Source organism: Helianthus annuus, chromosome 4, assembly GCF_002127325.2.
Source record: "Helianthus annuus cultivar XRQ/B chromosome 4, HanXRQr2.0-SUNRISE, whole genome shotgun sequence".
Lineage (NCBI taxonomy): Eukaryota > Viridiplantae > Streptophyta > Magnoliopsida > Asterales > Asteraceae > Helianthus > Helianthus annuus.
Window position 1 is genome coordinate 168,672,322 of NC_035436.2, and position 144,179 is coordinate 168,816,500.

The 144,179-nt window shown below is 36.6% G+C and overlaps 7 protein-coding genes and 6 long non-coding RNA genes across 20 annotated transcripts; 9 read left to right on the forward strand and 4 right to left on the reverse strand.

Annotated features, from left to right (window-relative positions):
* The first annotated feature begins 27,889 nt into the window (after positions 1-27,889).
* On the forward strand, positions 27,890-29,391 carry LOC110936931. Its single transcript, XM_022179336.2, has 3 exons — positions 27,890-28,056; positions 28,697-28,861; positions 28,970-29,391. Exons 1-3 carry the CDS (start codon positions 28,045-28,047, stop codon positions 29,207-29,209), a joined length of 417 nt encoding a protein of 138 aa, XP_022035028.1. The 5' UTR covers positions 27,890-28,044; the 3' UTR covers positions 29,210-29,391.
* A 6,747-nt stretch (positions 29,392-36,138) lies between these two features.
* On the forward strand, positions 36,139-37,379 carry LOC118491131. The gene is made up of 3 exons (XR_004890522.1): positions 36,139-36,291; positions 36,827-36,880; positions 37,142-37,379. It is a non-coding gene; the product is annotated as an uncharacterized LOC118491131 (long non-coding RNA).
* A 3,051-nt stretch (positions 37,380-40,430) lies between these two features.
* Positions 40,431-41,879, forward strand: LOC110936930. Its single transcript, XR_002590411.2, has 2 exons — positions 40,431-40,642; positions 41,371-41,879. It is a non-coding gene; the product is annotated as an uncharacterized LOC110936930 (long non-coding RNA).
* A 2,128-nt stretch (positions 41,880-44,007) lies between these two features.
* On the forward strand, positions 44,008-45,269 carry LOC110936929. Its single transcript, XR_002590409.2, has 3 exons — positions 44,008-44,151; positions 44,687-44,740; positions 45,002-45,269. It is a non-coding gene; the product is annotated as an uncharacterized LOC110936929 (long non-coding RNA).
* Positions 45,270-52,513: 7,244 nt separating this feature from the next.
* LOC118491579 lies at positions 52,514-53,238 on the forward strand. The gene is made up of 2 exons (XM_035989458.1): positions 52,514-52,999; positions 53,044-53,238. The coding sequence occupies exons 1-2, from the start codon at positions 52,514-52,516 to the stop codon at positions 53,236-53,238; spliced, it is 681 nt and encodes a 226-aa protein (XP_035845351.1).
* Positions 53,239-55,847: 2,609 nt separating this feature from the next.
* LOC110936928 lies at positions 55,848-57,280 on the forward strand. The gene is made up of 2 exons (XR_002590408.2): positions 55,848-56,096; positions 57,005-57,280. It is a non-coding gene; the product is annotated as an uncharacterized LOC110936928 (long non-coding RNA).
* LOC110936927 (MACPF domain-containing protein NSL1) lies at positions 57,201-60,096 on the reverse strand. Its single transcript, XM_022179335.2, has 7 exons — positions 59,661-60,096; positions 59,265-59,503; positions 58,989-59,181; positions 58,773-58,856; positions 58,499-58,682; positions 58,256-58,422; positions 57,201-58,006 (listed from the first exon to the last, which is right to left on the reverse strand). Exons 1-7 carry the CDS (start codon positions 59,931-59,933, stop codon positions 57,320-57,322), a joined length of 1,827 nt encoding a protein of 608 aa, XP_022035027.1. The 5' UTR covers positions 59,934-60,096; the 3' UTR covers positions 57,201-57,319.
* Positions 60,097-62,308: 2,212 nt separating this feature from the next.
* LOC110936925 (tRNA-splicing endonuclease subunit Sen54) lies at positions 62,309-70,205 on the reverse strand. 8 transcript variants are annotated; one of them, XM_035988602.1, is made up of 7 exons: positions 70,051-70,189; positions 68,750-69,864; positions 68,504-68,552; positions 67,889-68,008; positions 67,679-67,805; positions 63,004-63,390; positions 62,309-62,634 (listed from the first exon to the last, which is right to left on the reverse strand). In XM_035988602.1, exons 4-7 carry the CDS (start codon positions 67,920-67,922, stop codon positions 62,496-62,498), a joined length of 687 nt encoding a protein of 228 aa, XP_035844495.1. In that variant the 5' UTR covers positions 67,923-68,008; positions 68,504-68,552; positions 68,750-69,864; positions 70,051-70,189; the 3' UTR covers positions 62,309-62,495. The 8 variants fall into 8 exon arrangements, 7 of the variants coding, with proteins under 7 accessions (XP_035844495.1, XP_035844494.1, XP_022035023.1 ...); XM_035988601.1 differs by having other exon boundaries at positions 67,679-67,810; XR_004890523.1 differs by lacking the exons at positions 68,504-68,552; positions 68,750-69,864 and adding an exon at positions 65,943-66,578 and having other exon boundaries at positions 67,679-67,810; positions 70,051-70,205.
* Positions 70,206-91,706: 21,501 nt separating this feature from the next.
* Positions 91,707-92,960, reverse strand: LOC118491132. Its single transcript, XR_004890524.1, has 3 exons — positions 92,925-92,960; positions 92,356-92,409; positions 91,707-91,838 (listed from the first exon to the last, which is right to left on the reverse strand). It is a non-coding gene; the product is annotated as an uncharacterized LOC118491132 (long non-coding RNA).
* A 4,720-nt stretch (positions 92,961-97,680) lies between these two features.
* On the reverse strand, positions 97,681-99,144 carry LOC118491133. The gene is made up of 3 exons (XR_004890525.1): positions 99,066-99,144; positions 98,497-98,550; positions 97,681-97,979 (listed from the first exon to the last, which is right to left on the reverse strand). It is a non-coding gene; the product is annotated as an uncharacterized LOC118491133 (long non-coding RNA).
* An 8,369-nt stretch (positions 99,145-107,513) lies between these two features.
* LOC118491580 lies at positions 107,514-118,885 on the forward strand. Its single transcript, XM_035989460.1, has 10 exons — positions 107,514-107,801; positions 116,011-116,194; positions 116,363-116,450; positions 117,159-117,252; positions 117,420-117,504; positions 117,602-117,732; positions 117,837-117,892; positions 118,124-118,439; positions 118,543-118,623; positions 118,718-118,885. Exons 1-10 carry the CDS (start codon positions 107,514-107,516, stop codon positions 118,883-118,885), a joined length of 1,491 nt encoding a protein of 496 aa, XP_035845353.1.
* A 5,708-nt stretch (positions 118,886-124,593) lies between these two features.
* Positions 124,594-126,620, forward strand: LOC110933737. The gene is made up of 2 exons (XM_022176943.1): positions 124,594-125,545; positions 125,641-126,620. Exons 1-2 carry the CDS (start codon positions 124,594-124,596, stop codon positions 126,618-126,620), a joined length of 1,932 nt encoding a protein of 643 aa, XP_022032635.1.
* Positions 126,621-126,713: 93 nt separating this feature from the next.
* Positions 126,714-127,298, forward strand: LOC110933736 (ATP-dependent DNA helicase PIF1-like). The gene has a single exon (XM_022176942.1). The coding sequence runs from the start codon at positions 126,714-126,716 to the stop codon at positions 127,296-127,298; it is 585 nt and encodes a 194-aa protein (XP_022032634.1).
* The last annotated feature ends 16,881 nt before the right edge of the window (positions 127,299-144,179 follow it).

Here is a 144,179-nt window from a genome sequence, read left to right on the forward strand (position 1 = left end):
CGTTCGTTACGACTTTCGTCGTAATTAACCGAACAACGCGATCGTACGATCAAACGAACCAACATCCGACATATTTTTGAGCATGTTTCATGTTCCCCATACTTTAACTTCATTATGGAGCTTAAAAATGGGCTTGATGGGTGTTAGAAGTGCCAAAACACGTCGAAACAAGCTCAGGGGCCAAACTGTCAATTTCTGAAAGTTGCTGATCTGCAGCATGGTCCTTACGGACCGTAAGGGACCCTTTGCGGTCCGTAAAGCAGGCCCAGCGACCAGAAAATTGATTTTTGCTGCTGTTTGATTCTTTAGGGGATGTTCTTGTAAAATCTTTGTGTGGTAGCCAAGTTATCTCTTCCCCAAGGCTTTGAATCTGCTCCTAACACTTGTATGGACATGATCATTGCTTGGAGGCTACACAATCCATGTGTCTTGATCTTGTGAAGTTGCCACAACTATAAATAGCCAAGCACCTTCACTTGTTTCTTTGCTCATTCACTCCTTCTCATCTCTACATTGATTTGGAGAGCTCCCCATAGTGTTTGGAGTTTTCTAATCTTCTTGGGAACTTGGTTTTCTTGTAGAAAAGATAGCAAGGACCCATTGTGAGTATTCTTTCATTCTTTTTATTGCTTTCCTAGTTTGAAAGTCAAATATAGTTTGACTTTCAGCTTTGACCACGAGTTGGTCAACGAGAAGTTCGTTTAAACTTCGCAACGTGAGCGTAATCACGTTGGTTATAGTCCTTAGTGACTATACCAATTGATTACCACGTTGACTAGGTGTAGTGACGAGTCAAAGTTTCGGTCAAAATGCGTTTTAGCACGCATTTTGCAACGGAACTACTACTAGGTATCAAAACGCTTTGTTTTGATACCAAATCAGTAGGTTAAACATGCTTTGACATGTTTAACTCGTCACTAATAGTTAGTGCTTGTTTAGAGTCGTAAGTCGAGCGGTCTAAACCACCGCTTAGACTTTCGAACTCGACCCGTTTGGTCGATCTTTAGGATCCGACCAAGCATGGTTAGTGACCATAGTTGCATAGTGAATAACCTTCCGAGGTTATACCTTATGGTCACCGAGTTTAAGTAGTTGTATGATAGGTAGATTATATGCCTTAGGTAAATTACCAAAATGCCGTTTTCATGCATAATTGGACATTAAGCATATGTAACCTAACTTTTGTCACCTAAACTGATTATGCAACCTATTTAAACATGTTTAGGCATATAATACTTGTCATAGGACTAGTTAGACATCTCGAACGCGCGTTTGCGCGCACGACGCGTTAAAGTAGCGTAAGTTACCTTAATGGGTCGCGATGGGTCGAAAGCACTTAGGTTAGGTTCCGATTTAGAATGTAGGCTTTGTTAAACCATATCACATGAGTTCCTACACTCATTTGGTTTACAAGACCTCATTCTTTCTGATCTTCCGATTTAGGCATCTTTTGTTTGACTAGTGATCCGATTACTAGGTGCTGCTTGAGTTTCCTTGGTTTGATTGAGCTTATTGAGTTCTCTAGATTGAGGATACTTTGCACTTCAATGTGAGTACATAGTTCCCCTATTTTACTGTTTTCAATTGTTTTGGGGTGATTCATATGTACAAAACGAATTTCAAGGTTTAAACGATAATTTCAAAAACGATGGTTTATACTAAACTAATAACGATTTCAATAAGGTGAACAAGACTTGTTGGTTGTGATTACATAACGAATGACATTCATTAGCTTTGGCCGAGCCGACCAGTATTAGGTTATGGTACCATAGGATCTGACAAATCCCGTTATCAGACTACACCCATGGTTATGTGTGGGGGTTATGTAGGTAACGACCGAACCTGATGATTGTTAACTTACCCTTTGGTGGTTTGTTAATACGAAACGAGAAACGAGTTGATGAGTCACGAACGTTTGAATGTTGTTAACAAGACGACCAAAAGTAGTTTCACTATTAAAACGAATACGATTTTGGGACGAGTTAAACGATTTGAAACGAGATACACGATTTGAAACGAGTTAAACGAATTAAACGATTGGTTTTGGGTAGTGATTAGATAATGGGACGGGTGTAGTATGATAGAATCATGGTAGATACGCCGCTGGTACATCTTATATATAAGTGCTTCTATCATATTACATTGCGTGTCATTATTTAGTTCACCGGGGAAACGATTTTGAAACGAAATCACACAACGAGGTTTTTGAAACAATATAAACCATACGAGTTTTATTAACGAGTTTTTACGAGATGTTTACAAGTTGTTATACTAAAACAAATATTTTTGAGTTAAGAGTCATGGCTACGAGATTTTATAAACTATAACCAATTTGATTTGAGTTGGTTAATTATGTTGCAATACACTTTTCAAAACGAGGTTTGTATTTTGACTCTTGTAGTCTAACGAAGTACTGCAACATATAAACGAGCTATGAATCCGATACTCCCACAAAACCTATGTACTCGCCAGCATTTCTTTGCTGACTTTATTTTTACATATGTTTCAAGTGGTGTTGCTTGATGTTGATTGCTAGGAAGCGAGTTTACTTAGGATCTGGACAAGGCCTTAGTGACTTAAAAACAATTATAAACAATATGTAGTTTGTTTGTTTGGTTTAATGACAATGAACATTTCATAATATTTCAATAAAACAAAACTTTTAACTACCATGGTTGTGGAACAATAATTCTGTCGCCTCACTCCCTGGCGTTTCCGCCGCGGTTTGTTGTTTTAACGCGGCTGGGGTGTGACAGAAGAGTTGGTATCAGAGCCAATGGTTATAGGGAATTAGGTTATTATCATTGCTTTGACCTAGACTATAACTTTAGAACCCTAACACAAGTTTACTTGTGTTTAGATTTTAAAACAATACCGTCACCTATCCTTAGGTGATAACCACAACGAGAACACAATAACGAATCCGCTTCGAAAATTAATCATCTATCCTTGGATGATTGATTACTAGGTTTTGAACCTTCTGTTATAAGGTTTTGAACCCTTTGTTATATGGTTTTGAACCCTTCCGGTTTGATCCATTTTGGCTTAAGTGCCTTCTGAATTTTCAAAATCTCGTCAAAGTTTGGGTCTAAATAATGTGAACACGTGCAAACTGGAAGAGTGAATGCCTGTACCCTGAGTTTTCTGTCTAAGGCTAGAGTGTTCGTACAAATCCGCATTATCGGACCAGTCACTCTTACCTGGGAACTCTTGGGGTGAGTGTTCACTTATAGGCGAGCATGTCTTCGGTGATACATTATTATGACTTATTTACTTTGATTTGTCACTGCGTTTCATTTGTTTGTTCGAGGTAACGAATGAATGATCGCCTTCCTTGTGCTTTGTCGATGTTTTCAATGCCTCTTTTGTTCCTCCAATTGTCGACCTCACTCGTTTCCCATGTTTCCTTTTTAGACAATGCCTCCTCGACGTGATGCTCAAACTTTTACTGCTGAGGAAGTCGCAGCCCTTGTCTCTCAGCAAATGGCTGCTGTACTTCCAGGCATTGTGACCCAAATCCACGAGTTATACAACAATAACAATAATAACAACAACAATGCACCGTGTAATTTCAAGAATTTCAATTCTGCGAAGCCGCTTAAGTTTTCTGGGTCACAAGGAGCAACCGCACTCCTGCAATGGTTTGAGAGTATCGAGAGCACATTCAGACATGTGCAATGTTCGAATGCGCGCAAAGTTGAGTTTGCTTCAAGCGTGTTTGAGAAGCGAGCTCTTACATGGTGGAACGGAGTGATGCGTGATAGGGGTGCCGAAGTAGCACTAGCACAAACTTGGGAAGAGCTCAGAGCTCTCATGATGAGAGAGTTCTGTCCTCGACACGAGATTCGAGTGTTGGAACGAGAATTTGACGATTGGAAACAAGTCGAGGGAGAACATCGTGCCTATACTGTCACGACCCCCGATCCCATCCTGGCCGGAATCGGAAGCCGCGAGCAGTCCAGTGGTACCGGTGATTATTTTGAAAAACATTGCAGCGGAAATTTCATCAGGACCATGAGTTAGGAAAAATATCAGAGTTTAGGAACACCGGATTTTATTTAAATGGATGGAATAAATTCCAAGTTTTACAAAGGTAGCTTTTAATAAAAACAATATTTCTTAATTTGATTTAATTAATAAAATAAGCCACTTCTTGAAGTCTTTTAGTGCTGGATCCAATCCTTACTCCAATCTACTGTAATTACCTGAAACGCGTTTTAAAAAGGTTTTGTCAGCGGGAAATACTGAGTGAATCATTCAGTTTACTAAAAACGACACATTTGTTATAATTCACAGTATTAAGGGTTTTTACATATGTTTATTATCAACCAACTTTCAAGAATAGGTATTTGTCACAGACCAGCTCTGTGACTGTGGTCATATCACCATTGGCTGTCCCAATGAGTGACGTATGTCACCTTAGGCTCGCCCACCTAATGTGAAGGAAACAATAATAATAATACTGTGCACAATACCCCACATACCGGCTGTAATTTGGTGATTACATAAACTTAATCACTGTAATTATAACTTTTGGAAAATGATTTGGAGTATTGTAAAACAGTTAATAAAAAAGAAGAATGACTCACAAATCAGCATGCAGGATTGAGTTAACAAACTTCTTGATTCTATTTCTTCCGATAATTAAGCATGCACTTTATTATTCTGGATCTTCTGATGACTTAATAGTTTGTTTGATTGTAAGGGTGTAGTTGGGAGTATTCTTGGTAATTAAATATATAGTTTAACAGAATGGAATACGTATGGGTGTAAAACCCAAATCAAACCTTAACGGTAGTCATGAGATTCGAACCTTAACGAATTTCACAAAAACCGGGTTAATGATCAATACAGCTTTTACGATAACTCACGAGATCAAATTCTCACAACGAATGACAAAGTGCGATACTTAAACTCATTCATCGAATTAACGACGAACGACAAAGTATCACCCTAATATGGGCGGCACTTAAACATCCATTGGATATATTGATCGCTCGGAAAATGAATCGTAATAGCGATTGAGTGATTATTGGTTAGAACACCAACGTATAGAGAGAAGAAGAAAAGAAATGAGCAAAGAAAAATGAATCCTAAGCTTCTTATTTATAGCAAGCAGGCAAGCACCTCAAATCATACTTCTGGTCGATGTGGGATAAGTTGACGTGCCTACCTACCTGCTTGACATGCTAGCTAGCTTGCTTATATATATTAATTCAGCTGCTTCACTCGTTTTTCTTGCATAACTTTTAAAATATAACGTTTTATAAAACGACGAATATGTCTTTAGAACGAGCATATTTTTATCTACGTTTTAACCTAAGTTTCATTAAAAACGGAGTAAGGAAAAAAAATAATATATTTTATTATTAATATTAAACGTTCTTATATGACCCCATATATATATCTATTTTTAATAAACCTTACTTAGCTTAATTAATCTTGTTAGCTTAATTAATATTGATTAACTGATTAATTAATCATACTAGACTTAATTAGGGTTTCCTTATTGCGTAATTATCATACTAAATATTAATTTTAGTGAGGGTTGTTACATCCTCCCCACCTTAATAAAAATCTCGTCCTCGAGATTTGGACTATGATATTTTCTTTATGTTTCTTCTTTTAATTTAAGAGAAATAATGTATCGTGGAATGGAATCAAAAGATATTTCGAGGGGTACGAATTTTGAAAATAAAAAATGATTTATAGAAACAATTGGATTCAATATTTGAAATGAACTTACTTTGGTCAACTGAGGGAGATTCCGAATTGATAAATATCTATTTGTGAATGGAAGTATGGAAAATGATTTGTTAATGGTTATCTGAAAATCAACATCGTTTACTTAAATGGTACTGGACAACAGGATTTAGTGTATCGTAATCTGAGTACATAATTGTACCAAGAATATGACAAATTAAACGAATGACTCATGAATAGGGTTTAACACAGGCTACAACTCTATTCGGATGCTACAAAGCGTTTGTAATGATTGAAAGAATTTCAATAATTATGATGACCGAATAAATTCACCGTTTTCGAAATTGAGTGTGACAACTCGAACTTTAGACCTAGTTTTGTGTAACGTTTGTAAACATGACACGACTTTATGAACTTGAATGATTATGTGAAAGATATATTGATATGTGATTATGTGAGCTATATGATTTATGAATTTATGAATTATATGAGTGTGTGAAATACACGATTGGATGAGACCCGGACGCACAACACACAACACCCACAACCGATCGCACAACATGTTTGGGCTTTACACTTATACACGGACCAATAGGGCGGCCCATGAGGGGTTTCGGCCTACTACACTCCCACGAATATCATTAGGGTGTTTTGTAGTTTTCTCACACTTTGATCAATTCTCACAACACATAAACCCTAGCTTCACACACACTCTCTCTCTCTCGAACCGAAGGCAGCCAAGCCTCTCCTTCATCGAAGTGCATAAGATTCGGATCATTCTCTTCTACTCGTGATCGGTTAGTGTTTGTATAATTGATAATATATGATCTTGTATGATAAACTAGGGATTGTTGATATGATAATCATTATGTATGTCGATGTTTTTATGAATCAGAGATGCATGAGATTAACTTAAAAACCGATTGAATATTGCTAGACTATCATGACTAATTGTTGCTATGATGATTTCATAATTATGCTTAAACCGAATGCATGTCAGTTGTGATGTGTTTATGGCTGCTATAACAATGATCATAGTATTGTTTGATGATTTAGATTGACGGTATGCATGAGTTATGAATGTGTTATTGTTCATGTTGGATTTAGGGTTCATAAGAAAAGCATGATAAACTTCTTGTTTGATCGGATAGTCTCTAGGGTAGAAACTGTTAATTGGTTGGGGTAAATAAAGAAAGTGATTAACTGATAATTGATTGAATGAAAATTGGAAGTTGTTAATGCTTGCAACCGAACAAAGCATACAATCCGGAATTTTAAAGCAAATCGCACAAGACCGGGCCATACCTAACCGCACAAGATTATCAATACGGACAAGGAAACCCGGTCGCACAAGGGTCCCTAATCGCACAGGACGTATTGGATCACACAAGCTTCTAAATTGGTGGGCCGGATAGCCCGAAACACCTCGCACAACCCAACTTGATCGTACAAGATCAGTCGGGCCGCACAAGACCTCTATAGGTTATCGTGTTGGGCCAAATGTTTTTATGTTAGACTTCTTTACGGTTGGGCTTAATTAATAAACAATTGGGCCGGGTAACGTAGCTGGGCTAGACAAATCAAACCGCACAAATCTGCTGAATCGCACAAGTCGCTTAAACGTTTCTAAATGAGCCATTATGCTGTTTGGGCCGGACAAGCCCAAAAGCTAGTCGCACAATCCAGCTCACTCGCACAAGGGTATTAGATCGCACAACATATCTTTAAGTTAGTCTATTGGGCCGTATATGTCAAGTTGTTACTTGTTTGTTGGACTAATATCTTTGGTCGCACAAGAATGTTATGTATTTGGTGTTTTGGGCCGTGGATGTTCAAACTGCTTATGTGTACGATGGGCCGGGTATAGATTGGGCTTAGTCATGTAATCGCACAAGATGGTTGGGCTCGCACAAGCTCTTTGGCCCAACCATCCGAATCGCACAAGTGGTGTATTTAATGTGTTGACTGTTTACGTGCATACGTGTTTGCCATGATGTATACGTGCATAACCTGAACCGAACCTGACTTGTATAATAACCATGATAGGACGTGGTTGACCAGTTACTTGCTACCTGTACTCTTTGTGTATCTGCCGAGCAAACCAAGGTGAGTTCACACAGCCAAGGCATGGAATTCCCGGGTTGGGAATTGGGTTGGATATGTTGATATTGAAAGAGTTACTCGTACTTACGCATTCACTAGACTATAGACCATCGTCCTCAGGGTAGTCAGGACACGTTACGTAAAGCCTACGTAACCCAGTATTTGCCATTTGTCTCCCGGGTCGGGAGGACACGTTACGTAAAGCCTACGTAACCCAATACCTTCTATTGTCTTCCGGGTCGGAAGGACACGCTGCGTAAAGCCTGCGTAGCCCCCACGCGTACCATGTCCTCGGGGAAGGGCACGTCACGTAAAGCCTACGTGACCCTGTACGTTTTCCTGTTCTCGGTAAAGAAGAACACATGGTCGGAAGTTAGTCTAGTAAGTACCATAATGGGAAGCCCGTTATAAAGGATAAACGTGAGAATTCCTCACCAATAGAATACACTTGCTTGGGAAGCCTTATTAGATGAACTTACGCATGATTATTACAAACTTATTTCCTGTGAACTTGCTCAACTAGTTTGTTGATTATTTGCTGCATGCCTTGCAGGACCTTAGGTACATTATGGAGCTTGCACAGGGAGGAGCAGGTCGTTGTGGGATTTGGATCGTGAACGATATCTGAACTTAAACTGTTTCGAGATTACATTACTATGCTTCCGCTATTTAAATGATGTTTGGTTTTGAAACATCAATCATGTCATGATGATTTACATTAATTACTTTTATTATTAAATGCTATGTTTGATATGATTGATGGCTTGATCCTGGTCAGTCACGCCTCCAAGCGGTGGTACTCCGCGTGTGGGATTTTGGGGGTGTGACAGATTGGTATCAGAGCCATTGGTGATAGAGAACTTGGTTTTAATATGGGAAAACGTTTTATTAAAACCAGACTATAACCAGAACAGTGCTCACAACGATCCACAACGACGCTTCGCTCCACGTGCAAGACTCGACATCCTAGGTAATAAGGTTTATGTTTATTGCCTGTTTGCTAGAATTGCTTAGAACTTTGCTCGCATTACGTTTAGATACACATGATACTATAGCATGAGAAACCCTACGTACTTACACTTTTCTGTCATCGCCCTACTCGCGAACCACTCTCATTTACGTTACTTTTACAATGAAGATCATGTCTGGACAAATTAGCATGACACAAGCCCAGCTAGAGGCTTTAGTTCAAGCTCAAGTTGCTGCGGCACTTGCAGCCGCACAAGCAGGAGGTATATCCTGTGGCTATAGCACACACTAGGATCTTTAGATCCTACACTCCTAAACTAGCCCCTGTAATTAAACCTTGTCCTATTCATACACAATAGGTCAACTGGCACAGCAACCAGCCTGCAATTTCAAGAATTTCATGGACTGTCATCCAAGTACCTTCAGCGGCACGGAGGGAGCGGTTGGACTCCTCCATTGGTTCGAAAGGCTCGAAACTGACTTCGAGGTGCATGATTGCCCTGAGTCTCGTAGAGTGAAGTTTGCTACTAGCACACTCGAAGGTGTTGCATTAACCTGGTGGGAAGCACAGGTTCAAATGTTAGGGCTGGCAGCTGCTAACGCCACTTCCTGGAACGAGTTTAAGGATTTAATTAAGGAAGAGTTTTGCAGTCAAGAGGACATCCACAAACTAGAGGAAGAGTTCCTCAACCTACAGATGGTAGGGTCTGAAATTGAAGTTTATACGAGGAGATCAAACGAGTTAGCCACATTTTGTCCTACTATGGTAGACTCTCCCACCAAGCGCATCGAACTGTATCTCAAGGGTCTAGTGCCCGAAATTCAGAGTCTTATGACCACAGCTAACCTTGGCACTATCCAGCAAGTCACTCGACTGGCTCATCGACTCACAGACCAGGCTGTAGAACAGAACAAACTACCAAAGCGTGCTGAGACTGATACTGCATGTACTTCTAGAGATAACAAACGTAGGTGGGATGAAAACCGGAGCACGGGATTGATTTTGGCCCAGCCTCTGACGCAGAAGCAAGAGACAGATGACTACCATGGGCAGAAAAGATATCGAGGAATTCACCCATGGTGCAACTATTGTAACAGACACCACAGTGGACGGTGTCGCAAGGAACGATGTCAGGAATGTCTCAAGATTGGTCATGAAGCTAAGGATTGTCGAAACTCACGTCCTGTAGGTCAGGAACAACAGCCTCAAGCCCCACAGGCTCAGTGGCAGCAGCAAAATTTCAGAGAATGTCTACAGTATGGTACGAAGGATCGCTATGAGAGACACTATCCACGATTGAACTGGAACCAGAACCAGAACCACGACCATGGAAGCAGGAACGGCAATGGGGTTAGCAACGGGGGAAACAATGGTAACAACGACGCCCATGACCGTGTGATCGGGATGGGTCAGGGTGAGGCAGGGGACGATCTTAACGTAATAATGGGTAAGTTTCTTCTTGTCGACTTCTATGTTACTATGTTGTTTGACTTGGGTGTGAATATCAATTATATGTCCCTGAAATTAGTCGAATGATAGAACATACACCAACTCCCTTAAACACCCAACGTGTCGCAGTGTTAGTTAATGGTAAGGTCCAGAAGCTGTACTTAGTTCAGGATTGTAAATCTTATCCACGCTGGTCAGACGTTCCCTACAGACCTCATTCCTATAGTTCTGGACAGCACCTATAGCTCACGCACCGTATCGCGTAACTTTAACTGAACTGGAAGAACTGTCAAAGCAGCTATGAGAGCTCTTGGAAAAGGACTACATTCGTCCAAGCTCTTCGCCTTGGGGAGCTCCAGTATTATTCGTGAGAAAGAAGGACGGTACCTTCGGGATGTGCATAGACGACCAGGAACCCAACCAGGTGACGGTGAAGAACCCTTATCCTCTTCCACGCATAGACGACTCATTCGACCAGTTGCAAGGGTCGTGTTACTACTCCAAGATAGACCTACGGTCAGGGTATCATCAGCTGAGAGTCCGGGATGAGGACGTCTCCAAGACAGCACTTAGAACTCGTTACGGCCACTAAGAGTTTCTTGTCGTGCCATTTGAGTTAACGAACGTGCCAGCTGTATTTATGGACCTTATGAGCAGGGTATGCAAACCCTATCTTGGCAAGTTCGTCATAGTATTCATCGACGACATTCTGATTTACTCCAAGAGTCAGGAGGAACACGAGCAACATCTTCATCTTATTTTGGAACTCCTTCGGAAGGAACCGCTGTACGCTAAGTTTTCGAAATGTGACTTCTGGCTTCGTGAAGTCCACTTCTTAGGCCATGTAGTGAACAAGGATGGGATCCATGTTGATCCATCCAAGATAGATTCGGTCAGAAACTGGCCTGCACCACGAACGCCAACGGAAATACGTCAATTCTTGGGTTTGGCAGGTTACTACAGACGGTTTATCAAGGATTTCTCGAAGATTGCGCAGCCGCTTACGCTACTGACACAGAAGGGTGCCACCTATCGCTGGGGAGAGCCCCAGGAGACCGCTTTTCAGCACCTAAAGGATAGACTTTGCAGTGCACCTATTCTCCCATTGTCAGAGGGCACAGATGACTTCGTAGTATATCGTGATGCATCCATTCGGGGACTTGGATGTGTGTTGATGCAGCGGGATAAAGTTATTGCCTACGCCTCTCGCCAACTTAAGGTTCATGAACGCAACTACACGACGCACGATTTAGAGCTGGGAGCTGTTGTTTTCGCGCTTAAGATATGGCGACACTACCTGTACGGTACCAGGTGCACGATTTACACCGATCACAGGAGTCTCGAGCATATCCTTAAGCAGAAGGATTTGGATATGCGTCAACGACGATGGGTCGAGTTACTAAATGATTACGAATGCGCTATCAAGTACCATCCAGGCAAGGCCAATGTTGTGGCGGACGCCCTCAGTCGAAAGGACACTCTACCACGGCGCGTGCGAGCGCTACAGCTTACGATTCAGTCCAGTCTTCCTGCACCGATACGAAATGCTCAGGTAGAAGCATTGAAGCCCGAAAACGTCAAGGCTGAAGCCTTACGCGGCTCACGACAACAGATGGAACAGAAGGCAGACGGCGCCTACTAAGTAACAGGGCGTATTTGGGTCCCACTTTATGGCGGTCTACGCGAACTTGTAATGGATGAAGCTCACAAGTCTCGCTACTCGGTACATCCAGGGTCAGATAAAATGTACCACGACATCAGCACTACTTATTGGTGGCCTAGTATGAAGGCCCATATTGCTACGTACGTTGGAAAATGTTTGACCTGTGCAAGAGTCAAGGTTGAATATCAGAAAACAGCTGGCCTACTTCAGCAGCCTAAGATACCGCAATGGAAATGGGAAGAAATTTCCATGGATTTCGTTACAGGCCTACCTAGATCCCAGCGGGGGAATGATACCATATGGGTGATAGTGGATCGACTCACCCAGTCTGCACACTTCCTACCTATAAAGGAAACGGATAAGTTCTCCACTCTCGCAGACGTTTATCTTAAAGAAGTTGTTTCGAGGCACGGGGTGCCCACGTCCATCATTTCGGATCGCGATGCACGATTCACGTCAGAACTTTGGCAAGCAATGCATAAATCTTTCGGCTCACGATTAGACATGAGCACAGCATATCACCCTCAGACGGATGGGCAGTCTGAGCGAACGATTCAAACTCTCGAAGACATGCTTCGGGCATGCGTTATCGATTTCGGCAACGGCTGGGAAAAGCATCTCCCTTTGGTGGAGTTCTCGTATAATAATAGTTATCACACCAGCATTCAAGCCGCCCCATTCGAGGCATTGTACGGGCGTAAATGTCGGTCGCCTCTCTGTTGGGCAGAGGTGGGGGATAGTCAGATCACGGGTCCAGAGATTGTAGTGGACGCCACAGAAAAGATTGCACAGATACGACAACGCATGGCGGCAGCACGTGACCGTCAGAAAGCCTACGCGGACAAGCGTAGAAAGCCTTTGGAATTTCAGGTCGGGGACCGGGTTTTATTGAAAGTCTCACCCTAGAAGGGTGTGGTACGTTTTGGCAAACGGGGCAAACTAAATCCGCGGTACGTCGGACCATTCGAAATCATAGAAAAGATTGGCAAGGTAGCCTACAAGTTGAACCTACCAGCTGAACTCGGGGCAGTTCACAATGTCTTTCATGTGTCAAACTTAAAGAAGTGCTTATCAGATGAAAACCTCATCATTCCTTTTAAGGAACTCACTATCGACGAGCGGTTGCAGTTCGTCGAGGAACCAGTTGAAATCACGGACCGGGATGTTAAGGTCCTCAAAAACAAGAGAATCCCTCTTGTTCGAGTTCGTTGGAACTCCAAACGTGGCCCAGAGTACACCTGGGAACGCGAAGCCAGGATGACAGAAAAGTACCCCCAGTTATTCGAAACCAATGCAACCACTACTGAGGCTGAAGCTACTACTTCGGAATTTCGGGACGAAATTCCAGATCAACGGGGGGAGGATGTGACACCCCAGGAAAATCAGTGAACAATACAGTTTACCTAGCTTCCTCAGTGAGTGCATACCAAATTTCGGGACGAAATTTCTAATTAGTTGGGGATAATGTGACAACTCGAACTTTAGACCTAGTTTTGTGTAACGTTTGTAAACATGACACGACTTTATGAACTTGAATGATTATGTGAAAGATATATTGATATGTGATTATGTGAGCTATATGATTTATGAATTTATGAATTATATGAGTGTGTGAAATACACGATTGGATGAGACCCGAACGCACAACACACAACACCCACAACCGATCGCACAACATGTTTGGGCTTTACACTTATACACGGACCAATAGGGCGGCCCATGAGGGGTTTCGGCCTACTACACTCCCACGAATATCATTAGGGTGTTTTGTAGTTTTCTCACACTTTGATCAATTCTCACAACACATAAACCCTAGCTTCACACACACTCTCTCTCTCTCGAACCGAAGGCAGCCAAGCCTCTCCTTCATCGAAGTGCATAAGATTCGGATCATTCTCTTCTACTCGTGATCGGTTAGTGTTTGTATAATTGATAATATATGATCTTGTATGATAAACTAGGGATTGTTGATATGATAATCATTATGTATGTCGATGTTTTTATGAATCAGAGATGCATGAGATTAACTTAAAAACCGATTGAATATTGCTAGACTATCATGACTAATTGTTGCTATGATGATTTCATAATTATGCTTAAACCGAATGCATGTCAGTTGTGATGTGTTTATGGCTGCTATAACAATGATCATAGTATTGTTTGATGATTTAGATTGACGGTATGCATGAGTTATGAATGTGTTATTGTTCATGTTGGATTTAGGGTTCATAAGAAAAGCATGATAAACTTCTTGTTTGATCGGATAGTCTCTAGGGTAGAAACTGTTAATTGGTTGGGGTAAATAAAGAAAGTGATTAACTGATAATTGATTGAATGAAAATTGGAAGTTGTTAATGCTTGCAACCGAACAAAGCATACAATCCGGAATTTTAAAGCAAATCGCACAAGACCGGGCCATACCTAACCGCACAAGATTATCAATACGGACAAGGAAACCCGGTCGCACAAGGGTCCCTAATCGCACAGGACGTATTGGATCACACAAGCTTCTAAATTGGTGGGCCGGATAGCCCGAAACACCTCGCACAACCCAACTTGATCGTACAAGATCAGTCGGGCCGCACAAGACCTCTATAGGTTATCGTGTTGGGCCAAATGTTTTTATGTTAGACTTCTTTACGGTTGGGCTTAATTAATAAACAATTGGGCCGGGTAACGTAGCTGGGCTAGACAAATCAAACCGCACAAATCTGCTGAATCGCACAAGTCGCTTAAACGTTTCTAAATGAGCCATTATGCTGTTTGGGCCGGACAAGCCCAAAAGCTAGTCGCACAATCCAGCTCACTCGCACAAGGGTATTAGATCGCACAACATATCTTTAAGTTAGTCTATTGGGCCGTATATGTCAAGTTGTTACTTGTTTGTTGGACTAATATCTTTGGTCGCACAAGAATGTTATGTATTTGGTGTTTTGGGCCGTGGATGTTCAAACTGCTTATGTGTACGATGGGCCGGGTATAGATTGGGCTTAGTCATGTAATCGCACAAGATGGTTGGGCTCGCACAAGCTCTTTGGCCCAACCATCCGAATCGCACAAGTGGTGTATTTAATGTGTTGACTGTTTACGTGCATACGTGTTTGCCATGATGTATACGTGCATAACCTGAACCGAACCTGACTTGTATAATAACCATGATAGGACGTGGTTGACCAGTTACTTGCTACCTGTACTCTTTGTGTATCTGCCGAGCAAACCAAGGTGAGTTCACACAGCCAAGGCATGGGATTCCCGGGTTGGGAATTGGGTTGGATATGTTGATATTGAAAGAGTTACTCGTACTTACGCATTCACTAGACTATAGACCATCGTCCTCAGGGTAGTCAGGACACGTTACGTAAAGCCTACGTAACCCAGTATTTGCCATTTGTCTCCCGGGTCGGGAGGACACGTTACGTAAAGCCTACGTAACCCAATACCTTCTACTGTCTTCCGGGTCGGAAGGACACGCTGCGTAAAGCCTGCGTAGCCCCCACGCGTACCATGTCCTCGGGGAAGGGCACGTCACGTAAAGCCTACGTGACCCTGTACGTTTTCCTGTTCTCGGTAAAGAAGAACACATGGTCGGAAGTTAGTCTAGTAAGTACCATAATGGGAAGCCCGTTATAAAGGATAAACGTGAGAATTCCTCACCAATAGAATACACTTGCTTGGGAAGCCTTATTAGATGAACTTACGCATGATTATTACAAACTTATTTCCTGTGAACTTGCTCAACTAGTTTGTTGATTATTTGCTGCATGCCTTGCAGGACCTTAGGTACATTATGGAGCTTGCACAGGGAGGAGCAGGTCGTTGTGGGATTTGGATCGTGAACGATATCTGAACTTAAACTGTTTCGAGATTACATTACTATGCTTCCGCTATTTAAATGATGTTTGGTTTTGAAACATCAATCATGTCATGATGATTTACATTAATTACTTTTATTATTAAATGCTATGTTTGATATGATTGATGGCTTGATCCTGGTCAGTCACGCCTCCAAGCGGTGGTACTCCGCGTGTGGGATTTTGGGGGTGTGACATTGAGAGTTTCAAGGAAACGGATCTAGATATTTCAAAAGATGAAATGTTTAAACGAATGAGATGAAATGGTATAGTTTTTTTCAAGGTGATTGGGTTCAAGCCAAAAGATATATGATCTATAGAAAAATGAATGTGAAGAACTTTTTGGAATTAGTAAAATTCTTTGTCAGAAGAAAACTTACCTTGATTGGTACCTAAGGAAGACTTAAGAGTGACCGGTTCAAAATGAAATGAAAACATGAAAATGATTCGTCAAATATTGAATTATGATATGAGAAAATCAATGTGCTGCGATGGGTGATTTGTAAAAATACATGAAAAGACAATAAAGTTAGAGTATTTTTGTTTTAATACACAATTGTATTCAGATGATTTTAATCAAAATGTTTGATTAAAGATAGGTGATACTTTGATTTATTAAATTCCTTTTCCTTTTCCTTTTATGTTATCATAAAGTAGAATAATACATAAATATAGATAGGTTTAAAATATCAAAACCTGTAGTAGTTTTGATAAAATCATGATATATGTTTTATAAATAGGTTTACCCAATATTCTAGAATTCATGATTATCATTTTTAAAATCAAGTATGTTTAACTATAAGATTTTATAATAAGGTATTTTAAATCATAAAAGTAAAATAATAAATGTTTATTCTAATATCAAGCATACTTAAATATTGGGTTGCGTAAATGACATTTGATATTTTAATATGTATATATTATAAAAGAATATTTCTATAAGTATTTAATAGTTGTGAAATATTAACCAAGATAAAATTTATTTATAACATGTCTTGTTTATGAATATTTAGACGATTATTTAGATAATTTATTCGTCCCTTTATTTGTTTTATGAAAATATGTTTTCTCTTTACAGTATGAAGTATATATATATATATATATATATATATATATTTCTATATATAGAAAATATTTTTACATATAATTGAAATTTATTAAATAAGTATGATGACTTAATTTATATATATTAAATAATTATTATCATGGTTGGATATTGGTTAGTGCTGCCTTGTTTAAGCATAGGTGGCCAGTCCATGCCTAACTAAGGCTAGGCTATTCAATACATGCCCCTGATAATAACTCTAGTATTTGAAAATAATACTAACACTATTACTATTAATATATTATTACTAATAATAAAACTAATATTAATTACCAATAATAAATGCATAAACTTAAATGAGAATATACTTTAAACAAATTTTTATACGTAAAAATATAATTTCTTTATCTTAATGGTTTTAACAAAAATTTTAATTACAGAAATACTATATTGTAAGTTTCTATATATAATCAATTAAGTTTATACGATGTTTTTCGATTAATGAAAGGTAAGAAATATCACAAAAGGCTCGATTGGTTGTAAGGACTGCGGAATTTAGGACATGAAATGGTGGATCATTATCTTAGCACATAATTGTGTTAAGATTGCTTTTATAAAATAAATCAATAAAGCGGATTCAATATAAATAAATAATTAAATCTTAGATTAGCGCAATCTTTAATTTTGTGAAAATGTCATTTACAAAGTGATCGTGATTAAAGAAATAATTCAGTGAAGTCGAAGGCCAAGAAAGCATGTTATGGTTCAAGAGAATCGAAGTGCTTGTTGGGATTATTTCGAATTTGAATATGATGGCTTAAAATATCATATGGGACTTTGAATTGAATACGAAATGTGAGCAAGTTAACTGGGTTTGGATAAAAACGAGTTTTAATAAGGAAGTTCGGACATGATCACAACAGAAATCATGTGTACTTTTCAAAAGAAAATCGAGTTTTTCAAGAAATTCATTGATTCGATATCAAAGAGTAATCATTTTGCAAAACGCGGTTTACAATGCAAAGATCAAGTATAGCGAAATGATATTTGAGGTTGGATAAAATAATAATTTGGAATGAAGCCTTCTTATGGTCTTCATAACTCTAAGGAACCACATGTACAACAAACAGTGCATGTGTACCGTGTAGATTTACCAAGAAATAATATAGAGCAATATTCGCCATTATGAAAGAAATTCTCATTGTATGATGATCATTAGGGGAAGTAGCAAAAGTTTATTCATAGAGGTCAGAATTGCAACGAAGGAACTTCTTATTTGGAATTTCGTGTGATAACTATTTGTTAAATGACATTATCAGAGAATGTCAAATGAAGTGAAATGAAATAGGGGATTTGCAAAAATATATGACTTCTTTTGTAGTGCTAATAATTATGACTCAGGTTAGTCTATGCACCGATGTTTGTGAAATATTGTTCCAATGTACCTTAACGAGATTTTGATCGTTTGTAAGATCATGTGGCAAAATACCGCTTTTTGATTAGTAGTACTTTTACCGACGGAATTAATATTGGTGTCATCGTGCCTAATTTATATTTTTCAAAGGTCTTGCCTTGGAAGTTGTGTGTGATAAACTTTGACGTCTGTGGACGTATAATTTTAAGTTTCATGTGTTTTCTTGTGCATTAGCACAACTTTACATGCTTCTTACTTGCGTTCATAATTTATGGCGTTAATAATTTATGGTAACGTATTGGTAATTCTTATATTTTTGATGGTGTCCCAACTTAATGGGTTTCCATTTATTATTGTTGCTCGAGTTACGAGGTAGATGATCAAACAAAATAATGTTTGATATCGATATAGGTAAGAGATTCTTGATAAAGGAATCTAGATTTATTATTAACACATATACTTGTGCTTTATCCTTAATTATCAATTGTTATAGCTTTTGAAATTTCTTATAGATATACATATCTATATAATCATATATTTCACATGCTGTAATATACATACCCTTTATAAGGTTAATGTATTTAACAGATTCTTATTTTCAAAAACAAGTCTGATATCAGGCCATGATACTTATTTTAGGGAAATCTTGTCACTTATTTGACATTTTATATACCCCATCTTACCCGGTTCGCGCCGGAGAGGTAACCTCAGTATATCCGGACAAGCTGGAGAGTCTGCTACTCTATACCCAGTTTTGCCGGAGAAAATTTTCTATTTCCCATAAATAGTATCTTTTCAAGATTTTAAAAGTGTCTCTTTTATTAGGACTTTTATCCAGAATCAAGGAAATTTGTATTCCCATAACATATCTTATTCTAGACCAAATAATATCAATAAGCAAGAATAAATAGCAATTAAGTGCTATTGCCTGCTAACCGTCATTCTTATGACATACCAGTATCCATTACATTATACTTATATAAGTAATTTACCTTAAAGTTTATTTTAAGGCAAAATTCTTAAGTTCATGTCTAAATATCATTTGAAGTGCTATCAGATAACATTAAATTTCTAATTCTCCGTTTCACTTAGGTATTATTATAACACCTAATTGCGTAAACCAGTGGATTAGCTTATACTAAGGCATCTTTTCTTATGTTCAAGTCTAACTGTTATCAGTTGTGCTACCATTTAATAGTAATCTCCTAACTCTTTTATTTAAGCGTAAGTATTATTATCACAACACTTATAAGCTTAAAGCAGTGGCTTAGCTCTGATACCACCTTCTGTCACGACCCCCGATCCCATCCTGGCCGGAATCGGAAGCCGCGAGCAGTCCAGTGGTACCGGTGATTATTTTGAAAAACATTGCAGTGGAAATTTCATCAGGACCGTGAGTTAGGAAAAATATCAGAGTTTAGAAACACCGGATTTTATTTAAATGGATGGAATAAATTCCAAGTTTTATAAAGGTAGCTTTTAATAAAAACAATATTTCTTAATTTGATTTAATTAATAAAATAAGCCACTTCTTGAAGTCTTTTAGTGCTGGATCCAATCCTTACTCCAATCTACTGTAATTACCTGAAACGCGTTTTAAAAAGGTTTTGTCAGCGGGAAATACTGAGTGAATCATTCAATTTACTAAAAACGACACATTTGTTATAATTCACAGTATTAAGGGTTTTTACATATGTTTATTATCAACCAACTTTCAAGAATAGGTATTTGTCACAGACCAGCTCTGTGACTGTGGTCATATCACCATTGGCTGTCCCAATGAGTGACGTATGTCACCTTAGGCTCGCCCACCTAATGTGAAGGAAACAATAATAATAATACTGTGCACAATACCCCACATACCGGCTGTAATTTGGTGATTACATAAACTTAATCACTGTAATTATAACTTTTGGAAAATGATTTGGAGTATTGTAAAACAGTTAATAAAAAAGAAGAATGACTCACAAATCAGCATGCAGGATTGAGTTAACAAACTTCTTGATTCTATTTCTTCCGATAATTAAGCATGCACTTTATTATTCTAGATCTTCTGATGATTTAATAGTTTGTTTGATTGTAAGGGTGTAGTTGGGAGTATTCTTGGTAATTAAATATATAGTTTAACAGAATGGAATACGTATTGGTGTAAAACCCAAATCAAACCTTAACGGTAGTCATGAGATTCGAACCTTAACGAATTTCACAAAAACCGGGTTAATGATCAATACAGCTTTTACGATAACTCACGAGATCAAATTCTCACAACGAATGACAAAGTGCGATACTTAAACTCATTCATCGAATTAACGACGAACGACAAAGTATCACCCTAATATGGGCGGCACTTAAACATCCATTGGATATATTGATCGCTCGGAAAATGAATCGTAATAGCGATTGAGTGATTATTGGTTAGAACACCAACGTGTAGAGAGAAGAAGAAAAGAAATGAGCAAAGAAAAATGAATCCTAAGCTTCTTATTTATAGCAAGCATGCAAGCACCTCAAATCATACTTCTGGTCGATGTGGGATAAGTTGACGTGCCTACCTACCTGCTTGACATGCTAGCTAGCTTGCTTATATATATTAATTCAGCTGCTTCACTCGTTTTTCTTGCATAACTTTTAAAATATAACGTTTTATAAAACGGCGAATATGTCTTTAGAACGAGCATATTTTTATCTACGTTTTAACCTAAGTTTCATTAAAAACGGAGTAAGGAAAAAAAATAATATATTTTATTATTAATATTAAACGTTCTTATATGACCCCATATATATCTATTTTTAATAAACCTTACTTAGCTTAATTAATCTTGTTAGCTTAATTAATATTGATTAACTGATTAATTAATCATACTAAACTTAATTAGGGTTTCCTTATTGCGTAATTATCATACTAAATATTAATTTTAGTGAGGGTTGTTACATATACGGATCGATTTGAGGAGCTTAGTTTGTTGTGTCCCACGATGGTTACCCCGTTGGATAAGGCAATCGAGAGGTATATCGATGGTTTACCCGATTCCATTCAGGACATCCTGACTGGCGTTAATCCTACTACAGTTCGACAAGCAATCGAGTTGTCTGCTACCCTGACTGAGTCCCAAGTCAGGAAGGGTAAACTCACCCGCAAGGGTGACAAAAAGGAGTCAACTGATTCTGATAAGGAAAAGGGTAAGGGTAAGCAGCAGGGTGAGTCTTCGAAAAAGTCAAGGAAGCGCAAGGCTTCCCAAAACTTCGCTGTCACCAATCAAACTGCTCAGAACCCACCGACTCAACCTCCTACGAAGAAAGCATATGCTGGTACCGCACCTCACTGCACTCGATGTAATGGTCACCGTGTTGCCGAACAGGCCTGTAAACAGTGCGCTACGTGTGGTAGGCTTGGGCATTTGGCCAATACTTGTCGTTTTGGTCAAAATCAGGCTGCCCAGGTTCCAGCACAAGCTCAAGGGAATGCTACGAGATTCCCACCTGGTTCGTGTTTCAATTGCGGAGAAATGGGTCATTTCCGCAACAATTGCCCGAGATTGGTAAACGCGAATGCGAATGTTAACCCAAATCCGAACGCGAACGTGAATGTGAATCCCGCTCGTGGACGAGTGTTTAACATCAACGAGGCGATCGATGATGCAGCTATAAACAATTAGTATTTTGTATTTCTTTTGGTTGTTATCTTTTAACATTTAAAGACAATGCGGTTGTTATATAAATAAAATTTGTGATTTTATTTTAAACTACTACAATTGTATGAATGTTTGATGCAACTTTGTAATGTCAACACAAAGACAAACTGCTCGTGTGGTTTTGTCATTTCCATGATCACTTGTGATCTTCCCTAAAAACCTTAAACGATCTTTTCGAATGTGTATCGATTATCGTGAGCTTGATAAGCTTACCATCAAGAATCGATATCCCCTACCCCGAATCGATGATCTCTTTGATCAGCTGCAAGGTGCTACCTGTTTTTCCAAGATCGATCTGCGTTCTGGGTATCATCAACTTCGTGTATACGAAGAAGATATTCCCAAAACTGCATTCCACACGAGATATGGACACTATGAGTTTACTGTCATGCCTTTGGTTTGACAAATGCTCCAGCTATCTTTATGGACTTAATGAATAGGGTCTGTAAACCTTATTTAGACAAGTTCATCATTGTGTTCATCGATGATATTCTTATTTATTCGAAGTCTCGAACCAACCACGAGCAACACCTTCGTTTGACTCTCGAACTCCTAAAGAAGGAACAACTTTTTGCTAAATTCTCCAAGTGTGAATTCTGGCTTAAAGAAGTTCAGTTCTTGGGACATATAGTCAACAAGCAGGGTATTCATCCAAAATTGCAACAATTAAGGATTGGAATACACCTACGACACCCACAGAAGTTCGTTCTTTTCTTTGTCTCGTTGGTTATTATCGTCGTTTCATTACGAACTTCTCTAAGTTTGCGATTCGCGAGGATCTATCTGCTGATAAATTTGCAAAGATTTATGTTGATGAGATTGTATCATGACATGGTATTCCTTTGGATATAATTTCCGATCGTGATGCTTGATTTTCATCTCATTTTTGGAGAACCATGCAATCTGCTATGGGAACCCAACTAAATCTAAGCACTGATTATCATCCCCAAACAGATGGACAATCCGAGAAGACGATTCAAACTCTGGAGGATATGCTTAGAGCATGCGTGATCGACTTTGGTGGTAATTGGGATTCTCATTGATCGAGTTCTCTTACAACAATAGTTATCATGCTAGCATTAATATGGCACCATTCGAAGCTCTTTACGGTCGAAAATGTCGTTCACCTGTTTGTTGGAATGAGATCGGTGAGGTTCAGCTTACTGGACCTGAACTCATTCTAGAAACGACAGACAAAATCAAGAAAATTCGCGATAATCTTGTGACAGCTAGAAGCCGTCAAAAGAGTTATGCGGATTTACGACGTAAGCCCTTAGAATTTCAAGTCGGAGACCATGTCCTACTGAAGGTGTCACCTTGGAAAGGAGTTGTGAGATTTGGAAGGAAAGGAAAACTTGCACCGCGATACGATTGGACCATTTAAGATTATTGAAAGAGTTAGAAAGGTTGCCTGGCGACTAGAGCGACTTCCAGAGCTTGGAAATATTCATCCGACTTTTCACGTGTCCAATTTGCGAAAGTATTTAGCTGACACTGATCTTCACATTCCTCTCGACGAGATCCAAATCGATGAAACGATACACTTTGTCGAGAAACCTGTGGAGATAATGGACTATACATTCAAACAGTTGATGAACAAACGGATTAAATTAGTCAATGTTCATTGGGAGTCCAAACGTGGCCCAGAGTTTACTTGGGAACGTGAGGACCAAATGAAGACGAAATATCCGCAATTGTTCTCACAAGTTTCCTTTAGTAAAAATTTCGGGACGAAATTTCCTAAAGTAGGGGAGACTGAGACAACTGTGCTCTTTAATCGATGAACAATGCGAAACAATGTTAATTATTTATAATACAATGTGCTTTGGTGTTATTATATGTGTTTTATGTGTTTGATGATTTTACAATTCGATCCGATTCGATTTCAAGCTTTAAATCGCTTTCTGGAAAGTTATACGCAAACTGGTGTGTGAACGCAATCAGTTAAACGCGACAGACACTCCGGGATAGTGAAACAGGCTTAACATACCTTAAATAACCTTCACATAACTTAGAAATAAGTTTTGGATGGTTTGGTGTGTCGAAATCAAGTTTATTCGCTTACAGGGACTATTTGTGTCAAACTGCGAAACTATACCGATTCGTATGATGTCGAACAGTCCGGAACTTGATCATAAGCTAAACATACCATAAATAACCTAAACATAGCTTATAAATAAGCTTTGAAGGGTTCGGTGTGCGAAAACATGCTTATTTGATCTTTCAGGGACTAAAAGCGTCAAAAAGTGCACAAGTTTGCATTTTCGCGCATATCTTACGTTCTGATTATATCCGGACATCCATAAATTTATGTAATCATTAAAATATTTTATTTTAGTGATTGGAACGCAAAAACACCATTCATAGCGCATTTTGGATCATACACGCGTTCGTTACGACTTCCGTCGTAATTAACCGAACAACGCGATCGTACGATCAAACGAACCAACATCCGACATATTTTTGAGCATGTTTCATGTTCCCCATACTTTAACTTCATTATGGAGTTAAAAATGGGCTTGATGGGTGTTAGAAGTGCCAAAACACGTCGAAACAAGCTCAGGGGCCAAACTGTCAATTTCTGAAAGTTGCTGATCTGCAGCATGGTCCTTACGGACCGTAAGGGACCCTTTGCGGTCCGTAAAGCAGGCCCAGCGACCAGAAAATTGATTTTTGCTGCTGTTTGATTCTTTAGGGGATGTTCTTGTAAAATCTTTGTGTGGTAGCCAAGTTATCTCTTCCCCAAGGCTTTGAATCTGCTCCTAACACTTGTATGGACATGATCATTGCTTGGAGGCTACACAATCCATGTGTCTTGATCTTGTGAAGTTACCACAACTATAAATAGCCAAGCACCTTCACTTGTTTCTTTGCTCATTCACTCCTTCTCATCTCTACATCTGATTTGGAGAGCTCCCCATAGTGTTTGGAGTTTTCTAATCTTCTTGGGAACTTGGTTTTCTTGTAGAAAAGATAGCAAGGACCCATTGTGAGTATTCTTTCATTCTTTTTATTGCTTTCCTAGTTTGAAAGTCAAATATAGTTTGACTTTCAGCTTTGACCACGAGTTGGTCAACGAGAAGTTCGTTTGAACTTCGCAACGTGAGCGTAATCACGTTGGTTATAGTCCTTAGTGACTATACCAATTGATTACCATGTTGACTAGGTGTAGTGACGAGTCAAAGTTTCGGTCAAAATGCGTTTTAGCACGTATTTTGCAACGGAACTACTACTAGGTATCAAAACGCTTCGTTTTGATACCAAATCAGTAGGTTAAACATGCTTTGACATGTTTAACTCGTCACTAATAGTTAGTGCTTGTTTAGAGTCGTAAGTCGAGCGGTCTAAACCACCGCTTAGACTTTCGAACTCGACCCGTTTGGTCGATCTTTAGGATCCGACCAAGCATGGTTAGTGACCATAGTTGCATAGGGAATAACCTTCCGAGGTTATACCTTATGGTCACAGAGTTTAAGTAGTTGTATGATAGGTAGATTATATGCCTTAGGTAAATTACCAAAATGCCCTTTTCATGCATAATTGGACTTTAAGCATATGTAACCTAACTTTTGTCACCTAAACTGATTATGCAACCTATTTAAACATGTTTAGGCATATAATACTTGTCATAGGACTAGTTAGACGTCTCGAACGCGCGTTTGCGCGCACGACGCGTTAAAGTAGCGTAAGTTACCTTAATGGGTCGCAATGGGTCGAAAGCACTTAGGTTAGGTTCCGATTTAGAATGTAGGCTTTGTTAGACCATATCACATGAGTTACTACACTCATTTGGTTTACAAGACCTCATTCTTTCCGATCTTCCGAATTAGGCGTCTTTTGTTTGACTAGTGATCCGATTACTAGGTGCTGCTTGAGTTTCCTTGGTTTGATTGAGCTTATTGAGTTCTCTAGATTGAGGATACTTTGCACTTCAATGTGAGTACATAGTTCCCCTATTTTACTGTTTTCAATTGTTTTGGGGTGATTCATATGTACAAAACGAATTTCAAGGTTTAAACGATAATTTCAAAAACGATGGTTTATACTAAACTAATAACGATTTCAATAAGGTGAACAAGACTTGTTGGTTGTGATTACATAACGAATGACATTCATTAGCTTTGGCCGAGCCGACCAGTATTAGGTTATGGTACCATAGGATCTGACAAATCCCGTTATCAGACTACACCCATGGTTATGTGTGGGGGTTATGTAGGTAACGACCGAACCTGATGATTGTTAACTTACCCTTTGGTGGTTTGTTAATGCAAAACGAGAAACGAGTTGATGAGTCACGAACGTTTGAATGTTGTTAAGGAGACGACCAAAAGTAGTTTCACTATTAAAACGAATACGATTTTGGGACGAGTTAAACGATTTGAAACGAGATACACGATTTGAAACGAGTTAAACGAATTAAACGATTGGTTTTGGGTAGTGATTAGATAATGGGACGGGTGTAGTATGATAGAATCATGGTAGATACGCCACTGGTACATCTTATATATAAGTGCTTCTATCATATTACATTGCGTGTCATTATTTAGTTCACCGGGGAAACGATTTTGAAACGAAATCACACAACGAGGTTTTTGAAACAATATAAACCATACGAGTTTTATTAACGAGTTTTTACGAGATGTTTACAAGTTGTTATACTAAAACAAATATTTTTGAGTTAAGAGTCATGGCTACGAGATTTTATAAACTATAACCAATTTGATTTGAGTTGGTTAATTATGTGGCAATACACTTTTCAAAATGAGGTTTGTATTTTGACTCTTGTAGTCTAACGAAGTACTGCAACATATAAACGAGCTATGAATCCGATACTCCCACAAAACCTATGTACTCGCCAGCATTTCTTTGCTGACTTTATTTTTACATATGTTTCAGGTGGTGTTGCTTGATGTTGATTGCTAGGAAGCGAGTTTACTTAGGATCTGGACAAGGCCTTAGTGACTTAAAAACAATTATAAACAATATGTAATTTGTTTGTTTGGTTTAATGACAATGAACATTTCATAATATTTCAATAAAACAAAACTTTTAACTACCATGGTTGTGGAACAATAATTCTGTCGCCTCACTCCCCGACGTTTCCGCCGCGGTTTGTTGTTTTAACGCGGCCAGAGTGTGACACATAAATTTATAAACTTTGAAATATCTTATATTTTACGAAATCACTATTTATTTATAAGTGTTTATAAATTTAAAACTTGTTTTATAAAAGTTTAAAAATTTATAAATGCATAAGACTTTTTTTAATTATAAATAAATAAGTGTATTAGTGAATATGCTAATACAAAAAAATATAAAAATACAACTCGACCCATTATATAAAAACTTCTATATACTATATTCTATAATATAACCGTATAATACAAGTATGCTAAATTTGAGATATTGAGGGTTTAGGATAAAAATCTAAGATCATAAGTGAAAGATACATCAATTAAAAATAATAATAGCACTGATATGAATATTGTTATAATCCTCCCATAGTAATAAACTTGTTTATCCTTAATAACCAAATCAAGCTCGATATATTAAGTTGGTCTCGACTTCACAAATCAAACAGTCTGCAATTTAGCTTTGATCTCGACTCTATTTAAACTTTTAACGAGTCAATATTGAGTAAGTAGCTCACTAATGATTCATCTGATTTATAGATTTTACCTCGATTCTATTTGAACTTTTAGCAAACCAATATTAAGTAGCACACAAACGCTTCATCTGATTTACACCAATGACGTATTATGAATATATTAATGTATGACTAAATTTTTTTAATAATTTTCATACTTTAATTGATTGATACATCTTTGTATGCTAGTGTTAGACTTAGATCAACATAATAACATCAAAATTCCAAGTAAAAAACATGTATTATATTACCATGTTTTTCATGATATTCTTAAATATTCTTCATATTTTTATTTATACATACATATCTATGTGTATCTTGGCATGTGGGACAATATGATATGAAGGCATGGACCCACGTAAACCGCCACCACTTTTATTTTTAATACAAAACCCCAAAATTTCACATAAATACTCAAATCTTTTCGATTATTAACTCACAAATTCTTACGTGATTCTTGTAATCATCTTCATCTTCTTCCCCTTTAATCATTTCAACCTTTTCTTCATGATTATCCAGGTAACCCGTAATTCAGTTCATCACTTAACTTTCATTCTTGATTAATGTTAACATTTTGTCGGTTAATTTCGTTAGATTTTGGGTTTCTTTTGTTAGAATTTGGGGTTTATTATTGGGTTATTTTGTTTATCATAGATCCAGTTCTGTTAGTCATATGAAATTTTATTAGTGAGCTGTTATTTTAATTAAACTAGTAGATTGAAATCTTTCTGGAGACAAATTTGATTAACAAACTTGCTCATTGCTTATGAATAAAACAGTTTATAAGTTGTTGAACACCTACTGTTTGATGAAATGCCTAACAGAGATTAAGCTATTATTTTTCATATGATCAGTTTCACAAGTTTAGAAGATGTATCAAGTACAGTTTAACATGTTACTAGTTACTACATAAAACAGTATAATTGTACAATAATTCTTTGTTAAATTCGTTCGCGGGCCTGTACGATAGTGAGATCGTTATTGGTCAGAGTTAAGTTAATCATATAGAAGTTGTAAATTTCATAGGAAAGTTATATTTGTTTGTTGCCCAATTGTTGAGATCTTGAAGAAAATATAACTTTATATTTAATAAAATGAGTTTGATTGATGATTTTTCTTATATGTTCAAGTTTTGAAGTATGAAAAGTATTATTGACAGGGTCATGAGGTGCCAAGTGGATGGCCTTTCGGGCTCGGTAGTATGAACACAAGACTTAGTATACGAGAGTGTGTGGAGGCTGATACGGGTGCAAGAGAATCTAACACGTATCATGGTCCCTCGTCGAGCTTTTCTTCGTTTTCATCATCCAACTTTGACACTGAGGTAATCTAGTCTTAACAAAATCCATATACTTTATTAGTTTATTTTAATTAAAGGGTGTCAAGATTTGTGTTTTGTTACTGAATATCTAAGAATCGCTTTACCAAACAGTCGACGGCGTCATTTTTTCAAGACAACAGTGTCTCACTAGGCCGACTGATTGGAATCAGACCACGAGAAAATGGAGCGTTGTACTTTCCAAGACCAGTATGCATACCGCAACAGAGATCCCAACGTTACGAGGAATCCCCTTACACTGATCAAACCAACACGTCTCGAGTGATTTGCGTTCCAAACCTGTTGAACATGTTAGCCAAGATGAGCAGAAGTAAAAGTCACTCAAATCATTGAAGAATTATCAACTACTGGAATCAGATGTGTGCAATTTTCAATATCTTGTTATCTACTTATCTGATCAACAGAAAGAGTAGTTGAAGATTTGGTTGTGTTTGTATAGCTGATCCTGACAAAAATAAAGATGAAATCCATAATATGAATAATGAAAATGATATGATGGAACCAAGTTAGTTTCATGACCGAATTGTGTCTAAAATAACGCTTTTACCTCCAACGGTGTCATTGTATCTTGTTGACATCGTGTTGGCGGAGCTGGAAATTTAACATGAAAACCGAAAACGAAAACAGACCTCACTGGTTAAAAATCAATTTGGTCCGAAAACCAGACCATGAGCCAGGCTCCAACTTTGGTCAAACCAATGCCTCACCATTTGGACCAGAAAAAATAAACATGAACACATATATTTTGGTAATTTCTGGAGATCAATCAAGAGAATCCAGTGAGTCAGATTTGGTAATTTCCTCTTATCCATATGGAAAAGATCAATTCAGAAATGTAATAAATTCACAATTCATTATACTGAGTAAAATAGAAAATAATAAGTATACAGACAGAGAAAGTAATTCAATCGGGTCAAAACTGGCTACCCTGTATTAAATAACTAGTTAAGAAATTGAATTATTATTACTATACTGTGAAATATTCCCTACTATATATATTAATTCATGATATTTTTTATATTGATTTAGTCATCAAACTTTTCAAATTTCTTTATTTTAGCCCCTTTTTGGTTTGTGTTCTCATATTTCTTCAGCAGTGATACATATTTAAAGTTTCTTTCTTTTAACTTATATTGTATATGATATACCCATTTAACACGTTTAATAATTTTCATACGTTAACTTTAAAAGAATAGAATACTCGGTTGTGTTTAAAAAATAGAACGTATTGTCAGTACCTTAACAATTAACCGGCAAACTTCGACCGAACAATATCTGAATGATTACGGACAAATTCTCGCAACGTAGCGCGAGGTAATTCCTTTAGTTATTATAACAATCATATTTAGCAATCTTTGGAATACATTTTTATTTTAATAATATAGTTATTGATGGTGCAATTGTTAGTTGTGCATTGAAATGACCCGTTCAATATTAGTGATGATTTGACAAGCTAACTACTTAGATTGATACATTAGGGTAGTTCTAACTTGTAATACATGTCAACACAATATCAACAAGGAAGGGTAAAGTGGCCCCTTTGCATTAAAAAGCCCACGAGTCACAAGTATAATATGGCCATTAAATCAAATTATTCTTCAACAACTCATACTCAAATAGAGACAAATTGTTGTCCTCTTTAACAATAATATAAAAGTAATCATGAGAATACACATAAAAGCAGTGGCGAAGCTTGACCCGAATGACGCGGGTTGAAAACGTATATATCCAAAAATTTCTATAGAACCGGGGTCAAAAACGTATATACCCAAAAATTTCTATACGAAAACTAAATATATAACACTACTGAGCGAAAAATTCACGAGGTCAAATACCCCCGGCCCCTTCTATACTTCGCCCCCGCATAAAAGCCAGTAATATAAAGTTAAAAACTTCCTTCAATTAATCCATATTTTAAAGGTGTACAATCTTGTTAAAAATAGTCAACAGTTAAAAATAGTCAACTAATCCATGCTTAAAGACTCAGCACTTGACTCACTTTTTTCTTTGAACAGCAACCATCTATATGTGTGTATAGAAGTTAGCAAGTGGCTGGAAAACTCAAACTGATACGTGCACAAGTACCCCACGTAACCATGCACCACTACTTGTTTATTTTCCATTGTTTCCAACTATTTATTTTATGCATGTAGCAATTAGATTAAGTGTAACACCCCGTGTTTTCGAATGTCAAAGTCAAAGTCAAAGTCCAAGTCAACTTTGACTTTCTTTGACCATAGATAGTCGATTTTGTGTTTTAGTTGTATTATGTGGAGTAAGTGTTGTAATCAGCAAGAACCGAAGTAATCGAATGTGTTTTAAACGCGAACCGATCTACGACTGTGAATGATAGGAAGTAACAATGCGATAAAGATAACCAATCAGTAATCAAACCGATCTAACAATCAATCGAACTCGAGACTCGAATTATGCGAATTATGGTATCATTATACGTGTGTGTGTGCCTTATGTGTTACTTGTGCGTGCTTACTTTATGTTTGGTGTGGTATTCAAGCAAGTCAATCGAAATGCGCGCCAGTCCTTTTCCTAAAACTGCTTTTCGGACCCGTTATGGCCACTACGAATTTGTTGTTATGCCCTTTGGTCTAACCAATGCACCCGCGGTTTTTATGGACCTCATGAATCGTGTGTGTAAGCCTTATCTTGACCGTTTCGTCATCGTGTTCATCGACGATGTCTTGATCTACTCCAAATCGAAAGTCGAACACACGCAACATCTACGTTTGGTTCTTGAGTTACTTCAGGGAAACCAACTCTACGCCAAGTTTTCCAAGTGCGAATTCTGGTTGGAGGAGGTTCAATTTCTGGGTCACATAGTGAATAGTCGAGGTATCCATGTCGATCCTGCGAAGATTGAAGCTGTCAAAAGCTGGATTACGCCTAAGAACCCGTCAGAAGTTCGTTCTTTTCTCGGACTAGCGGGCTATTATCGACGATTCATTGAATGATTCTCCAAGATCGCTGTGCCGCTCACCGCTCTCACCCATAAGGACAAGCCTTTTGTGTGGGGAAACGCACAAGAGACTGCCTTTCAAACCCTCAAGCATATGCTATGCAACGCACCGATTCTTACACTGCCCGACGGAAGCGACAACTTCATTATCTACTGTGATGCTTCTAACCTTGGTCTCGGCTGTGTTCTCATGCAGCGAGACAAGGTTATAGCTTACGCATCTCGTCAGCTCAAGATCCACGAGAAGAACTATACAACCCATGACCTCGAGCTAGGCGCGGTTGTCTTTGCATTGAAGATTTGGCGACACTACCTGTATGGCACCAAGTGTACGATCTACACTGATCACAGGAGTTTACAACACATCTTTAATCAGAGAGAGCTTAATATGCATCAACGCCGATGGGTAGAACTTCTCAACGATTACGACTGTGAGATTCGATATCACCCAGGCAAGGCGAATGTGGTTGCTGACGCGCTCAGCAGAAAGAGTTACGTGCTCAGTACTCGAAACATCCAAGCCCAGCACAACCTCGAAACCCTTATTCGTGAAGCCCAACATGCTTGCTTTAACGAGCGTACATTGAAGAAAGAGAGGATCTATCACGATGGAGCTCAGTTAGTAAGCAAATCAGATGGGATATTCTATTATCTGTACCGAATTTGGATCCCTAAGCGGACCGATTTGCGAAAGATTATCATGAACGAAGCCCACAAATCCCGGTATTCTATTCATCCCGGCGCAGACAAGATGTACCAGGATCTGCGTTATAAGTACTGGTGGCCGGGCATGAAAAGGGATATCGCTCTGTACGTTGGAAGCTGTTTAACTTGTGCAAGAGTCAAGGCTGAACATCAAAGACCTTCTGGCTTACTCGAACAACCGCCGATACCAATATGGAAGTGGGAGAGTATAGCTATGGATTTCATAACAAAGCTCCCGCCCACGCCATCAGGTCACGACAGTATTTGGGTCATAGTTGATCGTCTAACGAAGTCAGCCCACTTTTTTGCCTATACGAGAAGACTACAAGGTGGAGCGACTAGCCCAAATCTACACCGACGAGATCATTCGTAATCATGGTACGCCTCATGACATCATTTCAGACCGCGACGCTCGGTTCACTTCGCGATTGTGGGAAACGTTTCAAGCGGCCCTGGTACGTCGCTTAATCTGAGTACTGCATTCCACCCTCAAACCGACGGACAGACTGAAAGAACGATCCGTACTCTTGAAGACATGCTCCAAGCGTGTGTTATAGATTTTGGTGGTAGTTGGAACAAACACCTGCCATTGGTGGAATTCTCGTACAATAACAACTATCATGCTAGCATCCAAATGGCACCCTTCGAGGCTTTGTATGGTAGAAGATGTCGATCGCCTATTGTGTGGCGCGAGATCGGTCACTCGCAACTAACCGGTCCCGAGATTCTACAAGAAACGACTGACAAAATCCACCAGATAAGAGACAACTTGGTAAAAGCTCAGAACAGGCAGAAAAGTTACGCCGATAAAAGACGCAAGCCCCTTGAATTTGAAGTTGGTGAATACGTACTCCTAAAGGTATCACTTTGGAAGGGTGTAGTCCGATTCGGCAAGAAAGGGAAACTCGCGCCTCGATATGTTGGACCTTTTAGGATTCTGGAAAGAATCGGAAAAGTCGCCTACAGACTCGAATTACCGCAGGAACTTAGTAACGTCCACCCGACTTTCCACGTCTCTAACCTCCGAAAATGCCTTGCTGATCATGATCTAATCGTACCACTCGACGAACTTCAGGTCAACGAAACGTAACACTTCGTGGAAAAGCCTGTCGAAATCATGGATCGCCAAACCAAGCAGCTCAGGCACTCTCGCATCCCGATCGTGAAGGTCCGATGGGAAGGCAAACGAGGCGCGGAGTTCACTTGGGAACTCGAAAGCGACATGAAGGCCAAGTACCCGCAGTTGTTTAAATAAATAGATCTGAAGCATCAAATTGGTAAATCACGGTGTCGTGTAGCCTTCGAGCCTAATTTCGGGACGAAATTCCCTAAACAAGGGGAGGCTGTAACACCCCGTGTTTTCGAATGTCAAAGTCAAAGTCAAAGTCCAAGTCAACTTTGATTTTCTTTGACTGTAGATAGTCGATTTTGTGTTTTAGTTGTATTATGTGGAGTAAGTGTTGTAATCAGCAAGAACCGAAGTAATCGAATGTGTTTTAAACGCGAACCGATCTACGACTGTGAATGATAGGAAGCAACAATGCGATAAAGATAACCAATCAGTAATCAAACCGATCTAACAATCAATCGAACTCGAGACTCGAATTATGCGAATTATGGTATCATTATACGTGTGTGTGTGCCTTATGTGTTACTTGTGCGTGCTTACTTTATGTTTGGTGTGGTATTCAAGCAAGTCAATCGAAAATCTAATCGAAACTCGAAAAGCAATCGAACTCAATCGAAACCGACATCGAAACGTGACTTATAGAAGATTGTATGTTAGATATAGTGGTTGGGATTAAAAGTAATTTGACTAGGAACTCTATCGTATCCGTATCATCGTCCATCGAAATCGAAACATCGAAGATCGTCGCAAAATACTCGAAGTGCGTGGCGGATCGAACAGGAAGCATCCTGATCGAACAGGCCAGCCGATCGGCTAGCACCTTGCCAGCTGATCGAGCGGCCCACTCGATCGGAGCTCCCAGCCGATCGGCTGCCACTTTCCTCTTTTGGAAGCCTATAAATAGGGCTGTCATTGTCATACTTTCCATTTTTGGAAAGCTCTGACCGAACCAGCTATCTTCTTCACCTTTTCTCAGATTTCTCTCAATCCCGGTAAGTTTTCACTCTAATTCTTGTACGTTTTTGATCATTACTTGATTCTACACCCTTCTATCTTTCAAAACTTGAATTCTAACCGTGAAATCACCAAGATCTAAGTGTTCTTGGGTGATGTCATCATGGTCTTCTTAAAGAACTTCAAAATTTGGCATCATTCAACCATGAATAGCTTAGATCTAACCGATTTCCACATAAACAAGTTAAGATCCATCATAGATCTAAACATTTTCATAATGTGAAGGATTGAAAGAAGGATTTCCAACTTTCTTTCAACTCTTTTACACTCAATGCTTTCAAACCGATAGAAACGGAGCTTGCACCGGCTAACTAATCATTCAAATAGTTAAAAGGTTCAAGACTCAGATTCTATGAACAAGGTTCACCGATTTCGGGTTAAACTCTAAAACCGACATTCCGAACCGTTCACCGGCCGGACTTGGGTGATTCCTGTTCGAGCCAAGGAAGCAAGTAGGAACGGAGGTTATCATAGTTCAACACCTTGTCAAGTTACCTTGAAAGAATGACAAATAAACAAACAGCCAAGTGTTAGACGAAAGGCCGACCAGGTCAGAAATGCTGGCCGAACGGCTAGGCTGTTCGAACAGCCCAGCCGATCGGACACACCAGCCGATCGACCGGGCCAGCCGATCGGCTAGCACATGGCGTCCCACCTTTCCAAACTTTTGAAGTATAGTATTGACGAAGTAATGTTCGATCGAATGGGTCACTCGATTGGTAAACATTACTGTTCGGATCATGATATACTATGCTTCAACACTTAATCGTTTTCACAACTCGTTCGTAGTAGGGAATGTCAGCCGATCGAACAGACTGTTCGATCGAGTGACATTCAGTGGAGGACCACTCCTGAAGTTCTTAGCCGATCGAGTAAGCTAGCCGATCGAGCGAACCGCTCGATCGACCGACTTGAAAGGTAGGAACACTTCAGTGTTCTCAAATGCTGCAACGAAAACTTCAAAAGTTCAAATCCTCAAACACAAACACACCAGAGGAAGAAACAAGAATGGTCCAGCCGATCGAGCCAATCGGCCGATCGAACAGGACTGTCCAAACAGATATACCAGCCGATCAAACGGGCCGTCCGATCGGACCTGCCGTTCGATCGACCAGCCCATTCGATCCATCCATACTTGTTTACTTTTCCGCGTTACATATCGTTATGCTATTGTAACGCCCCAAAATTATGGTTAAATGCTTTCATGTTTTATATAATACGCACAAAAAAATAAAATAAAAATAAGTTATAGTTTGTATAACCCTAGTACGAGAATAATTGGAACAAGATTAATAACTACAAGAGTATGTACTAAATTATTATGTGAGAAATAACCAAATAGAAAAGAAATAAGAGCTAATTGTAAACATTACAAGTGGAAGGGGCTAAAAATGACAAGGATGAAAGGTGGGTTATGGAGATAAAAATTAAAATAGGCACACACCCACACATTAGATGTGTGTGTCGCCAGGAGATCAAGAGAAGAAGGGGAAACCCTTTTTACTTCTAAAATTCAGCAATTGAAGGAAGAAATTGAAGCTAATCACCTGCATGTTCACCCCAACCTAACCATCTTAGCATTCTTAACATAAGGTATGTTGAAATTTGCAATTTGATGATCATGAATGAAATGGGTTTTGAATAAATCCATGGGATTGTATGGAATTAGGATGAATAAGGGTTAGGAACATCTCATAGATCATGAATTAAACTTGAATTAGACTAATTTGATGGGTAAAAGTGAAAACCCATTTTTAGTAAAAGTGTTATGATATGAAACATGAAATTTGGTGTAAACTAGTATGGTGATGTTCATATGGTAAACTTATAATGAATCATTGTTAAGAGAATTCAAGCTAGGATGATGGTTGTATGATGTTTTGACTAAATCTGATATTGTTAATGTTATTGACATGAATGGGTTATAATATGCATAAGATACTTGTACTCTATGTTAAATTATTACTACGCACGCCAAGTGTTTGCTAAAATGCTTGAATGAAACGGTTGTAGGATTTTACAATGTTAAATGGTTAGAATTGAGAAATTGTTGTGTGTTGATGAAAATAAGTTGATAATGGAATGAAAAGAATGACATGAGCTTAAAGTATGTAATTTTGGATTGTAGGGATTAAAGAAGAAAGCTCAAGTCATTCCGGAACGCAAACAAACCACAACAAAGGTAAGTTTTCTCGCTTACGAAATGTTATTAGTATGCACTATTATAAATAATATCTTTGTACATGTTGAGATCGTATACTTGTAATGAGTTAGTTAAGGACGAAATGTGATAAGAATGTGAATTGAGTTAGTAGAAGTGATTATGTATCAAGTTAAGAAATTCATGTTTGGAAGAAGGTTTATACGCTCTTCGAAGTTGACTAGTAAATGGATGTCGAATAAACTTGTATTTTAAATTGTCTAATGGAACGGTTGTATGTAGGTAAAGGAACTTGTTAGCGGCGCTACTTGGATCGAACACACTCATGATGCACGCTTTCGCGAAGATCCTAGTTTGGTTTAAATTTTTGGGTTAAACATTTTTGTTAAAACGGGTCTTTTGTATGTAAGTTAACCCGGTAGCGGTTAGATGTTAACTTGTAGTTAAAGACGGGGTTAATAACTTGTAAAACATGTGTGGTATGAACTCTTTTATAACTATTTTACTTAGTTAAAATGAAGTTGAACGCAGAATTTTGCTTATAAAATTATTCGACCCGTTTGGTATTTTTGTCTAATGAAGCTCGTTTGTCCCTTTTCAAAGTTTAGACGTTACAAGTTGGTATCAGAGCTGAGGTTTGAGGGATTCAAGTATTGGAATTATAATGCTTGGACTCAAACCGAAAGCTCGAATGAAGGTGTGTTCGTTCCGAAGCGCTACACAAGTAAGTAATATAGGAATTTCGATTTATGTTTTTTTTAGTTGGAAACGGGAATGGGTTATGGTTAATTTACTAGTATAACCTGGGTTGGAACGTTACGGGATGTTATGGAAGGTTTCGGGACTGCACAAGACCTTTTCGGGTTGACTAAAGGCCTGAAAATGGAATTCTTAAGCAAATCAGCGCCTGCAAAACGTAGAGACCGTCGGCGACACACATATGTGCCGTCGGCGACGGCACCCTTCCACCCGACGCCCAAACTCCCTGTCTACGGACAATGTCAGCGACGCAACTATTCAGAAGCCGTCGGCGACGCACATATGTGCCGTCGGCGACGGCACTTCCTGAACCACTTTTCTGTTTTGCTTGTGTTGTTATGCTAAACCCTTTTAATTTAGTTCTAGCCTTCGTTAAACGCTAGGAACACCTTAAATTAATTACGAAACAAAGAAATTCTAGATGATTATCATGTTTTAATGACGAAAGTGTGAAAGAATAGGAAATTATGTACACAAGCAAATGAAGTAAGTAACGCATTTAGAATGTTCGTAAAGAAAGATTGGATGAGTCTATGACTTGTGAGAAAGAATTATTAAGAGTGATTGATGCATGAAAGATAGGAAGAATGAATGTAACAATGATTAATATGAACGTTTAATTGTAGATGAATGTAACCTCACCAAGACCCCGAAAAGTGATAAGGACGGATAAAGAGTCATGTGACTCGAATTGTGCTATGATAATATGTCTCGGGAACATAAAATTTCGGAAAGAAGGATACGAATGTATGTAATAATAAGTCCTTTGACTTATTTATGGCACGTAGATGATTCGTGATCGTTTTGACCATTTTATAGAATGAACGGAAGGAAAGTTATGAAATTTAGAATGATAGAATGAATTAAGTATGCTGAAAGAGGGATGATAAAGTATGCGTAAGAATGAAATTTTAAATTGAATAAGTAAGAAATGGTATTGATCTAGAATGTTTTCAAATGCAGACAAGAATGTGTGATTAATATAAGAAGTATATAACATTCGTGAGACCATGATAATTACCACTAGTATGTCGGGTAGAATCGGGAAGTAGGTTGACGAATGGATAAAAGAAGTTGCAAGACTTTTAAGAAAATGTGAGTATTCTATAAGAATGAAAGATTTGAATCCGTAGGTAAGTGCGGACCAAACATATAAGAACAAAAGGTATGAATGAAAAGTTTGAATCTGTGGGTGAGTACGGATCAAACTTATAAGAATGAAAAAGTTTGAATCCGTATTTGATATACGGATTAAACTTATAAGAATGGAGTATAATAGTAAAAGGTAAAATCCGTAAGCAAATACAGATCGAACATATAAAAGTCATAAGTAAGAATGAAGAGACTTGAATCCATAAGTATCTGCGAACCAGCCACGTAAGAAGAACAAAAGTTCAAATCCATAAACAAAGTGGGAATGAGTAAGAATGAGGGAAGGAATGTGTTTCTTCCTCCTACTAAGGTAGGTGTAAATATTGTAAGTAAGTGGTGTCGGTAGCCTTGTCGAGTCAGGTAGGTCACTTGACTAACATGATGCATAGATACATATGATGCACTTATGAGCAAGTGAGGGATAAGTTGCGTTTAAAAAGGAATAAACTTAACCTATCTAGAAATATATTGACGGTTCGACCTTGTTAAAGTCGAACGGGTTATTGGGTAAGTGTAAGACCAATGACAATATGATGGCAAGGGAGATGAAGTTAATTGTCACATAAAAAAAAATTCATAAGAAACATATTAGAAGTCAACTCATGTGAATCGGGGTGAAGGACGGACTACGACCCGGAGAATGGCATAAGTATGGATAAGGAAGAAAAGTTGTCCGCAAATTTCTAAAACGATGAAATGATGTTTTATTAGTGTGTTTGAATTGAAAGTAAGTGCAACACATGACCCAATATATGTATACAAAAAAAAGGAATTTAGAAAGGGCTAGTATGTAAACAAGATGAATTGATAAATATCATGTTTGAAGGAAAACTGAATGAAATGTGCTAACGCTTAATTTGTAGATGAGAATGGTCGAACTCTTGGCATGATAAACTAGTAGAGTTGGTGAAAAGATACACATGAGCGGAAGCTCATCACATGGATGGACGAGGTCAATCTAGTTTTTGACACGCGCTCCCGAATGGGGTGGGCTGAATCGGGACACGAATCGTTGTTCATGTAAATAATAAGGTTAGTAAAGTATTTGACTTATGAATGTTAAATAGAAAGTTTCGGACGGAATAATGTTTCTATACGAACAAATGTCAACACAAGTATGACGTGTTTGGAAGGTTTGACCTTTAGAGGTCAAGAAAAGAACGAAATTCTTAGTTCAAACTCTATGTCATTAATCAGGGCGTAGGCGTGCATAGCAAGTAATAAAAAAAAAGAGAGAGAGAGAGAAATGAACGGACAAATCCTGGTGACCTGAATGAAATTATACGGAGATTAACCTAGGAATGTACTTTATATCATGTATCAGTAACAAACCTAAAACAACGTTAAACTCTCGAGACAAGTACGAATGACTAAGAAGGAAATAATGGTTGGGTTGTGATAACTATATCAATGATGAAATGTTTAAGAGAAGTTAGGATGTGAGATTGTATGAAAGACTTGACATATATGAATAAAATATAGGGGGGGCAACTCTGACCCAAATGCATAAACATGGGTCATTTTGGACCCTAATTTAATTATTATGGGTTAAATTGGGTCTCCTTGCAATAATTCGCGGGTCCAATTGGGTCAGAACTAAACTGAAGAAATAAGTTGAAGGGTCAATTTGGGTTTAGAAGGAAAAAGGGACGGGTTGAACGGGTTATGAGAAGAAAAAGGGAACGGGTTCTCTAGGGTTTCTTCTCAGTTCTACTCACAAGTCAAAAGCAGCGGGCGACGACCTCCGCCATCTCCTCCGCCACAGACCTCCGCCGTCTCCTCCGCCACAAACCCACATCGTCTTCGACGTCTCCTCCGGCACAAACCCCCACCGTCTCCGCCATCATCTCCTCCGAGCGTCGCCTCCATCAGGTATGTATTTGTCTCGTCATTCTTTCTCTCTACCGATGTCCCGAGACACCAATCGATCCCCCGGTGACAACACACCCGAACCAACCCACATCCTCAGCTAACCAGCTAACCCAGACACCGATTTAAGTCGAACCCCTGTTGATTCAACGTGCCTTTTTTTCTGAGCACCAAGTGCTTGATGAAATTCCCCAATGAGAGTAAAGTTTCAAAAATTGACACCTTCATGTATGGTTTTCAGTATATTCTTTTTGCATAATTTGTTAATTGATTTGATGTCTTGCTATTTTAGTTTACAAATTTCACTGTTTTATTGAATCAAGAGTTGTGCTTGTTGACAGAATATGCTATACTAGTACGTTGCGTTGCTTTGTAATTATAAATGATTGTAGGCTTGATGCCATACATTTAGGTTGCATCCTGGTTCTTACAACTAAACTGGACATACATCTGGTGGTCATGTATCACAGTTTTTCTTCAATTTTATTATTTTCATGCCCATTAGACCATGTGTAGTCATAAAGCCCCTTAGGGGGCGTTATGCGACAAGTGGCGAAACACGTAAGAGAGGTTATATATGTATGGGGATTTATATATATGTATGTATATATATGTGTGTGAGTTAGTATATGAAATAACCCCCCCCCCTCACGCCGCTATGATTTTCTCATGATATGTTCAGTTTTACCTTTTTTTTATTCCTGATTTAAGATATCTTCTTGTTGTGTTAGTCCCAAGATTTTTATCTATTGGTGGCTTGAAGAAACTGATTATATTCATCAGTTCATATCGTCTGCAGTGATGTCGTCTATAAGGGTATATGATCCATTTACATAAAGCATTGTTTATTGGGAGATCCTAAAAGATGTGTCTCACTTGAACCTGATGAAATAACTAACAATCTGCTAATCTTATCTTGGTCTCAAGGTAAGTTCAGATACCCTTAAGAGGATATGATTTCTAGGTGATCAACAATCTTTAGCATATTGTTTTTTGTTATATTTGATCAAAGTTTCTTGAATGTAGACTTGTATTTTTGAATCTTGAGAATAGAATTTGTTATATCAGTGACAAAAACTCTCTCAAGCATATCTATCACATCATTCTTTCATGCAATTATAACCCAAGCTTAAAGGAGTATAATTAGTCATTCTGCTAAACATGAGTAACATTGAATCTAAGTACCAGACTACCAGCTATATAAATTTATTCTAGCAACAATAAGCTTCAGGAAAAAAAACTGACCCGACCCGACCCGAAACCCGTTCTGACCCGGACCCGACCTGACCCGAAACCCGTTCTGACCGGACCCGTTCTGACCCGGACCCGTTTCGACCCGAACCAAATCAACCCTTTTTTATAATCGACCCGTTTTGACCCGAACCCGTTTTGACCCTAACCCGTTTTGACCCATGACCCAACCCGACCCGACCCGTTTGCCAGGTCTAGTTTATATGATAATGATGTAATTGGTAGTAAACGAACTTGAAGAATGTGCTATAAATGGAACTCGTACAAGAATTCGGGTTAAATATATGTTTGGAAAGGATTAAGCGTTAGGGGGTTGTACATTGTACTTTGTACTTGAATGAGTGATACTCGTCATGTATTATATTCATTACTTAATTTGAAATTAAGAAGTGAATATGTGCTAAAAGTAGAACAGATAAATTTGCTAGTAAATGATGATGTTATGATTATGTTAATGAAAGTATTAGCATGTGTAAAATGGATTATGTGTATTGTGTATGTAACTAGAAGATTACATGGTAGTATGTATTTCACTAAATGGGTTCGAAATGTTTATAGTGTCATTAGCATTACCGACTACATCGATATGGACATATGTTCCTAAGTCGGAAGTTTACATACTTGATCGTTGACTTTTCAGAAAAGTCAACGAATATGAGAATAGTATGATTAGAAATCCTAATATGATTGTAATAACAGAAGGACTGAATGATGCATGATGGATCCTTGTATGTTACACTTGATGATATGTTAAATTTGCGTGAATTTAGAATGATGCATTGTTGAATCTATGCCTTGCGCTTGTTACAAATGATAAGTGAAAATGCGAGATATGAACTTGATATGATTGGTGATTTAAAAAATCTTGTATGAGAATGTGAATGTGGTGACATGTAAGGATAAGCATCATGACAAGATGACACAAGCATAGAAAGCAAATGGGTCAAAAGGAGGCGAGGAAGCGATCACAAATACGGACGCCTAATGTAAGTGACTATCGATCTCGCTTCTTATTTTGTTTAGATAAAGTTATCTATATTCGATTAATTGAAATCAAGTAAGGATGTACAAAGGTATGGAATGAATTGAGAACTTGAATAATGATTTATTTCACGTATTAGAACCCCCGGGACACACGATTAGTGAATAGAAGGAATAAAACGCAAAATCAGCGTTTAAGCTGTAGAGGAGGCGTCTTTAACCCCTGCCCTGTTACAGCCGACGCCTTATATTACGGACTATGCGGGTCTGATACCGGAAACCCATTTTTCACGTTTTCTCACTTTTCCTTGCTTCCAAGGCCCCGATAAGCTTCCCAAAGGTATCCCAAGCCTACTATAAAGTTTTATGAGGTACATGTAAGAACGGAACTTTAGGAGGGCAGGTACGAAAATGTGTCATGTATGTTAATATGTTTTCTTTATGGACATGGCTAAGTTTTAATAAGTAAAACTTATTAGGACACTATAGATATGTGAAGTGTCGGAACTAGTTTATGGTAACATGCTAATAAAATAGTAGGGTGTCCTAAGGAAAATTAAGTGAATGTGTATGCACGGGATGTAATTTAATGTGTAAACCGAAATGGAATGCAGTAAGACATGAGTGTACGCGTAGACTAGTATGTACAAGAATCATACGCATAGATGTTCGATTAGCAATTCTTTAAGCTCATTGAAAGCATGTAAATTATACGTAAGAGTTTGAGTAGTAAGGTATGTATGTTCGTAGTAGGACTATTTAAGCCCAAAAGACTTGGACTACGTAATGTGTACGTATGTTAATAAACAGTATGTATTTAGGTTTCGGGGACGAAACCTCCTTTAAGGGGGGTGGACTTGTAACGCCCCAAAATTATGGTTAAGTGCTTTCATGTTTTATATAATACGCACAAAAAAATAAAATAAAAATAAGTTATAGTTTGTATAACCCTAGTATGAGAATAATTGGAACAAGATTAATAACTACAAGAGTATGTACTAAATTATTATGTGAGAAATAACCAAATAGAAAAGAAATAAGAGCTAATTGTAAACATTACAAGTGGAAGGGGCTAAAAATGACAAGGATGAAAGGTGGGTTATGGAGATAAAAATTAAAATAGGCACTCACCCACACATTAGATGTGTGTGTCGCCAGGAGATCAAGAGAAGAAGGGGAAACCCTTTTTACTTCTAAAATTCAGCAATTGAAGGAAGAAATTGAAGCTAATCACCTGCATGTTCACCCCAACCTAACCATCTTAGCATTCTTAACATAAGGTATGTTGAAATTTGCAATTTGATGATCATGAATGAAATGGGTTTTGAATAAATCCATGGGATTGTATGGAATTAGGATGAATAAGGATTAGGAACATCTCATAGATCATGAATTAAACTTGAATTAGACTAATTTGATGGGTAAAAGTGAAAACCCATTTTTAGTAAAAGTGTTATGATATGAAACATGAAATTTGGTGTAAACTAGTATGGTGATGTTCATATGGTAAACTTATAATGAATCATTGTTAAGAGAATTCAAGCTAGGATGATGGTTGTATGATGTTTTGACTAAATTTGATATTGTTAATGTTATTGACATGAATGGGTTATAATATGCATAAGATACTTGTACTCAATGTTAAATTATTACTACGCACGCCAAGTGTTTGCTAAAATGCTTGAATGAAACGGTTGTAGGATTTTACAATGTTAAATGGTTAGAATTGAGAAATTGTTGTGTGTTGATGAAAATAAGTTGATAATGGAATGAAAAGAATGACATGAGCTTAAAGTATGTAATTTTGGATTGTAGGGATTAAAGAAGAAAGCTCAAGTCATTCCGGAACGCAAACAAACCACAACAAAGGTAAGTTTTCTCGCTTACGAAATGTTATTAGTATGCACTATTATAAATAATATCTTTGTACATGTTGAGATCGTATACTTGTAATGAGTTAGTTAAGGACGAAATGTGATAAGAATGTGAATTGAGTTAGTAGAAGTGATTATGTATCAAGTTAAGAAATTCATGTTTGGAAGAAGGTTTATACGCTCTTCGAAGTTGACTAGTAAATGGATGTTGAATAAACTTGTATTTTAAATTGTCTAACGGAACGGTTGTATGTAGGTAAAGGAACTTGTTAGCGGCGCTACTTGGATCGAACACACTCATGATGCACGCTTCCGCGAAGATCCTAGTTTGGTTTAAATTTTTGGGTTAAACATTTTTGTTAAAACGGGTCTTTTGTATGTAAGTTAACCCGGTAGCGGTTAGATGTTAACTTGTAGTTAAAGACGGGGTTAATAACTTGTAAAACATGTGTGGTATGAACTCTTTTATAACTATTTTACTTAGTTAAAATGAAGTTGAATGCAGAATTTTGCTTATAAAATTATTCGACCCGTTTGGTATTTTTGTCTAATGAAGCTCGTTTGTCCCTTTTCAAAGTTTAGACGTTATAGCTATCGAACTATTCAGGCTAATCTTACTCTCAGCGCTCCCTTCAATCCACAATCAATCACTGTGAGTATACTCGATCCCTTTTTGCTTTTAGCACTTTTGGGTGTTACATACGTTACCTATCAAATCACAATCAAACACAAACTATTTGAACGCTGACCATTTGCATGTGCTACTTGACTAAATGAATGCTGTTTATTATGTTTACACGTGGAATGCTATCTACCCGCCTTAGCAACATAGTACTATAGTTTGGACTCAGCACCCGTTCACACGGGGGTTGTTAAGGACAAATACTTGCATGGATTACGGTGGTAACCATGTATTGCGAACCGTCTCGGACGGTCAACCTGCAGTCGTTGGTATCGATGGTCCCATGTCGATAATTACCATGCATCGTTTTCCTCTGCGTACGTGCCTGGTTATGTGTAAACTGTTCGAACTCTATATGCTATTACTAAACTTGTGTGCTCACCTTTACATTTTATGTATTGACAATATTCTAACGTATGTGACAGGTAATTAGGATGCTTATCTGCTAGGGAAGCGAGGCTAGAATAAAGCTCTAGAGGCCAACGAATAGATGTAGGTCGTGGTCTACCTAGGGGTCTCTAGAAGCAAATAAACAATTGCCATGGAGCCGTTGGAGTTGTCCGATCCGGGGTCTATGGCATTAGCTGTCTGTAGATCTTGTCCGGATAAGTCTTAATGACTTCAAGCAATACTTTTATTCAACTGGTTTGTAATAATTAAATCTGAGTTGTCGGAACGGAATTTATTTGCCTAGTTGCTTCTATGATAACTTATTTATTTATTTGGGATACGGTATGGGACGTATCATTAAACTGAATTTGTAATAATAGTTGTTGTGGAAACTTCTGGACAATCTGTTTCGCTCAGTGTCGCGCCCCGATGATTCCGCCATCGGTTGGGGTGACATTAAGTCATGCACTAGTTAGTTGGTTTTTATACCCATTTGTTAGAGTTAGTGGGTTAGTGGTACTTGTTACTTTGCGGTTATTATTTTCTTTCATTGTGTAGCCTATAAAAGGCCATTTATGTTATGAATGAATCAAGAGAAAATTGTTACAAAACTAGTCTTGTTCTCTATCTTTGTTCTTGGAGCTTGACCCCCTCTAAGGGTTATATATCTTGGAAGTTTGTAGGTTTTCTTCGTAAACCTATCAATTGGTGCTTTCATTGAGCCTTAGCCTCCATGGCTTTGGAAGAACTCGAGGACTCCACGTATCTATCTCGCTTCACTGGTTACAAATCCTGCCCGGTGGATTTGTGATGCTGAAGAGTTCTTTTCCTTTTATGCAATTTATGAGGAAGAACGGTTTCCTTATGTTGTTGAGTCGTTCGATGATGAACCTTTTTTTGGTTCAATTCGTGGTATCAAGGACCGGAATGCCTTACATGGAAGTCTTTCACTATTGCAATGCTTCATCGTTTCCGACCACCACCACTTAGCCCCATACCACCACCGTCACTTCCATGCCAAGAACCGCCAAAAAGGTCACCCCCAAGTGTTCCGTTCCAGATACCAATTGCCTCACGAACCACACAAACTTACCCTTGCTGGCTAGCTGGTGACTTGATCTCCCCCTACAATGACCACCACCATGGTTTTTCCCATGTTGAACCACCACCAAAACCAACACCATCATCAAACTTATCAGCAACATTGGTTGAAAAACTTTTATGGCTTGGATATTCTGAATACAAAATACTAATTGGTTCCTTCCATGCGTATGTTAGATCACTGGAATGGCGACCGCCATGGCAACCACCTTGGCGGCCGGTTGTGACTACACCAAACTCTTTTGGGAGAGTCGAATGGTGACCCCCGTGGGAGTTCATACCGTCCTTGAGGACAAGGACGTTTTCGTGCGGTGGGCATTGATACGTGCACAACTACCCCACGTAACCATGCACCACTACTTGTTTATTTTCCATTGTTTCCAACTATTTATTTTATGCACATAGCAATTAGATTAAGTCATGCACTAGTTAATTGGTTTTTATACCCATTTGTTAGAGTTAGTGGGTTAGTGATACTTTTTACTTTGCAGTTATTTTCTTTCATTGTGTAGCCTATAAAAGGCTATTTATGTTATGAATGAATCAAGAGAAAATTGTTACAAAACTAGTCTTGTTCTCTATCTTTGTTCTTGAAGCTTGACCCCCTCTAAGGTTTATCTATCTTGGGAGTTTGTAGGTTTTCTCCGTAAACCTATCAATTGGTGCTTTCATTGAGCCTTAGCCTCCATGGCCTTGGAAGAACTCGAGGACTCCACGTATCTATCTCGCTTCACCGGTTACAATCCTGCCGGGTGGATTTGTGATGCTGAACGGTTCTTTTCCTTTTATGCAATTTATGAGGAAGAATGGTTTCCTTATGTTGTTGAGTCGTTCGATGATGAACCTTTTTTTTTTGTTCAATTCATGGTATCAAGGACCAGAATGCCATACATGGAAGTCTTTCACTATTGCAATGCTTCATCGTTTCTGACCACCACCACTTAGCCCCATACCACCATCGTCACGTCCATGCCAAGAACCGCCAAAAAGGTCACCCCGAGTGTTCCGTTCCAGATACCAGTTGCCTCACGAACCACACAAACTTACCCTTGCTGGCTAGCTGGTAACTTGATCTCCCCCTACAATGACCACCCCCATGGTTTTTCCCATGTTGAACCACCACCAAAACCAACACCATCATCAAACTTATCAGCAACATTGGTGAAAAACTTTTATGGCTTGGATATTCTGAATACAAAATACTAATTGGTTCCTTCCATGCGTATGTTAGACACCGGAATGGCGACCGCCATGGCAACCACCTTGGCGGCCGGTTGTAACTACACCAAACTCTTTTGGGAGAGTCGAATGGCGACCCCCGTGGGAGTTCATACCGTCCTTGAGGACAAGGACGTTTTCGAGCGGTGGGCATTGATATGTGCACAACTACCCCACGTAACCATGCACCACTACTTGTTTATTTTCCATTGTTTCCAACTATTTATTTTATGCACGTAGCAATTAGATTAAGTCATGCACTAGTTAGTTGTTTTTTATACCCACTTGTTAGAGTTAGTGGGTTAGTGGTACTTTTTACTTTGCAGTTATTTTCTTTCATTGTGTGGCCTATACAAGGCCATTTATGTTATGAATGAATCAAGAGAAAATTGTTACAAAACTAGTCTTGTTCTCTATCTTTGTTCTTGGTGCTTGACCCCCTCTAAGGGTTATCTATCTTGGGAGTTTGTAGGTTTTCTCCGTAAACCTATCACAAACAAAGTCCAGAAAACACAAACAAATTATAAGATCATGGTTATATCGAAATCGACCCAGTTATTCCACCCTAAAGACCCTTCTTTAGGTCTATGTTCCACTCAAAAAAACGAGTCTTCCTTGATTAACTCAATGATTTTCTGGACCGTAATCATGTTGTCGTTAAACTCCTTGTCATTTCTTGCGAGCCAAATGCTCCAAACAGCAGCAACTGCGATCATGTGAATCATTTTCTTGACACGACCTGCGAAAGTATATGATTCAGCATCTGATGCAGCGAGTTCCAATCACAATCAACCGGTATCTTGAGCCATCTCAACACATTCCACCAAACAGCCTTCGCCCACAAGCAAGAGACGAAAATGTGATCAGACGACTCATCACCGATTCCACTTCGACAACACGTCCGTTTCTGAAGATGGATGCCTCGATTAGCCAGGTTCACCTTAGCCGCCACTCTTCCTAGCTCAGCCTGCCACACCAAAAAAATTGACCTTTATATTTTCGGTTGTGCTGTTTGATTATGGTCCATGTTTTGGTCAAAAACTAGTGAAGATAATTTTATTACCAAATCGAGAAATTGAGGTGAGGTGCTTGTGAAAATTGTAAGTTTGGTGTTCAGGATCTTGGATTAACTGTCAGGATCCTTAGTTTAAAGAACAAGTTTAAGTCAACTGAAAGTAAAATGTGATGAGATAAATATGAATGCAACTAATAAATAAGAACACATGCAATATGTTACGGGAAAAACCTTTGATCTTCTTCGTGAAGATGATCTTCGGCACAAAAAAAAAAATTCTGGGAGCTGGAAATTACACAACTCCGGTCTACTATTCACTTGAAAAGTTACAAATGGGAGCTTGATCGATCGAAACTAAGTGTTACAGAGCAGTATGCAAGTGTTGACCGAAATGTCACATCAATCAACTTTAAGTATGTCAACTCAAACCGAATACAAAATTGTGTCAAAAACCTTTTATAAAACTTGCTACATGAAGTTATGTTTCAACTTAATATATGTTTAAAAATTGATAGGCCATTGCTACAGAACCGAAAACAGTTAAAAACGATAATCGAACAAAAGACGGTTAAACTCGAATCAAATCAAATAAAATGAATTTGGTTTATATGTAGTCCAATAAACCGAGTAACCAAAGTAAACCATACTTTATCTTTAGTCAAATAAACCCAATTATATGAACTTTACCCGATTATCAACTTTAAGGTTTTTTTTTATAATTCTAAAAACGTAGGCCAACAAGTCAATGCAAATCGGAAGCCAAACCCAACATTTTGGCTTCGAGTATGTCAACTCAAATGATCTGATATAAACTAAATAAAAAGAAGTTTAGTTTAGAAAAAAATCCATCTATTAACATCACGTGTTTAAATGACTAAATAAGTCATAGTATATATACGCATGTGGATCTTAATAAGACGTATGGTAATTAATAACTAAACAAATATGCATACCCAAAAATCAAAGTCATATAAGGGTGTGCTTACATTTGAACTAGGATTAGGGTTTGCTCTGAAAATATAGGAGGCGGCGAAAAAGGTTTTTTTTTTCATCTTCTTCGTGGCAGGAAGGGATCGATACAAGGTAAATCAATGGTATGACGTGCCGGATAGGAAAGGGAGGGGATCATAACATCATCAATCCTCGAACGATGGTGATTCGGTGACCAAGTTCTTCGTTTCCAATCTGCCAGCTCGATGTTCATCGGCAGACTTGGCTAACGTTTTGAAGGAGTTCGGTGACATACAAGGTACGTATATTGCTTGAAAACTCGATCGTTTTGGTAAGAGGTTTGGTTTTGCATCGTTTAAGAACGATAGGAATATGTCGGATCTAGAAGAAAGTCTTAAAGATGTGTGGATTGGAAGTTATAAGCTTTTTATAGTTCGGGCTAGATTTGTCGACGGGGTAGATGTGAGAATGAAGGAAGGTCCAGTATGGAAACCGGTTAAGGAGAAGGAGAACCAGGGGGTTGCAAGGGTCGATGTGAATGAGATTACGGTTGCTGAGGTGAATGATAATTCGGGGGTACTGGTTTCTTTCAATGTTAATGGTGGTAAATCCTTCCGGGATACACTTATTAATAATGAGCCGGTTGTAGAGTTGATGGAGATTGATTTAGACCCTAATATCCAAGCTTTCGGGAACTGGTTTGAATGTGGGCTCGTCGGTCGTGTCAAAGATTTTGGTAATTTAACAAACTTGAGGAGGGTGTTGAGTTTGATCAGTGATGTGCATGTGGAGATAAAGTACGTAGGCGGTCTGTAGGTCCTTTTGGTGTTCGATAACAGTGATGATAAGAGACTTTTCATCGACAATAAATATGCGTGGATGAATGTTTTTGGGGAATTGGAAGAGTGGAAGGGGCAAATATTCGAATCCCAGAAGATAGCTTGGTTGAAAGTGCATGGGGTTCCTTTATGTTTATCATGTGCTCAGGTGTTCGATAAGATAGCTTCGAAATTTGGTTCGGTTATTCAATCTGCCCAGTTTAAGGAGGAGGGTGGGGATTTATCATTTGCTGTTGTTGGGATTTTACGATCATCTGTGGGTCGAGTATCTCAACATATCTATTTGAATTGGAAAGGGAACAAGCTTGACGTATTGGTGTAGGAGGAATGTGGCGAGTGGATTCCGGATTGCTTGGTGAACTTGGAAGAGGCCGATGATGATGCGTGTTTGGAGAATTCGGTAGAAGTTAATAATAACCAAGGGGTGGATGTTTGCATGGAGGATGTTTTATGTGCTAATAATATTCATCAAGAGGGCATAGATCATCAACAATCTATGAATGGGTTTCAAGAAAGGGTGAATGAGACTTTGGAAGTTTTTAGTTAGCATTTGAATGCGGAGAAAACAGTGGTGGAGCCGAGTAAATGAAAAGGGAAATTTGCTAGGAAAAAGTGTGCGAGGAACAAGTCCAACTCTCCGATGGGTCAGGAGCGACCAAAAAAGAGACAAAGAGATAGCACGGACCCGTTTGACATAGACCGGTTTATTCTTAATGTAAACGGGAATGTTTCTTCCAATAGGGATAACGATGCTGCAGTGGATAATAATCAGGAGTTCCTTACCCCGGATTTAAATAGAGTCGTAGTGCACGAGGAGGTTGCTGATCTTACTACCTCAGACGTGAATGGCAGTGTTGTGAACAGTTCCTTGGAGCAAAGATTGGAAGATGAAATTCATGATGAAGTCTCTAATACGATGATTATGGCTAAGAATTTGGGAGTTTCAAATATCGACAAATTTGAAGGTGATCTTTCGGAGGCAATTCATAATGAAGGTTTTCAAGTAGTTAATCAATGAATGTTTTGTCGATAAATATCTGGGGTTGGGAAGTGATGGGAAAAGTGCTTGGATACGTAGGTTGAGGATTGCTAATGAAATCGGCTTTATTTTGATTCAAGAAACTCAATTTTCGTCTTTAGATGGCTTTGATCTAAGGAAGTATTGGTGAAATAGGGAATTCTCTTTCGAACGGGTTGGGTCTACAGGTCGATTGGGTGGTCTTTTGTCGTTATGGGATCCCAAGAAATTTTGTCTTTCTAGTGTGGAAAAACATAGATTCTTTTTATGCATTCATGGTTGTTTGAAAGAAAATAGGAATGCGTTTTCGATTATTAACGTCTATGCGCCTCAAAGATTAGGTGATAAGATGATTCTGTGGGCTGATATTGAACGTATAACCAATAATAATCATAACTATTGGATCGTTGGGGGGGGGGGATTTTAATTGCGTGAGAGACCGGTTGGAAAGGCGAAACTCCAAGGTTAATGCGGCTGTTTCGAATGAATTTAACGAGTTCATTGACAATGTTGGTTTGCATGAGTTTGTTCTAAGATGAAGAAAGTTTACGTTTATGACCCGGAATAAATGTAGTCGAATTGATCGTATTTTTGTGTCTTGGAATTTCTTGTGTGAATGGACAAATGCGGAATATCGGGCGCTTACTAGAGAGGAATCGGATCATAGCCCGTTGATTCTAAAATTGGAAGCGCGGAATTTCGGGCCTAAACCTTTTCGGTTTTTTAACTCTTGGTTATCCAGGAACGTTTTGGAGGAGGTTGTTCATAGAGCTTTGTCGGGTTTTATCGGGAATGGGCCTCCGGATGTTGTTCTTATGAATAAGTTTAGGATAAGGCTTGAAATTGTAAAATGGAAACAGGAGTGGTTGAAAGAAGATGTTGAGGAGGAAATGAATTTGAAGCAAGACCTCTTTCATTTAGATGAGTTAGTCGAGGAGAGGGATCTGACAGAAGCCGAGGAATGGGTTATTATGGAGGCTAAGAAAAAACTAAAGGAATTGGATGATCTTAAAGCTAAAGACATTCGACAAAAAGCGCGGGTTCGTTGGTGCGTGATGGGGATGAGAATACTAGTTTTTTTCAGGGAGTTATTAATAAACGGAGGGTGGCGAATACAATTCCGGGTTTGAGCATTGATGGGAGGTGGGTTTTCAAACCGGCCGAAGTGAAAAAAGAGGTTCATCGGTTTTTTAAACAGAGGTTCGCGGAAGATCTTCAAACTCGACCATCTTTGGATTGCTATGGTATCAAACAGTTAAATGATATTGAAGCCGAATAATTAGTGGTCCCTTTCTCTGAAAACGAAATTAAAGACGCAGTTTTTGAATGTGGCGGTGACAAAGCTCCGGGGCCAGACGGTTTTAGTTTTAGGTTTGTGAAGCGATTTTGGTCGTTATTTGCCGAGGATTTTGTCAAGATAATGCTGAATTTTTTTGATACTGGGACGATCAACCGGGGAGTCAGGTTGTCATTCATTACTTTGATCCCAAAGGTAACTGATCCGGTTGATCTTGGTGAATATCGTTCAATAACTCTTATTGGCATTATTAGCAAAGTAATCTCTAAGGTTCTTGCTAACCGGATTAAAAAGGTGATGGGTAAGGTTATTTATGAGACTCAATCGGCTTTCCTTTCGGCGAGATATATTCTTGACGGCCCTCTAATTATTAGTGAAATATTCTCGTGGGCAAAAAAGATGAGGAAAGAGTTTTTCATGTTCAAAATCGATTTCGAAAAAGCTTATGATAATGTTCACTGGGAGTTCTTGTTATCGATTTTACGGCAAATGAAGTTTCCGGAAGTTTGGTGCAGGTGGATTAAGGGAGTTTTAATGTCGGCATGTTCTTCTGTTTTGGTTAATGGATCCCCTACGTTTGAGTTTGGTTGCAGTAAAGGTGTACGTCAAGGTGACCCTCTTTCGCCATTTTTGTTTCTTATTGTTATGGAGGGTTTATCTTGTTTTGATTAGGAAAGCATGTGACCGTGGTATGTTTGATGGCGTGACTTTTCCGAATGGCGGCCCAAATATTTCTCATCTCCTTTACGCCGATGACGCGATGGTTATGGGAGAATGGTCGGAGTTTAACTTCTGAGCTTTGAAGAGGATCCTTCGTATCTTTCACTTATGTTCTGGCCTTCGTATCAACTTGAATAAATCGTGTTTATTTGGTATTGGCAAGAGTATGGAGGAGGTAACTTTATATGCTAGCGGTTTGGGTTGTAAACCGGGAACGACTCCGTTTAAATATTTGGGTTTTCTTGTGGGGGCCAATATGAACCGAATCTCTAATTGGGACCCGGTAGTCGAAGTTTTCAACAAAAGGTTATCGAGATGGAAAGCTAGTGTTCTATCCATGGCCGGTAGGGTTATTCTTATAAAGTCGGTTCTTGAAAGTCTCCCTACGTACTATTTTTCTTTATATAAAGCTCCAATCGCGGTGATTAATAAGCTTGAGTCTATTGTTAAGCGATTTCTTTGGGGAGGTGGTGACGGAAAGAATAAAATTCATTGGGCTGCTTGGAGCAAGGTTACGAAAGATAAACAAGAGGGTGGGTTGGGTCTTTCTAAGTTGGAGGAGTGTAACAATGCTTTGGTTTTGAAATGGTTGTGGAGATATCGAATAGAGCACAAGGCGTTATGGAGGAAGGTTATTGACGCGGTTCATGGTTCAAGACGAAGATGGGAGATGATCCATTGTAGTAGCCGGTTCCCGGGTACATGGTCAAGATTAGTGAAGAATGGTTATCAATTGAAAATTCAAGGTAATAGCTTTTTTGGTACGATTCGTGGAGTTGTGGGTAATGGCGAAAATGTAAAGTTTTGGGTTGATCCTTGGTTAACAAATGAACCGCTGAAGAACTTGTTTCCCATGTTGTTTCATTTAGAGCCAAATAAATGGTGTACGGTAGCGGATAGATTTCTTAGAATAATCAAAATTGTGTTGTTCAATGGAGGTGGAATAAATATCCGGCCACTGTTGTTGAAGTCGAAGAATTAATAGAATGTCATCGTTTGGTTTCGAGTGTGCGACTAAATGGAAATGAAGACATGCGGGTTTGGAACCAAGGGTCAGATGGTGGATACTCGGTTAAGGAAGCCAGAAAATGGTTGAAACGTAATGAACCTAGAGAAGATAGTTATGTTTATAGTGGGTGTAAATGGATCCCAAATAAACGTAATATCTTTATGTGGAGGGCGAGTTTGGATAGGCTTCCTACCCAAAGTGCTCTTTGAAGACGGAATGTTCAAATGGGGGACGGTTTATGCGTTTTTTGTGGGGAAACAGAAGAATCAGTAGATCACTTGTTCTCCGGTTGTCAGGTGGCTTGTGGGGTTTGGATTGCGTTAGCAAAATGGTGCAAAATTCCTCAATTTTTTGTTTTTTCGCTTTTGGATGTGATTAACTTGGTCTCATATTTGGCCGAGTCGAATGCTAAGAAGGAGAGGATATATGGAGTAATTATTGTGGCGTGTTGGACTATGTGGAAGGCTAGGAATGATAAAGTCTTTAATGGGAAAGATACGAACGTGGCCCAAATTGTTGCGGACGTCAAATCCTTGGGATTTCTTTGGTATAGGAGTAGACATAAAGAGGGATCGGTCGATTGGCGAAATTGGTGTAATTTTAATTTTTCCGTGATGTAATTTATTCTCTTTTTTTGGGCGGTTCTTCTCTATCTTGGAGAAGTTCGCCTTGGTTGGTTTTTAATGAAGTTCACCTTTCAAAAAAAAATTTAAGGATTCTAAATAGCGTACTTTAAAAAAAACATTTTATATAATGTTCAAGGTTTATATGTTTATAAAACATTACTTTTTTTAATAATTAGGTGGCCGTCCGAAAGGACACAACCACAAATAGTTGGTGGTGGGCGGTGGCGGGAAGGATATACAAAACTTCATCAATTATTGGACGTTACACCAAAAATCCATCTTCTTTAACCTATATTAATTTTATTTTTTTTCTTTATAAAAACCACCCATCATTGGCATCACAAACCTTTTGATTAACAACAGAAAGTGATGGCAGTGGTTGAGTTATTCGTTCTAGGTTGCACAGGAGGATTCGTCATGTTCCTTCATGGCGCCAATTTCATGTTTCACGCTTTCGGTCATCAAATCGCCATTCGATCTCTCAGGTATACATATACATACACTCACTTCTTTTTCAATCGAATAGAATGTTCCATTGATCATTCTGAACTCATGTGATTACTACCATGATTTCGTTGTTTTCAAGTACACATGTTAGAGTAACTGTTTATTCCAATTGAGCTTTCTATGTCGCTTAATAGTTAATAATATGTTAACTAGAGGCTATTTTTAACAATTTACTAGTGTCAAGTTGATCGACTCCATGAAGATCATATGATAATATCATTTTAATGATTTGCAGTATTTCGGGATGTGTTTGGTGAGAAATCTTACATAGAAATCTGATTGTAATAGACTGTATATCTATCTATGTAGCTTACAATGAACTTATGATCAGATGTAGGATTAATTTTGAATCTTATGTTGGACTTAATCTTGTCATAATCTAATAGTTATAGGGTGTTAATTACTAAGTTGTATTTAGTATTTATTTAAAAACCTATTTGAGTGGTATAGGCTTCCTAGATTTTCAAGATGTTGTAGATTGTTTTGTGAACATCAATTCCGAGATATATACACAACCTTCACTTTACAGGATTTGAACTCTTAGTCTTTTGATTGTGGAGAACACCAGTTTACCGCCATGATGTCCCACTCGAGACTAGTATAAATAGATGAGTTATTGTTTTTGATTTCCGGATCATATTAATAACCAATGTTTTAAAGGAACGGTTCAAACCAGCAGGTTGTACCGGTTAAACTCCGGTACACACGGTTGAACCGCCCGATATACCCGGTTAAACCGTTTCTGAGCCAAATCCGGTACGATATAAAAACCGGATTTTAAAAACATTGTTGATAACTAGAGTCCGCCGTGTGTGTTTTTTCATGTGTTCGTGTTTTACGCCTGGTTTTCCAACACCTTAATTTTGTTTTTTTACACTTTTTGCAGTTTCTTGGGATGTGTTTGGTAACATACAACAACGGGCAGACGGCATGGAAATTGTGAAAATTTTAGTGTATAATGAGAGAGAATTTGGCATAATGTATTATTGATGGTCAAAAGTGTTACTGGGTAGGCAGATAATTGGGTAAACAATAAAAATATCCAAGTTGAAAGGAGGCATGTTTAATGATCAAAGCTAAGATATAAAATGTACCTTTGGTAGTAATGCAGCATTTACAAATTAAGGATGATTAATTTAGTGATGATACAAAATTACAACAATTATCTAATCCTTCAACTATTATTGTACATCTTTTTTTCTCACATAAACATCGAATCCTCGGACATTATTGTCAACAAGGAATACTTAACTTTCACTCTAATTCTACCACCCTCCACACACAGCTTTGCTCCGGTCACCACCCAATACCCCGGCGGATCTTCCGGTCCCCTCATCATTTCCTTAGTATCAACAAAAGACGACATTTTCGGCGTTCTTATAGGCGGTCCATCAGGATAAATGGCGGAATTCAATTCCACCTTTACGGGCTTTTGTTCAGGTGTACCAAGCCCGATACTAAAAGGTGCGCTCATTAGCGTTGACATTAACCCCGACTTCCGAGAGTTCATGGATGGCCCGTCCCATTCGGACCGTCGAATCTTTCCCGATCCGACCATTGAATATCCCAACCGAAGAAACAGAACCTTTTTTATACCCACGCCTTTGACTTCAAACCAAGCTTTGGTGACAATGGAAGCCGAGTCATCAATAAGAGCCTCGTTGTACTCGACCGGGAAGGTGCACACGTGAGAGAATATGCTCCATTTGACCGGCTCCAGATAGCCTTTTTCAATCGGTTCGTCACTAGGTTTGTAGCTGAAATCATCAGTGAGTTCAAGCATTTTAGGAACCGAAGATAGGTGTTGCAGATGGATGGCTAACCGATCACTCTTCCGTCCTTCTAAGTACAAGCGGACCCCAGTCACTGGCCTATTCTCAGAATTGACCTGTAAATAGTCAAAGTTATATTATAAAAATTATTATCGTTTTCTAATCAAGTGACTTGGAGAAGTTTAATTCAAATCGAATTCAATTAGGATAAGTCTATACGCATTTGACTTGTTTTCTTTTTAGTTAGGCACTTTTGCTTAACCGGTTTGACCAGTCGGAAATGAATTAGAATCCAAACTGACCCCTGTTTGTAGGTAAACGGGTCAAAATTCTACTTTTATTCATAAAAAGAGGCAAGATTTTACCTTGACCGTATTAACATAGAGCCGAGGACCCAAGAAGGTGAACTGAAGTGACGGGGATGGGTTTTTCTTGCGTCTAGAAGCAAGTGGGAGATCGCCGTATGCTGGAGCCCACTGTCGCGGCAACTGGAACTCTAGAAATTGTTCGAGCTCCTCAATCGGTGGTTTATCTGCAAAAGAAACAAGTTTTTTGACACTCAAGCCCGAGGCTCGCCCAATAACTTCTACAAAATGGATACTACTCACATCTAAGATACAGATTGATGGCGTGACTTAGAAAACCGCTACCACGAACCCCGCTTAAAAGTGCCACGATTGGAACAAACGACATGGAAATGACGTTTGGTGCTTGGGGTACAGTTGAAAGCCAACTTTTGTGGCTTTGACCTTTATCAATACCTCCTCGGCGAACATGAATGCTCATTAGATCCTAAAGGAAAAACAACATACGGTGAAATGCCTATAGACTAGCATTCCTATTATACGAAAAGAAATGGTGTTCACAAACATATGAGCTTACATCATTCTTGGACCGGGAAACAATAGATGGTCTTAAAGAACTCATGAGTTCTGGAGGGAGATCCCACGCTACAGCCCGTTTATCCTGTGTTACATCATGACAGCAATAACAAAAAATGATATGAATAAGCAGAACAGATTAAATGGTTCAACGTTGTTAAAATGGAACCCGACCCCCCCCCCCCCCCCTCTAATTCTCACTTCGTCTTGAACATACCTTTGATTTATCCGATCCTGAAACAGAAGGCTCGGATACATGTTCAGAAATACAATCATCTGCTAATTGCTTTAACAAATTCTGCACTTGTGTTGGCTCAAGATCTGAACTTTGCAGTTGCTTTAGGTAAATTACGTCTTTACCCCCCATCTTGACCCCAACCACAACATGGGTACCGTATTTGTCGATAAAACTGAAAATTTAACTTTACTTAGTTTCAGATTTTGTACTACTATACAACAAATCGTTCACGAAATAATTAAAATGTCATCATACTCAGCAAGAGCAGCGGGATCCCATGAAGCCGGCACTTCTTGCTTCACTTTCTCAGACAACGCAATCTGCGTTTTCGCTAACTCGATACTGTATAACGAAATAATCCAACCATCAAATGCAAGGTTTTTCGTTGCGGGTGCGTCTTTCTGCCAGCATCCTTTATAACCAAACATTGAATTGAAAAACCCTGATGGTATCTTACCAGATAAAGATAGTTCCTGATTAAACTGCTCTGACATCTGACAAACACATATCAGAAAATTCACAATCACCTTAACAAGTTAGCATTGACTTCAAAAGTCAAACCTATTAATAACCAACTCATACTTCACAATTGTTAAAAAGATTCCAACTTTATATTAAAAGATTTGAGTTCAAATAATGGGATTAACTTACTTGATTGAATGAAAGAACATCGGAATGAAATCGAGTGCGTTCACCTTTATCGCACTTAATCGCCGGAGAAACATTGGGAACAACGACGCCGCCGGGAACCACCAAGTCCTGGGTTAGGGTTCCACCGAGTTCGATGAGGGTTGACCCGGATGGACCGGGTTTGCATCCGGTTAACCGGAGGTCGCAAGTGAGATCGTATCCGTACCCAATTACCGATACCGCTTTCTCCGCCGCTGATTGAGGGTCGAAGAAATTGGTCTTGTAAAGCGACATCGTTTGGAATTGGGGATTAGGGTTTGAGATGAAAGATTTAACTAAGGGTTTGAATTGGCGGGTAGCAGAGAGTTGATTGTTTATGAAATTGGAGAGTGTGAATGTGAATGGAGGGCGGCCGAATGCGTGCTGTGAGTAGGTGCCACGTGGACATTGTTAGTAAAGGTTGTGAGAGTTGACTTGGAATTTTGTCATTTAAGTTTGAACTGATCAATGAAAGTTATTTCCCCTTGAAAAACGTTTTGTGTTTGTTTGTTTTTTTTTTTTTAATTATTTAGTACTTGCACTTTGTCTTCCAAAGAATATAAGAAGTTAAGAACTACACGTTTGTTTACTTTCAAACTTTTTAATGTATTGAGTTTTGAATATGTTATTATGTATTTAACAAGGGTTGTTAAACAATTTAGAGGTGTTTAGACTATCATAGATGGAGGTTTGTAAGTTCGGATTGAAGTCGGACTGTGTATCAAATCCTATTGCCTATTGGTTGAACGCGAGGAATCCGACCCATGCTGATGTCTTTTCATGACTTAACTATTAATTGGAGAAGCGGTAACGTCGACAATTAGTTACAACCTTTAGAGACCACCTCTTTTGGTGAAAGCGACACATAATAGTATCTAGTATAAATTGAGGTGAAGTCATTCTTCATAGGCAACATGTTCCCTAGCCTCTCTCTAAATTTGATTTTTAAAATCAAGCCAATGTTGATTCTCACGCCATCGAGTGGTCACATAGAAGATTCCTTTCATATGGCGAAGCCAACAACGTTTTCTGTTTTGTAGATCTTAATTTGAGATTCTAGTTCTCTTTCAAAGATTAATCATATGAAGCTTTTTTGTAACAGGGTTGTTTTTCACTTGGAGTTTATTGGAAATTTGAATGTAGATGTTTCCTTCAACTTAGCAAAACAAGAGATGCTCTTAGTATTTAAAATTTCAAATAGACAACTAAACATCTGAATTTCAAATCCATATTGATATATAAGTGTCCGACTTTGGAGTAAAGTTATTCTACAAAAAAACTTCTAAAAATAAGAAGTGTACACAAACATAAAAGATCGCAAAATATAACACAATGTTAAAAAATATAACACAACGTCAAATAAAAAAGACAAATAAGTCAAAAAAGAAACAATGATAAATAAAACGACATAATGATGTAAACAAAAAGTCTAAAATCTACAAACTAAACATCTAAAAACAAAACCTTAAAACCTTAAAATCTCATATCCTATAATTCGATTAGACGGTTTCAATGTCGCTTGAATGAGTTCAATTAGAGTACGTTTGATACCTTCTTACGACTTCTTATTTTTGGGAGACTTTGTATTTGATACGAACCTTATAAGTGCATAAGTGTTTATTACGTTTTCCCAAAATTGCAAATAGACAACTAAACATCTGCAATTCAACTTCCTATTTTTTCTATATATATGTGTTTATTACGTTTACCCATTTAGACTTTTATATTTTTTAGGTTACATTGAGTTTTCTTACAAACACGGACATATAAAAATATACCTATAATCATATTACCATTTTAATATTTTAAATTTTATTCCTTAGCAACTTGCCCTATTGTAAATTTAATAGGAAGGAACTTAGATTGACTTCACGGGTTCCATTACACACCAATTTGCACAGAAAACTCTTATCGGCACCTTGGAGTATCAAATAATAATAGAAAACTTATAATTCACTCCCTTTTCAACTTTTATTCATATAAAAATATTTCTTTTTTTTATTGTATATAATTACATAAAACACAATCAAAATCAACCGAACATGGAAATGTGACTGAGATGCCAACATAAAATAAATTGTATTTAAGCGTCATAAACAGCCCATTTCACTATCAAATAATAAAAAAATTAATACCATCTTGACTTTTATATATAGCCCCTTGATTTCGTTTATTACAAAGAAAGGTTTCATTCATGGCATGTGCCATGCAAAGAAAAGTTTACGCTCTTTTGACTTCATTGATTTAAAGTGAGTTTAGGGGAAGTTGTGGTTTGACTAGCTGCAACGTGTTTCTCCCTTTATATCAAACTAAGTTTCCACACCAAAGTGTCGACAAAAAAAAAATAGAATCCACTTAAAAGAACCAAAAAAGATCAAAACGGGTCACATACCTAACATGAACATTGTTTGTCTTCACCGCCTACTCATCTTGGCCACCGACCACCTTGTACAACTATTTTGATATTTTTTCCCTAAAACAACTCATTTCAACCCTGATGATTTGTTCTAACCCGAACTTATTTTACTCAGCATGTTAACTAACGCAACGTGGCTGTTTTGTCTGGGTCGGGGAGGCTTGGTTTGTATATATTATTACTGAAACTGTGGGGATCAACAAAAAACAAGAAAGATCGAGGCAAAGTGACCGTCAACATCTACCATTGTATCTATAATCAATAAGATAAAACACGCTCACGCATAACCATTCATTGTTTTACACGTGTCTTTGACATTTTCTTTACTTACTCTGGGCTTTGATTCTGCCATGCGTCCTTATATCCGTATCGGCAATTATCATTTAAAACATCATAGTGAGTCAAGGAAGAACAGGAAGCTCAACGTCATTAAAAGAAAAAATGCTTACACGTCCATGCTCAACGTAACAAAACTTTAGAGGAATACCTTCACATTGTCCTTCGATATCCTCAATTTGCTTCTTAGTTGGTGGACCGCCACTAAAAACATCAAAACGAGAAACTTAATGTGTGCATATTAAGAGTTAATTACTGTTTTCGTCCCTGTGGTTTGTCAAAAATCACTATTTCAGTCCATTAGTTTAAAAATTGCGATTTCAGTCCTTGTGGTTTCACTTTCGTAACCATTTCAGTCCCTGTACTTAACAGAATTATGGATTGAAATGGTTACGAAAGTGAAACCACAGGGACTGAAATGGTTACGAAAGTAAAACCACAGGGACTGAAATCGCAATTTTTAAACTAATGGACTGAAATAGTGATTTTTGACAAACCACAGAGACGAAAACAGTAATTAACTCGCATATTAATGTGTTACATAAAACTATTATAGGGTTATCTTACTCTTACCTACTTATGCAGAGAATAAACATTGGTTCACCGGGGCTAGATTTTCTGAACTTGCTGTTTGGAGGGTAAACATCAAAAACCGGTCCCGCTTCAGTTATCTGCATACTGCTGAACAATTTAGTGATTTCAGTTATAGAAGCCGTTTCTTCACAGCCATTCTCTGATTCACCTTCAACAGAAGCAGATGCGCTTTTAACTTGTTTCATACTCCAACAAACACCGTGTCTTTTGATTATGTAGCCTAAAGATTTGAGATGCCTGTATACCTCAAATGACTCCCAAGAAGATCCACCTACACCTCCTGCAACCTTCTTGTATATGTCTTCAAGTGGAATACATTTTTCGTCGACATCGAACAGTTGCAGTGCCCCGATCTCTGCCAAAAACCTACAAATTATGAAACATGTTCTAAGAGTTGGAATACGATAATAAGGTTTCATAAGCATTATGCCTTCTTTGATTAAGGATGGTAATCGTATCACAACATTTACTAAAAAACAAAATATGACTTTTAACTACAGGTGGCAAGATGGGCAGGTTAGATTGGGTTGGTTGTCGGCAGGGGCGGACTTACCCCTAGCCCAAGGTGGGCGGGCGCACCCCCGGGAAAAAAAAATTTTAGTGCTATTTTCCGTTGAAAAGCCCGTCCACACCCCTTGGATTTTTTCGTCCGCACCCCTTGAATTTTTTCATCCGCACCCCCTTTGAATTTTTCGTCCACACACCTTAGGTAAAAAATGTTATCAATTTATATTTTAAATTTTTTTAGTAAACTCTAATTAAAAAAAAACTACCTAAATTATATAAACTTATACTACCCAACTTAACCCAAATACCCAATACCTTAACCCACTATTTCATTAAACATAATTATTAATTAGCCCACTAGTTACTAGCCCATTAACCAAACTCAACCTAAGTTCAAACTATAATAATTAAAATAAGCCCAATAGTCCCTTAGAATTCCTCCCGCCCTCCCTCTCTTGGGTCGTCTCCTGCCAGCGATCATCGAACACAACAACAACCACAACAGCACGTCATCAGCAGCCGCGAACCACCGCCGTCCGACACCAAAGGGTAACAAAATTCTTAAATAGGTTTGAAATTTCATGTGTTTTGACGTTGTTTATGGTTGTTTAGATGATTTTTAGGGTGATTATGTTGTTTAGATGATTTTTAGGGTGATTACACACGATTTCTAGGGTTGAAATCGTGTGTAATCACCCTAAAAATTAAAATTGAAACATTATGTTATGGAGCGATGAACTTATGGATCAATTTGTAGGGGTGAGCAAGAAAACCGAAATAACCGAACCGTAACCGAATAACCGAAATAACCGAACCGAAAAAACCGAACCGAAACAAAAACCGATGGTTCGGTTTTCGGATTTTTAATAACCGAAAATTTCGGTTCGGTTTTCGGATAACCTTTTTTAATAACCGAAAAAAACCGAACCGATAAGTTACAATCCATTTATTTTTATGTTTAAGTTTAAATTGTTTAAGTGTTTAACCCAATGCTAGTAGAAAATATTAATGTTATTCTTGAATGTTAAGTGTTTATCATAAAAACATTATAACTAAAATGATTTATTATTACGTATAAGATATAACAAAATTTAATATAAAAATTAAATTTAATAAAAACTTTGAAGAAACATAAAAATAGATTAGAAGGTTAGGTTTATATAAACAATATTAATTAAAGACTTTAACTATAATAACTTAAATATAAACATGAGAAAAGATTGTTATAATATAAATTATACTTTTTATTTTTTGAATCTTACATAATTTTGTTTCAAAAACCGAAATAACCGAAAAACCGAACCGACGTAAAAACCGAAAAACTGAAACCGAAAAAAATCGAAACCGAACGGTTTTTAAAACTCGAAAACCGACATTTCGGTTTCGGTTTTGATTTTACCCAAAAACCGAACCGAACCGTGCACACCCCTATCAATTTGTTTGTGATAGGAACCATGAGTAGGGACGTTATGGCGCGATTACTTTTGTTTTACATGACCCGACCCGACACGACCTGAACCGAACCTATACGAACCGATTTTTTTACTTATATACCTAGGGGCCTAAAATTTTTAAAAATGTTCCGCACCGCCATGGAAAAATTCCTGGGTCCGCCACTGGTTGTCGGGTCAGGATGTGTCGATTAAGAAAGGGTCTGGATGGATTTGGATCAAGATGAGCTAAAAAATTAATTACTGTGTTGGGCACTTAAGCCTAATTTTTATTTAAAGTCAACAGCTTTCATCCAGTTGGATAACCTCAATTTTACTCTACAGAACTAGACTTGGCAAACAGATCGGGTCGAGTTGGGTGGGTTTGAGTTGCGAGTTAAAACGGGTTGATTCAATAAAGGGTTAATTTGGTTCAGGTAGGAGTGAGTTTCAGGTCAGAACGGTTTTGATTTAAAGAGTGGTTATTTTGAAATTATGGTAAAGCTTCTAGGTTCTGACTTTCTGGTTTCTGGAACCGGTTACGCGCTATCATCCCTCGGTTTACGCATGTTTAATAGCCAGTTACGTGTGCGGAGCAGATTACACGTACCAGAGCCAGGAAACACGTGTTTGGCGCCCGTAGTTGTCAATACCGGCTATAGCGACCACTATAGCACAATATGTAGCAAGGCGACCAAGTGTCGCTATTTGGGTCATAGTGACCGATAGCGTGAATAGCGACGGTTAGTTTTTTTTTTATGTAAATAGCAATTAGATATGGCTATAAAATAGCTGGATTTATAAAAAAACCAAGAAAAAAGACCCCTCATCTTGTTTGTAAGCACAGCCATCTAGGGTTCGTAGTATTGAGCGTGAAGAATACAAGTCATTGACTTCCAAAAGTCAACCCATCGACCCTCCCCAGCCTGTAGTCAACCAGCATAAAGAAAAGGAAGATGACATTTTCTTGAAGAAAAGCACCCGTTTTCAGCAATCTGAAGATGATGCAGCCGGAGAATTAGAAGGTTTAAAACATCAACCTAGAAATTTATCACAAAATGACGATCTACATGTATCCCAAAAAGATGATCAAATCACAACGAATTCTTCTGTATCCGATCAAAACACTGTTCCGGTGACCGAATCTGCTACGAAACAACACAAAGCAGATGAACATGACCAGAACCAGATACGGACCCACATCAAATTCCTTCACGAAATACGGAAACTTGCGAAACTAACAACATGCTTGCTGCTTCTGAACATGTGCCAAATGTGCAGCAGCCACAGAACCCTGCAACTGCAGCCCAATCACATGTGTTCACCCACAACGGTCAACCAGTGGTTCAGTATCCCGTGCAAAGTAATGAACAACCCGGGGTGGTTCAGAACCCACAAGCTTATAACCAAACGTGGCAATATCAATACAAGAATCAGCAACAATGGCTGCAAATGCAACAGTACATCCACCAACAACAACAGCAACAACAGTTTCAACCGCAACAGCAGTATCATCAGTTTTATCAACAGGAACAGTACCAGCAGTATTGGCTACAGGTGTACCAGCAGCAGCAACAGTTGCAAGAATACAATATGCAGATGCAACAATACCAACAGCTAAAACAACAAATGCCGAAAGATTTACATAAGAATCACGTGCAAAAGATTGCTGTGATGTCGAATCTGATGCAAAATATTAGCCATGATCAACAGGTACGTTTCAATTTTAGAAGTGAATGTATAAAAAGGTGTCTTCAATATGTGAAAGTTTTCCAAAAGACCTTCCAGCTGTTAAAGGAAAATGCCAAAAGCGCCACCCACACCAACTTTGGTTTACTCACACCAACTTTGGCGGACGACTAATCATGCATCATGTGGTGGCGTTGATAGCCGAAAGACAAGGGGCTACATGCACAAATCGGCCTTTGTCCCGATTGTTGAGTGTTATGTGACTCATGTCCAAGGCTTGATACAAAACTACTATTTAGCCAGGGGTCTCACCGGAAGCAACCTCTCTATTCCTACGGGGTAGAGGTAAGGTTGTCTACATCTTACCCTCCTCAGACCCTACCTTTGCTTTGCTATTGGTGGGATTTACTGAGTATGATGATGTTAAATATACATGTAAAATAGCACATATACCAGGGCATTTTGATATAATATACATATAAAAATTTTCAAAATTATTTTTCTAGTGCATCCCTATTTATAAAATAGCGGTCGCTATTCGCTATGTAGCATATAGGTCCCTTGTAGCTATTCACTAATAACAACTATGCTGTAGCCACGCTACTCGGCCCCGGCACGCACTTAACTAGCCGCTCGACACGTAACTGCGTCTGTCCTTCGGGCATAAACTACGCATGCGACGTCTCTTACGCGTTTTTACTCGTGTACATATACCAGAGATGGAAAACGCGTGTCCGGCACCATGTAACGAGAGTAACCTGGCACCGGTAAGCGCTTGACACGAAACCAGCTTTGCACGAGTAACCAACGCTAGCTATGAGCGTTCAATTGACAGTTACGGCGAGCCGTTGGTTACGCGTGTTTAATGCAGGTTACTGGCATTCTAGTGTCGTTCCGCGCGTTCAGGCGTCGGTTATGCGGGCGGCGTTAGTTACGCGTGTTTAAATGCCAGTTATGCATACCGGGGCCAGAAAACACCTGTCCTACGCCGCGTAACTCCTATGAATCTCAATTGTAATATCACTTACAATGCATCTTCAAGGAAAATATATAACTTCCCGCCACGCACTATCCCTGTTGTTATCCACATTCGGCCTTTATTGCTAACAACTTCGGCCATTCCCAACTCCTCCCTCCAATGAGCCACAGAACCACCTTTCCTAAACAAATAATCATCCATTAAACATTGTGAGATTATGAAAGTTTCACACAAGAAAAAAAAATACACTGAAAAGTACCTAAACTGTAACTTGGGTAAATCACCATATGCATAGCAATGGTCCTCGTTGTCACTATCAGGTGAAGATACCTCTGAATCACTCGATCCACCAGCCCAATCTTCGATTTCCATGATTAAACTATATTTGAAAATGAAAAGAAATCAACTTCAAAGCAAGCAAAGGATCTTTAAAACACTAAACTTCTAGTTTGATTTATACTAGACCTGGCAAACGGGTCGGGTCGGGTCATGGGTCAAAACGGGTCAACTATAAAAAGGGTTGTTTTGGATCGGGTTGAAACGGGTCCGGGTCAGAACGGGTTTCGGGTCGGTTGGGTCAGTTTTTTTTCTTTTGACAATATAACTTTGGTACCTCGAATCATTTCATATGATTTATTTTGTAGGCGTGTCGTACAATTAATGTCAATTGTTATTAAAACCAACCATTTGATTTATGAATATGACAACTAATTTATGTTTGAAATTAGTCAACTGGTCATTATTTGCGTTGAATTTCCTACATGTATAAGGGAATTTAAAACAAGATGTATATACAAAGTATGAAGTAAGTTCAGGGTTAATTAAACAAGGAAATGATCTAAGAAAGACTTGTCAAACTAATTAACCAGAATACCTGTTTGTAAAATATATGAATCATGGTGGTTAAAAAAAAGGGTCAGAACCTGAAAATTAATATAACAAATAAATATAAACCGAATTGTAGAATTATATACAAGAAACTTATGAGCATCCATATCAATTCAGAAGATAAAACATAACCCGATTGTCATCCAAATATAATTTATATCAGTTACCAAAACAACTCCACAAATTCCAAGACATGGAAACATTTACGGCACTCATAAAGTGATGATGATACCTTCACCGGAAAAGCTACCGTCGCTGATGAAGATGCCGGCGGAGGGTGGGGGTTTGTGGCGGAGGATACGACAGAGACGGTGGCGGGTTTGTGGCGGAGGAGACGGCGGAGGCCGGAGAGGATGAAGATGCCCTGAATCGCTGATGATGATGTTCACCCGTGGTTTTTCTATTCAAACCCTAATAACCCGTATTGACCCGTGCTTTTAATTTAATCAACCCAACTTGACCCGTAAATAAAAGTTTTAACTTTTGAACTGATCCACTTCAACCCCTTATTTAATTTTTTAACCTAAAACAACGTTAAAATGACCCATATGTTAGATATTTTAGTCATGGTTGTAAAACAAGGTTTCTAAGGCCGAGTATTCCCCGAGTAGTCGCTACAAGGCAGGCTGCCGAGACGACTTTCTTTGACTCCGCCTAATTACTCGGAGTCGGTCAAACGCGGTCAATCTCGGCCAGAATTGGATCTAGTAGGTCAACTCGGGCCTAGTTTGACTTAAATAATAATATAACATAATTTCTATTCCGATCATATTAAAGAATGAATATCATTTTCACGTATTTTGTTATAAATATTAGTAAATTTGGTTATTTGACATATATTTAATCTCCAAAAAGTAATTTCTTTATAATTTAACATGTCCGAGTACTCCCCGAGTACTCTCCGCGTAGACCGAGTACTCTCAACTCCCCGGTCCACTGACTAGGGAGCGCCTAGCGACTTTTGCAACCATGATTTTAGTGTAATAGGGGATTGACTTGGTAATCAAAGCGAATTATACTACACATCAAGCAAGTTAGGAGGTGCGGGAATGCAAGCTTGTTTGAGTTATTATAATTCGAATTGTATGGGCGGAGCCAGTACTCTACGGGGGTTCCAAGAGGCGGGGATCCGGGGGCAGCGCCCCATGGGAGCTGGGTCCAAGGAGCAGAGCCCGTGGGGTCGACCTTGATTACATTCTTCTTCCTGGTTCGAAAATTCACACACACTAACATACCCTGGTTCAATTTCTCATAAAATCAGAGTTGTATCCGATTGAATTTTTCAGGTGAACCACCGAAATAATTTGATCTGAGAGTGATTACACGCGTCTCTGATCATCCGGCAAACTGAAATTCCCCAACAACATAATCCTCTAATTTATACTATTCAGGACACATGTTAATTAATGCAATTAAAGGGTAGTAAGTAACTAGTAGCAATGTCTCAAATGACCATAGAATTAACAAGTTCATCATTATAAAAAGTGAATTTAAAGCTCTGTGTTTAATATCAGTTCGAGATTAAGGGCATACCTGAAACGTAAGGTTGTGTTGAAAAGTACAGGTACTCCGACGGCGTAGTACGGTGGCGGCGGCGGCCGCGGACTGGAGGAGCAAGGAGGCAGGCGGTGGGGATCGACGATTTAGGTTAGCTTTTTTGTTTTATTTTTTACCATAAAAAATGTCAAATTTAAAAATATCTTTTTATTCACCTGATTACCTACTTGGGCCCAAGTTTATAATTCTTATGCCCAGGCCCTTAGTCCTCCAATTTGGGCTAAAAAGTTTTGAAAAAAACACAATAAGATTGTAAACAAAATTTGGGCCCTATGAGTAGAGGTGCACAAAACCGAATCAGTTTTGAAACCCGTTCCAAGTGGGAAAAGAAAGTCAAAACCGGATCAGCTCAAATCGGTTCGGATTAGAAATCGGGTTATAAAGGAAAAATATGGATCAGTTTGAGCAGGTTTTTATCCGGTTAAATTTTAAACGGTTTCAGGTTCAACTGATACATTCTCAAACCAATTTTTAAATCGGTGGATTGGACTGGGATAGATTTCACCCAAACTGGTTTTGCTATCGGTTTTAGATTCGGGTTCTGAGCAGGTCTTAATGTGCACCTCTACTACGAGGTCCTTTCCGCCCTGTAATTTTGTGTTGGATTCGAGACTGGTGATGCATGTAGCAGCTGGAACTCATCTTGCAAAGATTATGGTTTAGGAGATTCCAAGGTAGAAATGAGGTGAAATTGAACATACTTTTCATGATACAGGTTTGCCATGTATGTTAAAGTAAAAGACAATAACACAAGTATCGCCAAAGTTAATCGTCACACAAAGATGAATTGAATTTACAATGGGATTCTTTACAAATACATGAACATCGATCGTAATGGGCTTTGGCTTGAACGGGCCCTTGCTTTTATTCGACTGGTTTAGACGGTGACCGCTTAAGCATACCATCTAATATTTTTTTTAGATTATATCATCTATACAAACCCATACCTGAATACCTATCTTGAATATTTCGGGTTTTCCCATTTGGTTTCTATTTTCCTAATCATCCCTAACATTTATCCCCAAAAGGCACATGGTTTGCGACATGAAAATTTTGGACATGGACAATGGGTTGTGGGGTAAATTGGTTCGGAGCATGATGACCATGTCAAGTCATCCAGAAAACTCAATTAGCCTAGACAATTAGGGTATTGTATATACGGGTAACATGCAGTTAGTATTACGCGTTTCAATTGATTGTGAAAACTAAAACAAAACGCTTTGATTGGTTTGAATTAAAGTAACATTGATTTACTGTGCAATTAAACTAAGAAACATCAACAAGTGACAAAAAAATACAAAACAAGAAACAGGCAATCACATTTAGGTTTGGATATTATAGCATAATATGTAACCTGATTTACTTAATTGTATAAGTAAGCTATATAGATGTGTGTATAACCGGTCTTTGACGATTTAACCGATAAATGCCTTAAATGATAAGAATACACAAAATGACGATACTTGTTATGCCTCTGAACACACACTTGCAAATGTTAATCATATGAAGTTATTGAAATCATCAAAAGATTCAATAATACAAGTTAAGTCAGATTGCCACTGTTCTTTTCACTGGCGTAGCTTTTAAGGGACGGGAGGGGTCCCACCCACCACGAATGTTTCGGTTAGAAGTGTAATATTTTCGATTTTTCGTCCAAAAATTTTAAAATTATATAGGTCCGCCCCAGCTAATTATTTTGTCTAAAAATGTCAAAAATATTTTTCAATATATTCGTATTGAGTTAAAATAAAATGTGAAGAACGGGCTATTAGTAAGTTTTATAATTGTTTATAAACTTCATGTAAAGTTTGTTACTACTTTATATATAAATCAAAGTTGAGTATTCTTTTTTATCTTAAAGGTCTTAAAGGTACATACCATTTATTTTAAAAATCGTTGGGCTGAGTTGTAATTTTTCGTCCAGATATTTAACATTTATCTTGCATCATTTTAAATATTTGGTCTTTATTTTTGTTAAACAATATTTAGTTTTATTTGGAGTTATTATTGTTTGACTCGACTTGAATCGGGTATCCGACCCGAACATATAACCCGAAACATAATGATAGGAAAAAAAATTGGTCTCATGACTTTCCGTCCTTCGAAACTTTTGATCAAGCTTCGCCACTGGTTATTTTATTCTTCTACTATGCTGTGAAATGTGAATTGTGAAATCCTTTTATGAGCTGCCATAACATTAATAATATTAATGGCCCATTTGAAATAAAGTACCAATCAGTCCATTAAGTATTTTTGTAGTGGCCCATTTTGTAATAAAGTATTAATCAGTCCATTAAGGTTTTTTTTTTTATTTCTTGATGGTGCGTGGTCCAACTCCAACACCCAGATTTATTGGGTTTACTCCTCAATAGGTGTATAGGTTTTATAGCCTAGTGGAGATGGATATGATCGAGTGATTTCGTTAGTGGCATGATGATACTCCTGAGAACCGTCAGTGATCCAAATTTACCGTTAAAAAAAAACTACACTGCTCAGAGAAAGAGCTTGTTTCGAAAAACTACGGGCCGGATTGTTAAGGGGAGTTGGGTCTAGGTAAGGAGGTCCATCAAACCAGGGGCAGACCTATATACTAGCCAGGGGGGCGGACGCACCCCTTAGATAAAAAATATTTAGTGTTATTCACGTATTAAAACCTCGAGCGCACCCCATAAAAATTTGCAATCGCACCCCTTGACCTTCAAATATCATTGTTAAAGTAGAGAAGAGAAGGAAAAAAAGTAAAAAAAGACAATTTCGGAACTTTTTCCGACGGAGGAGGCTTAGGACATGGTATACGGTGACGGACTGCAACTCTGGTTAAAAGAACAAAGAAGAAGAATGGTAAATAGCATCTTTATAAACAAATATACTAATTTATTTATTACTACTTTTTTACTTTTTACTTTTGATGATAAGAAAAGTCAAATTAATTTACCGGGGATAAAGCTTCAATGCTACATTGACCAAGTAACCACTGATAAAGCTCAAATCTTAAAGTAATTAAATTGTTAAAAAGTAATTTAATAAAATAATAAATACAGTAATTTTTAGTTTATATTGTATTGTTATTTGATTTAAGATTCTCATTTTATAAAAATTTTAATTTTAAAACGTATATAAAAGGGTAAAATTTCACACATAAATGTTTTTCAAAAAAAAAAATTATGTATATCAGTCACATGTTTATAATACATCAATAATCAAAACCCCAAACAAAATAAAAAGATCCCAATTCCACCAACCCAAACACATATTTTGAATTAAATTATAAGTGAATATATGATAATGTGACGTCGAGATATGTTATTTAGTTATCGACTTGAATACAAATCACGATAAGAATCCTCTCATCCCTGATCCGATCCAACCTGACCCGAACCGAACCGAACCGAACCAAAAAGTTATTATATAGCGATAGGCAAACGACCCTTAAAAAACTTTCGCACCCCATGAAAAAAGTTTTTGGGTCCGCCACTGCATCAAACACATCTATTCTCAGAGAAACATTGTGTAAGAACCTGAGGTCCAGGGGATCGATACCGTGGCTTTAAGTTCCAATAGGTTGAGGTCCAGTTGTTGGTTAATATCGTTAAACATAAGTAAACCGTATCGATGGATCTTTCTCTAAAAAAATGGGTTATTGGATTTTATCACACCCAACTATTGACTATTAAATAAACCACTTTTAAGATAAATTCAATTATATTATTTTAAAACCGGTATTTCATGTGACTAAAGGAGTAACAAATGCAAGTCTTTTTCTCTTAATACACCCAACAAGTTTGGGCATTTCTGTGGACGTCCTTTTTGTAACAATTAACAAATATATATACATGCAGAGAAAGTTGCCAAATAGAGTTTACATATAGCTTTTATTGTAATTTAAAAGTATTACATATGAATTTGAAGTGTTAGTCGTTTTCGTCTTAAAGTCACGATCAACTTTGTAAAATGAAACTTTGTCTAATTATAGTGGATTTAGATCCTTATAAAATCGATTTATATGTTTTTGAACAAGTAATTCTGAGTAAACATGTTTTATATAATATAATATAATATTCCGCTACAAAGTCAATTTTTCCTACAAAGTGTACAAAGTCTTAAAACACCATAATTTCAGCTATTAAACACACTCAAAACCTACAAATAACATAGTGAAGATCACTAAAACACAATATCCAAATTCTAACATTCCTTAAAAACTTCAAACACACCATCATACAACTATGAATATAAAACACAATATGATAATCAACATAAAACACACAAATGTTAGTCATTCGATAATCAAAGCCTTATCATTCAAAACAAACACAAAACCCACAAATATGGTGTTTTAGTAACCTCCATTATGTTATTTGTGGGTTTTGAGTGTGTTTTATGGTTGACATTATGGTGTTTTATGACTTTGTACACTTTGTAGGAAAAATGGACTTTGTAGCCAACTCCTACCCTAATATAATATAATATAATATAATATAATATAATATAATATAATATAATATAATATAATATAATATAATATAATATAATATAATATAATATAATATAATATAATATAATATAATATAATATAATATAATATAATATAATATAATATAATATAATATAATATAATATAATATAATATAATATAATATAATATAATATAATATAATATAATATAATATAATATAATATAATATAATATAATATAATATAATATAATATAATATAATATAATATAATATATATCTATCCATACTTTCTATAAAAGGAAAAATCCCAATAACATCAGAAAAACTGATGTGTCAGCAGGAGAGGCTGTCCAACAAGGCTTTTCTTATGTCATTATTACATCATAAAGCCTAATATTAAAAGACTTTAAAATTCAAAGTTGGCCCACATTCAAAATCCAAATGTCTGCTGAGGAAAGGTCTGTCCATATAAAGCCTAATATAAAATAACATTTAAACTTTTGTTTAAACATCTGCCCTCAACAATTTATAATCAAACATCAGTTCCCAATAAACATCTGTCGAGATTCAAAATTCTGGCTCCATATTCAAAATTCAAACCATATATTCTAATCCTATAAATAAGTGTTAATAATCTGGCTCCACATTCAAATCTCTCCCGCTCATATCTGTGAGCTTATCTCTCTCTCTCTCTCTCTCTCTCTCTCTCAAATGCATCTTTCTCGTGATTCAGCCGCTAATCTCCGATTACACTTCTTTGTTCGAATGTTTGTTGATTATGTTTACATGTTATCGTTCCAGTATCATTGTTCCAACATCATCGTTTCAATGAAGCTTCCCATCACACATCAACCTTTCAATATCGATGTTGCAGTATCATTGTTGCAACATCGTGAAAGTTGCATGTGCTACCTTCTTTGATGGGAGAGTTGCATTGTTCGATTTTCGTTAAATCGAAAGTCAGATTTTCTTGCGTCAGGAAGATTTTCTCCTTTTATAGAAAGTATAGATTCGTGCAACATCGTGAAAAGTCAGATGTGCTACAACAGTTGAGAAGAGACCTTTGCATTTTAGGTTTGTTTCTTATTTTGATTAACTGTTGATGATGTTGAGAGTTTTTATTTACACTGACATTTTAGAATATGTTAAGATGCATGTTTATATTATTAAAATGAACTACTACATAGAAAAATAGAAATTTAATGAAATATTTATAAAGTATTACACGCTAGAGTTAACACTTGCTAGGATTTCGTAGACTCTGGCCTTTCTCCATGTGATTTCATGCTCTCTTTTGAATTTCAGGTCAGTTAGCATGTTGCAGATTTTTGATCCTGTTTTAGAAGTTGTGTCAGAAACTCTTCTTCATTCTTCTGGAACTCTGATGGAGGAGAGTGGAGGACTTCATCGAGCAATGTTATGCTGTTCCAGGTTTTGTTGTAATTAGTGTCATTTATTATGTCGACTTTCCCGTTTAGTTCTTCGTCTGTTCTTTGTTCTTTGAGTGACCACATGGAGAACTGTGTTTTAACATCGCTGGTGTTTGACCAGTGGTAGAAGCTGAAGTTTGCCATGTAGATTTTTTGTTAGTTTTCTGATTTGGAACAATTTTTGACAGAAAGTGATTTGTAGGACAATTTGTTGATGTTTTGAATCAAAAGTAATCATCAGTCTTTTATAGAGTTTAAAAACGCGTCTACATGGTAAATCAAGAGGTTAATTGTAATTGTGATAATCTGCTTTTGTTCTTTGAACTTCGAAATTTTGTCCCTTGGGTTTCTTGGTATTTAATTTTACAGTTTTCCTATAAAAGTTGGGGTTTGAAAAGGTTTTTGCATTAAAAGACTGTTGTTTTGAAATATACATTAATATGTTTATATTAAAGCAGCGTTTTGTCAGGCAAATATACATTAAGATGCCTTCAACCTCCGTTCGTGAGCTTTGTGTTGTCAGTAATATAGAGTGCGGTGATAGAGACGTGGAGTTCATGGCGATGTTGAAGGACAACATCGAGAGGTTCAGCAATCGATGCAGTTGAAACTAAAGTTTCTTAATTCTTGTTGTTATTGTTAGATTTGAACTTTAATGTGGTTCAGTATGTGATGTAATTATTGGAGTTTTAGTTTTAATGTCATGAATAAATGAATAAATTTTAATCTTATGAATCTATGTTGTGTTTTGTTTTTACTTATTTAGTGTTTGAGTAAGATTTAGATTATGTTGATGTTGAATTGTGTCTGAACATCTGTTTGGTAAGTCAACAGAGGTTTAATAGTGTCAAGGGTTGGTTTGATGGTGAAAGATTATGTTGATGTTGAATTATGTTTGAACATCTGTTTGGTAAGTCAACAGAGGTTTAATAGTATCAAGGGTTGGTTTGATGGTGAACAGATGAGTGCAAAGATAAAACAAATGTTTAGAATTTGATCATTGACAGGAGTTTTTTGAAGAATTTGTGCTCCAGCAAATTACTGAGAGTCAATATTTGGAGTTGTAAAAGGTCTGTTGTAGTTAAAGTTTGGTAAAAGAGAACATCTGCTGATGATGAAACAACTATGTATTCTAACGACTGTTGATTTACCACTGTTGACTAAAGTTTGACAAAATAGAGCATCTGCTGTTGAATAAATGTCTGAAGATGCAAAGGTCTGCTATGGGTCAACAGATGTTAACGAACAACAGATGATATTCAATCTTACAATGCTTAACAGAGGATTTGATACTAACAGTGGCTGGGCTAATGATGAATAAGTATTATTATATAACGTCTGCTATAAGTATTATTATATAATTTTGTTTATCAACAATAGTTTTTTTGGAAGAATTTACGGTATATTTTTGTGTTATAAAAGGTGTGTTGTAGCTAAAGTCTAACAAAAGAGAGCATCTGCTGATGAATAAATGTCCGAAGATGCAAAGGTCTGCTATGGGTCAACAGATGTTAACGAACAACAGATGATATTCAATCTTTGTTGGGATTGAACCCTAACAAAGGAACAGATAATGAAAAGCCAAAACCGGATCTCATCAGTGGACCATCAATAAGCAGCAGTTTATCCTATGCTCTCCCCTTGACAGTGGTTATCTAACAACTGATGGATCTTAAAGTGCTGCTCAACTACAACAACTGACAAACCAAACTCTGATGATTACTTAACAACTGCTGAAGACAAACTCTGCTGCTCTATCTACTGCGGTTTCTTAAGTACTGCTGAAGACTCAAGCACTGCCCTCCCGAAGACTGATCACCTTTGAGGAAAGCACTGAAGACTCAACATCTGTGCTAAGGCTACAACAGTGGAACGTGAAGCAGTAGTTTTCCTTAGCTTTACATTTTATTACTTATCAGATGTTACATGTCAGTAGTTTGTATAGAACAGTATTTATAGTTTGTTAGGTCGTTAGATGTCACTATCATGGTGACGTCAGCTGAGGTAGATCAGTAGTTTGGTTTGCCTATAAATATGACAGTATTCTGTACTGTTATACTTGATCGTTTTGAGTGAGTTCTTCTCCTTAATTCATCCTTTCATCTTGTGCAACCAACTCTGGTGTATCAGGCTGAGGGGGAGTTTAGATTGTAAGCTTGCTGTAATCATTTGCTTTCTATTGTAAATCTTTTGACTCAATGAAATAGCAATTGTTTATCAATCTATATTTTCCTTTGATTATGTTTACAAAGTTTGCTACTCATTTCCGCTGCACTTATTCGTTTTATGCAAACAAACACAATCATGATGGCCCCTAGATCCCAACAATTGGTATCAGAGCTTGGACAGTCAAATTCGATCTAACAATCAATTTGACATAACAGTTCAGCTCAAAAGTTATTGATACTAAAGGTTGGTTGCATTCAGTTGAAAAAAAAAACAGAGTAACGAGTAAATCACGGTCAAAGTGGTTATTTAGAAACGCTGTAAATCAACCAAGATGTCATATGACACACAAATCTCACACAACAAGTGTTTTCATGCATATGTCACTCATAGTTTTCAGATCTGTAAAATATCTGATAAATTGTGGGATTGTTCGATGTTTTCAAAATGGATTTCAATTGTTGTTTCGATATTTGTGATGTTTTCAATAAACACTAAAGTATGTACCTCTGTTCAGCAAAACTTGTGTTCGTCTGAAACACTAGAATACTGCTGACATAGAAAAGGGGGAAATAAAACTTTAGGCAAAATCTCTCATGTGCTCAAAGGCAAGTTGAGTATCCTTCAAAAGGACTAAATCAAATTTGTCCAAAACACATTGAGAAAATAAGGTGTCAAAACTGTCCTAATCATAGGTAAATGTGAGATCTAAGCATGATCAAATAATGGTCAGATCTCTCAAAACATTGCTTCAAAGTGATTATGGACAAAGTATGTTCAAAATATGATCTCCTAATGAGCATTTCCGAACATATGAATAAAAAGGGTAAAAAGGGAAAAGAAAAATGAACAAATCTCAAAGTGTAGCTATCTCAAAAACATTTGAAATCAAAAGCAAAAGAGTATAAGCATAAAACACTTTTGAGATTTAAAAGTTAGATCATCAGTGGTCATCATCACGCAACTGTGTGCATTCATCAATGCAGAAATTGTTCTGATAACAATGGCATCTCCAGTGATTATGCTTAAAAGAAATTTTCAATCAACTGACAAGTAAATGACCCCAAAACAATGGTCAAAATAACTTGAGAATAATATGATCATGAATTTACTGGAAAATCGTCAGATCCTTCTGATTATTTTCAAAACTTCCTTTAATTTTTCTTAAGGTGTTTTTTTTTTCCTAAATAAAGCCAGATATATTTCATTTTTATATGATATATTGTGTACTTTTACTCATTTTTTTAATTGTAAAAGTTCATCTCTGGTCAGGATGTAATTTCCTTATTTTTATGTGAAATTACTATTCTTAAATCTGGTCAAAAGGAAATGACACACATATCAAGGTCATGTTAAGATCAAGTTTGATTTTTACAGATCATAAATTGATTGCAAATTGAATTAGACTACTGAGATACTCATGATCTAGTTCATGTAATTAGACACAAAATGAGCAGCTCATGTAGAAATGTCTTCATCATCTGGAATGCTAAACCACTGTCTAGAAAATAGACAGATGGCAAAACCTTGAACAAAGTTTCTGAAGATAACTGCTGACATTTTAATCTTGATATTATACATCTAAAATGTATTTTGTTAAAAATAGCATTTCTGGTACTCAACAGATGATAGACAAGAGATTGTACTTTTACAAGAACAAATCATTTTCTACATCTGAACAAGCAGATGCTAACATTGTTTGTCAAAAGTTGAGATACTGTTGCACTATCAGTTGTTTGAACCAATTTATCTTCTACCACTGTTGTTTCTAAAGTGCTGTTGTGCCTTAACATCTGCTCACTAAAGTCTGTCCACTGCTAAAGTGTCAACCTTTGTTCTCCAAAACACTGATGTTCAAAATCTTTGTTACATCCACTGTTTCATTTTATTACCGTTGTAACTACTGATACTTGATCCATCAGTAGTTGTCAAAACAACTGTCCTCCATTATTTACCATTCCATCAGATGTTTGACACGTGGTCAGTTTTTAGCCTTCAGATCAAAAATAACCGCTGCCACATCAGCAATCACTTTTTCCCTAAATAAAACCCTGATTAAATCCAAACAGGGTTTTACTGTCGAATTGAATTCCAAAAGTTCTCTTCTCATAGCAGTTTCCCTCTCATAACTCCAAAAACCTCTTCGATCTTCTTCATCCAAAATGACGAAACCAAAATTGAAATCAAAATCAAAACCATCATCTTCCTCCACAACAGTAGATGCCACTCAAATGGCCGCTGAAACACCGGAGATTCGCTACAAAGCTCCACACAACTATGTAGGTAACTCACAAAACCTACCGATAACCACACTTTCGACTCCATCCTTGACATCCTTTCTGCATCAAAGTACAAAACTTTGATAACAGCAGACGCTCCTATTTACCTTGATACCCAGAGAGAGTTCTGGAAAAATGCCACACTTGAAAAACAAGGAGACATCATCGCCGCCATCAACTCCTCGATACAGGGTAAGAAGGTAAACATCTCACCAAAATCCATCTCTGAAACCTTTAAACTCGATGATTTAAATGGAAAAACCTCATTTATAAAAGACGAGTTGGTAAAGGATTTCATGAACAGGGGTTATGCAGAACAACCAAATAGGGATACCCTACAAAAGGGTTACTTCCCTTCTGCACCCAGATTTTTATTCCACACACTGCTCATGTATGTTTCTAATAAAACAACGTCTTTTAATGAGATACCAACGAAAATCCAATGCCTGGGGTATGCAATTTTAAATGATAAAAACTATAACTACTCCCAGGTAATATTTGATGACTTGGTAAAGAACGTTGATAATAAAGCATTTCTGCTCTTTCCAAGATTTCTAAGCTACTATTTTGAACAAAAATTTGTTGAGAAAGATGCAGAATTGCCCAAACAAGGTGTCTCATTCAAAATAAACTGTTTAACAATAGAAACCTTTTCGAGAATGATGGCACCAATAAAATTAAAAACAAAGGAGGCTGAGCAGGTTTTAGAAACTGCTACTGATCCTCAAGCAACCACTGCTGAGCCCACTGCTCCAGGTGATCAAAGTAGCACACCCACTGCTTTGAAACCAACACCTGCCACCAAAAAGACCAAAAGAAAAACATCCAGAAAACCCACCAAACCCACACCAAAGGCAACTCTGGAAGATGAGATCCCAAAGTCAATGCCAGTGACAACACAAAAGTCACAAGAAACCACTGCTGTTGCTTCCTCACAACAGATGGAAGAAAGATCTCAACCCCAGCCTAAAACTCCTCCTGCATCCTCACAAAAGGATCAGGTTGTAAGCACCGGGACACCAAATTATGAAGCTCTGTATCCACTCGGATCCATCTTCCACAATCCTGATCCCAAGGACATGTCTCTTTCAACACCCATACCCTCACCAATCATATTACCACAATCAATAATACCCCTGTTGCATGCAGTTGATATGGCACAGACACAAACCAGTTCCTCTCTGTCACCTATTACTGAGAGCATACCTCCACAAGTGACTGGGTCTGATGTTCATGCCTCTGCTAACCCAGCAACAGCTGAGGAGGTTACACCCTCTGAGTTACAAGTAACTCTCGGTGGTAGTTCAAGTGGAGCAGCAACTACAACTGATGGATCAACAGATCTTCAGTTGGACAGTTGTTACATAAATAAGACTCCCTTGAAGGCAATTTCTTCCATGGCAACATCGGTAACCACCAGTGAGTTATCTTTAACTGCTGGTAACATCAAAGGATTATCGAGTGCTGAAGAAAGAAGTCCCCAGTACCAAGAAAAAGGGGCATCAATGGATGACTTTTGGGCTACAGCTCCTAAGTCACACATTGATACAACCACTGCTGGTGGGGATTCAGATGATCCTGTTAATTCAGGTGATGATTCAAAATACAATGAATTGACGGCCAGAGTTGAAAATCTAGAATCTTCTGTTGTCGAAATAAAAGATATGGTGCAGCAGCTGTTAGAAGCTCAAAAAGCCCAATCAACTGTTCCTCCCGCTCAAGCACCTGCTCCACAAGCATTTGCTGTAAATGAGCTTTGGAATATCTTCCAGCCCATGATTGAACAACAGCAACAAATGGCTGCTAAAAAGCATGCTAATCAAGTACAAATGCTGACCAACATGGTGGAATCTCGGTTCAAAGACACTCAAGCAGACATCAAGGCTATAAAAGCTAGCATACAAAAGACTGCTCAGAGTGAGAAAGGCCCATCTACCATTTTCTTCATGGATACACCCCTGGCAGATAATGCCAAAAAGGGGGAGAAAACCAAGCTGAAAAAGAAAGGTATAGAAGATGGGATATATCTTGAACCAGAAAAACCCAAAACCTCAAAAACTTCAACAGCTGATACAACAGCAGTTACAAAAACTGCTGTCAGTAGCCAAACAGCCGCCATCCCATCAACACACACACCTTCAACACACACCACACTACCACAAATCACCACAACCAAAACAGTAGTTACAAAAACTGTTGTCTCACCACCACCTGTGTCCAAAACACAAAAACCATTTTCTAAAATCATACCACCACTGCCTCCTGCCATGAAGCAGAAGACAGCAGATGTTACAACATCTGCTGTAATGACAACAGTGGTTGGAACACCAGTTGTTTCAACAGCTGTTAGTCAATCACAATCACAAACCACTGCCATCAAATCTCAAACCATTGATCCACCCAAAACATCACCAGCCTCCCCTCCATTAAAAAGGAGAAGGGTTTTCATTCCTGATGATGAGTCACCACCACCATCACATCCTCCATCCCCTGCTCAAAAGCAGAAGACATCTGCTGACATATCAGCAGTTGTAATGACAACAGTGGATGAAACACCAGTTGTTTCAACCACTGTTGGTCAAAAATCCACCACTGATCTCATCACTCCAACACCACAACCTACAAAGCTTCTCAAAAGAAAAGAGAAACAACACAGGCTACTGATGAAAAGTATGATCCTGTTGCGGCTAAATACCCATTGGAATTAGAAGCTGTGAAAAATGAGATGAAGCAGTTTTACACCATAGATGATCCTACAAAAAGGAAATTTCCTTCTCTCATAGGTTTCATAATTCTAGAAAACATGAATGAATATCTTGAAACAAAAGCAAGACAAGCAAGGGCAAGAGCCAAAGTTGAATGCAAGGATCAAGGCGATGAAGCCATTCTGGAAAGAAGGGAATTCCTGCTCAACAAGGTCAAACAAATAGCAGAATATGCAAGTGAATTGAACAAAGAGGTGTCAAGTTTATTTCCTGAAGCAGAACAACGAAATGAATTAAGAAAGGAATATCTTGCATACATAATGAAAGAAAAGTTCTATTCTGCTGAAGAAACAAAGTTCAGAGACTGGCCAATCATTGCATTAAAGCTTGAAGCTGACAGAATTACAAAGATTAAACTTGATCCACGGAAGAAAAAGACAGCTCCAAATTGGAATAAATACAACAAATTCATAGCTGATCTTATTTCTGAGCATAAAAGAAAGAAGCAGGAATTGGTGGTTGGAAAGGTGGATACTGCAGAGGCCATAGCAAAATGGTCAAAGCAGCAAATTGAAGAAGTTTATGAAAGACTTGAGAAGCAGAGGTTGAAAGCCTCTAACCCTCCCAAAAAGTCTGACTACAAAAAGCTGCAGGAGCAAGTCAAAATTTTTGAAACACAGATCAGCACAGCAGAAGATTTTGTCACAAAATTAAGAAAAGAAAAGAAAGAAGTGCTATCTGCTGGAGTAGAAAAGAACAAAGAAGCTGAACAGATAGAAGAAGCTATGAAGAAAATAGCTTCAGATAAAGAAAGATTGGCAAAACTACAAACCCTTGCCAAAAAGGTCAAAGAAGTAAGCCAAAAGTCATCAGCAGGTGTCACAAACAGTGAGCTGATTGACAAAGAAGTTGAAGCAGACATTGCTGCAGCCAATCAGATTATTGAACAAGCATTCATACGAGTGTCTGAAGCTCATGATACTGCTCTGCACTTCTTTTCCAGGCCATTATCCATCAACTCATCTTCAAATAAATCTCTCCCAAGAAACCCATTTGGCTTAAAAATACTAAAGTGGATGTCTGATCAAAAGACCCACGTATTGACCTTGGTTAGAGCCAATGGTGAGGTGAAGTATATATCAAGGAAAGAAGCACTTGGCCTAAGTGTGGAAGATTTGCAGGATCTCCTTGAACTTTCACTGTGCAGGGATGAGGATGACCAGAGTGCAAAGAATTTTGAAGCTGAATTCAAAGAACAAGCTAAGGCACTCTTGATGAGTAATAAAGGTCTTGAATAAGGAAGGGTTTTGGCATTATCTGTTCCAGGGGGAGATTGTTGGGATTGAACCCTAACAGAGGAACAGATAATGAAAAGCCAAAACCGGATCTCATCAGTGGACCATCAATAAGCAGCAGTTTATCCTATGCTCTCCCCTTGACAGTGGTTATCTAACAACTGATGGATCTTAAAGTGCTGCTCAACTACAACAACTGACAAACCAAACTCTGATGATTACTTAACAACTGCTGAAGACAAACTCTACTGCTCTATCTACTGCTGTTTCTTAAGTACTGCTGAAGACTCAAGCACTGCCTCCCAAAGACTGATCACCTTTGAGGAAAGCACTGAAGACTCAACATCTGTGCTAAGGCGACAACAGTGGAACGTGAAGCAGTAGTTTTCCTTAGCTTTACATTTTATTATTTATCAGATGTTACATGTCAGTAGTTTGTATAGAACAGTATTTATAGTTTGTTAGGTCGTTAGATGTCACTATCATGGTGACGTCAGCTGAGGTAGATCAGTAGTTTGGTTTGCCTATAAATATGACAGTATTCTGTACTGTTATACTTGATCGTTTTGAGTGAGTTCTTCTCCTCAATTCATCCTTTCATCTTGTGCAACCAACTCTGGTGTATCAGGCTGAGGGGGAGTTTAGATTGTAAGCTTGCTGTAATCATTTGCTTTCTATTGTAAATCTTTTGACTCAATGAAATAGCAATTGTTTATCAATCTATATTTTCCTTTGATTATGTTTACAAAGTTTGCTACTCATTTCCGCTGCACTTATTCGTTTTATGCAAACAAACACAATCATGATGGCCCCTAGATCCCAACAATCTTAAAATGCTTAACAGAAGATTTGATACTAACAGTGGTTGGGCTAATGATGAATAAGTATTATTATATAACGTCTACTATAAGTATTATTATATAATTTTGTTTATCAATAACAATTTTTTGGAAGAATTTACGGTATATTTTGGTGTTATAAAATGTGTGTTGTAGCTAAAGTCTGACAAAAGAGAGCATTTGCTGATGAATAAATGTCTGAAGATGCAAAGGTCTGCTATGGGTCAACAAATGTTAACGAACAGCAGATGATATTCAATCTTAAAATGCTTAACAGAAGATTTGATACTAACAGTGGTTGGGCTAATGATGAATAAGTATTATTATATAACGTCTGCTATCAGTATTATTATATAATTTTGTTTATCAATAACAGTTTTTTGGAAGAATTTACGGTATATTTTGGTGTTATAAAATGTGTGTTATAGCTAACGTCTGACAAAAGAGAGCATTTGCTGATGAATAAATGTCTGAAGATGCAAAGGTCTGCTATGGGTCAACAGATGTTAACGAACAACAGATGATATTCAATCTTAAAATTCTTAACAGAGGATTTGATACTAACAGTGGTTGGGCTAATGATGAATAAGTATTATTATATAACGTCTGCTATAATTATTATTATTATATAATTTTGTTTATCAACAACAGTTTTTTGGAAGAATTTACGGTATATTTTTGTGTTATAAAAGGTGTGTTGTAGCTAAAGTCTGACAAAAGAGAACATCTGCTGATAAATAAATGTATGAAGACGCAAAGGTCTGCTATAGGTCAACAGATGTTAACGAACAACAGATGATATTCAATTTTAAAATGCCTAACAAAGGATTTGATACTAACAGTGGTTGGGCTAATGATGAATAAGTATTATTATATAATGTCTGCTATAAGTATTATTATATAATTTTGTTTATCAATAACATTTTTTTTGAAAGAATTTACGGTATATTTTGGTGTTATAAAATGTGTGTTGTAGCTAAAGTCTGACAAAAGAGAGCATTTGCTGATGAATAAATGTCTGAAGATGCAAAGGTCCACTATGGGTCAACAGATGTTAACGAACAACAGATGATATTCAATCTTAAAATTCTTAACAGAGGATTTGATACTAACAGTGGTTGGGCTAATGATGAATAAGTATTATTATATAATGTCTGCTATAAGTATTATTATATAATTTTGTTTATCAACAACAGTTTTTTGGAAAAATTTACGGTATATTTTTGTGTTATAAAAGGTGTGTTGTAGCTAAAGTCTGACAAAAGAGAGCATCTGCCGATGAATAAATGTATGAAGATGCAAAGGTCTGCTATGTGTCAACAGATGTTTACGAACAACAGATGATATTCAATCTTAAAATGCTTAACAGAGGATTTGATACTAACAGTGGTTGGGCTAATAACAGATCTTAGACTTACGACTGTTGAGTTACACCGATTGAAAAAAACTGTTTTTGAAACTTCTGCTTGCCTAAAAATACATCCACTGTTAAAGGCTACCGTCTGTTGTCATAATTTCTGTTTATCCTAATGACTATTGATTTACTATACTGCTGACTGTCATCCATTATGACAACATAGGTTCTGACGTGGACGGATGTTAGCTAAAAATAAAATAACTGCTGAAAGTTATCATCTGTTCTCATAACTTCTATTTATCTAACGACTGTTTGACTCACACTGTTCCAAACGACCAACAGAGGTTTCCAAACAACTGTCATCGGTTGTCGTAAGAGAGGTTCTGACGTGGACAGATCTTAGCCATTAAATATTTGTAACTACTGCCACATCAGCATTCACTTCTTCTCTCTATATAAAAGCCGTTTCATCCCTAAATCGAGGTTCTACCATTGCAGTCCCGAATTCAAAATTCTTAAAAACAGTTTCCAACATATTAAAAACTCTCCAACTTAAACCCTGTTTCATCCCCAAATCACCTTCTTTTCCGATCATGTCTCTGAACATCAAAAACCCTCACAACTACCTCCCCATCTTCGAGAAAACCAGCAAAAATACCAGCTATCGCTCAATAATTGACCTTTTAACGTCATCGAAATACAAATCAATTCTTACTGCTGATGCTCCGGTTCATACAAAAACACTCTGACAATTTTGGTTTAATGCTGAAATAGAGGCTGAAGATAATAATCCAGTTGCCATCACATCTAAGGTCGGGGAAAGTGTGGTACGAATTTCTCCCTTTACAATTTCCACTACATTTGCATTGGACGACTTGGGAGGTAAGAACAACTTTGAAAAATTTGAACTTCATACAGAGTTCATTGAAAGAGGGTATGATGCACAATTAAAGGAAGTTACTATCTACAAACCAAACTTCCCTCCGCCAATGAAATTTTTGTTTCATACTCTTTTAACTTGTCTCTCAGCCAAGACCACCGCATTTAATGAGATACCTTTGAACATTAAGTATTTGGGTTATGCTATTTTAACAAAATCTGATTACAATTTATCACAAGCACTGTTTTCTGATTTGTTGAATAATGTGAAAAATGTGAAAAACTTGAAAAAAGGTGTTCGTAGTAATGCTTTTCTGTTGTATCCAAGACTTCTAATGTCACATCCCAACCAATGGCGGAATCATCGGAGTGGGACTTGTTCAAGATTGCAAGAGACTTCATAACACTAATTGTGACAATATTTAATTCAACCATTTTCATTTCATAGATAAATTGTCAAAGCATTACAAGAAATTCAAATAACAACATTGTTCAACATAACGTAACAAAATTTATACAACACTTTAAACCTAAACGTCTAAATGAGTATCTAGGCATCTTTGCTAATCCATTTTCGTAGCATCATCAATCCTCAACCTGTAACATGTTTAAAATACAATTAAATGCAAAAGCAAAGGCGAGTATACAAGTTTAAGCATAAGTATAAGTATAAAAGTTTAAAACGAATCCACATGGCAACTTAGTTTATACAAGATCAACCTAACATGGCATGCAATATTTCTAGCCAATCCTCTGTTTACGCAAGAAAGTTTAGTTAATTCGACATGACCACAAGTTTAAGGGGGCGGTGCGTTACTCCTATAGCGCTATACATGTCAAATGGAGGCTCGTGAAAGCTAATGACTAAAACATATCACATAAGTATGGTCCACGTAAGCATCAAGTATCATAACATTGTATTCATGTATAAGGATTATTTTCGTGCATTGCATAAAGAATAAGTTTAAGTGTAGTTTAATAGTTAAACATGTTACACCCCAAAAAGTGGTAAACATAAAAAGGGGGTTACGCGTATACTCACAAAATTTGCAAATGCTTTCCGATTATCCAATGTGACGAAGTTGATGAGGTTAGAAGGTGTTGAATATGTTCGTTTAGGGATTTAGGAAGTTAAAACACAAGAATATAGGTATTCGAAAGTAATCATCCTTTAACACCAAGTACTTGTTCTTGACACTATGAAACCTCAAGGGTTAATGTTTTCAAGAGTAATATACTCATTAGAATCGTAACAAGTCTTATGTATTAGATGATATTATTCTAATATCTTGACGAATGAACACAAGTCCACCATCAAGGGTTTGAATAGTATATATATGTATAAGTATTATATGTAATATTTAGTCCATTAGTCAAGCATGAGGTAGAAGATAAATCTTCATTTAGGTACCTCTATTGTGTCATAGAATTCATGTAGGAGGTAGGAAGAACAAGCTTCCATTTAGGTACCTCTTAAGGTTCACCACTACACTTGATGTAAAAACATACAAGGAGGGTCATGAACTAATATCAATATAAGAACAAGAAACAACTAATCTAAGAGAAAACATCAAGCAATGTGTGGATTTTTAAGTAGGATAGCCCAAGCTAATCCTAAATCACACAATCATCAAGCTTTAGGCTTGAACATCACTTGTGGATTAAACCCTAAACAAAACAGAAATTTTATGAGGTTTTAACCTCTGATTTTACTTGTCTCAGCCTTGTTTTTAAGCCCAACTAACCATTCAATTGATTATGAGCATAAGGACATAGGTTTGAGATGAGATAACTCAAGTTTAACTAAGTTTAAGTGAAAACAGAAAGTTGCAGTCCACTTTGGAGCCTTTTTGGTGACATTCCAAACCTTGGTTTTCCATGGAAAACATGTGGAAATGTTCCTAAGGTTGTTCCAAGCAAGTGGGAAAAAGAATCAAGTGAAAAGGTTAAGAAATGAGTGAGATATGCTCACTTTTGTAAGTTGTAGCGAATCTGTCTTTAGTCTAATTTCCAGCTATTTTAGAGTGTTTTGAGAGTAAGATTTGAGTTTTTAAAGTGGTAAGGAGACTGATTATAAGTGGTATTTATAAGGGAAAAGATTAGGGTTTAAATGGGTTGCAATTAATACAAGTAGTTGAGACATTGGCATAAAAAAAAAAAAAAACAAAACCAAACACCCTTAAAGGGGCTGCGGACATAAGCTGACCACAAACATAAATATCTTCTATTTATTTTTTAGACTTTTGCTTACGTATATTAGTGCACACAATATGTATATTAGAATTTTATAACTAATGGATGTTGAAACAATTTAAAAGAATGCCATAATTATTATGGCAGCATGTATGTTGCGATGAGACAACATTGTGCATTCCTTTTATTTATTTATATATTTTTTTGTAAAGTAATATTTGAAAGATCAAAATCAACGAAAGTTGATGTTTAATTTATTATTTTTATATTATACTATTATTATTATTATTTTTTATTATATTCTATTATTATTATTATTATTATTATTATTATTATTATTATTATTATTATTATTAGAATTAACCACGTACTTAATAGTTAACAAGCATGTATAAGTTATGAATACTGGTATGTCGAGTATAGGTCGCGTGTATGCATTCGAGATTGATAACATATAACCCGAGTATTGCAACACGTGTAAGCATATATATAAAATAATAGTATTCCATAAAAAAATTCATTTCATTACGATCAAAGTCTCGGATTTACAATAGCTTGAAACGAAATACGATTACAAAGGAAACAAGTTTCCGAAAATAGAAATACAAACAACGTTTTCTAATTATGGAAAGTACGAAGAAGCGGGGCGTTACAGTCTCCCCTCCTTTAGGAAATTTCGTCCGGAAATTTATTTAAGAGGTAGACTTGAAGAGTTTTGGTAGAAATTTGAGACTTGGAAATTTTGAAACGTTTTGAAAAGTACGAAATCTTGGGAGAATAGTCATACTAGGTTTGTAAAATGATTTGTTTGGCTAAAATGGTTTAGAGGCATAAGCATGAGTGAAACGTGCATAGGTAAAACGATTTTGAATAGCTAAATTTGGAGTTGTTTTACAAATGTATCATATTTACGAAGGAGATCTTTGTATCAAAACGGTTTGTATTTGAAGAAAGTGGGGTAGTTTGTATGGAGAGCTTAAAAATAGTACCAATTTGCACATTTGAAGAAAATGGTTTTATTGAGAGGAACGCGAAGGTATGACGTTTTACATAAAGCGGTTTTGGAGGTAACGATAAAATACCGGTGTTTGTACATGAATAAAGACTAGAAAGGTAGTTTTAAAAGTAAGGAGGTATGCTAGGATTTCGGACATTTAAACCTTTTTGATTGCGAACGGGGTTCGTATAAAAGACTAGGAATAATGGAGAATAATAAGAGTATAAAAGTGAACGATTTACTCTTAATGAATGCAAGTATAAGATTGGCATAAGTATTGGATAGACGAAAATAGCGTGCTAAGAATGAAATCTCGTCGTGGATAATCGGATATAATGCGTTTGTGAGTTGTTTGAAGTTTGTATTAGGTCCAAAAAGGTCTGCAAAACACCGAATTTCTCATGGCACGTCTTTCAAAAGTTTGGCAACGTGGTGAAAACATTTATATATAGGAAGTACCAGCGGCGTATCCACCATGCTTTGACCACATCACGTCCGTTTCGTATTCGGTGTCATGTTACGTTCCGCGTCTTACCATACACAGTAGTACACTCTAGGGTTCTCATACGCCTATCACTATAATCCCGTGTGCACCCGCGATTATATTGATCATCGCATGATCCGCATAGCTTGTACTAGTTGTGTACGAATCAGGGTATACATAATTTGAAAAGTGAGAACGTGTATGTATAAGAATATAGTATGTAAGCAAGTCCATGCTTATGTATGTATGTATGGGACCCACGTAAGCGAATCCCTCGGGTTCCGCTCGCGTACGGTGTTACATCCTCATTTATGTCTAATAAAAATGGTGAGGATAGATACTAAAATTTTGACTTTCAAATTCGCCTAATCTTTTCACAATTTAAGGTAACGATACTAATATCATTAATGCACAATTTTTAACAAAATTTGGGCATGACCCGTCCATAAGACGAGCATATCCCTGTTTTAACCATTATCAAAACAAATAATTCTACAACCTGTTCGACTAGACACGACTTAAAAACCATACATCAAGTGTTAAGAAGTGCAACTACTAACAAGGTTATACAAAACAAGCTTTTTGACCCAAAACATTAATACGAAATAGCGGAAGCGCTTAATGGTCAATAAGTGTGCATGTGCTCGCTCCAAATCGTCCAACCGCCTAGATTGAGGATTTACCTACATTCAACATAAACAAATAAGTTAGTATTCCGTCACTAACACTAATAACTAATAAATCGATTCGTCTCTAGCACAAAATTTTACGTCATTCATTTACATTAGTAACCGTTGGACGGTTCATTACATTCTCGCCTCAATGAAGAGACTAAACGTCCTTCTCTTAACATACCCGTTAGCGACGGGTACTAGCATCTTTAGCATAACTTTCATTCGATTCGTTCATAAGGAACGAGCATATTCTTACACTTACACCTCAATCCGAGAAAGACGGATTGAGTAGATTTTCATTCGTAGTACATCACTTTCCATACCCGGATCGATTAGGAAAAGCCGGGTATAATGCCTTCCCTTTCGTAACTTAATCATTTCTCACCATCCATTTATGACAGAATCTTACTTTCACTTCCAAATCACCATAGATTTCATACATCACAATTTTATCATAACAACAAAATACGATTTAGATTATTATGCATATAACAACATAATAGAAATAGGGTGTACACTAACGTACCTCGATCTTGTGAGTCTCCCGTTTTCTTAGTGTTTGAGCCTTCTTCTTTCACACCTACATTAATCGCATTCATTCATTTAGCCCAACACTTTCACTCCATCGTTTACATAAATTTCTCATTTTCAAGTGACAAACATTATCACTAATTTTTAGAATTACACACATTTATTCTCTTAAGCATTTCATCAAACACTTAGTGTGCATCATATTAGTAAAGCATAATGTACAAGCATTCAAAGCATGACTTCTACTAGTTCATCTTAGATATCATTGATAATCAATCTAGTTCATACAATTCTTTTATTCTACATCAATTTATCTAGCATTAGTATATTACAAGCAAGATCATATATCAAGATTACCTATATTTACTTCTACTTGATCATCCTTTCATACTAATTTTTCATCAAGTGGGTTTATTAAATTTTCTTTCAATTAAACTAAAATCAAGCATGATTTCTACTCTAGGGAGTAACCCTAACATCCAATTTACACAAATCATACCACAAACTCATGATTGGGTTGAAACCCTTTTTCTACAATTCACCAAATCAAGAAATTCGACTTACCACTTCACTAGGTATGCTTAGTAGATCGAAAATTTAAGACATGCAGTCAATTAACATTGAATTCCCTTGTTAATTGATGAGTTTTGCAAGAACAAGGGTAAACCCTTGTTTCTCCTGTTCTTGATCGATCCCAAATCACACACAGAGTGTGTGTTTTTGGGTTAAACATCATTAACCCTTAGTTAATTACAATTTTCCATATTACCCCCCTCAAGCTTGTTAAGTGTCTGATTTTAAACACTTCCCATGATTTAACTTATCATTTTTCATAATTCACCATCTATATTAAATTTTATTCATTTTTCACTTATTCCCGTATTAAAAATGATTTCGGGGTGTTACATAAACATTTTTGGGGTGTTGCAAGTCTACCCCCCTTAAAGGAGGTTTCGTCCCCGAAACCTTTCTTATTCCAACTAGACCACTTCTACTCTTACTCTTTCATCTATTCATTCACGATGCTTAATACAACCTAGATGCATTCGGGATCTTGGCAAGAGTTTCATTCATGCATAAACGTATTTGTACGCATTGTCCCTCTGTTCTTAGATCAAGTAAATTACTTTCATAATCACATATAAGTCAGAATCTGATTCAGAGCTCTTATTAGTGTCTTTTTCACTTTATAATGCTAGTTCCTAGCATACGTCACCACTAGCGGTTCGTTCATTGAAATTTATTCCAAATGTATACTATTGGTCGTACAAGCTTATGCTTACGGCGTGTTTCTATCTTTCTAAATAAGCGTAACATATTCATACATTTATTAATATAAATAAATTGATTTATTTCATTCCGCACACGAAACATGCACGATATAATTCATTATTGTAATCATGAGCAAACCCCATTATCCCATTACTAACGTTCTTCTAATAACTTTCTTGTTCATATGAGGGCTTAGCATAACATTATACGTATACTATAAACATTTAATGACTTAGTGGTACTAATACAAAGCTACCCACTTCCTAATTACTTTTTCATACTTAATACAAGTATAAGGCATCATTCTATGGTTACTACCGTCACTTGAACTAATTACAAATTTGAGTTTAGCCTCAAATTTAATCCTTCGCACACTTATTATTAGCTCCTTGCATGAACTACTTATGTTAACAACTAGGTATGTTGTGTACGAGCACCATACGAGCGTTTAACCAATTCAGCTCAACTTTCATATAAGGCCTTTAGATCTCCCTCTTAATGACATTCATACCTTCTCACGTTGACCGTTACAGGTCGATCATTGTATACCATACCGTAATTATTCTACCATTCATTTTGTTCACACTTACAATTAAATTTACGGATTCTTAATCATTAATCAAGATTTAAAAATTTTACTAACCTCGCCTTCAATGCATAAGTCAGTTATCCGTGTGTCGGATCGATCCGCGTCTTTATATGTACCTTCCGTACCAGAATTGGTCTCATTCATTCATGAAATATGCTCCCACTCGTGAGCATCCTCCCACTAGCTTCATTACTATCATCTCACTAAGAATTCCATCATATTTATCTATAAATAATAGTTAGCACATAACCTTTCATATTTGCGTCCTACAGGGTGTTTGTTCGCCGATTGTCTCTTTCACAATTTTCTTACGTACATGCTAAAACATATCATACATTCCATTTCTTACATACTATCCTTTCATTTTATTGGTTATTTCGTCAACTTTCGCAGTTTGACCTTTCAAGGTCATACTAACACCCCCTTACTTATTGTGGTCGCATCGAGGTACACGTTCGTACCTTATACTTGCATAATTGCAAGGACTTCATTTACTTTGTTTGACTTTTCGGAAGTCTAATTGTAAATACATTCTTACATATGGGTATCGGTTATCCTATTCTGACACATCATTCTCTAGTCGAGCCCTAAGCTCCTATTAAAAATATAATCTTTTTATACGTACCTGGCACGGGTTAAATCCCTTGACTCATTATTCATACTTTGCGATGGTTAATACTTTCCAAACTGTGACAATGCATGCCTATACATTATGCTCACCTATAAGTAATAAACTTGACAAATCGAACATTAAATACCGGGTTCAAATGTCGATCGCCGTTTGACCCATATGACTTATTTGAGTTTGGTACTTAGTTTTTATTCTTACTTGTTTAATCCGTCTTCACTTACAGATTCGAACTTTTAATTTATTACCTCTCACTCTTACTGGTTTGATCTGTGTTTGCTTATAGATCCATCCTTTCATTCCTTACATGGTTGAATCCATTTCTCAGATTCAAACATTTTCCTCCATACCTTTCTTTCTTCTGCCGTATCATTTACCATGTCATTTCTTATGAAATGTTTTCGTATTAACTTCTACATTCAACTTCAAGTGTTGGGTCCTAACAGTTAATTCCGTGTCCTAATTCATGTAGCTCGTATCCTACATTACACGTATTTCTTATGTAATACTTCCAACATTTGTAAGTAATTATTATTTACTGACTTCTACAATATAACCCTTTAAGGTCAACCACCACACAGTACTTTTTGTATATAAGTATTGTAGTATGTGTTGTACATACCTTCAATTCGAACATACTTACAAAACGTCTTTAGCTAACATCTGAACTAATATCCTTTCCATACCTTTCATTAACATTACCAAATTCTCATTTATTTATACATTTCACTTAATTTCAAATATTCAAACACGTATACATCTTCATGTAAATAAATTCGAAGTGATTGCGAATTCACCTTCCTTTAGCGTCCGTGTTCATGCTTACCTTATTTCTTCCTCTCAACCCTTTTTTCCATCCATGCTCAAGTCAATTGACAAGATTTCCATCCTTACATATCATTACGTTCATATTATCATTAGCTTATGTGAGCATACATACGACTGTTCACTTTCTTTCTATTCATACGTTAATCGACTCTCGTTAGTAGAATTTCATATAAATGAGACATTCATTAATAGTTATCTTATTTCAATTCCATACAACTAAACTATCATCAAGCATAACACGTAATTCATCTAGTACATAACACATCAACTCTTTACTTTAACAATTGTGTCTAATGGCCATCCCATGATATCCCTATATTGTTGACTTTCAAAAAGTCAACTGTCTCATTTACACACTTTAAACTTTTAAACATGTATTCATCTAAATATGGTAGGTCATAATAATAATATCCTACGTATTTCATACTCGTATTGTATGACATGTACAATTTACGTGATCCTCTAAACAATGCACATATACATTCACATACACGTACTTTCACATGCTAATGCTCCATGATTCTACAAATAGCAAATTTCATTCGAAGCAACTATATAACATAATTTCAACATATCCTTTACTAATAAGCTCGTATGATTCACGTTTAGCACATATTCGCCTCTTAATCATACTAAAGCAAATCATTATATACGCATAAGTATCACACCATTCCAAACACAGGGTACTAGCCTCTAATGCATAATTCTGATCAAAGCATACATTTATCCGAATTCTCATACGAATTCCATCTAACTCACATTCTTCAAATTATTTTCACCACTAATCTCATCATTTTTTTATATTCATTTATTAACAATTTAGGTTCCTTCACATATTCAAGTACTTTAGTCTACATTTACTTCCTTCATTATATATTATCATACGTTTCCAACTCCATTTTATACATTCGTCACTCATTTCATGCCATTCCATACGTTACATTCGACTTTTATAAATTTTACTTTATCGCCAATGATCTACGTAACTTTACATAACTTATTATATCTTCTAATAAATTGACAAGAACATAAAATAGGCATTTCTGAGAAGTACGGGAACTTAAATTATAATTCACAAGCTTTCAATATAACACATACTTCAACCTTTGATTACAACATTTGTAATCATGCATTTCAAGTTTTTAATTCTCTACATTCCATCATTTATTTCGTGTCGTTCTTTTTAACACCATTACATGCCTTTCATTATATAATAGTTCATTAGTCTGCATTTACTTAATTCACATTCTTACATTTCAATTTTTGATCTTTTAAATTTCATAACTCTTATCTTGTCATTCGATTCATCACTTTCAACTCTTACGAATCCATTCCATCGTAACCACTAATTGTGGTTACATACATCTATTAGGCCTTATATGGACCCTACATAATCATTAAATAGGCTTTCGGACAACCCGGTAACTCTAAATGTGAAAAACAAAAAAAAAATTCAGCGGATTGCCTTTACACAACCCGTCGGCGACGCCCAAGGACCCCGTCGGCGACGGGCCCTGTAAAGTGGCGTCGGCCACACTTCTCGTAAGCAGTTGAATGAGGCGTCGGCTCAAAATAGGGGGGTGTCGGCGACGGCCAGAAGCCCGTCGGCAACGGCCCCCCGTTTGCTGAATTCGATGCAGACTTGTTTTAGGCCTTTTTAATCATTTTTTGGGTCGGTTCCAGCCCTACGGTTCCTGGAACTTCCCGTTTCACCTCCCATTATTACTCCTCCACATACTTAACTTAAACATTTACATCGTAAGCACACTATACATACTTACATTTACCGAAACTTAAATTTTTTACCTCATTGGCGATCTTGGAGCGAGCACACTTTCGAGCGAGCCGTCAGTTTGAGTTCAAGCACTGCTACTTGTGCTCGAATCCCTCAAACCTGGGCTCTGATACCAACTTGTTACATCCTCATTTATGTCTAATAAAAATGGTGAGGATAGATACTAAAATTTTGACTTTCAAATTCGCCTAATCTTTTCACAATTTAAGGTAACGATACTAATATCATTAATGCACAATTTTTAACAAAATTTGGGCATGACCCGTCCATAAGACGAGCATATCCCTGTTTTAACCATTATCAAAACAAATAATTCTACAACCCGTTCGACTAGACACGACTTAAAAACCATAACATCAAGTGTTAAAAAGTGCAACTACTAACAAGGTTATACAAAACAAGCTTTTTGACCCAAAACATTAATACGAAATAGCGGAAGCGCTTAATGGTCAATAAGTGTGCATGTGCTTGCTCCAAATCGTCCAACCGCCTAGATTGAGGATTTACCTACATTCAACATAAACAAATAAGTTAGTATTCCGTCACTAACACTAATAACTAATAAATCGATTCGTCTCTAGCACAAAATTTTACGTCATTCATTTACGTTAGTAACCGTTGGACGGTTCATTACATTCTCGCCTCAATGAAGAGACTAAACGTCCTTCTCTTAACATACCCGCTAGCGACGGGTACTAGCATCTTTAGCATAACTTTCATTCGATTCGTTCATAACGAACGAGCATATTCTTACACTTACACCTCAATCCGAGAAAGACGGATTGAGTAGATTTTCATTCGTAGTACATCACTTTCCATACCCGGTTCAACTAGGAAGAGCCGGGTATAATGCCTTCCCTTTCGTAACTTAATCATTTCTCACCATCCGTTTATGACGGAATCTTACTTTCACTTCCAAATCACCATAGATTTCATACATCAAAATTTTATCATAACAACAAAATACGATTTAGATTATTATGCATATAACAACATAATAGAAATAGGGTGTACACTAACGTACCTCGATCTTGTGAGTCTCCCGTTTTCTTAGTGTTTGAGCCTTCTTCTTTCACACCTACATTAATCGCATTCATTCATTTAGCCCAACACTTTCACTCCATCGTTTACATAAATTTCTCATTTTCAAGTGACAAACGTTATCACTAATTTTTAGAATTGCACACATTTATTCTCTTAAGCATTTCATCAAACACTTAGTGTGCATCATATTAGTAAAGCATAATGTACAAGCATTCAAAGCATGACTTCTACTAGTTCATCTTAGATATCATTGATAATCAATCTAGTTCATACAATTCTTTTATTCTACATCAATTTATCTAGCATTAGTATATTACAAGCAAGATCATATATCAAGTTTACCCATATTTACTTCTACTTGATCATCCTTTCATGCTAATTTTTCATCAAGTGGGTTTATAAAATTTTCTTTCAACTAAACCAAAATCAAGCATGGTTTCTACTCTAAGGAGTAACCCTAACATCCAATTTACACAAATCATACCACAAACTCATGATTGGGTTGAAACCCTTTTTCTACAATTCACCAAATCAAGAAATTCGACTTACCACTTCACTAGGTATGCTTAGTAGATCGAAAATTTAAGACATGCAGTCGATTAACATTGAATTCCCTTGTTAATTGATGAGTTTTGCAAGAACAAGGGTAAACCCTTGTTTCTCCTGTTCTTAATCGATCCAAATCACGCACAGAGTGTGTGTTTTTGGGTTAAACATCATTAACCCTTAGTTAATTACAATTTTCCATATTACCCCCCTCAAGCTTGTTAAGTGTTTGATTTTAAACACTTCCCATGATTTAACTTATCATTTTTCATAATTCACCATCTATATTAAATTTTATTCATTTTTCACTTATTCCCGTATTAAAAATGATTTCGGGGTGTTACATAAACATTTTTGGGGTGTTACATACGGGTACGAATGTATGATTCACGAATGAAAGTATGAGCATAGATATGAAATGTATGAGTGGTATGAATATAAGTATAAGCATGAAATGTATGAGTATAAGTATGAATACGATTATAAGTATAAGCATAAAATGCATAGTTATGAATATGAGTGTGAGTGTGAGTACGAATACTAATGATTGCGTATATCGTATTAATTGAAAACATAACAAATTTAAGCCTGTAAAAGTGCTCAAAAGGTTGCGCATGTAAATACGAACGATATAAATGGAATTGTCGCGATGAAACGACTAAAACGTGTATGATGATATGCATGTATAGTTGTATAAATGAAACGTTGAGTTTATCAAATCAAATTTAGATTGAACATGATTTGAAGGGTAGAATATAGTTTGTATATGTAAAGGAAAATAAAGTACTCATTAGTTATGCATAACGTATTTTGTAACGAATGGAAATGCTACCTTTGTTTTAAAAAGAATTTACGTAATCCGAAGATGATCGGTCCCCATGAAGTCTTCTTGCCCACGTGTTTTGAAAATCGATGTAGGAAAAGGTTTTTGAAAAGAAAAGTAAGTTCGTTTCATCAAAACAAGAAATTTTGAATTTAGGAGGTTCTTGTGAAAACGTTGATTCTTAGAAAAAAAATTGGCAAAGGTCTTAGTGTTCATTGCAAAGGGTTTTGACAAATGATTCGTTGATGTTGAAAATAGTCTTTGGTAAAACGATCCTATAATATCTATAAGGTCTTATAAGTAATTGAGAAAGGTTGGTTTGGTTTCGATTAAGAATGGAATTCTCTAGTATGACGATATAATGTGAGCGTGTTTTAGTGATTAAGTCGAATATGAAGTTCATGGGCAAGAGTTTCATTGGACAGATTAAATTGATAGGTAGCATTTCGTAAGGTTTGGAAATTTGTGTAGTAAAACGTTTAAGATATGTTTAAGAATCTCGTGTATATGAGTAAGTGAAAGTAGGTTGTAGGATAAGAAGTACGTTTGATAAAACAATGTATTTTGAATTTAATATAGGTAGGTATTTCGATAAATGATAAATGACTTAGGTATAAGACATGATCGGATTTGCATAATAGGACATTTTGAGGTAAAGTTTTGGTAACGATCACCTAGGTAAGGGAATCACCCCTAACTCGTCGGTTAGGTCGTTTTAAGAAAAGGAGGAGTGGAGCTAATCGTCAAGGTAAGGAAATCACTCCTATCTCGATGGTATGCCTCCATTTTGGTGTTACAAAGAATGTAAACAAAATTGAGTGACGTTTTGAAATCATGCATATGTATGAATGTATGAAAAAGATTTAATATGCTGTGTGTGTGTGTGAGGAGTAAATATCGAAAGTAAATTCGAATTCGAAAGATTGCATCATATAAAATAAATAGTAGAACACGTGTTTGATTAAAATTTGGGATGGTTCCAAAACGGAACTTTGACTAACCAAAGTGGTCGAAAAGTCTTTCGAGTTTGAGGAGCATGCTTTGGCCTAATAGGTGAAATACTCTTGCCGACAAGTCGGTTAACGGTATTTACCCTTCCTGTTACTACATGTCCCCAAATCAATTGAAATTTCGAGACTTGGCGGGATTAATGAAAATCAAGGAGTGGAACTAGTCGACAAGGTGCGGGTTTCACCCCTAACTTGGCGATTTAGTATCCTAAGTGTGGTTGGTACTCGTCGGGTCAAAATTTAATTTCAACACTTTGACGAGGGTCCACTAGAATTTGAAATTTGAATTCTTCCATCGAGGTAAGGATTTCACTCCTAACTTGATGGTGAATTTCGTGTAAGAAAAGAAAAGTAGAAGGATTGAGAGTCATTCACCAAATTGTGGGTTTCACGCCTATTTTAGTGAAGTCGTCTCGTTTATGTATTACGAGTGGTTTGATTTTAGTATACACGAGTAAAAGACGCATCTTCAAAATAATAATAACAAGTATAAGCATAATAAGTATCTTAAGAAATAATACGTAAAAGACATTTCAAGGGTAGCACATAAAGGATGGAATGATACCACAAGTATTAACAAACAAAGCAAGTATTAACACAAAAGTGACATATATGTTTAAAAGGCCAAAAGCAAATAAATAAGGAGTAAATAATGTATCATGCAAGTGGTTCAAGCAAAACATAAGAATAAGGCTCTAGAACTATAGACTAGGTAAAAGGCATGGCAATTCTACTTAATTCCCTATAGTTATGGCTCTGATACCAATCTGTCACACCCCAACCAATGGCGGAATCATCGGAGTGGGACTTGTTCAAGATTGCAAGAGACTTCATAACACTAATTGTGACAATATTTAATTCAACCATTTTCATTTCATAGATAAATTGTCAAAGCATTACAAGAAATTCAAATAACAACATTGTTCAACATAACGTAACAAAATTTATACAACACTTTAAACCTAAACGTCTAAATGAGTATCTAGGCATATTTGCTAATCCATTTTCGTAGCATCATCAATCCTCAACCTGTAACATGTTTAAAATACAATTCAATGTAAAAGCAAAGGCGAGTATACAAGTTTAAGCATAAGTATAAGTATAAAAGTTTAAAACGAATCCACATGCAACTTAGTTTATACAAGATCAACCTAACATGGCATGCAATATTTCAAGCCAATCCTCTGTTTACGCAAGAAAGTTTAGTTAATTCGACATGACCACAAGTTTAAGGGGGCGGTGCGTTACTCCTATAGCGCTATACATGTCAAATGGAGGCTCGTGAAAGCTAATGACTAAAACATATCACATAAGTATGGTCCACGTAAGCATCAAGTATCATAACATTGTATTTATGTATAAGGATTGTTTTCGTGCATTGTATAAAGAATAAGTTTAAGTGTAGTTTAATAGTTAAACATGTTACAACCCAAAAAGTGGTAAACATAAAAAGGGGGTTGCGAGTATACTCACAAAATTCGCATATGCTTTCCGATTATCCAATGTGACGAAGTTGATGAGGTTAGAAGGTTGAATATGTTCGTTTAGGGATTTAGGAAGTTAAAACACAAGAATATAGGTATTCGAAAGTAATCATCCTTTAACACCAAGTACTTGGTCTTGACACTATGAAACCTCAAGGGTTAATGTTTTCATGAGTAATATACTCATTAGAATTGTAACAAGTCTTATGTCTTAGATGATATTATTCTAATATCTTGACGAATGAACACAAGTCCACTATCAAGGGTTTGAATAGTATATATATGTATAAGTATTATATGTAATATTTGGTCCATTAGTCAAGCATGAGGTAGTAGATAAATCTTCATTTAGCTACCTCTATTGTGTCATAGAATTCATGTAGGAGGTAGGAAGAATAAGCTTCCATTTAGGTACCTCTTAAGGTTCACCACTACACTTGATGTAAAAACATACAAGGAGGGTCATGAACTAATATCAATATAAGAACAAGAAACAACTAATCTAAGAGAAAACATCAAGCAATGTGTGGATTTTTAAGTAGGATAGCCCAAGCTAATCCTAAATCACACAATCATCAAGCTTTAGGCTTGAACATCACTTGTGGGTTAAACCCTAAGCAAAACAGAAATTTTATGAGGTTTTAACCTCTGATTTTACTTGTCTCAGCCTTGTTTTTAAGCCCAACTAACCATTCAATTGATTATGAGCATAAGGACATAGGTTTGAGATGAGATAACTCAAGTTTAACTAAGTTTAGCAAAGTTTAAGTGAAAACAGAAAGTTGCAGTCCACTTTGGAGCCTTTTTTGTGATATTCCAAACCTTGGTTTTCCATGGAAAACTTGTGGAAATGTTCCTAAGGTTATTCCAAGCAAGTGGGAAAAAGAATCAAGTGAAAAGGTTAAGAAATGAGTGAGATATGCTCACTTTTGTAAGTTGTAGCGAATCTGTCTTGAGTCTAATTTCCAGCTAATTTAGAGTGTTTTGAGAGTAAGATCAGAGGCGGACCCAAGTTATGGGGTGGGTGGGCGGCCGCACCCCTTGAAAAAAAATTTAGTGGTATTTTTTGCGAAAAATCCAGACCGCACCCCTTGGAAATTTTCGTCCGCACCCCTTGAAAAATTCCGACCGCACCCCTTAGAAAAAAATGTTAGAAATTTATGTAAAAAAATTGTGAACACGTATTGAAACCCGATCAAATTATGTAAACAAGTTAGCCTACTAACCCCTTTAATAAAACTTAAATTCAATCCATCAAGCCCAATAACTTAATACCCATTCAAGCCCAACCTAACTACTAGTTTTGTTAAACAAACCAGTGCACATAATAAAAAAAACCCCAAATCGCTGCCACTTGCCAGCGACTCCCGCCTTCCCTCTGCCTCACTTCAGCGCCCAGCGACAGCATAATTCCGGCCGACGACTGCAAAATTTCGGCTGCAAACTGGTTAATGCAGGCCGCCCCTGATAGGTACATGTTTTTACTAGGGCTTATAATAATTACTAGGGCTTGAAATTCGAAATTTTGGTTGGCAAACATGTTTGTTGATTATATGATTGTTGGTTGGCAAATAATAATTACTAGGGCTTGAAATTCAAAATTTTAAATTGAAAATTAAGGAACATGGGCTATGGTTGAACACTTGAAGATCCTTTTTTATTTTATATGTGATAGGATTAGGAATGAAGAATGAGTACGGAAGTTATGCCGCGATTTCTCAAGAGGAAAGGGGTTGAATCACTTTTTTTACCGGATTATGCTAATTAAAGACCAAGGTATGTTATAGATAAGTTTTTTTTGTTCTTTTATTGAATGATTAAGAGAAATAAAAGTAGGGATGGTTTGAACTTTGATGTTTTTTTGGTTTGTTAATGTGATAGGTAGTTAGGAACTAGGGTTTGATTGTTTGAGAATTGAAATGGACCCGACCCGATCTGATTCGACCCGCTATGAAACTTTGTTTGTTTTTACTTGTTTTACATGACCCGACCCGATCCGACCCGCTATGAACTGATTTTCTTATATAGCTAGGGGTCTAAAATCTATAAAAAAATTCCGCACCCCCAAGAAAAAAATCCTGGGTCCGCCACTGAGTAAGATTTGAGTTTGTAAAGTGGTAAGGAGGGTGATTATAAGTGGTATTTATAAGGGAAAAGATTAGGGTTTAAGTGGGTTGGAATTAATACAAGTAGTGAGACATTGGCATAAAAAAAACAAAACCAAACACCCTTAAAGGGGCTACGGACATAAGCTGACCACAAACATAAATATCTTCTATTTATTTTTTAGACTTTTGCTTATGTATATTAGTGCACACAATATGTATATTAGAATTTTATAACTAATGGATGTTGAAACAATTTAAAAGAATGCCATCTATACTATCTATAATAAGAGATTATGAGTTGATGTAAATCTACTTACTTGTCAGCTTCTAAGCTATGCCACTTGGCGTTGCTGATGTCATAATTCTGTTTACAATATTTATATCTACATAAATCTATTTCAAACATATAATCTGATTTTATTATTATAAAAAGGATTTTCTTTAGGAGGGAACTTTGAAATTGCATGGGGAGGAGAAATTGCCATTAATGCACTGCTAGAAGTAATCATATCTTTCTCTCTCCTTCTTCTTCACACTTTTTATTCAAACTTTCTTCTCATTATGTAACTTCACCGATTCCATTTCACCATTTTCTTCTCATTTCAAAATGTCCGGCTCTTCTGTGCAAACTCTGTCATCCGGCAAGAAATCCGACGGTGAACCCCCATCTTTGTCACTCAGTTTCATTGATGATTTGAATCTGTCTAAAGATATGTGGAATCTGAAGTGTCGAATCATCTGGAAATGGGTTCAGTCCTTTCGGATGGATCTGGTCTTGCTCGATGAGAAGGTATTAGTGTTTGTCAATCATCTTTGTTGTTTTTTTAACTCTTTTTATCGTTTTCGTTTTGAGTTTTGTGTAATTTAGGGTTAGACAAAAAGAAACAAAGAAGAAAATCTTTTTGTTTGTTTTTTTTATGCGAAATAGATGATTATTGTTAATTGTCTGTTTGTTTGTTTGTTTAAAGAAAGAAAGATGGCTTTTTGTTTGTTTTTTGGATCCTTTATAATTTAGGGTTAGATATAAAGAACCAAAGATGAATATTTGTTTGGTTTGTTTATGGTCCTTCGTAGATGATTATTGTTTACTGATACGTGGTCGGAAACCGGTGATCGTTTGTGCTTAAGTTGATGTTTTTACGTAGCTTTTAATCTTGAATAGCCTACTTTTAATGGGATTTGTGTTTTACAGGTTTAAAAGAGTTTAAGGAGCTAATCGGGAGCTAAACGGAGCACCGGGACGCGAATCGGATCAACCGGGGATGTGAAATGAACAAAACCGAGTTAATCACGAAGATTGGATGTGTTTTGAGGAATGTTAATGGATTTAAAATGAATATATTGGAAGATGGCATGATAAAGGGCTGAATTACGAGTACGTGGGTGAAAACGGTGAGTAAAACGGAGCTATAACGAAGAAGTTATGAAGAAAACAAGAAATCAGGAAAGCTGCATTTACAGGGAGCGTCGGGGACACCCTAAATGGCCGTCGGCGACACCCTCCCGATTACCGTGTCGCGAAATTTGTGTTTTAATGTTTAGGGACGGGTTGCAAGGTTTCGTTTGACCAATTTTCGGGGGTTACGAGAGGGGGAAGCTAAAAACACCATCTTGGAACCATTCTTGATCATCTTTTTCATCCCTAACCCATCTCTAACACCACCACTACTCTCCTTCACCTCTAACCCTAACTGAATCACCTTCACCATCATCATCAAACCCTCTACCATCATCCCCAATCGATTCTCCACCAAACCCTAACACCTACCCTCCATCATTCCTCTAAGACTCATGGTCATCGCGCCATATTCGTGCTCGTCATCCGGTGATCGCGTCCAGTCAACCATGAGCGGCTAGTCTCGTCGGTTTCACCCCGGTGTAGATTGTTGTAAGAATTCTAGGGTTTATGCTTTTGTATTTTGATTTGATTTTGTGACAAGTTGTTTAGTATTTAAACCCTTTGATAATTGTCGTGCATTTGAATTGAATTTGTGAATTGTCGAATGATTATAAAATTTGACTTTGCGAAATGAATTTGTGCACTTATGCCTTATCTTAGGTTAGAATTTACATGTCCGAGGTAACGAAGTGCATTACGGTCCGTTGTCTATGACGTTGATAGCAATTGGCACCTAAGCTTCGTGATAGTAATCCGTTAATCACTATATGCAATTGAATCAAGATAAAACATGTAGGAACCCAAGGTCTTGCAATAATCGAACCGGGTGTGGAACTTGTCTCTAATTTCTTGTTTTAATCATTTAGTAATTTAGTTGCAATCTTAGTTAATCACAAGTGTTTTAGATAATACCAATTGTCGGGTCACTCCGATTTATTTTCCAACCAAATAAACTTATAAAAAAATTAGCAATCTTCATAATCACATTGTACATTTTTGTAAATAGTCTAACTAGTCGAACAGGTCATGCGATACTGACCACATGCTCTTCGTGGATTCGATACCCGACTTACCCTAGCTACCTAGGTTTAATTGGGTTTTTGACTGATCGGGACGGCACGGTCACGTCAAAATGGCGCCGTTGCCGGGGAGCTAGTGCGCTTAGTATTTCATTGCTTGTTCGATTTTAGTTTAGTTTTTCTTTCTTGTATTTTTGTGATTTTACTTTGGGTGGTCGAGCTTGTTTGTGCAGGTACATGTTTTGCAGGTACCATCTTTCAATATGAATTGGGTAGATGATGATCCGTGTGAGTGTTGCGGAAGTGGAGAGCACTATTTAGAGGATTGCTCTGTTTTCTACGAAAAAGTTCAAGCCAACAAGGAACGGGAAGACTACCTCAGCGGATTATTTGAATATAGGAGGGCGGACTATGAAGATTTCAATGGTCCATCCTCATATTATCCATACGATAATCCACCACCACCACATTATCAAGAGTACTACTATGAACCCGAATTGCCACATTTCTCAAGTTACCGGGAGGTGTATGATGATTATTATAATGAATACCCTCAACCGGCATACGAGGAACCTTAAGACTCAATAAGTTCCAAGCTCGATGCCATCATGAATGCTATAAGTGCTCTTACTAATTCACATCAAGAGCTCAAAACCGAAATGAAGAAAGAGTTTGAAGTAAGAGATAAAGCTCATGAAGACTTGGCAAAGAAAGTAGGTCATCTCGCCGAAGAATTGGCTCAACTTAGACGAGACCAAGAGGTGTTGGCTAGTGGTACAGTGGTGGATGGTGATGTGGTGGAAGAGGTTATAGATCTTCCGGAGCAAGAAAATGAATGTTTGAACCGAGTGGAAGACAGGACACCGCAAGACGAATCGAATCCGAAAGAAACTCACGTTCATATTCATCCTTCTCCCGTGTAACAACCCGCACCTTCGTGCGTTGTTACTACTCGATACACTCGTTACGCCTAGCACCAGAGATTCGGATCATAATGTAACAATATCAGGTAAATCGCTATATTGAAGTATAATAGAATAATTACGCATATTTTATCACTATTACAAAGCTATTTTCGCAAATAATAACGCTCACGATGACATTGAGTGTGGACCTATTCTACCCTCCTCGATAACCGTGAGGTGTCAAAACGTAAACAAGCAACGCTAACAAAGACTATCGGGAGAGTACCATGTCTCCAGCCATCGTGACGATGATGGCAATACGGGCAAAGTAGTACCCCGATAATCATTGTGGCACATCACGTCAAAGAACCCACTCGAAGGCACGCGTAACTCGATCATCACACCGAATATTGGATATATAGATGCGTATATGCGACCCTTTCGTGATTAATTATAATAAATAAATAAATAAGTAATATAAATATATGAAAATATGGCCCAAACAGTCGTAAACGCACCAAAAACGAGAATCGAAGGGCTTCCGTACAGACGGGCCAGCCAAACGGCTGGGCCAGTCGATCGAATGGACCAGCAGATCGGCTGGGTCGGCCGATCGAACGGGCCAGCCGATCGGCTGGGCCGGCCGATCGGACAGGCCAGCCAACCGGCTGGGCCGCCCGATCGAAGGGGCCAGCCGATCGGCTGGGCCGGCCGATCGGACAGGCCAGTCGATCGGCTGGGCCGGCCGATCGAACAGGCCAGTCGATCGGCTGGGCCGGCCGATCGGACAGGCCAGTCGATCGGCTGGGCCGGCCGATCGGATAGGCCAGTCGATCGGTTGGGCCGGCTGATCGAGCGGGCCAACCGATCCAGCCCACTTTTCCTCCTTTTCCCTCCTCCCTTGCCTATAAATACCCCTCATTCACCCCAAACACTTGTTGTTACTGCTGCTGCTCGACCAAGACGTTCCAGCCCCTTAATCTCTCGATTTCTCGCGATTCTTGTAAGTTTTCAACCCAAATCTTGTACTTCCTTGATCTATATGCATTCTTTCATCTTTCTACCTTTCAATTTTCGACTTTTAACCGTGAAATCAACGGATTTGGAGTGTTCTAGGGTGATGTCACCATGGAGTTCTTCAAGAGTGATGTCATCCCATGAAGAACAACTCAGATCCGAATGGTTTCCATATGATTCTACATAAATCCCGTCTAAATCTATGTTTCCAATCAAGAAGTTATGGATTTGAGACGTTCTAGAGTGATGACATCATGAAGTTCTTATGAACTTCAAGTGTTGGCCTCATTCCACCAAGAACAACTCAGATCTAAGAAATCCCGCAAGAATAATCAAGGTTTTCACATCAGATCTATACTTAAAAACGGAAGAACCAGAGCTTATACCGACCTTCTACTCATTCTTAGTGTCGTGTTGGTCAAAGATCTGATTCTTAACGATGAGACGACCAATTTCGGGTTAAACACGGAAAAACCACCAAGAACGGCCAGTTCTGATGGAACGGGGTGATTCCCGGCCGTTAGAACAGGTCGGAATTGATGGGATTTCAGTTGTTCAACACGTCACAAAACGTCTCGACCAAACCACCAAAAAACACGCGAAAATCATCGAAAAACAGCTGGACAGGCTGGCCGATCGAGCGGCCCAGCCAACCGAGCGGTCCAGCCGATCGGCCAGGCTAGCCGATCGGACGGGCTGGCCGATCAGGCAGCCCCTCGATCGAGCTGACCATCTGATCGAACAGCCTATCCGATCGGACGGCCCATCCGAATGGGCCAACTTTCGACCTAACTATCGTCCAATTTCGTGTATTCCGATACCATTTAGCGCGTAATCCAATACTCATGTAATCAGTCTGAAATCAGGGCATTCTCAGGCATCATCCTGTCAATCCAACCAAATACGCACTGTGAGTATATCGAACTTATCAAACGAATGATTCAATTGGTCAATTTATCACTTGCGAATAACCGTTTGCATAGATATACGTGATGCTAGTTACATGTATGCTAGGACTTATACTCGTGACGTCCCACCACGACTAGTATAGTACTATTGCGCCCGACGGGGTCTAGTTATGCATCGAGAATCGAGCATCGAGGACTTAGCTGGTAGTATCAGTTTTGTGAGTATATATATCGTGTATTACGTTTATGCATGTGGAAATTCGCAGCACTTTTAATCTACTATACTGTTACATATCAAACCTATATACTCGCCAATACTTTCGTATTGACAATATTTTAACGTATGTTGCAGGTTTAGTTGAAGTCTTCATCAAATCAAGCTAGGAAGTCTAGAAACTCACCTAAAATCTACGTTGTCGGATTTGAATTGTTCGAGAGGACAAGAAATCTGTGATGACTTATGTGATTGTATTATTTGTTAGTATGGGATAACGAATGTAATAAATATTATCGCAATATAGTTGTTATGGATTCTCTTGAGCAATCTGATTCGCCTAGTGCCGCGCCCCGATGATTCCGCCATCGGTTGGGGTGTGACATCCCGTACTTGTCACCCTAACCAACAAAGTTGGGGATGCGGGTTTGGGTACAAGGATTCGAAGAGTAGCCTTGCAAGACATTGGCCATGTTGTCAAGAAACGACCCCAAAGTAGTTTAATACGCATGCCACGTAAAATAAAAAGAGAATGGATCCGGCATGCCAACTACCGAGCGTATGTTGGAAACTCGTTAGGCAAATGCGCACTTCGACCACCATGAGAGGCAAATCAGGTATAATTGTTGTAGAGTTTGTATTATTTTCGTTTTATTTTATTTTCTTAGTTAAATGAACGTTGTGGGTGTGTTCCCTATATAACCCTCACGAGACCTACTCGTCCTCCCGAGCTATCGGGTGGTTTAAAAGGGCCTGTTGCATAAGCTAAATGCAATCGTGATTCCTACGAAAGTGAGTTAGGGTTGTTGTTATTGTAAATTATTTTTCCACATAAATCAAAGTAAATTAATGTATGACTTGGTAATATTTTCATAAAAGTGGTAGAACTAGGTAGCTAATAAATTTTAATGGTTGTGAGAAGCATGCTTCTACACAAGGGTTAAGATTTGTAGGTACATTATTTCGTGAGACGACCGCTTTGTTGAAAAGATGAAGAGCACACGAGGAACTAGCGAAAAACCAGGTGCATACGTTTCTTTTTATCTTTGATTTTTAGTTAGCAAATAAGTGGATTGTAAATTGTATTTTATTTTCCGGGGTGGAATTTTTGGGAAGTTAGCCGTGTCACATCCCTTGTGCGTTTAAAACTCTAGTTCTTACACATTGAGGACAATGTTTACCTCAAGTGTGGGGACGTGGGGTAGTAAAAGTTTTCGATTTTGACCCGTTCATTTAAACACTACACATTGAGGACAATGTTTACCTCAAGTGTGGGGATGTGGGGGAAAATTTTCAAAATTTTTTTCAAAAATGTCTTTGTTTGAAGCGATCTAAAAAGCACAAGTAACTAAGTCAACGAGGGATAACACAACCCATTTGGTCTTTTGTCATGGTCAAGTTCGAATTAATAGCATGACGGGTATTTAGCGGGTGGTTATTTGGGAATAATTCGTCTAAGAAACTAGCACATCATGCATGTCACATATCATACCCTTTATATGTGAGGTTTTGAGCCACTTTTACATTATAGAATTACATATTTATGTTTCTTTGTTTGAGTGGACCATTAGTCATGTATTGTAGAACTTGCATCTTTTGATACGTTTGAAACCATAGACCGAATACAAGCACGAGAATGATTAAGGCATTAGGTAAACCTTTTCCTTTTTACACCATTTATATATCCTCACCCAAATAAATCCCCTAGTCGCCCACTTTGAGCCTAATCCTTTCGTTTTACAACCCATTTAGCCCATAACCTTAAACCCTTTTCTTTTTAAACCCGTGTGATGAAAATCCGATTATAGGATTATATGATTGTATAGTTGTGTTTGCAAAAAAAATAAAAAAAAATAAAAAAAGCAAAAAAATCAGAAAATGTTGCGAAAAAAGAATGAAGAAGTATTGAGAAAAGCACAAAAAGATGTGTTAGTAGCTTATTGAATAAAAGGCGAAAGTTGTTGCCTCATAGTTGATGTTTATATTTGTTTTGTTTGGTATAGTAGTTTGTAATAAAAATTGAATTTTCATCACCTTAGCCACTTTAAATATCTTATTTCCTACCCTTAGCCTAGCCCCGTTACAACCCTTACAAAGACCTTATGACATGTGCTTAGTATTCGTGTTCGGTGGTGGAGAATGATTGAGTTGCAAGCCTATGCGGGTACATGTTCTAATCGGTTTTGAGCGATTACTTTTTGAAAGTGCTAATACATTATGAAAATTAGCCAAATTATAAACCGAGTGGAGAGAACATTGTGAGGGATGTGCATGATTTATTAGTTTCAAGGGCAGGTTAATCTTGGATAACCACTTTTACATGACTAATCATTTATTGCTAAATATGTCGAAAATTGTAAAAAGCTTGAACCGAGCATGACTTTAGACCTTAACCTTAGTCTCCGGAATGGGATGTGTGATTCTCGTTCGACCCACGTGAAAGTGAAAAACAGATTTGCTTGAGGGCAAGCAAACGACAAGTGTGGGGATGTGATACGTGGTCGAAAACCGGTGATCGTTTGTGCTTAAGTTGATGTTTTTACGTAGCTTTTAATCTTGAATAGCCTACTTTTAATGGGATTTGTGTTTTACAGGTCTAAAAGAGTTTAAGGAGCTAATCGGGAGCTAAACGGAGCACCGGGACGCGAATCGGATCAACCGGGGATGTGAAATGAACAAAACCGAGTTAATCACGAAGATTGGATGTGTTTTGAGGAATGTTAATGGATTTAAAATGAATATATTGGAAGATGGCATGATAGAGGGCTGAATTACGAGTACGTGGGTGAAAACGGTGAGTAAAACGGAGCTATAACGAAGAAGTTATGAAGAAAACAAGAAATCAGGAAATCTGCATTTACAGGGGGCGTCGGGGACGCCCTAAATGGCCGTCGGCGATGCCCTCCTGATTACCGTGTTGCGAAATTTGTGTTTTAATGTTTAGGGACGGGTTGCAAGGTTTCGTTTGACCAATTTTTAGGGGTTACGAGAGGGGGAAGCTAAAAACACCATCTTGGAACCATTCTTGATCATCTTTTTCATCCCTAACCCATCTCTAACACCACCACTACTCTCCTTCACCTCTAACCCTAACTGAATCACCTTCACCATCATCATCAAACCCTCTACCATCATCCCCAATCAATTCTCCACCAAACCCTAACACCTACCCTCCATCATTCCTCTAAGACTCATGGTCATCGCGCCATATTCGTGCTCGTCATCCGGTGATCGCGTCCATTCAACCATGAGCGGCTAGTCTCGTCGGTTTCACCCCGGTGTAGATTGTTGTAAGAATTCTAGGGTTTATGGATTTGTATTTTGATTTGATTTTGTGACAGGTTGTTTAGTATTTGAACCCTTTGATAATTGTCGTGCATTTGAATTGAATTTGTGAATTGTCGAATGATTATAAAATTTGACTTTGCGAAATGAATTTGTGCACTTATGCCTTATCTTAGGTTAGGATTTACATGTCCGAGGTAACGAAGTGCATTACGGTTCGTTGTCTATGACGTTGATAGCAATTGGCACCTAAGCTTCGTGATAGTAATCCGTTAATCACTATATGCAATTGAATCAAGTTAAAACATGTAGGAACCCAAGGTCTTGCAATAATCGAACCGGGTGTGGAACTTGTCTCTAATTTCTTGTTTTAATCATTTAGTAATTTAGTTGCAATCTTAGTTAATCACAAGTGTTTTAGATAATACCAATTGTCGGGTCACTCCGATTTATTTTCCAACCAAATAAACTTATAAAAAAATTAGCAATCTTCATAATCACATTGTACATTTTTGTAAATAGTCTAACTAGTCGAACAGGTCATGCGATACTGACCACATGCTCTTCGTGGATTCGATACCCGACTTACCCTAGCTACCTAGGTTTAATTGGGTTTTTGACTGATCGGGACGACACGGTCACGTCAAAATGTGTAGCAAAAAAAAGGATGTGTTGCAGTTATTGAATAAAAGGCGAAAATCGTTGCCTATTAGATTGATGTTTATAGTTAGTTTTGTTTAGTATAGTTGTTTGTAATAAAAGAATCGAATTTTCGTCACCTTAACCACTTTAAAATATCCTATTTCCTACCCTTAGCCTAGCCCCGTTACAACCCTTTAAAGACCTATTGACTTGTGCTTAGTATTCGTGATCAGTGGTGGAGAATGATTGAGTTGCAAGCTTATGCGGGTACATGTTCTATTCGGTTTTTGAATGATTACTTCCAAAAGTGCTAATACATCATAAAATTAGCCGACTGGTAAACCGAGTGGAGTGAACATTGTGAGGGATATGCATTATTTGTGAGTTTCCAGGGCGGGTTAATCTTGGATAACCACTTTTACATGATTAATCATTTATTGCTAAATATGTCGAAAATTGTAAAAAGTTTGAACTGAGCATGACATTAGACCTTAACCTTTGTCTCGGGAATGGGGAGTGAGTTTCTCGTGCGACCCACGTGAAAGTGAAAGATAGATTTGCTTGAGGGCAAGCAAATGACAAGTGTGGGGATGTGATATGTGGTTGAAAACCGGTGTTCGTATTGGTGTAACTTGATGTTTTTACATGGGTTTTAATTCCGAATAGCCTACTTTTAATTAAAATTGTGTTTTGCAGGTTTGATGAAGTTTAAGGAGCTATTCGGGAGCATTACGGACTATCGGGACGAAAAATGGACCACCGGAACGCGAAATGGGTCAATCGGAAGCGAGAAACACAAAAACAGAAAAATGGGTTTTCTGTGAGGCATAGCCTACGCCACCAGGGGCGTAGGCGACGCCTCCTCCTGATGCTAAATGAGATTTTTGGGGTTTTCTTGGTTGGTGACGAGTTTTAATGCTTGTTTTGACCCATTTTGGGAGTTACACTTGGAATTGAGTTTAAAACCACTTCTTGGAGCCATAACCTATCATCTCTATCATTCCCAATCCATCTCTATCACCAACTTTCATCCGAATCAACCCGAATCACCATTCAATTCACCTTTATCACTATTCCCAAACCCTAGATTCATTAATTCATCAATCCTTCCATCACCATCATTCAAACCAAAACCCTAATCATCATCATTCACCATTTCCAAGATTCAAGATGTTCAATATCAAGTTTCCTTTATCCGGTGTTAGCGTTCGTCCTTCCATGAGCGGCTAAATTCTTGGAGGTTTCACCCCGGTGTAGGTTTTTGTAAGTCTAGGGTTTTAACATTGTTCTTGGTTTGATTTTGTGACAAATTGCTATTTGATTTTGAAGCTTATGAAAATTGTCTTGCATTTGTATTGAATTCATAAATTGTCGAGTGAAGATTAAATTTGACTTTATGAAATGTTTATGTGCAATTATGCCTTGTCTAGGTTAGAGTTTACATGTTCTTGGTAATGAAGTGCATTTTTGTTCGTTCTTTGTAACGTTGATAGCTATTGGCACCTAAACCTTGTAACACTAAATTCGTTAGTCACTTTTGCAATTGAATCAAATCTAAAACGTGTAGAAATCCTAGGATTGCAATTACCGAACCGGGTGTGAACCTTGTTTATTTATCTTGTTTACATCATCAATTATAATTTCGTGCAATTGTTTAAGTTCTTGTTAGTCATAATTAAAAAACTAAACTTGTAGGTTCATTTCAACATCTTTTCAAAAAAAAAAAACCCATAAAAATAATCTAGTAAGCTTCATAATAGTGACAAACCGTTAAAATCAATCAAGTCCATTCGCAAACCACATACTCTTCGTGGTTCGGCCCCTTGCTACCACTAGCTATTTGTTAAGGGTAATTAGGGTTATAAATATTATCTTTGACCGGAGCGCGACACTCCGATCATTTACTGTTATTTATTTTCTGTTTTGTGTAATTTAGGGTTGGTTTTTGGTCATTTATAGATACTTACTGTGTGTTTCCCTGTTATAGGATTATGCACAATGAAACAAACATGAATATTAGTTACTTATTGATCCTTCATATGTTGAGACTTTAGCCACATGTACCTTTTATATTTTTTTTGAGATACTGTTTGTTTGTTTGTTTCTAAAGTATGTGCTTTCACTTATTTGTCAGGGCCGTAAGATTCAGGCAGGGATTAAGGCTCCATTAATTCCTGTGTTTATCTCACAGCTTCATGAGGATGAAGTTGTTATTCTCTCCAGATTTGGTGTTGGAGAAAACACTGATGCTTACAAAGTTATTAACCATGGTTACAAGATTAACTTTTACCGATGTACGGTTGTTACACGTGCGAATGGTTAGCAAGGTGTTGATTACGGATTTAATTTCATCACACATTCACACATTATTAGTGGAGATGCAAAGGATCTGCTCACGTGCGGTATGACTGTTTCTGATAATCTGTTATATGTTTTGCCTCCCTTTTCAATGTCACTAATTTCTGTTGCTATTTTTAACATTTTAGATGTTGCTGGAATTGTTGTCTCGTGTGGAGATATGGAAATCTTTCCTAATGAAAGAAAAAAGATGAATTTGGATCTTCAAGATGTCCAGTAATTTCTAATTTGCCATTTATATAAATTTGTTTGTGTGTTATGATTGTATTTAATACAATTCCAATGATTAGTTTATTTTATATAAAAGTTCATTAAATGGTTCTTATTTAATACAATACCAATGATTAGATTATTTTATAAAAAAGTTCATTAAATGGTTGTTCTTATTTAATACAATACCAATGATTAAATGGTTATTCTTTATTGCATTTAATGGTATATTCATAGTAAATCATTTTCATTATTTAATGTAAATGATTAGTAAATCATATACTATATTCACAGTAAATGAGTGTATGAACTTTCAATGTTGTTCTTTTAATGCTATTCTTTGAGTTAAAACACCTACTATATGCTGTTCTTATAAGTTGGCTATTTGGTCGCGTTATAATAACTTTTAACCAGTGTTATAATGATCCATGGCAGTATCTTTGTGTTGCTCCCCCATCTAACAACCTAACAACCTTTAACCACTGTTGCATATAACTACTGCTAGCTAAGGTCTGATACTATTACAACAGACAAAGTAAACAAGCAGTACTTAATGGACAGCAGTTGTAGTATACAAACAGTGGATGAGGGTCATCAGATGTTAAGAGATATACACTGATGTGTACCAGTTTGGCTCTTATTATCTGTTTCTCACAAGAACGCAAATGATTGTATTTAACTTTTAATGTTGTTCTTTTATCTTTTTTCTTTTAGGGGAGAGGTAGTCCGTTGTACTTTGTGGAATATGTATGAACAAGAATTTAATGATTTTTTGTCTCAAAACTCTCCGAATGAGACTGTGATGGCTGTCATTCAGCATGCGAGGATTAGGAAGTGGCAGGGTAATTTATATTTCACTAATTTATTTCGTTTAGTTTTCCCAATCTCCGTTTTGTTACATTTTTATAAAACATTTTTTTTTATTTCTTTAGTGATTTGTAATGAATTGTTGGATATGTATATTGTTTCTTGCAGGTCAATATACTGTTCAGAGTGATAAGTTTGGAAGTCGTCTATTTCTCAACCAAGAAATTGATGAGATTAATGAACTTCGCAAGAGGTACTATCCGTGATTTATATTTCATATTTTTCATGTTTTTCTTAACATAAGTGTGAGTATTAACGCTAATTGTGTTTTTATTTTTATAATCTTTTAGTGAAACAATTTGAAGCTGGTGCTTCTTCTTCTCAAACCATTCTTTCATCTCAGAGTGTGTTTCCAGTCCGTCAAGAATTTCTAATTGAGACTCCTAAGAGACATGTTGATGAAATTATTGAGATTGATAGTGTATGAATAATTCTATATACATTCATAGGCATTTTAATTTTGTTAATGTTTTCTATGTTCTATCAATTGAGCATGTTAATAAAGCTTTATCTATGATATTGTAGGGAATGTCATGTGTGGTAGTTGCAACGATCAAAATTGTTCAACAAAACTATGGATGGTTTTATCCGGCATGTTGAGACTGTAACAAGAAGGTGTTGACCACAATTGAGTACTTACAATATGCTAAAACCATTTCTGATGAGGTCATGAATCTGTCACCTGCTTCATTGGTTTGTCCGAAATGCGATAAAGAATGCACATCGATAACCATAAAGTAAGTTAACGTCCGATCTTTTTATGTCCAGAACTGCTATGGTTTTTGTTGTAATTTACTTGGCATTTATTACAGGTTCAAAGTACATCTGAGAGTGCAAGATGAAACTGGCAGCGTTTCTTTTGTGATGTTTGATAAAGATGTAATGAAGCTTATTGGTTCAACTGCGAATGATATAAGGGAACGCCAAGTGAAGCTCGTTGATACTGAAAGTTTTCCCCATGAAATATCACGGTTGGTTGAAAAGAAGTTGGCGTTTAAAATTGAAGTTTCTTATTACAACCTTAACCATGACTACCACGTCTACACTATCCAAAAAGTATGTGATGATCCGGACATAATTGCTGAATTGGTTGGTGGTAATGGAAATGCTCTTGAGGTTGCTGATGAGGTAAGAGTTTTTGTATATCCTATATTGATTTATTTTTTTCTTCCCAATTTTTGTAGTTTAAATATCTTAATTATATTCCCTTTTGGTAATATTTTGATATTAGGTGTTTAGTCAAGAAGGTTTAGAAATTAAAGCTGTTCAATTATCTGAATCCTCACAGATGGTCGGTGCTAATATTTCAAAGGTGAATAAGAATTCTACAGTTTTGTTTTTTGGTTTAGTATAGATTATATTACATTATTTGATACCTTAGTAGTTGTTTTGTGATTTAATTGAAGGATGTTGTATCTGTTATGGCCGACTCTTCCGTTGTCGAAGCTGAGAAGGATTCGGCCACCAGTCCTAATGGTAAACATTCGTTGCAGGATGTGGAAGGTCAAAATGTTGGGGAACTCTCTTCTAACAACAAAAGGAGCCGGAGGAAGCCATCTAGGCTTAACACTTAGCTTCTTTCACGTCGTTATATTTTGATGGTAAACATGCTATGTTTTTTGGTATGTACTTAAGTACGTGGTTGTTTGAAGTTTGGTTGTCGTTGGTAAGTGGTAAACTACTCAAACAGTTGTTTTCTATGTTTTAGATGTTGGTAACTTATGAACTTGGAACATGTGGTAAACCATTATGTGGTTTACTTTTTTGTATTATGCTGGGAAATATAATCTTTGGTTATAATGTGTGCTTATGATTTGTGAATATAGTATATGGGATGTCTAAATTAGTTTGACATAGTCTAAATTCTACTTTTTTAATATAGAGTTTGAATGTATCTTCAGCAGTTGTTGTACACAAGCAGTACTTAAGGGACAGCAGTTGTAGTATACAAACAGTGGATGAGAGCCATCAGCTGCTTATTATCTGTTCCTCTTTAACCACTGTTACATATAACTACTGCCAGCTAAACACTGATACTATTACAATAGACATAGTAAACAACTGTTTCTTCGGTCCACTGCTTCATTCTAAGCAGGGCTTTGGTCTTTAGCAGTACTTGAGTTAGGGCAGTAGATTAAATAGCAGCACTTTGTCTTCAGCAGTTGTTGTACACAAGCAGTACTTAAGGAACAGAAGTTGTAGTATAGAAACAGTGGATGAGGGCCATCAGCTGTTTATTATCTGTTCCTCTTTAACCACTGTTACATATAACTACTGCTAGCTAAACACTGATACTATTATGATAGACATAGTAAACAACTGTTTCTTCAGTCCACTGCTTCATTCTAAGCAGGGCTTTGGTCTTTAGCAGTACTTGAGTTAGGGCAGTAGATTAAATAGCAGCACTTTGTCTTCAGCAGTTGTTGTATACAAGCAGTACTTAAGGGACAGCAGTTGTGTATACACACAGTGGATGAGGGGCATCAGATGTTATAACCACTTTAAAGGGCAAAGTCTAATGCAAACATCTGCTTATGATGAATCCACTGATGTGAACCAGTTTTTGCTCTTTTTAGCTGTTCCTGTTTAACAATTGTTACATATAACTACTGCTAGCTAAACACTTATACTATTACAATAGACAAAGTAAACAATTGTTTCTTCATTCCACTGCTTCAGTCAAAGCACGGCTTTGGTCTTTAGCAGCACTTGAGTTAGGGCAGTAGATTAAATAGCAGGTCTTTGTCTTGAGCAGTTGTTGTACACAAGCAGTGCTTAATGGACAGTAGTTGTAGTGTACAAATAGTGGATGAGGCCTATCGGATGTTATAAACACTTTAAAGGGGAAAGTCTAATGCAAACAGCTGCTGATGATGAATCCGCTGATGTGAACCATATTGTTTGCCTCTTATGAATCAATAGTGAATAAGCTTTTGACAAATGTTTTGAGCATCTGCGGTTCTGATGAAAGGAATGATTTAAAGTTTAATGCAAACAGCTGCTTATGATCAATCCACTGATATATTATAATCTGTTTTTTAGTATTTGATCGTTCAACCATTCACCAGTTTTGGCTCTTATTATCGTTCCTCTTTAACCAGTGATACATATAACTACGGCTAGCTAAATACTCATACTATTACAATAGACAAAGTAAACCACTGTTTCTTCATTCCACTGCTTCAGTCCAAGCCGGGCTTTGGTCTTTAGCAGCACTTGACTTAGGGCAGTCGATTAAATAGCAGCACTTTGTCTTCAATTTTCGTTATATTTTTTGAGTTAAATCGATTTTCGTTATGACAGGATATAATTCATAAATATAATTATTTGAGTTAAAGTTCAACTTTAAATAAGTTGGCTATTTGGTCGCGTTATAGTAACTTCATTGTAGTAACCAATATATTGTTCAAACCAAGACAAGGATGATTAAAAAATATGTAGTATTTAAATCCATATAAATTATGATGTTTCTAAGGGGTCCAACGAATTCCTAATAAAACCAAGACAAGAATGTTTAGAAACATGTAGTAGTTAAATCCATATAAATTTCTTGGTGCACATAAATTATCGGACAATGTGACTCGGTAAAAATCTATCATTAAACTTCAATCCAAAATATAAATCTTGTGGATCGCGTTGTAATAATTTTATTATAGGAACCATTACATTGGTAAAACCAAGACAAGGATTAAAAAAAATATGTACTATTTAAAGGATAAATCTTGAGGATCGCGTTGTAATGATAAAAAAATATGTACTATTTAAATCCATATAAATTATGGAGTTGAAGTTTCACTTGGTTATATTTTTTATACAAAAACAAAGGGCCCCAAATTTGGCTTAATTTTGCAGTTAAATGGTCTAATTCTTTCAATAATTTCTGGCCCATAAGTTGTGAACCATAAAATCCTGTCAAAGGCCCACAAAATGAATTAGGTATGTTAAATGACTATTTCATATTGTCCGCTATGTTTATAGCTTCTTTTTCGAATGAATCAAAGTGAAGATTTAAAATTAGCGCCAAAAACTCAACCTATAATTCAAGACGCTCTTAGTTTGGAAGCAATCGATGAACACTAAATGGTAGGTTTTTCTATCTCATTTGTTTAAATCTATTCTCAACATTTGATGTGATCATCCACTTATTTAGGTAGGTTTTCAATAGGGATCTTCAATCACCACTAGCTGTTGAGAATAAATGTTTTTTTGGACAGTGATTACAATAATCACGTATAGCTAGCCCTAAATCAGACATATGTGCTCAATTCTTATGTACAGTTATGGAGAGTAAAAAGAATTTGATACCAAGACATAGAGAGTATTTTCCACAGTGCAGTCCCCAACAGTCCAAAGAATCCAGGAAGATAAGAAAGTCTATCTTGAATAAGCGTAGAAACAGGGGTGTGGTTCAATTTGTACAGACACCTCCTATTATTGATACACTTCTGGGCAATGTTACTATCATAAAAAACGATAATGGAGGTATGTTTTTGATGGTCATATGTCAAAAATGTAAGTGTTTGTAGCATAAATTAACCAAATCTCTTTATGTACAGCATGTCACACGCCCGACAATTTAGATCGAACATGTGTTAGTACAATCCCTCTGACTTCATCCAGTCTTGGTAAGGTTATAAATCTTATTTTTTTAAGGTATGCTATCTGACTTGACCTTGTCCCTTTGTTTGAATTTTAGGGCAATCTGGAAAGGCTAATTATGGTGTTTATGACTCTAGAAAGAGGAAACAAAGTTTGAAAACCATGGATATAAGTAAATTTGATTTATCCATTGTAGCTGATTTAAGCAGGACATCTTCAATGGTCACTCCTCTTCAACCATCAAATCATAAAATTGATAGAAGTCCATTAACAGATATTACAAACTGTATGCTATATACACTTTTGTTATTACTGTTAATCATTTATTGAATGTTAATGTAAGTTTGATAACATTTATAAATTTTGTCTTGCAAGTGGATTGTGTTACAGTAAGGTCCCGTCGAAGTGATATTCCAACTCCTCAGAATATTGACAATAGAACTTCTCGACAGCTGCCAAAATGTTCCGTAGTAGCGTTTAGTGGTATATGTTTTACTTTTAATAAAAAACTAAATATAGGTTTCTAAGTCACTATATTTGTCGAATCTATGGCTTATTTTCCTATCTGTTATAACCGATGTTAATTTGCCTTTTCCAAAATGAAACGGCAGGAAAAGAAAATTCCTACCCTGGTGAGAGGTTTAACTTTGATGATCCCGATTCGGAGGATTATTTACCATCTTCTATCGTAAAAAAGATTTACGGAATTGCAAGAGGTAACTACCCTCCTTAAACTTATCAAAGTATCTTTCCAAATAACAGTTTAATCTCCTAATATTTCACTTATATCATCGTTTTTTATCTGCCTATATAATTTTGTAGAATACGTAGATCATGTAGATGCTATTTATGTATGTTCTTACTGTCATGCAATGATTTGGAAAGATGAAATGCTTAGGGGTAATTTGGATTCTAAGAAATCTTCTTTTTCTCTTTGTTGTTCGAACGAAGACGTTGAATTGCCTTCCTCACCTGCTCCTCCTCCACTGCTCGAAAGATTTTACAAAAGAGTTACTCCTGAAAGCCGCAATTTCATGAATAACATTCGAGCATATAACATGATGTTTTCCTTCACATCCCTTGGTGGCAAGGTTTCTAAAACTTTTCAAAAAACCAAAGGTCCTTATGTTTTTGGACTGCAAGGACAAAATTACCATCGCATTGGTAGTCTGCTACCGAAAGATGGTGAAGAGCCCAAATTTTCACAGCTTTATATTTATGATTCCCAAAACGAGGATTTTAATCGTCAAAAGGCTGTAAGGTAAATTAAGCATTCAGTAAATTTTGTTTTATGTCAAGTGTTATATATATATATATATCTGATCTATACAATAATGTCGTTTTTTACACAGTGTCGAGCAAGGTTCAAAGACAGATACTAAACAACAACTTGATCTTGCCATCATATCGAGTCTTAAAAAAATGTTGGATTCATGCAATCCACTTGTGAAGTCATTTAGAATGCTACGAGATTGTTTTAAACAAAATGATTGGCAAAATGTAAGACTCAAGCTCATTGGAATAAGGGATAAGGATGGTAGAATTTTTAACTTGCCTACTACTGAAGAAATTGCTGCCTTAATAATTGGTGATTTTGATGGAGCATTTGATAAAAGGGATATCATAGTTCAAACAAAATCAGGCGATCTTCAGAGAATCAGTGAGCTTCATCCCTCTTATCTTGCATTGCAATATCCACTTATCTTTCCATATGTAGAAGATGGATTTAGACTTGGTATTAAACATCGAGGTGTTTCAGTTGATTGTGACATACTTAGAACCAGTACCACAATGAGAGAGTTCTTTAGTTACAGGATACAAGACAGAGCCAACCAATTTTCGTTGTTACTCAATGCCAAAAAGCTATTCCAACAGTTTGTAGTTGATGCGTATACAATGATAGAATCTGCACGGTTAGCTTACATAAAGACACAACAACCCAAACTTAGAAGTCAAACATTTAAGAATTTAAATAAAAGTGTTCAAAGTGGCCAAAGCGATACGTCAAATTGTGGAAAACGAATTTTGTTGCCATCTTCATTTACCGGTGGAGCGAGATATATGATGCAAAAGTATCTAGATGCTATGGCAATCTGCAAAGCTGTAGGATATCCGGATCTCTTCATAACAGTCACTTGTAATCCCAATTGGCCTGAGATTTATAGATGTTTAAAAGACAAACGGTTGAACCCTCAAGATAGACCGGATATTATCGCACGGTTATTCAAAATTAAAATCAATCATCTAATTCAAGATTTCAAGAAACATAAATTCTTTGGTGAGATACAAGCAAGTAAGTCATTGTAAATTGTTTTAATTAATTTCTCAAATAATACTTTTACTAACACTTTTTTGGATGTAATATTTCAGTTAGTTATACAATCGAATTTCAGAAACGTGGTCTACCTCATGCTCATATATGTTTGTTCTTAAGTGCCGAGAGCAAATTTCCAACGGCTAAAGAAATCGATTTGGTTATTAGTGCTGAAATACCTGACAAATAGATGGATGCTTCACTGTATGAACTTGTCAAACAATTTATGATCCATGGTCCTTGTGGTACAGACAATCCTCATTCTCCATGCATGGTTAATTTAAAATGTTCGAAGAAGTTTCCGAAAAAATATGTAGATGAGACTTGTGTTGATTCTGAAGTATATCCTGTCTACCGACGTCGTCAATCATGCAACACAGTAGAAAAAATGGCGTCTTACTTGACAATAGGTTTGTGGTTCCATACAATGCTATGCTACTAAAAAAGTATCAGTGCCACATAAATGTTGAGTGGTGTAACCAAGCAGGATCCATCAAATATCTCTTCAAATACATTAATAAGGGTCCGGATAGAGTGACAGCTTCTGTTTACGAAAGTACCTCCACTGCTAATGTGAACCCTCAAAACAAGGAAATGAAAAATAATGAAAATCTCTCAAACGAAACAGAAGTAGATGAAGTTAAAGCATATCTTGATTGTAGATATATTTCAGCGTGTGAAGCTGCTTGGAGAATCTTTAAGTTTGACATACACTATCGGCATCCATCTGTTGAAATATTACCTTTTCACTGTGAAGATGGTCAGGCTATTGTTTATGACGATAATTCAAACTTGTGTGACGTGGTCAGTAACCCAACTGTGAAAATGTCTATGTTCACAGAATGGATGAAATGTAATCAAACGGATGCATTTGCTAGAACTTTGAAGTATATAGAGTTCCCCAGATACTTTGTATGGATACGCAAAACACGAAAGTGGGTACGTAGAAAAAAACCTTTTGGTGCAGTTGGTAGGATACATTATGTACCTCCATCACTTGGTGATTGTTATTTCTTGAGAATTTTATTGAATCGCGTTATAGGACCAATGAGTTTCAATGATATAAAAACAGTTGATGGAAAAATATATCATACTTTTAAAGATGCATGTTTCGCTCGCGGTCTGTTGGATGATGATAAGGAGTATTTAATGGCCATTAATGAAGCAAGTGCATGGGCTACTTCTGATTTCTTGCGTACATTTTTTGTAATGCTCTTGATGTCAAACTCCATTTCTAGGCCGGGTATTTTCTGGAAGGAAACAAAATCTCTATTATGTGAAGATATATTATATCAGCAACGGAGGATTACTGGTATTCCTGGTAATTTTAAAAACTTAAATAAAATATCAGATTCCATTTTACTTTAATCAAGTGTTTAAAAAATCTAATTACTAAACATCTGTTGTATTTTTTAGATTTGGTTCTTAAAGAGGAAGAGATTGAAAACATTTGCTTAGCACATATCGAAAAACTGTTACTTGGTTATGGAAGTACGTTAAGCAACTTTACTGACATGCCAAATGTTCCTGACAACTACACTTCACGATTGAACAATCAATTGATAATGAAGGAACTTTCGTATGATCGGGCTATCTTAAAAAAGGAACTTGCAGCTTCCCTAAAATCTTTAACTGATGAACAGCGAAAAGTGTATCAAACCGTCATGAATGCAGTTGTTAAAGGAAGTGGAGGAGTTTTCTTTCTATATGGTTACAGTGGAACTGGTAAAACATTTCTGTGGAAAACATTTGCAGCTGCGTTACGTTCCAATGGTGAAGTTGTGTTGAATGTTGCATCCAGTGGTATTGCATCACTTTTATTAGATGGTGGTAGAACGGCTCATTCCAGGTTTGTAATTCCGATAAATGTTAACGAGGATTCTATATGCTCTATTGAACCAAACAGTGAGCTAGGAGGCTTAATCAAACAAACTAAGATGATAATCTGGGATGAAGCGCCAATGACACATAAGCATTGTTTTGAAGCTCTGGATAGAACAATGAGAGATATAGCCCGTTCCAGTAATCCGTCCTTGCAGAACAAACCTTTTGGTGGAAAGATTGTGCTTTTTGGCGGTGATTTTAGACAAATCCTTCCAGTCATTCCAAAAGGTACCAGAAGCATGATTGTAAATTCTTCATTGAATTCTTCTTATATATGGCAAGATTGTCAGTTACTCAAGTTAACAAAAAACATGAGGTTAAAAATGGGTACCAAATCAAGTAATTTTAACGAGACCAAGGAATTTGCTGAATGGATTTTAAGGCTTGGTGATGGTCTACTTGGTGGTCCAAATGATGGAGAAGTGGAAATTGAAATTCCAGATGATTTACTTATACTCGATGCAGTCAATCCTATATCTTCATTGATCGCTTTCACATATCCGGATATGTAAAAGTTTTTATATTCAAATTACTTCCAACAAAGAGCCATTCTTGCACCCAAAAATGAAGTTGTGGATTCAATAAATACAGAACTGTTAAATAGTATGCCTGGTGAAGAAAAGATATATCTCACTTCAGATACTTTATGTGAGTCTGAGGATCAAACCGACCTTAACATGGCATTGTTTCCTCTGGATGTATTAAACAAATTGCATCTGTCAGGATTACCTAACCATAAATTGGTTCTCAAAGTTGGAGCTCCGGTAATGTTACTTAGAAACATTGATCAAACAAATGGTCTGTGTAACGGTACACGACTTCAAGTAACAAAACTTGGAAAACTTGTAATCGAAGCAAAGATTATTACTGGAAATAATATAGATCATCATACTTTGATTTCAAGATTGAAAATGACACCGTCCGATAAAAGAATACCGGTGAAAATTGCACGAAGACAGTTCCCATTATCTCTATGCTTTGCAATGACCATCAACAAAAGCCAGGGACAATCACTTGAACGTGTAGGCTTATATCTTCCAAGGCCGGTTTTTAGTCACGGACAACTATACGTTACTGTATCACGAGTAAAGAGCGGGAAGGGTTTGAAGATCTTGATATGTGACAGGGGAAAACAAGTGTGTAAAACCACAACTAACGTGGTCTACAAAGAAGTTCTACAAAATCTATAGTCGTTGTAGAAATAGCATTTTGAAGAAAAGTCTTTTAATGTTTGAAGTTATTTGGTATTATGTTTTGCACATCCTATCAACATGTTTCTTTTATCTAATAATAATGGATGTTATTTTACAGAATTGTTTTAAAATATAGTATACATTTTTAAAAAATGATACCTTTAACAATTATAAAATAATGAAAGATAAATAACAATAACATATATCTAAAAGACAAGAAATAACTAATACAAGTAATACTTTCAACCGTTTGTTTGTGGTTCAGTAACATATGAATTAAAAACTTTTCAGTAGCTAACCCTTCGTACTACCAACATCAAAACTAAACTACCAACCTTTACAAAAGTGTTTTGAGGAAACCAGCAACCACAAACAAAAAACATTGTTTCCATACAAAATAACATTATCTGAGAAAGAGCCACAACCATTCAGTCAAACAAGAAAATACCTTTACTCATGACGAACTTAAGGGTAAACTCTTCACGAGGAACCAAGTTTTTATCCTTCACAAACTGTTTCATGTTTTTTATGTAAAACCGATCATCAGGAGACTCGATACCAACTCGAACATCCCAAACATTTCCAGCAGCATCTACAATCTTTAAAGTTCTTTTCCTATCCAAGCCAAGTTTTTTACCAAGAACTTTTTTAATGCGCTGTAACAAACAAAAAATAATGTTAACAAAGATAGTATTATAATATGGTTAACACAATGTAAGGTCCTGTTACTACTTTTTGATTACAGAAACTTACAAAATGATTGTCCACACGGAAAACTACTGGAATAGTTTCGTTGTTCGTAGTTACAGCGAGCATTTCAGTTTCATTGTCCTTAGTTATGTCATCCACATCTTCACCATCAGAGATACTGATAACCTCTTCTACCACTTCTTCCTTAATAGCAGCATATAATTCCGGTGGCAAGATTAAATCAGCATCCTTGGAACAATTGAAAACAGACATATCAAAAGTGTGAAGATCAATCATTTCAAACACAAGAAGATGTTCATCACTTAGTGAAAATTTCTTCTTAATCCGATCCCATCCAGTTGTTATTAAAGCTGATTGTCACTAACATCCATTCGAAAAAAAAAATTTGCTTCCCAGGACCTCTAATAACAACCGGATAATTTGGAATGGTATTGCCATCTTGTGATGTACAAATAAACGATTGATATGCTACAACGAGAAAAAAAAATATTAGTAGTTTCATATACGGAACCATAATAAATAAGAAACAATAATAAATATACCGAACCCAGATTGCGAACTACATACCATAGCATCAGGTTTATCAAAATCGCCATTGGGTCTGTAGTAAAAATAATCAGATGGAGCAAATGCAATATTGTCATAGAAATAAAATATCCGGAAACTTTGTAATGCTTCTTCATACTGAAATACGAGCCATGATCCAGATTGTAGTTTCAAAGTTTGAACTACGGAATACCACCCATTGTAGAGATAATAGAAGTTTCCTATATCATATATCTTGACTTCAAAGACTTGCCCATTAGTTGTCCGTACTTTGATAAACCCAACAGGATAGTTAAACTCTTTTATCCATTGTTTATACTTTTTTGGCAGAACCTATGTATAAGTATATTAAAATCAGAACTGTCTAACATGATGTTATAAAGAAAATAAATTCGACATATCTGAGATTAAAATACTAACCAAAGATTTCCTTTGGTTGTTGGTCATGTAACAAGCAAAACCATACATCTTTCTATAAAAAGAGAAAAACGTTAAAAGATGGTAAGTAACTGAGAGAACATGATGAAAGGAAATAGTATTAGTGTGCAACCACTGTTTGACCAAAGTCAAACCACTTTTTTTTTTAAAATCTGTTTGACCAAAGCCTCTTTGACCAAAGTCAAACTATTGTTTGCAAAACTATGACTCTTAGTGGTTCAAAAGTCTGCTTGACCATGGTCAAACCACTGTTTCTCCAATGACAAACCACTGTTTTCTCCACAAAACACTGTTTAACCCAACAGTGATTTTAAACATATATATTTTCATCCATCTGTTAACCACAGTCAACAGATGTATCAACAACAATGATTTTAAGTTGATGAGCATTATTTATGAAAAACTTGAAAAGATTATTCTAATTAATGCAATTAAAAAGAGTATAACTAATAGACTAAAATATTATATAACGTTAAAAGGTTATTTGGGTATATTCAATGTCAACAATGTGAAATACCAAATGTTATTTTCGATGCCGAGAGTTTCTAAAGGTTATTAATATGTTTCTATTTTTGACAGTGTGATACAAAACCCCAAACATGTGAAATATAATCTGATAAAATCTGTCAAGAATACCAACTGAAAGTTTACTAAACATCATAATCTTAAAAAATCTTTATACAACAACTGATAAACAATCATTTTTAACATAGCCCTAAATATCTACACCTCAATCGAACATCCATACAAAAGTAAAAACTTCAATCGAACATCAATACGAACATTCATATGATGGAATCTGAAGTATAACAAATCAAATAAACAAACATGATCACAACTTACAGTTCATATAAAAGAACAAACCTAAGATCAAAAATCATACATGCAAGCGTGGTATAAAAAATTACATGAAGCAAAGATTTCAGAAAAACAAAATCGAATAAATACGTTTTCGATTACCTTTTGCTGATAAGGAAAAATCTTTAACACTCCCTGTCGTTAGTTTGTCGCCCTTCGATGTTCGGAGATGGAAATGGAATGGTAGATGAGTGGTTAGAATTTGGGGCCGGATTTGATATAAGGGTTTTAATGGTCCTACAAAATCTAATCTATTATTAAGCTTAATTGGATCAAATATAAGGGGCTTTATTGAACTGATCAATAACATTTGATTAGTTGTATTAAATACAAACAATATAAATGATGTATTATAATCTATTTCAATGGTTATTAAAGCTACCCGTGTGGTCACACATACTGTTTTTAACATTACTTTATAAAGATATATAACTAAAGACCAAAATTTAAATGATATATTATAATCTGTTTTTTAGTATTTGATTTCGATCATTACTAAACCTACCCGTGTGGTTACACGGGTGCTACACCTAGTAATTATTATGGCAGCATGTATGCTGCGATGAGACAACATTGTGCATTCCCTTTTTTTATTTATATTTTTTTTTGTAAAGTAATATTTGAAAGACCAAAATCACGAAAGTTGATGTTTAATTTATTATTTTTATATTATACTATTATTATTATTATTATATTTTATTATTATTATTATTAGAATTAACCACGTACTTAATAGTTAACAAGCATGTATAAGTTATGAATACCAGTATGTCGAGTATAGGTCGCGTGTATGCATTCGAGATTGATAACATATAACCCGAGTATTGCAACACGTGTAAGCATATATATAAAAAATAGTATTCCATAAAAAAAAATTCATTTCATTACGATCAAAGTCTCGGATTTACAATGGCTTGAAACGAAATACGATTACAAAGGAAACAAGTTTCTGAAAATAGAAATACAAACAACGTTTTCCAATTATGGAAAGTACGAAGAAGCGGGTCGTTACATCTAAGCTACTACCTACAAAAACAAGTGTCACAAACAGATTTTGAACAAGGTGTAGCTTTTCAAATAAATAGTCTTACAAGTAAAACTTTTACTAAACTTATGGATAAAGAGTCAAAAGTTTCAACAACTGAAACAAAGGGTGGTGAGCCTGTTTTAGATGCGTTTGCATCAGTTGCTCAAACTTCTGTTGTTGAGCGAACTGCTCCTGGTGATCATGACACCACAACCAGTGTTGTGAAACATACACCAGGAAAACACAAAAAGAAAGCTGTCACATCCGAAAAGCTCATCAAAACCAAACAAAATAAAAAGGTTCCTCTGGAAGATGAGATCCCAGAGGTTAATGCAGTGACAATACAAATGTCACTTGAAACACTGCTGCTACTTCTTCACAGTTGTTGGAAAGATCTCAACCCATCCAAACTCCTCATGTATCGTCACAAAAGGATCATGTTGTAAGTACAGGGACACCACAACATGAAGTAGACCTTTCATATGATGGTATGTTTAAAAGTCCCTCTCCCAGGGCAATCACTCTTTCTACACCACAACCCTCGGCTCAAGTTCCATCAACAATATTACCTCTTTTTGAAGCAATTGAATTTCAGAAAAAAAAAAAAAAAAACAGTTCCTCTAATGCATACATTACTGAGAGTAGATCGTAACAAATGACTGTGTCTGAACCAATTCAATCTCCTATCCTACAAACAGTTGAGGAGGTTATCCCCGTTGAGTATTACGAAACTCTTGGTGGTAGTTCAAGTGGAGCAGCCACTACAACTATTGAACCCATTGGTGATCTGTTGGACAGTGGTTACATCATTAAGACTTCCTTGAAGGCAACTACTGATGAGGTTACAACTGTAATCTCTGCTTCAGTGGGAAGTCCCCAGAACGAAGAAAAAAGGGCATCTGTTTCTGGTGATATGGAGACTTCTCCTATTATCAAAACAAATACAACCACTACAGGTGGGAATTCAGATGATCCTATTAAAGTAGGTGATGAATTAACTTATAAGGATTTGTCGGTTAGAGTGCCTACCATTGAAACAGATGTTGCTGAAATGAAAGAATTGATTAAACAGATGATAGAGCTTTTTAAAAGTCAACCTACCAGACAGGAAATTGCCAATGAGCTTTGGAATTCTATGCAACCCATCCTTCAAGCTCAGAGGAATTTGGCTGAAAGTAACCGCAATTTCAGTTTGGAATTTATGAGAAATTTGGTTGATGCCAGGTATAAAGACACACAAGCAGACATTATGAACATTAAGGAACATCTGTTGGAACTTACTGGCTCCACCTCTACATCAATCTTTGAGAAAGATGATGATGATGATGATGATGATGATGATAATGATGCCAAAAAGGGTGAGAAAGATTCACTGAGAAAGTTGCCACCAGATTCAAAAGCTAATCCTACAGAAATTGTATCCCGTGTTCAACCTAAATCCCAACCTTCTCCAAAAAAACCACCACAAAAGAAGGAGAAAATACCTTCCACACCATCATCACCCATTTTGTCAATAGATGCTGGGAACACAAAAGTATCAGCAGAAGTTTCTCAAACATCTGCCATGATCATTTTCACTACACCAACCACAATCCAACCATCTCCAACGTCACAAATATTTCCCATACATTCATCTTCACTACCAAAACATTCTCCTTCACCAGAAATCATCTCCACACATAAGAGAAAAACTCATATCGATAGAATCACAAAAATGAACAATGATCCTCTGGTAAAGCCAACTCAACCTAATCGGAAGAAAGTCAAAACAGTGGATTCAGATGAGGTATTGAAGTTTAAAAGAATGAGAGCAGAGCTTGTGGCTGCTGATTATGGTCCAGTTAGATCCATTGCGAGATTGTCTAAACTGAAGATAGTTGAGACCTACAAAAAGCTGGAAGAAGTTAGAGCTGAACATTCAAATGTTCTTTAAAACTCAGTCTATCCTACAACTGCTGCTCTGTCTCCAAAAATCGGTACCCTGAAAAACCTTCTCTCATCATCTGATTTGTTTGAATCAATTGCAAATTTAGTTAGCAGGCCACAATCACCAAACTCATCTTCAATAATTCTTTGCCCAAGAAAACCAACTGGTCCAAAAATAGTAAAGTGGAAGTCATGCTCAAAAACCCAAGTATTGACTTTAATCAGATCAGATGGTAGTGTTGAAGAGATTAAAATGGATAATGGATATAATCTGAATGCATATGATCTCCAAGATTTGTTGGACCTTCAACTTGAGATGGATGATGAAGAAGACATGTTCTCCCTGGACTTTGAACTACAATTCAAAGGACAAATCAGGGAGATGTTGATGAGAAATAAAAATCAGTAATAAAGAAGGGTTTTCGTATCATCTGTTGTATAGAGAGATTGTTGGATCAGCAGTTGTTACATTGTTTGCAGTAGCATATTTAACCAGATCACAATATGTAGCGAAGGACATGTTGCTGCGTAACAAATTCTTGAGTGAGGTTTGATGTGTGTTGTTTAGGCAGGTGATCGTATGTTCTTAGTTAATGTTTGTCAAAGTTAAGTTGTATTCGAATTTTATTAAGTTTGTTAGACATCTTTCATATGTACTTATGTTTATAACAATTTATATTCTCAATGGGTGGATACTCTCTTTTATGAATAAGAGAATGAAAATAATCATATGTAACTGATGAATTTTATCAAGTTTGTTAGACATCTTTTAGACATCTTTTATTAACTTTGTTAAATATCTTTTATATTTACTTATAGTTGTCTTTTAGCTATAATAGATAACACGTTTTGGTACAATATCTATACACATATCTATATGTTCTATCAATATGTGTTATGCATGGTTTTATAAGAAACGACCCGTGTTTGCACACGGGTCTTACCGCTAGTACTATATAATAAAAGAAACCAATAGGAGGACACATGTCATTCATTGAAGCCATCTATTTTTTATAGATAATTAATATCATTTAAAAGATAATTATAAAATTAAATTTAATATAAATTTAAACAATTCGTATAGGATATAATCTAATATTTTAAAATATTTATCAGATTTCAAAATTATCTATCCTGAAATTAACAAAATATGTACGCTAAATATAAATTATAATGTAAATGATTTATTTATTTTATTAAACTAAAGTAGTTAATGGTAGAACCTATTTCAAAAAAGTTTATAAGGGGTAAACAAAAATATTAATCAATGTTTATTGGTTCTATACTTTTATTTTCGTTTTCAACTCTCAACTCAAATAGGTAATCACTATATTTACGTGACATTTATAAGAACCATCACCGCATTCACCCCATCCATCGTATATCAAGTATATCCGTTAGTTTTTTTTAAAGATATAAATTTTTATTAGATTCATTCAACCCGTGTAATAAACGAGGTTTTTTAAATATATAACATTTTTATTTTTTATTATACAAAATTACATTTATGCAACTCGTGTAATACACATGGTTTTTAAAAATATAACTTTTTTTATTATGTAGTATATAAAATTAGATTTATTCAATCCATATAATACATAGGGTTTATAAAGATATAACTTTTTATTGTTTGGTATATAAAATTATATGTGCTCAACCCGTATAACACATGAGGTTCTTAAAATTTAACTTTTTTCATTATTTAATATATAAAATTAAATTTACTCAACCCGTACAATACACGGGGTTCGTAAAAATTTAACTTTTTATTATTTAATATATAAAATTACATTTATTCAACCCATGTAATAAACGAGATTTTTAAATATATATTGTTTTATTATTTGATATATAAGCTTACGTTTATTCAACCCGTGCAATAAACGAGATTTTTAAAGATATATTTATATTATTTGATATGTAAAATTATATTTATTCAACCCGTATAATACACGGGATTCTAACTTAGTATAATATAATCTAATCTCAAGCTCTTAAAACTAAATGTATGTTTTATTAAAATAAACCATTTATATATTTTTCTTAATCAAAGCACAATAAAAAAGATAAGTTGTTTAAGTAAACAATAGTGGTTCAAAATAGTGATGATATAATGGAAATCTACCATTCATGGTAGAAAAATCGATTAAAAGTAATTTAGTTTTGCAATTTCAACTCTATGTACTTTTCGAGCAAAATGATTTAACACTAATTCATGGCAAGAAATATTATAAGGTAGACCGACAAAAGGTTGGAAGTTGAAATCATAAGTGCAAATATGATTTAATTACCCTAAAAATTTAAGAAATTGTTATTAATTAAATAAATGTTTCGTTAGTAATATCTAAATCTAATCTAAATATTAATAAAAGATTACAATTAATGGCACGTGTCAATTTCTCCCCCAACTTCACAATTATATTTTTATTTTTATTTAAAAATATTTTGTTATTATTATTATTATTATTATTATTATTATTATTATCTATAAATCTCTCAATTTCAATTTTAATATTATATATAAAAATATTTTTATCCTTCTTATTATTATTATTATTATTATTATTATTATTAAATCTCCGAATTTTAGTTTTAGTAACATACGGATGAATAGTATAATTTTTTGTCTTTTTTGTCTTTTTTTCATCTTGTAACAAAACTTTAGTTTTTATAATTTGTGTCACAAAGGTTAAATAATTTTAGTTTTTTTTCTTAGTTTTTGTTTTACGTTTTTCTTGGATTTGTTTCGTTCGTTGCTATTTAGCACAGTGTTTAATAGTCACATTTAGCCTCTCGGGTTTTTTTTATTCGTCTTTGGTGGTCATATTTGGTCTTTAAAGTTCTTTTTTACCCCCCTCCACTTTCTAATGCGTATCGTTATAAATTCGAATTCGTCTACGTTTTATGTCATGGAAGTCAGTTTGTGTTGGAAATTTGTGTTTTTTACGCTTTTCCCAGTTTTGGCCTTCGTTCGATGCTACTTAGCATGGTTTTCCGTCCCCATCTCCTCAACGTTGGTAGCACGCTTTTATACCCACTGGCCCGCAACGCGGGTAGCTTAAGACTAGTTTTAACGACTACACCTTTAGCGACGAAATTTTTCATCGCAACAGGTCACCTAGTGCGACTAAATTTAGTCCCTACAAGTGTTTCAAAAACCTTTGTTTTTCAAATCCTATCCCGACTAAATTGAGTTACTATAGGTTTTTAGCGGGATGGAGGGAACTATGGCGCTCCTGGAAAACTTGTAAAAATTTTATGAAAACTCAATAGCGACTAAATGTCGTTTGGATAGAAAAAAAAATATTTTCCTTTTTTTAATCCTATATGGTAAGAAAAATAAAAAGGAAAATTAGATTTTTTTTGTTTCTAGCTATGGCAACAAATAGTTGTCCCAACATGTTTTATTTAATTATTTATATTCTTTTAACAACATCTATTGCAACTAAAAGTAGCCTCAATAGGGTTTTTTCATTCTTTGTTTTATTCTACCAAACAACAAAACCCCAGGAGTTTTCTTTGTTCCCTCCATTGAGCCTCAAAACCCTACGGGGAATGTAGATGTCCGGCGACCGGCGACCGGCGAACTCCACGGACCTGTCTTTCTTCTCCACCCCCTCTACCGGTGAACCCATCTTTCATCTCCACCCCGTCGATCGGCGAACCCCTCTTTCTTCTCCACTCCGTTAACCAGTGAACATGCCCTCTAACTAGAGCGACCTCTGGTGTCCAACTCATCGACTTGGTAAGTTTTTTCAGGTCTTCTTTTCGTTCGTGTGTGTGGAGGAATTTGGTTACTAAGCTTAATTTATTCAGGTTTCTAGCTCACGTCAGGAAATTGGTGGAGAAATTAGTTGAGGAACAAGGTCAATAGGTTTAAAATCGGTTACTTGGGTCACGAAATTGGTAAGTACCAAATTATCTTTTAACTATTGAGATGATTTGTTTTGCATGAGGTTGGATTGATGTGTTAATTTGTTTTTAAAATGTTTTAGCAAGATTTTACCATTTTAACTCGTTAGAGAAAGAAACATAGCTCTAATCAACCTATTCGAAACTAAAGGGTCGGGATTTCCGTTTCTGTATCCAATATATCTCATATGGTGGTGTTGGAACGGTATACGTGTTTGTCAAGAAATTAAGGCTAAAAGGGAGTTACAGCTAAGGTTTATCCTGAAGTAGAATAAGATAATTAAAATTATTAATTGAAGTTTGAGTGAATTAAAGATAATAACGCGCACCTGAACTTCCACAACATCTGAATACTGCATTATATTAAGTATTAGTTGAGCATTATCAGTCAGACACGAAACCTGCAATAATAAAAATGATTATTTATCTGTTCATGTGATTGACTTTATTTGTGTTGATTAATCTAATAACAGAAAGAAAGAAAAGAACTAAAGAGAACAGAAAGAACATAAAAAAGAAAAAAAGTAATTCAAGATTCCATTAACATTGCACAAAAAAAGACACGGTTGGGACTAGAACTTGGGATCCTTTGTATGGTAATTAACGGACTTATCCGCTGAATTGTGAATAGCTTTTGCTTATGAGTTCATCTCCAATAATATTTATGGGTTCATTCATGTTTCTTATGTATAATCTATATTAAAATTTCGAAACGTCGTGGGTTCGTGTGAACCCGTACCAATCAATGTAGATCCGCCCCTGCACCTCGCACTGCAAATCTTTGTGTTTTGACCTGTAAACCACCCAGCTAAATAGGCTAGTGATAATGTCTTCCTTTATCTGATCAGCCGACCTGAGATGATTAAAAACCCTCTCGTTACGCGCCTTGCAAATGATGGCCAACAGGGCCTGTGTACGCAGCCTGGAAGACTGCTCTTCAGTGGCATCCAGCAACTGCTGCTAGGGGTGATCATAATCTGGGTCGGACCGAAAATACCCGATAACCGACCCGAAAAATTACTCACACCGAACCGAACCGTATAATGTAGGTACAAGGATCGGTTCCTACGTTTCACAAGAAGTCGGGTTCAGGTCGGGTCGGTCCAAAAACCCAAGTATACAACTGGACCGAAATTAGTTGTAACACTAACACATAATATAATGGGGTGCTGAGCAATGGGCTGGGTTGTGGCGCATTTGCGAAAGTACCCGTAAACCATGATTGAATTTACCCATAACCGATCCGAAATCTGGTAATTTGGTTAATCTTCAATCCATATTTCATTGTTTTTGGTTTTCCAAAGAGTTTTTGAATTTACCCATTAATTTGATATAGTTGAAAATAACATTGAGGAAGATAGTACAACAGAACGCCAATTTAGGGCCGTGGGAGACAATTATCAGATGTATGTGAGGAAGATATCCCAAGAGGTCGATTCAGAGGTTCCTTACCATTATTCTAGTTGGAAGAATGTTGATGCTAAGTATAAAAAGGCCATACTTGCCACAATTGCTGTAAGTAGGGGTGTTTAATCGGGTTTTCGGGTTCTTGGATGGGAAAAACTAACCCGATATATTACCTATTGATATATTATGAAAAATTAGTGAACTTTGAGTAAATTACCTACTGATATATTATGAAAAATTAGTGAACTTTGAGTGAATTACCCCCAATCCAACCTAAAAACCATTTAAATTATTTCGGGTCCAAGGTTACGGGTTCTTCGGGGAATCCTTTATATCAGGTTTGGGTCGGGTTTCGGGTAAAAAGGACAACCCTAGCTGTAAGTATACAAATTAATATTTTTATTTCAATTCAGTAACATTTAGTTTGTTTGTTTTTCTGATTTCTTCATTTGGCAGCACTATTTTGATATAAAAAGTTTCCAAAATACGGAGCACTGGGATGCAATCAAGGAATCGATACAAGTAGAATGTGCAAGCCGTTTCAAGGACAAAAAGTCAGGAATGAAAAAACATTTTGATAGGCATGGAGGTTATAAAGATGTTGAAGAGGCAAAGAGACACCCCCCTCCCCCGAGTCAATGGATCCAGAAGCATGGTGTAAGCTCATTGATGGGTTGTTCACAACTCCCGAGTATATGAATCGTTCTGAAAAAAATAAGGCAAACAGAGCAAAACAACTTTATGGAAGTTATCACGGGAGTCAATCTCTTGCCAATAGGCGACACAAAGAGGTAACCACTAGTACAAAATTACTTTTTTGAATCGGTAGTCATATGTTGGGTCACACAATTATAATTCGAAAATATATGTTGTAGGATAGTGGCATTTTGTAATGTAGAGAATCAAACTAAAACTGAGAAATTTTGTGCAAAATGCATACCTTCATGTCTCTTAAAAGTACATGTTGCCAAAAACCGCACAAAATTAGCACTACTACATCCTCGTGCATGTGATTATAATCGACTCATAATTGTAGAAAGCTGTATAAAATATACAATATAGATGGCTGAAAAGATTCAGACTTAAAATATACATGGCTGAAAAGATTAAGACTTAAAATAGTATTTACAAATGCCCACAAAAAAAAACTTACAGTTAGAAAACATAGCTAGCCATGCTTTTGTGACCTGCAGTTTATATATTGAAATAGAAATGGGTTAATAACAGAGCTAACCATGCTTTTGTTTACAGGTTAAAGAAACCGGGTGAGCCCGCTATGTTGAAGGTTGGAAAGAAATGCATTGTAAGAAAGGCAAATGGATTAACGACAATGCAAAACATGCTTGGGTAAGTTATATCATTTTTTGACCCATTTAAACTTGTAAATTGTAATTTAAGGATACAAAATGGGTTCGGGTCATAATTTGGAAGATGCACTCCACCATCCTATATATAAGTTGTAGTTGTGTTTTAAACGCGCTAACTCGTGAAGATTATGACCTGGAAACTCTACTTCTCAAATTGTGAATACGTGAGTCGTATCCGCGTCTATTATGGGATATAACTTGTGAATAAGAATGGATATTATTGCTATTATTATACAGACTAGTTATCCATTTTATAGTGGTTATGCTGCCGGATTTTCGTAAAGCATTTAATGTATGTATATCTTATTTTTTAATGCAGGAAAACATTGAAGAAGAGTATAATAGATCATTGTCGTGCTCGGGTGGGGATGAAATGGCGGTTGATCAAGTTGGGTGTCTTAAAAAAGCTTTAGGGACTCGCCATTCTCACTTACGGGGCGTTGGACGAGTTTTGAAAAGTGTAACACCCGAGCTATTCCCTAATGTAAATAGGGATGTAGAGGATGAGTGTTGGCGAAGACAAGAAGAAGCTAATGAGAAGTTGCGAAAAGATAATGAGGCTTTGAAAGCACAAATGAAACATATATTGAAGTTGGTACTTCCCGGCTCGTCATTTCCACTTGAAGAAGAAGATGATCAAGAAGAGGAACAATAAGATGAACAAGAAAATGACGACTTTGTGTAACTTAGTTTCGTTTTACTTGGAAGAATGTATTTAAATGATATATTGCAACTTTTAAGTATTTAGATGTTATGTCTATTATATTAGATTTGACCTTAGTTTGATTTTAAAATTTGTCGTTTGAATGAATTGATGTTCATAGCTTTTAATTTAGGAAACCTGGAAAATTAGAAAAAAAATATATCAAAAATTTTCATCTATAGCGACGAAATGTGGTTGTTATTGGTGACATATTAAAAATCCACTTGCAACCTATATCGACTAAATTTAGTCTCTAGAGGAGAAAAATCTTATATTTTTAAAAACCCTATCGCGACTAAATTTAGTGTCCATAGAAGAAAAACTTTATAATTAAAAAACCTATATCGACCAAATTTAGTCTTTAAAGATGAAAGTGAAGGAAATTGTAAAAAACCCTATAGAGACTAAAATCGTCGCAATAAGTCAATCTATAGCGACGCCTGTGTAGCGACGAAAATAACAGCCTGTTACGACGGATCAATAGCAACGACCTTGTTGCGACTAATTTTGGTCGCAATAGGTTACAGGCACGGAATTTCGTCGCGAAAGTATTTTTTGGGTCGTCGCTATAGGTCCGATTTCTTGTAGTGGATGAAGCCTATAAAAAGGTTTGAATTTGTTTTGACTTGTTTGACTTTCAAAGAAGTATAGTTTCAAAAGTATGAGGTTCAAATTGGATTTAATTTTTGGTGTTTAAGTTCTTACGTAAATACTGTTTGCATATTTTAGGTTATCAAATATGTTAATCAATACATTACATAATGAGCTTATAATTATAGCACATAATATATGTAATTAGAACTGAATACAAAAACTTATTCTCCAAACATGATATACATCAAAAGTTCAAATTATAAAACTATAAATCTCAAATTTTTAAATGAAAACATGAGAGCATAATATATATGTATGAAGATGACTCACATTCAAAAGACGTATAATAATTAAAATATTGTATAGTTATAAAAATAAAGCCAATATATAAGAAACTTATTCCCAATGCATGACATATTTATTATATCATGTGTATGTGTATGAGAATAATATACTAATAAATTTATAACGTTATTTTTTGTTTATTGAATATAACGTTACGTCAGCAGGACCAAAACCTTCTAAGCCATGCAAAGACGAGCCGATCGAGATGGTTGAACATGCTGATGCCACGGACGCCTACGACTTCCCTCCGATGTCGGCCAACATCCTTGACTTTCCCATGCTATCTATGGATGAGGTGTGTATTCAACAAAAATTAACAAACGTAAAATAACTTATATACAACTTATTAGAAGGTCATCAGTCTTCTTCGGACGGACATTAAATTAGGGATGGGATTTTTTACCAAAATACTGGTACCATATTGATGCCGTACCGTACCGATGATAAACGATACCGGTATGGAAAATAGATTTTTCGAAATTAGGTATCGGTAAAAAAAGGTATCGGTACTGGTATTTTTCGATAAATACCGGTATTAATACCGAATTTAATATTGATAAGTTTTTATGTTTTTTATTTTATATTTGAATTCTCCTACGTTGTTTATGGCATTTTAGATATGAAAAAAACTTCTTGTATGTATGCTTTACTTGGATTCGGAGTTGATGAATCAAGATTGTTATCGAGAAACCTTCTTGCGAGTTTGTTTAGATTCGAATACTATTGGAAATCGCCTCGACTGTAGACGTTAAAAAATGTTAAAAAAAATCATGAATCTTTTATTAAAATGTAAAAGTAAAAAAAAAAAAAGTTTTATCTTTAGTAAGGACTCAAATGTTAACCTCATAACAAGAAATGGGTGATTGCAATTCAATGGTATTTTTTTAGGTAAAACAATGGATGACATCAAAGCGGTACCGATGTGGTAAAGTACCGAAATACCGGTACTGATACCGGTACCGTACCAAAACCAAATCTATAAATACGGTATGGTAATCGCTATCCACATTTCCTCAATTTCGGTAACGGTATTTACGGTATCGGTACCGGTATCGTACACTTCCCTACTCATGGTTCCTATCACATATAAATTGATCCATAAGTTCACAAAAAAAAAAAAAAAAAAAAAAAACACTAAACACTTAAACAAAATAAACAATCATGTTCAACTATAGTCCGTAATTTCAATTTTAATTTTCAAACCATAATAAAGTCTAGAACAACAAAAAAAAATATCAAAACAACAAAATCATGCTACTAAAGTCTAGAACAACAAAAAAAATACCTCAAAACACATAAAAATTCAAATCCTTTAATATCTCTGTAACTATATTTCTCCTAAAAACCACAAAAAAATAACAAAATAACATAAAAAAACGAAGGTACCTCGCTAAATTTTAGATTTCAGGTGGTAGGGTGGCCGGAATCAAGCTTTTCCGGCGAGAATGCAGTCGCTGCCGTCGTGCCTGTTGACTGCTTTCGTGCGTCGGTTGATGCACGATCAGGAGAGAGAGAGAGGGAGAAAGAATTGGAAGGGGCGGTTGGGTTAGGTTATTTTATTTAACTTCAAATTTAATTGAGTTGGGTTAATTGGGCTTGGATTACAATGGAATGTTATTGGGCTAATGGCTAAATTGTTAAGTGAAAGTTATTGCGTTAAATTGTTAAGTAATGTGGTTAAAGAATAATTATATAAACTAGGTTTCAAAAGTGTTCCAATCAGGTCACTCAACATTCATTCTTCATTAAAATTAAGGGTTTTTTCATCCATTTCGTAGATAACTGTGGTGATGTGGATTTTTGTTTCTTTTTTCTCTTTTATTTGACGCTAATGTCGAGTGATGACGTGGATTGTAACTTGTTTTTTTAATTTTTAATGTAGTTAAATGGTTTTTATTTTTAATAAATATAATTTCATATATTAAAATAATTCGACCCCAATATCTTATGCTCCATTTTTCTCTTGACACGTGGAAAAAAAGACATGGCTCGATTTGAATGTTAAGTTATCTAATTATGACAAAAACGACACCAGTGACCTAATTAGAACACTTTTAAAACTTGGTTACTATTCTGTGAAATATTCCCTTATATAAACTAGGTTATATTATAATAAAATCAGTGTTTACATTTTTTTTAAATTCATAAGATTTTTTTCTAAGGGGGGCAGTTGAAAATTTCCAAGAGGTGCGGTCGAGATTTTGTGCGAAATTTAACCCTAGTTTTTTCTTTTACAAGGGTGCGGCCGCCCACCCATCCCTGTGGGTAGGTCTGCCAATGCTTACATATTTGAATTTGTTATATATTCAGTTATAACAACATAAAATTGTTGATTTCACTTACAATTAAAGTTGTTTTGCAAGTAGGGTTGTAATCGATCTGAGTGTCGAATCAGGTTGAGCTCGAGCTCGAACATAAATGAGTCGGCTCGGCTCATTTATTTTATCGAGTTGAAAAGTCGAGCTCGAGCTCGGCTCGTAAAATGTTGTTTTGCAAGTAGGGTTGTAATCGAGCTGAGTCGTGTCGAATCAGGTTGAGCTTGAGCTCGAACATAAATGAGTCGGCTCGGCTAGTTTATTTTATCGAGTTGAAAAGTCGAGCTCAAGCTCGGCTCGTAAAATGTTTGAGTCAGCTCGAGCCAAATCAAGCCGGCTTATTAGTTTTATCTATTTAATACAAATAACCGATAACATAAAAAATAAAAATAAAAGTAACACATATATCTATATATTATTTTTCAAATATTGTATAGACTAAAAGGCATATAAAAAGTATTATATGTATAATTTTTATTTATTTTTCCATATTTTTATATGTTATTGATTAATTAAAATTAAAATGTTAACCTTCAAGACCCTCCTAGGCATAGCTCGCGCTCGGCTCGTTTACAAAACAAGCCGAGCCAAGCTGAGCCGGCTCGTTTACAACCAAACTTTTTTCGAGCCGAACTTTTTTCTAAGCGAGATGTGAGCTTTTTGAGCACCCTTATTTGCAAGTAACTTAAGCTCTAGTGTGTAAAGAGACGAATATGAGGCACAAACATT

Bases quoted from the DNA above. Each gene is read 5' to 3' on its own strand.
- LOC110933737 (XM_022176943.1), top strand. From the start codon at position 124,594: ATGCAACACAGTAGAAAAAATGGCGTCTTACTTGACAATAGGTTTGTG. The intron at 125,546-125,640 runs GTAATTTTAAAA...TGTATTTTTTAG, and splicing joins GAGGATTACTGGTATTCCTG to ATTTGGTTCTTAAAGAGGAA.
- LOC118491579 (XM_035989458.1), top strand. From the start codon at position 52,514: ATGACCCGGAATAAATGTAGTCGAATTGATCGTATTTTTGTGTCTTGG. The intron at 53,000-53,043 runs GTTCGTTGGTGC...AGTTTTTTTCAG, and splicing joins ACATTCGACAAAAAGCGCGG to GGAGTTATTAATAAACGGAG.
- LOC110936931 (XM_022179336.2), top strand. The intron at 28,862-28,969 runs GTAATCTAGTCT...TTTACCAAACAG, and splicing joins CATCCAACTTTGACACTGAG to TCGACGGCGTCATTTTTTCA.
- LOC110933736 (XM_022176942.1), top strand. From the start codon at position 126,714: ATGCCTGGTGAAGAAAAGATATATCTCACTTCAGATACTTTATGTGAG.
- LOC110936927 (XM_022179335.2), bottom strand. From the start codon at position 59,933: ATGTCGCTTTACAAGACCAATTTCTTCGACCCTCAATCAGCGGCGGAG. The intron at 59,504-59,660 runs GTAAGTTAATCC...TGTGTTTGTCAG, and splicing joins ATGTTCTTTCATTCAATCAA to ATGTCAGAGCAGTTTAATCA. The intron at 58,423-58,498 runs GTGAGTAGTATC...TTTCTTTTGCAG, and splicing joins CATCAATCTGTATCTTAGAT to ATAAACCACCGATTGAGGAG.
- LOC110936925 (XM_022179329.2), bottom strand. From the start codon at position 68,001: ATGGAAATCGAAGATTGGGCTGGTGGATCGAGTGATTCAGAGGTATCT. The intron at 63,391-67,678 runs GTAAGTGATATT...CATAATTTGTAG, and splicing joins ATTTTCCTTGAAGATGCATT to GTTTTTGGCAGAGATCGGGG. The intron at 62,635-63,003 runs GTAAGAGTAAGA...TGATGTTTTTAG, and splicing joins TTTATTCTCTGCATAAGTAG to TGGCGGTCCACCAACTAAGA.
- LOC118491580 (XM_035989460.1), top strand. From the start codon at position 107,514: ATGAATGCTATAAGTGCTCTTACTAATTCACATCAAGAGCTCAAAACC. The intron at 116,195-116,362 runs GTTAGCAAGGTG...TTAACATTTTAG, and splicing joins GGTTGTTACACGTGCGAATG to ATGTTGCTGGAATTGTTGTC. The intron at 118,440-118,542 runs GTAAGAGTTTTT...TTTTGATATTAG, and splicing joins CTCTTGAGGTTGCTGATGAG to GTGTTTAGTCAAGAAGGTTT.